The sequence below is a fragment of the Pongo abelii genome, chromosome 22 (assembly GCF_028885655.2).
Source record: "Pongo abelii isolate AG06213 chromosome 22, NHGRI_mPonAbe1-v2.0_pri, whole genome shotgun sequence".
NCBI lineage: Eukaryota > Metazoa > Chordata > Mammalia > Primates > Hominidae > Pongo > Pongo abelii.
In genome coordinates this window covers 52,601,070-52,743,303 of record NC_072007.2, presented here as the reverse complement: position 1 = coordinate 52,743,303, position 142,234 = coordinate 52,601,070, and the positions used below count along the sequence as shown (strand labels likewise).

The following is a 142,234-nucleotide window of genomic DNA, read 5'->3' as shown; positions in this document are numbered from 1 at the left end:
CCCATTTTCTGTTGCTAAGTTGAAACTGGTCATTTATAAGAAATGAACTTCATCTCTTACAGTTCTGGAGACTGGGATGTCCAAGGTTGAGGGGTTGTGTCTCTTGAGTGCCTTCTTGCTAGTGGGGACTCTCAGATGTGTCCCAAGGCAGCCCAGGGTATTCCATGTCGAGGGCACTGAGTGTGTTAATGTGCTAGCTCAGGTCTCTCTTCTTATAAAGCCACCAGGTCCCCTTCCACAATAACCCATGAATCCATCATCCATTCATGAATGGATTAATTCATTCATGAGAGCAGAGCTCTCATGATCCAATCACCTGTTAAAGGCCCCACCTCTCAATACGGCCACACTGGGGATTAAGTTTCAACATGAGTTTGGAGGGACATTCAAACCATGGAAGTCTTTTCCTCCAGCTGCTTTAAGAATTTTTTAAATCACTGGATTTTCAACAGACGAATAATGCTGTGCCTTGATGTGATTTTTTTGGTATTTATCTTCCTTGAAGTTCTTTGAGCCTCTAAGATTTGTAGGTTTATACTTTTCATCAACTTCAGAAAAATCTAATGAATATTTACTCAATACTCATTCTTGATCAAGTATTTCTTTAAAAGATTTTTTTCTCTCCTCTCCTACTGGTACATCAATTATATATATGTTAGATTGCTTGACATTGTCTCACCGGTCATTGGAATCTTGTTTATTTGTTTAGCCCTTTTTCACTTTATGCTCTAGTTTGCATAGTTTATCTCACACTGGCTTCACTTCAAGTAAACTGACCATTCCTCTGCAGCATCTAATAGTATCTAATCTAAAACCCATACAGTGTATTTTTCATTTCAGATGTTGTATTTTTTATTTCTAAAATTTGTACCTGGTTAATTTTTAGTTTCCATTTATCTACTGAGATTCCTTTTTGTTCCTTTATTATATTATGTTTTTCTTTCAATCTTTGAACATTTTATGCCATGTCTAAGTCTGTTTTTGTTCACTGATTTTTCTAATGATTATGGGCCATATTTCCTAGTTCTCTCCACACACCTAGTAACTTCTGATTTTCTGTTAGAGACATTAGGGATGTTATGTTGTGTATTTAGGTTTTACTGTCTTCATTAGTAAAGTGTTGAAAGCTTTGCTCTCTCAGGTAGTGTTATCGGTTGAATTATTTCCCCCAAATTCACATATGAAGCCTTAAATTCCATTACCTAAGAATGTGACTACATTTGGAGACAGTGTCTTAAAAGGTGTAATCAACTTAAAATGAGGCTCTTAGGGTGGGCCCTGGTTCAATCTGACTGGTGTCCTTATAAGAAGAGAGACGCCAGGGATGTGCGTGCACAGAGGAAAGACCACGTGAGACATGGGAAAAAACAGTCATCTGCAAGCAGAAAGAGGCCTCAGTAGAAACCAGATGTGCTAACACCCTGTCTTGGACTTCTGGGCACCAGAATTGTGAGAAAGTGCACTTCTGTTGGTTAAGTTACACAATGTGTAGTATTTTGTTACAGCAACCTGAGTGAACTAATACAAGCAGTTAATTTACTTGTAGGTTAACTTGATTCTTGCAAGACTTGTTTTAAAGTTTGTTTGAATGGATTTTGAGTAGTTTTCCTCTAGAAAAATCAGCTTCTTTTTACGGCATGGCCTTTATTGAATGCTTGAAGTGGTCAACACCTCTGGCTGCTCAGAGCTCAAATGCTTTCCAGCCCCAAGAACCCTACACTAGTTGTTCAGTTCAGCCTCTCCAGTGATTGTTCTGTCCCCAGGGGCTATTTAGCCTGGCCTTGTGGGCATGAACAGCATAGTATTTGATGAAAAGCTCAAAGGACACACTTTTATATTTCTGGAGCTCCCTTCTCTTACCTTGATAACCCACCTGCCTCAGAAGCTTCCAGTTCCAGCCTCTGTCTCCTCAGCCCGATGGGACTTCAGTGCTATTTGGGTTCCCCTCCCTGTGCTGTAGTCTGGAGAGCATCTCCAGGAAACCAAGGCAGCCGTGGGACTCCCCCTATTGTTTCCCTTCTCTCAGGGATCGCTGTCTGTCACTGCCTGCTGCTCAGCATCTGCAGACAGTTACTCATGTAGTTTTAGAGTTACTCACGGTGGGAGGCTAGCCTGGTACCAGTGACTCCATAGTCAAAAGCAGAAGTCCACATGGGTGATAGCTGAGGTGGTTCCCATTTGTTGACTTTCTATGTGAACTGGTGGAAAGTATCATCCCCAAAGTGTGCAAAATGGAAGTGAGCAGGGGTGGAGAAGGATAGACAGAAAGAAGGAGGGCGCCAGCCCTGAGTGCCTGGATGGCACTGAGATCAGGCGTTGAGAGTGGCAACAATCCAAGGTAGGTGTTGGCCACACTGGGCAGATGGCGTAGGCACAGAGACAGTGCGAAACAGCAGTGAGGAAGACAGTGGGTGAAGTGAGCACCGTGGAAATCAGGCTGGAGAAGCAGGAAGGAAGGATAGACAGGAGGGGGCTCACAGTGGGATAGGGGATTGGAGGGCTTTAGGATTCAGACAAAGGGAGAATGTTAGGAACTTAGGACATCCTGGGCAGAAAGGACATTTGCATACCCTCTTTCAGAGGTGGAGCTCAAGTTCTGAGTGTGGTCATGGGAGGGTGGCAGAAGTGGCAGAAGTGAAGTGGAGATGGAAGTTCCTAGAGATGAGGAAAAATAAAATCTGAGCGACTGGGAATTTGGATGAAACATCCACCGCCATGTTGAAGATGCCTGGGATGTGACCAAGTCTTAGCCTGACAAGGAACACAGTGAACTCAGTGCTGAAATTCTTAACGAAAGGGACAGGCTGCACAAAGGTCGGTAGATGACAGCAAGGCAGGGAATCCGGACATGGCGCCCTTCCCAGCCTGCATCTCCAAGGAGGATGGTTTTTGCATGAGGGTGAAGACTTGGGGCTCAAAGTCAATGTCCAGCCCCCAAGTCTGAGCCCATGTGATGGGGATGTGGCCACCAAGTACAGTTGTGGAAGTTGTGAACAGCTTCACTTTAAACTAGCGATGCCACTCTATTGCAGACGTCCCATCTCTTGTAATGGTTTCCCAACTCTGTGGGCACTCAGTGTCCCTGCGTGGGGGCCTGAGCAGGATTCCAGGGAAGCATCCCTAGGACAACACAGGCTTCCGCCAGGGCCAGGAGAGTGCGAGAGGCTGAGAAGTGGTCTCTTTTGCAGGGGTCAGGTGGTTGCAGCAGGAATCCTGAAGGGGCTGCAGTGAGCAGTGGGAAGTCAAGTTGATGGGGAGGAAGCAGAGGAGAGGTGGGTGGGAATATGAGAGAAAACAATGACTCAGGCACTTATGTCATGATGGTGACTAAAGTGACAGGGATGTAGAACAAGGAAACTGACCTTGCCAGAGTTTTCATGGATTGAGTCCCTGTAGTTGCCCAGTGGTGAACAGTCAGCAGCGAGCCTGGAGGCACTTGACCCTGGAGTCCCGTGCCCTGAGGAGCCCTGGAGGATGGAGCCTGGAGGATGGGGGCCTGGAGGATGAGGATCTGGAGGACGAGGGTCTGGAAGAACAGGGGCCTGGAGGATGAAGGCCTGGAGGACGAGGGCCTGGAGGACAGGGGCCTGAAAGATGGGGGCCTGGAGGATGGGGCCTGGAGGACGGGGGCCTGGAGGATGGGGGCCTGGAGGACGGGGGCCTGGAGGATGGAGTCTGGAGGATGATGGCCTGGAGGATGGAGGCCTGGAGGATGAAGCCTGGAGGATGGAGCCTGGAGGATGAGGGCCTAGAGGATGGGGGCCTGGAGGACAGGGGCCTAGAGGATGGAAGCCTCGAGAATGGGGGCCTGGAGGACGGAGCCCGGGGGACGAGGGCCTGGAGGATGGAGCCTGGAGGATGGGGGCCTGGAGTATGGGGCCTGCTCTCCAGACCCTGAGGACAGCCTTGTGGTGGACCAAGGATTTTGGGTTTCCTGCGTCTCTGGGCCCCTGACTGCTCAACCATCAAAAACAGACTGGCAACCCCCTGTCATTTCCCTGGAGTGGGGAACTTTGGGTCCCCTCTGTCCTTCCCACCACACCTTCCCCTCTTTCTTTCCGGGTGTCTACTCTCTGGCTTCTGTCTTCTCTGTCCGGTCCACAGACTCCTTCTCCAGGACATCCTACTCCAGGAAGGCCATGGGCTGGGTCCCAGGTGCCATCTTTTAGAAGATGTAGAGCATTCCCATGGAACAAAAATAACCAATTTCAGGGGTTGGCTGAAAATGAACTTATTAAAACCTGACTGTCACAGGCTGCTCCGCTGACCCTGTCAGCCTCATCTCCAGGGAGAGCAGCCCCTCCTGCTGAAGATGGGACAAAGGGCATCGTGCTGTGGTTGGGGAGGCTCTAACCACAGCCCTGGGAGCAGTCTCTTACCTCCTCTGAGATGCTTCCCTTCCTCAGGGAGGGATCTTTTCCATGCTATCTGCTGGCCTGTTCATTTTCCCCAGTAAACTTGGCCCTAATATTTTCTAAATTCCTGTGGTCCCTGCCCACTCTATCAATAGAAATGCATGGCTTATCCCTTCCTGGGTGTGACCCTGTGTATGCCCAGCCCCAGACCTGCACGTGGCCAGTTTTCCACGCTGGCAGCCTGGCACGACCCCACTCCCTGGCCACGGCAGGAGGAGGTCTCGCTGAGCAGGGAGAGAGTCACCCTGGCCCGGAAGCCTCGCCTGCACAGGGCACAGCTGCCACTTGCCTCCTCTTCGCCTCCACGGTGGAAGGGCTGGGGCCACAGAGCAGAGAAGAAAGGTTATCAAAGGGCTGGAGCCACAGGGCAGAGAAGAAAGGTTATCTGTGCTTGTTGGACAAACAGAGAGGAGATTATAAAACATACCCGGCAGTGGGCACCATGCATTCTGCAAGCCACCCTGGGGTGCAGCTGAGCTGGACATGGGACCGCGAGACGCCCAGCTCCTGGCAGCACTCCTCGTCTTGGGGCTATGTGCCCTGGCGGGGGGTGAGAAACCCTGTAAGTGAAGGAGAGGGTCTTTTTATGTGCTTTCTTTATTTCTCTTAAAGAAAAAAAAAAGCACAACCATAAATTAACTTGAGAGGGGAAATACTATAAAGGCATCTGGCAATGTGTGTTGTTCACATGGGATTTGCCGCTACTCAGGAGGGTGGCTCCAAGAAGGGCCTCCCTCCTAGGGAAAGGCTGAGTGACGGCAGGTGTCAGCGGGCCCCGTGTCGGGCCAGGAGGGCATTCCCACCAAGGGTCCTTGGAGTCCCAGAGCACTCACCTGTCAACTGGATCTTGGCCTTGGGTCCATCTGTTCATTCTCCTCTAGAAGGGTTTTGTTTTTGTTTTTTTTCCGAGACAGAATCTGGCTCTGCCACCCAGGCAGGAGTACAGTGGTGTGATCTTGGCTCACTGCAACCTCTGCCTCCTGGGCTCAAGTGATAATCCCACCTCAGCCTCCTGAGTAGCTGAAACCACAGGTGTGGACCATCATGCCCGGCCAATTTTTTTTGTATTGTTTGTAGAGATGGGGTTTCAACATGTTGCCCAGGATGGTCTTGAACTCCTGAGCTCAAGCAATCTGCCTTCCTTGGCTTCCTAAAGTGCTTCCTAAAGTGCTGGGATTATATGAGCCACCATGCCTGGCTTTTTGTTTTTCCTTTTAAACTAATATAACAATTTCAGCAAAGCCCTGTCAGTTTCTCAGGAGGAAACTGCATTGCTTAAATATGGGCAAGATAAGACTTTGTGTTTCTCTATGTGGCAGCAAGACAGTAGAGGCATCCCCTAAAACCTCTGAGAGAAGGAGCAGTGTGGTCTGGGGTACCAGGGCGGGGCCAACTGAGAATCTTTCCACAGCCCCCTGCCAGTGCTCCAGGCTGAGCCCCCATAACAGGACGAACTGCGGCTTCCCTGGAATCACCAGCGACCAGTGTTTTGACAATGGATGCTGTTTCGACTCCAGTGTCACTGGGGTCCCCTGGTGTTTCCACCCCCTCCCAAAGCAAGGTAATCTTCCAGGGAATCTTCCTGGGCCAGCAACTGGCAACCCAGGACCCAGCTTCACAGGCGGAGCCCAGAGCAGGGGCTGGAGGAGGCCCAGTTGCTAGTCTAGGGTTAGCCTGGGTGGGTTAGTCTCGAGCTAGCCCCAGTTGGTTAGTCTGGGGCTAGCCCCGGTTGGTTAGCCTGGGGCTAGCCCAGGTTGGTTAGTCTGGAGCTAGCCCAGGTTGGTTAGTCTGGGGCTAGTCCAGGTTGGTTAGTCTAGGGCTAGTGTAGGCTAGTTAGTCTAGGTCTAGCCCAGGTTGGTTAGTTTGGAGCTAGCGCAGGTTGATTAGTCTGGGGCTAGTAGCCCAGGTTGGTTAGTCTGGAGCTAGCCCAGGTTGGTTAGTCTAGGGCTAGAGTAGGCTGGTTAGTCTGGGGCTAGCCCAGGTTGGTTAGTCTGGAGCTAGCCCAGGTTGGTTAGTCTGGGGCTAGTAGCCCAGGTTGGTTAGTCTGGGGCTAGCCCAGGTTGGTTAGTCTAGGGCTAGTGTAGGCTAGTTAGTCTAGGGCTAGCCCAGGTTGGTTAGTTTGGAGCTAGCGCAGGTTGATTAGTCTGGGGCTAGTAGCCCAGGTTGGTTAGTCTGGGGCTAGCCCAGGTTGGTAGTGTGGAGCTAGCCCAGGTTGTTTAGCCTGGAGCTAGCCCAGGTTGGTTAGTCTGGGACTAGCCTGGACTGCTAGTCTAGAGGTAGCCTAGAGGACTCCTAGTCTAGAGGTAGTCTAGGACTAGCCCAAGTTGGTTAGTCTGGGGCTAGCCCAGGTTGGTTAGTCTGGGGCTAGCCCAGGTTGGTTAGTCTTGGACTAGCCTGGACTGCTAGTCTAGAGGTAGCCCAGGTTGGTTAGTCTGGTACTAGCCTGGACTGTTAGTCTAGAGGTAGCCCAGGTTGGTTAGGTTGTTTAGTCTGGAACTAGTCTGGACTGTTAGTCTAGAGGTAGCCCAGGTTGGTTAGTCTGGGTCTAGTCTGGACTGTTAGTCTAGAGGTAGCCCAGGTTGGTTAGTCTGGAGCCAGCCTGGACTGTTAGTCTAGAGGTAGCCCAGGTTGGTTAGTCTGGGGCCAGCCTGGACTGTTAGTCTAGAGGCAACCCCGGTCAGCCAACAGTGAGATGAAAATTTCCCACCTACCCTGTTTCTACACCGTTAGTTCTTTCAACAGACGTGTGTGTGTGGAGCCATCAGTTTTACTTTAGTTGAGAAAAAATATATACATATATAGTAGGTCTCCTCTAGTTTTTGAAGTGTGACTTCTGAAGAAGCTTCCATGGGGAAATGAAGGTATTTAATAGGACAGTAGTAACATAATGGCTGACAGACCTCAAATGTTAGGGAAGGAAGTGAAGCCTTCTACGGTTCTTTGGGAGTGAGTTTTATGTCAGTGCACGGGATCAGGACCCAAGTCGTAACACCGACAAGTGCTCAAAGGAAGGTTGTGTGTGTGTCGTGCACCTGTGTGTGTGGAACCGGGCACGTCCTCTGGAGAAGGGCGATTCTTCCCCAAGATTGTTGCTGGGAGGCTTGCTGGGTCCCGCAGGGAAACCAGGCAGATGGTGGATTGTTCACGAGCGCCCACTGAATGGCAGTGCCTTTGGGTATCAATACCATGTCCAAACGCTTTCCATCTTACCAAGGTGCCCACAAACCTTTTCTCATCTTGGCCTGGGGGACCACCCCATTTACTGAGAACACTGAGTCCCGAGAGGCAAAATGATTTCCCCAAGGCGGGGGACTCCAGAGCTTCTGACTGTGACCACCCCACATGGGCCCCACGTTCGCGGAGGACAGGCCAGCCAAGCGTCGCTGGGGCCGACACTTTCACAGTCCCCGGGGGAGGCGGTCCTAGGGGCCGACACTTGCACAGTCCAAGAGGGAGGCTGTCCCGGGGGATGCTGCCCCCGGCAGCACCTCATGATCCATGGAGGCTGCAAATCAGCGCTGCTCTCAGAGGAGGAAGGGGTGGAGCTTTCCAGGGCACAGCAGGCCTGACTGGGTCTCGGTGTTGTGCCTGTCCCATGGCAGAGTCGGATCAGTGTGTCATGGAGGTCTCAGACCGAAGAAACTGTGGCTACCCGGGCATCAGCCCCGAGGAATGCGCCTCTCGGAAGTGCTGCTTCTCCAACTTCATCTTTGAAGTGCCCTGGTGCTTCTTCCCGAAGTCTGTGGAAGGTAACGTTGCTGTGGGACTCGCTGTCTGGTTCCCGGACACCATGATTCCTCCTCTGTCCGTAGAGGTGGGGTGCAGGGAGGGGAGCTGCCTCGCAGCCTCAATGCCGTCGAGGCCAGGGCCCCTGCCTCCTATGGGATTCTGAAGGCAATTCCAGAATGTGCTTGGCAAAGACAGCGTCTTTTCAATAAGTTTATGGCCTCCAGCATTGCCACTGCGTCATCTGTGATGGTTCTAGAAACGGCAGCTCACCCCTGTCGCCTCCCCAGGTGTTGCAACATTCAGAGGCGTTGCCTATTTTATTGCAAACCGATCTGCATTTGGAGGTTACTGAGTGTCTTGCGCTGTGCTGGGTACCAGAGAGGGCCCAACTCAAGCAGACGTGGCCCCTTCTCCCGTGGCTTCCCGTTCTCCCCCACATGACCCTGAATGACAAACGTCGTCCACAACGTCCTGCTCCGGGCAGTCCTGGGAGGGTCCCGCCGGCAGGGGTGAACGGGTCCACTTCTCCCACCCGCTTAGTGACAGTGTGTTCCTGACTCAGAATATGGCAAGGTAAAAAAAGACCAAGCAGATCCAGGAAAATGGGGAAAGAGCTGCTGGTCCTTGAAGGATGCCTTTTCTTTTCCTTTTGTTAGGATATCAAAGCACTCCAAAGAGCAAAATATTTCATGTTCAGGATTTTCCGAGTGATTTTTTTATGTGACCTAAAGGTCCACCTAGAAAATGTTCACTTGTCTGGGGAGAATGTGCCCCACAAAGGAAACTCTAGCCTGGGGTGGGAGGGTTTGGTCCCTTTACACCCCCTCCCCAGGAAAGGGGCTCCTTCTTCAGTAGGAAGCTTCTGGGCAAAGTGACGTGCGCCCACCCTAGCTTCGCAGCCTAGGTGCCCCCATTTCTGGGGTTCCCTTACCAACCGTCTTGCATTTAAATTTCTAGACTGCCATTACTAAGAGAGGCTGGTTCCAGAGGATGCATCTGGCTCACCGGGTGTTCCGAAACCAAAGAAGAAACTTCGCCTTCTTATCAGCTTCATATTTCATGAAATCCTGGGTTTTCTTAATCATCTTTTCATCATTTTCAATGGTTTAACATATAATTTCTTTAAATAAAACCCTTAAAATCTGCTAAATTTCTTTTTGGTTTCATTAACACAGAGGTGGTGATGGTGGTGTGCATGTGTGCACACGTGTGTACCCATGTATGGGTGTGTGTATACGTGAATGTGCATATGTGTGAGTGTATATGCAGGTTTTTTTTTGTTTGTTTTGAGACAGAGTCTTGCTCTGTCACCCAGGCTAGAGTGCAACGGTGCAATCTTGGCTCACTGCAACCTCCTCCTCCCAGGTTCAAGCTATCCTCCTGCCTCAGCCTCCTGAGTAGCTGGGATTACAGGTGCCCACCATCACACTGGCTAATTTTTGTGTTTTTAGTAGAGATGGGGTTTCACCATATTGGCCAGGCTGGTCTCGAACTCCTGACATCAAGTGATCCACCCAAAGTGCTGGGATTACAGGCGTGAGCCACCACGCCTGGCAGTTTTAATGTCCCTTCCATTTTTCTAAGAGAAAAATTCATCAAATACATTCAGGTTTCTCTAAAAGCAATAAAAAAGTATTGCATGTAAGAACATTTCAGAATTCACAATCACTTTGTAACTTCCATTCTCAGTCCTTTTTATAAAAACTCAAATGACCAGCCCTGAAAACCTCTTGGAGTGATACGTGACTTCAGATTGCAATTGCAAAATCCTTTCTCTTTGACCAAATGCATCGCAGACCCCTTGATTTTGAGATGAGTGTGAGGCAGCCGGTCGTCTCCTATTTCTAAGGCAAGCAGGGAGGGGCCTTGACCAGGTAGGCCAAAAATTCTCTCCCAACTCTTTGCTTCTGTGTTTTCTGGCCTCTGCCTGAGGGTAGCTTTGGTAATCTGCTAACATTTGAGGATATTCAAGGGAGGAAGTTGACAGCATTTCATTAAGGCAATGCCGGCCGTGGGGAGATCATTGTGTGAAAGATTCTTATTTATTCATTATTATTATTATTATTGTACCAATTGACAGGGTACATGTGCAATTTTGTTACATGTGTAGTTTGCATAGTAGTCAAGTCAGAGCTTTTAGGGTGTCCACCACCTGAATCACGTACACTGTACCCATTAACTAACTTCTCATCATCCACCCCCTACCCCCGTCAGTCATCCACATGTCCATTGCCCGCCATTCCTCTCTATGTGCGCGTGGACACATTTTTAGCATCCACTTACGAGTGAGAACAGGTGATATTTGACTTTCTGTGTCTAGTTCGTTTCACTTAAGATAATGACCTCCAGTTCCATCCATGTTGCTGCAACAGACATGATTTAATTCTTTTTATGGCTGAATATTATTTCATTGTGTATACATACCACTTTTTAAATCCATTTACCTGTTGATGGACACTTAGGTTGATTCCATATCTTTGCTATTGTGAATAGTGCTGCGATAAATGTACAAGTACAGGTATCTTTTTGATAGAATGATTTCATTTCCTTTGGATAGATACTCGGTGGGGATTGCTACATTGAATAGTAGCTCTATGTTTAGTTGAAAGATTCTTTTGTGTCTCCTTTAAGAGGTCCTGGTGTCATTCAGCTCAGTGGTGGGAGTGCAGATTGGATGACATTAGACCAGCATTTCTGTTGCTTCCCCCAACATCCCTCTCCTACCCCAAGCCAATTGGCTTAGCAAATGTGTCACCCAATAGCCCACTCCTGTCACCCCAGAAAATCCAAGGCCTCTGCCCTCCAGGGTGGGGTGGGGCCAGTGCCACTAGCTTCCTATTGGAAGATGAGAGTATTAGGAAGTGCTTCTTCAAGGAATGGATGTGGCCTTACATCAACTCTCGGGATGCCTGCTTTGGGGAGCAGGCCACATGCTGCCTTGGGTCTCAGCTGTGTCTCAGTCTTACTTACAACATATCATCAGCTCAACGAACAGTGGCCCTTGTTAGCAACACGGGGTCTCAGAAACACTCAAGATAATCAGGTGGCGGAGATGGATGCTGGTGTTTGTGAATTTATTCTTCCCAGACTGCCATGTCCTCTCTCGTTTGTCCCCCGCCCAGTACACTTAGTTTATGGGTTCCAGGGTCAGCCAGCCCTGGCCACACTGGTGGCAAGGCCAAAGCAGGCCAGTGGATTCCTGGAAAGGGTGGTTGGCATGCTCTCCAGGGGCATGTGAATTATCTGTGCCTCCCAGGTGAAGAGTGTGGAGGTTCTGCTCCCGGAGTTGGCACTGGGGCCTTCTTGGGTACCGGATGAGGTGAAAGCTTCTGGTTTCATGCCTTTTCAGGCAGTTTCTGGTCTGCAGACTTTTGTTCTCAGGCAGTTGTCTGCAGGCCACTTGGCACGAGGCTCTGGGTGCAGCAACGTCTTTAATATGTGGGCACTTGTGTTTCCCATGGTGTCTTTCCGGGAACTTTCTTCTCATGCTGGCACTCCAATCCCATTTCCTCCTTCAGAAATTCTCTGATGCATGAAGGCCCCATTTTCTGAGCCAGTTCCTACGTTGCCCTTTGGATCCTTGAGCAGGGATTCTGAAGCAACTTCCGTTGTGTTTGCCACAGGCTTGGGCTTGGGGGTCCGTGGGCCATTCTGATCCGTTACTAATAGTACAGCTCCCGCCGGCTCCAGCACCATGAGTGAGTTAATTAACCATGTGACACCTCAAGATAGTTCAGAGTGGGTCACCCCCTTCCTCCTCCTTTGGGGGGGAAGCAACAGCTGGGGACATTTGAACCCACCCCTTGAGTAAAACAAGGCTTTCTTTTCCCTTCGCCCTCTTTTCCATTTTCTCCCCCAATCATTGCCTCCCTTCCCCTTCCTCTTGGGGTTTCCGGCTGCTTCTCGTCTCCTCTGCTTGCCCCTGGTTCCCTTCCCTTCCGTTCCCTCTCCCTGCAGAGGCTCCAATAATCCCCATCCAGTGCAGGCAGGGACCTCATGGATGGCAGAGCCGGTGAGGCTTAGCGGGAGGGCCCAGTGGCCATCGACCTAACCAGGACAGCCACTGTGGCGCTCGAGTCAACTGCCTGCCCTCCCGGCTCCCTGCGCTCCTCCAGGTCCCTGCCTGGCTGGTCCAGGTAACAGAGATGCCTTGAAAAGCAATTATAGGAGACGGGGTCGGTCAGCTCGCTGGGGGTGGGAACAGCAGGAGCTGTCACCATGTGTGCAGGTTGATGGCCCACGCGGGTCACCGTGGGGAGGTTTTTAAAAATCTCTCAGATTCTCAGGCTTTCTGTTTGTAAAATATGAGTAATGATTACTTCCCTAGCAGGGTTCTGGTGAGAATTAAAAATAATGTTTGTGGCTGGGCATGGTGGCTCAGGCCTGTAATCCCAGCACTTTGGGAAGCCCAGAGAGGAGGATTGCTTGAGCCCAGGAGTTCAAGACCAGCCTAGGCAACATGCTGAGACCCCATCTCTACAAAAAACACAAAAAATAGCTGGGCACACCTTTAGTCCCAGCTACTCAGGAGGCTGAGGTGGGAGGATTACTTGAACCCGGGGAAGTGAAGGCTGCAGTGAGCCGTGATCACATCACTGCACTCCAGCCTGGGTGACAGAGTGAGATTCTGTCTCAAATAATAATAATAATAATAATAATAATAGTAATAATAATGTTTGTGAGCTGCCTGGTGCACACAGCAGGCCCCCGCTACGCGGAGCTCCTGCCAGAGGCTGCCGGTGGCCTTGTGGTCTTGCCCTGTGGCCTCCTACAAAAAGGCCTCTTCCAAGGAGAATCGCTTGAATCTGGGAGGCGGAGGTTGCAGTGAGCTGAGATCGCGCCACTGTGCTCCAGCCTGGCGACAGAGCAAGATTCCGTCTCAAAAAAAAAAAAAAAGCCTCTTCCAAGTACCATGCAGGACAGCCAGCTCTGCCTCCAGAATGTGGTAATCCTGGATAACACACACTAATTCTTTATATATTCACTATACCTAGTGCTCGCCGCATACACAGTCATGCATCACGCGTGACAATGTTTTGGTCAACAGTGGGCCTCGTATATGACTGTGATCCCATAAGGTTATAATGAAGCTGAAAAATTTCCATCACCTGGTGACATCACGGCCGTTGTAACGTCACAGCATGACGCGTTACTAAGCTGTTTGTGGGAAGGCTGGAGTCAACACACCTACTGCACTGCCAGTTGTATGAAAGTACAGCACATAAAATCATGTATACCACCTAATACTCGCTGTGATTATAAATGGCAGTGTGACTGGCTTATGTACATACTATACTTTTTATTGTTATTTTAGAGTGTACTCCTTCTACTTATATAAAAACAGTTAACTGTGAACAGCCTCAGGTGGGCCCTTCAGGAGGTTCCAGAAGCAGGCATTGTTATCATAGGAGATGACAGCTTCCTGAGTATTACCGGCCCTGAAGACCTTCCAGTGGGACGAGATGTGGAGGTGGAAGACCGTGGCACTGAGAACCCTAACCCTGCGAGGGCCTCAGCTAATGTGTGTGTGTTTTAGCTTTTAACAAAAAGTCTAAAAAAGTTAAAAAATATTAAAATTATTAAAAAGTTTATAGAATAAGGATACAAAGAAAGAAAATATTTTTGCACAGCTGCACAATGCATTTGTGTTTTAAGCAAGTATTATTAAAAAGAGTCAGAATTTTGGCCAGGCGCAGTGGCTCACGCCAGTAATCCCAGCACTTTGGGAGGCCGAGGCAGGCAGATCATGAGGTCAGGAGTTCAAGACCAGCCTGACCAACATCGTAAAACCCCATCTCTACTAAAAGTACAAAAATTAACCAGGTGAGTTGGCAGGCGACTGTAATTCCAGCTACTCAGGAGGCTGAAGCAGGAGAATTACTTGAACCCGGGAGAAAGAGGTTGCAGTGAGCCAAGATCACACCATTGCACTCCAGCTCGTGCCACAAAGTGAAACTCCGTCTCAAAAAAAAAAAAAAAAAAAAAAAAAAGAAAAGAAAAAAAGGAATTTTTAAAAATTAAAAAAATATATAAAGTAAAAATGTTATAGTAAGTTGAGGTTAATTTTATTATTGAAGAAAGAATAGTATTTTTGATAAATGTCGTGTGTTTATGAAGTCTATGGTAGGACAGTCATGTCCTGGGCCTTCGAATTCACTCCCCACTCCCTCCCTGTCTTGTCCGGTCCTGCAAGCTCCATTCATGGTAAGTGCCTATATACCATCCCATTCTTTATCTTTCACACCATGTTTTGACTGTATGTTTTCTTTTTTCTTTTTTTTTTTGAAAAGGAGTCTTGCCCTGTTGCCCAGGCTAGAGTGCAATGGCACCATCTCGGCTCACTGCAACCTCCGCCTCCCGGGTTCAAGCGATTCTCCTGCCTCAACTTCCCAAGTAGCTGGGATTACAGGCACTCGCCACCACACCCAGTTAATTTTTGTACTTTTAGTTGAGACAGGGTTTCACTGTGTTGGTCAGACTGGTCTTGAACTCCTGACCTCAGGATCTGCCCACCTCGGCCTCCCAAAGTGCTGGGGATACAGGCATGAGTCACCATGCCCTGCCTTGGCTGTACCTTTTCTATGTTTAGATACACGAATACTTACCACTGTGTTACAGTTGCTTCCAGTGTTCAGTCCAGTCACTCGCTGCACAGGTTTGCAGCCTGGGAGCCAACCATGCAGCCTGGGTGTGCAGCAGGCGCTGCCCTCTAGCTGTGCGTTAAGCACATTCTACAGTGTTCACACAACGACAAAACCCCTCATGACGCGTTTCTCATAACATTTCCCTGTCGTTAAGTGCTGCACAGCTGTATGAGCACAGGCACTTTAGTGCTGATTTACAGTGGGTATCTATACAGTACGTTCTGGCATTCATGTAGGTAAGTTCTATGAAGACGCTGCCAGCACTGACTTAGTGAATCTGGAACTTTCGCTCCTGGGGAAGTACAGGGTCAGGTTTCTGCAAGCTTCTGGGAGCATTTCATCAACCAGCCATGTAGCCAGGCTCGAGTGTGTTTCCTGTAGACACCTTGTGGAGTGCACACGGTGGTTACATTAATGCTGAACTCCAGGCTGGCACCCTGTCTCCCAGCCCCAGTGAGGCTGCCTTGCCCTTGGTGTTTTCCCCGGAGCCATATCACCTCACGCTCAGAACACCGGACAGCTCCTCACTACGGCACGTGGGGGCATTTTAAATGGGAAATCACCAACAACAGGCATAAAAACGTGGCACTACATGGACCAAGAAAAGGACACTTGTTCACAGTATGGGTTGAAGCAAGAAGGCCTTGTGTGGCTGGGCGTGGTGGCTCACACCAGTAATCCCAGCACTTTGGGAGGCTGAGGTGGGCGGATCACAAGGCCAGAAGATCGAGACCATCCTGGCTAACACGGTGAAACCCTGTCTCTACTAAAAATACAAAAGTTAGCCAGGTGTGGTGGCAGGCACCTGTAATCCCAGCTACTCTGGAGGCTGAGGCAGGAGAATTGCTTGAACCTGGATGGTGGAGGTAGAGGTTGTGGTGAGCTGCGAGCGCGCATTTGCACTCCAGCCCGGGCGACAAGAGCGAGACTCCATCTCAAAAAAAAAAAAAAAAAGGCCTTGTGTGACTTCAGTTGGGAATATGCATGTCTGCGACTCAAATTTGTCACCACTTTGTACATTTCTGCAAATGACCTTGAAAGCACCCCAAATATTGATTTAGGGTTACAAATAAATTTTAGTGAGTAGGCGAATTTGCAAATAGAGAATATGTAATGAGAATAGACTGCATATTCATTACATGCATTTTATATTCATTACATGCATTTTATATTCATTATCTATAATTTGGAGTTGTGGTACATGCATAAATATCTCTAGCTATTGCTTCAGGGGGCCAGCCCTGGTGTGATGTCCCCCTCAACCCACCCTGCCTTAGAAGCCCAATCTGACCCCCACCATGGGACGCTGGGCAGTTAACCGGAGTCAGGGGGCTGCAATGAGGGTGCGTGAATCAGATCTCAAAAATACCTATCGCACTTTGGCTCTACTGCGATTTCTCTCTCAGGGTCACTGTGTGACCTTGGACAAGTTATGTAGACTTATTGACCCCAGTTTTACTCACATGCTAAGTACAGATATTCATAACATCTTCCCTTCTGGGTTTGTGGTGAGGTTTCATGAATTGAATTAGGATGTGCTTAGAGCTGTTCTTGCTATGATTGTTCATACATGCACATCCCGATATCCCAGGCCCATTCATCCGGGAAGACGCGCGTGGTCCTGCTTGTCTCACAGTGACTGTCCCAGTGGAGGGCACCCGGCTATCAGACCCTCAGCATTCCACCTGCTCACAGAGGAGGGCCAATGCCTACCAAGCCCCTCCATAAGCACATCGGGCTTCCTCTCCCAGGGGCTCTCCCATGGTTGCCTGCCTCTGCCTCGCCTCCCTGTGGCCCTGGACAATCTCGTGGTCCTGACACATAGCTGTCCCCACCCCAGGCTGGAACTCTGCTATTGCACCTCTCCCAGAGACCCCTGGGGGCCTGCCCTCGCCAGTGAAATAGACAGGGGTGGTGCCTTCCCTCTTGCTGCACTTCACTGGGTGGGCCACGGCAAGGATGCCTGAGCCTTGGGGCCCCCAGGCATGGAGCAAGCAGCCGTCTCTTCCTTGTGGAAGCAGCGTGCACACTGCAACCCACGAGGCCACCATTTCAGGGCCATGCATGCAGGAATATATACAGCGTGTGTCTTCTGGGTCTGCAGCCACTCTGGGTCTGCAGCACTGGCTGGGAGGGAGCAGCCCCACCTTCCTCCAGCTAGTGGAGGGACCAGGCCACAGGGAGGTGCAGCCTGGCCACTGTGCCCTCTCAGTAACTAGCAGCAGCCCAGGGGCCTCCAGACAGTCTGGGCAAGGACTGGTTCCCATGTGCAGGACCGCAGCTCCCTGACAGCCTCTGTCTCCTCTGATGCCCCATATGTCCCTCCAGCATCTGTCCCACCCCCTGGCCTATTCCCGAGTCAGCCCACCTCCGCAACAGAGCTTCCCCCACCTCAGCCCCCTCTCAGGTCTGTGTAAAGAGTGGTGGGAGGTTTTCAGCACTTTCCTGGGAACTTCCTCAGCTTCCAGGGAAACCAGGGGAGGGAGGAGTCGCCCCACTCCCGCTGAAGGGCTCTGATCTCAGCTCCTGCCAGGCCTCCAGCAGCGCGGACACGGATGAGCTGACACCATCGCAGGACGGCCACCAGCTTTCCACAGGGCCCAGTGGCTGCAGCCTCTGTGTTTGTTTTCCGTGATCCAAAGACTGCTCAGCACTTAATAATTGTTTGACTTAATGTGGCGCAACCAGAAATGTGGCTTAGAGGAAGGAAGGGCCCTCTATTCAACCTCTATTCAACCTTCTGAGCGCACAGGGCTCATTAATTTAAGGTGTTTTCTCGTGAAGAACCTTACAGGTTAATGATGCTCCACAGCGCCCTCTGCTGTCCATGCTGGGGACAGACTCTCAGCCTTCCTGCAGCCCCGACGGGCAAGTGGGTTCAGCTTCGGCATCTGACAACACGCAGCTTCCTGATGTCCAGAGAGAGATCTCAGTGCCTATCACACGTTGCAAATTGCCCCGTCATTTCATCAATTCACTGTCTTCACATTCGTAACGCTGATGATGGCAATGCTCATGCCTTGAGATTTTTTAAAAATTAGTTTCTCGGAGGTATAATTCACATACAATAAAACTCACCCATTTTAAATGAATCAGTTCATTGAGTTTTGACAAATGTATACAATTGTGTAAACACTACCACAATCAAGATGTAGAACATTCATTCCCTCCAAGAAAATCCCGTCGTGCCCTTTGCTGTCAATAGCCTCTCCCTAGCGCCAGAAAACCAAGAATCTCTGTTCTTTCGCTTTAGTTTCATTTCTTCTAGAATTTCGAGTAAGTTTAATCACACAGTGCACACAGTGCACAGTCTTTGGAGTCTGTTTTCTTTCACACAGCACACAGCTTTCTTTGAGATTCTTCCAGGTTGTTGCACAGAAGGGTGGTTCGTTCCTTTTCATTGCTGAGTAGTATTCCACAGCAGGATACACTGCAATTTGCTTACCTATTTACCAGGTGATGACATCTGGATTATTCCCAGCTTTTTACTATTATGGATAAAGTTACTATGAACAATTATGCACGTGTATGTGAAGGGATTTCGGTAAATGCTTGAGGAAATGCCTTTTTTCTTGGAAGTGTAGGTATCTGTGGATTTCTGGATAGTATGGTGTTATGTTTAACTTCATAAGAATCTGAAAAAATTGTTTTCCAAGGATTGAACCATTTTGCCTCCCTAGCCACAATGGAGATTTCCAAATGCTTACTACATCCTTGGTTTACTGGTCTTTTACATTTTAGCCATTGTGGTGTGTGGAATGTGATATCCCATTTTCATTTTAATTTACATTTCACTAGTAACTAAGGATGTTGAACATCTTTTCATGAGCTTATTTTTCACACATCTTCTCAGGTGAAGTATCTGTCTAAATCTTTAACACTTTTTAAGTCAGGTGTTTTTTTCTTCTTTGTAATGGGTTGTAAAATTCTTTATATATTCTGCATACAAGCCCTTTACTAGATATATTTTGTGCAAATATTTTCTCCTAGCCTGTGACTTACCTTTTCGTTCATTTCCTTAAGAATATTTTCCAAAGAGAAAATATTTTTAATTTTGATGAAATCTAGTTTTTCTAATTTTTCTTTTATGATTCAGACTTTATGTGTCCTACCTAGAAATCTTTGCCTAATTCAAGGCCACGGACATTGTCTATTATATTCTCTTCTAGGAGTTTTATAACTTTAGTGCTTATACTTTTGTCTATGACACATTTTCAGTTAAGATTTTTGTATAAATTTGTGCATTTTCCTTTGTTTTTAAGTGTCTGAAACAATTTTTGCAGCATTGGGACTGTTAGGTACTTGAAGCTTGGCTAGAATTTCCCTGTGAGATTATCTGGACATGGAGATTCTTACGGCTTTTTTTTCCGGGAATTCCGAAAGAACCAGCCCTTCAAGGTGGATCCCGGGGAGCCAACTGGGGCTAAATTCAAAATAGAGCCGAGTGGCCATTTGCTGACCAGACGTCACACACGTACTCTGCATTCCTGGAAACCCACACGTTTGCTTCGCTCTGGGACATTCATAGCTGTTCCTGTTCACTCCTGTATCAACGGCTACTGGAAAGCCTCACCTTGGCCCCTGGAGCTCACCAGGAGAATGTGACCCACATCGACCAATCAGAACTAAACAAGCGTCAACTAATCACAGCTAAGCAAGTTTGCATCCTCCATTTGCATAACAGATGAGAGTGGGAACCCAGACCGGGCTTTCTCTTTAAAAGACAACCCCTCTCTTTGTTGTCTCAGATTGCACCTTTGTTTTGTACCGAAGGGGGTGTCTCCCTGGTTTGCAAAATGTTTACTGGAATAAAGTCTCTTTCTTTTTAAAAAAATAAGCAAAATCCTTTTTAGTGATTTTGTTGACAGCTCCTTGATAACGTTTTCCATTTCTTCTATGGTTTATTTCAGCCCTATGTCTCTATTGGACCCATTTTGTTAAACTGTCATTTTCCTAGGAACTTACGCGTTTCATCTAGATATTAAAAATTAGTTGCATAAAGTTATTCAGGGTAGCCTCTTACTGTTTTTAAGGTCTCTTCTGTTTCAATAGTTATTTCCTTCATTGTCAATTCTTATTTTGGATATTTGTGGTTACTTTTTTCATTTTTTTGATTGGGTTAGCCGTTGGTTTGCATATTTTGTTTAATTTTTAAAAATAACTGGGATTGAATTTGTGACTTAATTCCACTCTTTTTCTCTTCTATACTTCATTGATTTCTTTCCCTTTGCTTTCTTTCAGCCTTTTTTCAACAAGCTATTCTTTTCCTAGTTTTCTGGTTTGGGAATTCAATTTATGGATTAATGGCGTGTGTTTAAATCTACACAATTTCCTCTAATTACCATTTTAAATATTGCCCATAGATTCAGAAATGTGGTGTTTTTATTATCATAATTTCTAAGATATTCTATAATTTTGGTTAGTAATTTATCTTTTAGCCACAAGTATTTAATAGAAGATATTTCCATTTCCATGTGCAATAATGTTGTTAATATTTTTTGGTTTTGTTGCACTTGATCATAGAGTGATTATAACATTTTTACTTCTCTTTTTTTGAGACAGAGTCTCTCTCTGTTACCCAGGCTGGAGTGCAGTGGCATGATCTTGGCTCACTGCAACCTCTGCCTTCCAGGTTCAAACGATTCTCATGCCTCAGTCTCCCAAGTAGCTGGGATTAAAGGCGTGCACCACCACACCTGGCTAATTTTTTGTGTGTGTATTTTTAGTAGAGACAGGGTTTTGCCATGTTGCCCCAGGCTAGTCTTGAACTCCTGGCCTCAAGTTATCATCCCTCCTTGGCCTCCCAAAGTGCTGGAATTACAGGCCTGAGCCATTGCACCCAGTCAAAACTTTTACTTTATGGAACTTATTGCTTTTTTGTGTACAAATGTATCATTAAATTTTGTGAATATTTCATGTGTGCTTGAGAAGAAGTTGTATTAATATTGGGAATTAAATTTTGACATATCCATATGTATACATACATACACAGTGTATATGTCTATTCATAAGATCTGCCTTATTAATTATATTCCTTAAGTTCTATTTTTTTACTTACTTTTTTCTTTGTTCACTTGACTTGTCTTATCCCCAGAATGATGTTCTCATGACCAGTTATGGGTTTTGTCTATTTCTGCTTGCATCTCACTGTTTCTGGCTTATAAAATAAATATACTTTTCCTATCCCTTTCTTGGTACAAAAATATTTATAACTGTTATTGCTCCATTGTGAACTGTGACCTGCCAAGCATCTGTCTTCATCATGTTTGATGCCTGCTGGCCTGAATTCTATTTTGTCTGATGTTGAGATTGCAGCCCCTGCTCAGCTCAAAGTTCTAGTAGTTACATCAGTTTTGGTCATCAAGTGCTTCAAAGCTCTATGATTTTAGCAATATATTGATTAATTTTTCATCAGAATAGCTGTTGGTTAACAGCAGAAAGGAAAAGAAATACCAGTCAAGAAATATAAGGGGCCAGGCGTGGTGGCTCACACCTGTAATCCTAGCACTTAGGGAGGCTAAGGTGGATGGATCACTTGAGGTCTGGAGTTTGAGACCAGCCTGGCCAACATGGTGAAGCCCTGTCTCTACTAAAAATACAAAAATTAGCCAGGCATGGTGGTGCGTGTCTGTAATCCCAGCTACTCGGGAGGCTGAGGCAGGAGGATCACTTGAACCTGGGAGGCAGAGGTTGCAGTGAGCTGAGATCGTGCCATTGGACTCCAGCCTAGGGGCAAGAATGAAACTCTGTCAAAAAAGGAGAAAGAAAGAAAGAGAGAGTGAGAGAGAGAAAGAAAGAAAGAAAGAGAGAGAGAGAGGGAGGGAGGAATGAAGGAAAGAAGAGAGAAGAGAAGAGAAGAAAGGTGCCAATGAGGAAGAGGATAAGAGAATAATAATAAAAATGACAATAGTGCCGATTCATCTTACGCTTTTCAATAGGTAAGTTATCTGACGGATTGGTTTAAAAGTCTTATAGAGCACATCAAAGTTTCTCTAGAATTAAAAATAAGGTTAAAAAGGAAAAAAAAATGACCGTAATCTGAATTATTGCATTTTTGATGAAATGCTTATCTAAAATAAAATAGTTTTATATCAGTTCATCTTATCTTATGCCAGACAAGGTTACTGTAAATAAGTTTTTGTAAAATTCCAAACAAGATGGGTAAGATGGGTTTCTTTTCCCTGTGAAATGTGTTCACAAGTCAAAAAGGGTTGGGGGCCGGGCACGGTGGCTCATGCCTGTAATCCCAGCACTTTGGGAGGCTGAGGTGGGCGAATCACTTGAGGTCACGAGTTCAAGACCAGCCTGGCCAACATGGCGAAACCCCGTCTCTACTAAAAACACAAAAATTAGCTGGGCGTGGTGGTGCACACCTGTAATTCCAGCTACTCAGGAGGCTGAGGCAGGAGAATCACTTGAACCCTGGAGGTGGAGGTTGCAGCGAGCCAAGATCATGCCACTGCACTCCAGTCTGGGCGACAGAGTGAGACTCTGTCTCAGAAAAAAAAGGAGGGGGGTGGGGGTTGGGAAATGTGACCTCAGTGCTTGCTTCTGCATTCCTTGTCACTCACAATAACTCCATGAGCTTTGTATTATCTCTGGATTTCTCTGAACTCAGCTGCTTTATGGCTGTGTTTTTTGCAAACTGTACCTTGGCACATTGAGTGTATTGAATTATGACCAAATAACCCTCATTATGGCAAATAAACAAGCTCAGGGTCCCTGCCTCTCTTCCTGCCTTTGCTTTACCTGGAATCTATAAAAGTCTGATGATCAGCAGGTATTCAGCCTCCTTTGCTGAAGGTTTTTAATCATTCAGCCACCAGAGCCATGCAATTTGCTGGAAAACTGACTTCTGGGCTCAGAGGTCAGCACTGCACTGCAAGCCTCCAAACCTGTGAGCTTCAGGCCAGGTCAAGATAGTTTATTGTCTTCATTTATTGCACACACCCTACTGCAATCAATGACTTCCATCCTCCTGCAGCTGGGGTGGCAGGGAGCTGAGCTGAGAGCGACTCCCACCCAAGCAGAGGAGGCTCAGGAGAAGAGCTGGAAGAGATGGTGAAGGCAAGGATCTGCTCCAGGAGTGAACAGTCACTCTGGGCATGAAACCCCGAGGGGGAGACAGCCCAGGGGGCTGGCCAGTGAGTTAGATCAAGTCAAACTGAACAGAATCATGAGGGACTGACTGAGTATGTCTACAGAGTTTGCATCTTGAGACAGTCACAACCACGATAAAGTAGTCATTTTGTGTTTACCTATTACAACAGCAATGACATCTGCTAACAGCAGGTGGACAGTGCTTCACCCTTCAGGTTGCACTGCCTACCATTGCTTGAGCCTCACACTTACCTTGCGAGGGTGGGCAAGAAAGGCATCATTATTATCCAGCAGGAAACTATGGCTGGATGTCCAATGACACCCACAAAACTTGAATTCCACTTTTGTGTCTCTAGACCCTATGGGGCATCACCTGTCAGTCTTCCTGCACCTCAACAGAGATGAAAGTGAAGGAGATCAGAATTGCTATCCCCGAGATATGCCGCTTTGGAATAAGAATTGTTTTGAGATGAAGGCAATGAAGAAGCATCAAATGCAGAAAGAGCACTTTGCCCTCCTTAATCTGCCTCAAAGCAGGACATAAATTTTCCTTTGCGAAGGTGTTTCTTCCTCTCTCCCCTACCAGGGGACTGAAAGTTGGCACTGAGATGGGTCTGCACAAATGAACTTTACTAAAATAACCCTTATCTTCCATTAATTTCCCTCAGATATTTACCTTCCCACAATTTCCCACCTCTAGGACTCCAAATTTCTTTCCCTTCACCTTATCACTTCTCCATAGTTTATTACCTATTGTTAAAGTGATATATAAGCCCCTAGGTGTAACCACTTCTTGAGATCTTCACTTCTTTTCTATGAAGGTCTCTATGCACATAAAAATTAAAATATCAACATCAAGTTTGTTTTCTTTTTCTCCTGTTAATCTTCCTTTTTAACAAGTTTAGTTTGCAGACAGCTGAAGAACCTAAGAGGGTAGAGGAAAGTGAAGAGCCCAGGTCATGGCCACTGCACCTTGGGTTCTTGAGCAGCTGCCATCTGTAAGTCAAGTACTCTTCTGCCCAAGGGCTGTCCAGGGCATCATCCACCATTTCTACTCTGAGTCTCAGGACTGTCTGGTTCTGCCCTGCTGCCCTGGAGAAAGGTATTTTCTTGTTGCATCTCTATTTACTATCCTCTTTCTCACCTCTGAAGTAACACATTTCCATTGACTCAGTCAGATCACCTCTGCCTGGCAGAGCCAATTCAGAGTCTTCTTTCCCTTTAAGACTTCCTCTGTTAGGAGGAGTGTTGTGCTAACGTTGAAGCCTAAAACCACATATTTTTTTCCTCCCTGTTGACTGTATGTGTATCTGTGAATTGATTTTTTAAATGACCATATTTACCTTCTCAACCCCTCTTAATATGTTGAGCTGCTAGAGGACACACCATATCGATATGAATGCTGCATGGATTTCATAATGCTGGGGGCTGAGTTGGAGTTTATGATGCCTCCATGACCACAGGTTTCTTATCAACACTGACCATATCATCTTCTTCTTTTGTAACCTCCCACAGCACCTGGGCTGAAGGCTGTGCACACAGTGGATATTAAATAAATATTGACTGATATTCTTTGTTCAATAATATTTCTGTTCATAGGAACTCAACAAATCTTAACTCTTTGGTAAAACTTAAGACATTGAAAAACCAGATATCATATGAGTGTCATGGAAGTATGAAGAATGTATTAACGAGAGTTGGTATTTAGCTTCTTGCCATTTGATATGCAAAACAGGGCTATTATAAGTCTTGAGAACATGGGCTGCCTCTATAATGAAGAGCCACGGGGAGGCATTGGCAATTAAGGTAGGCTCTTGCCTGAAGATGTTGCCATACTTTGTGATCTCACACTTTGCTTTCAGTTCCTGGATGGAGTAAATAGTGAATGAGGTGAATACATTACAGCAGGGAAAAAGCATCCTTTGAAACATGGAGCTGTGGTGAGTAGGAAGAGTCAAGTGAGAGGCATGCCTGCCTCAAACCTAAGAAATGTCCACAGGAAACCTTTAGCACAAACCACCCAGAGTCCTGTGGACACCAGCCCTGGAAAGGTAGCCGACTGTGAGGGGCTCCTCCTCCACACAGGGAAATCACCCTTTTCTCTGCACAAACAGGGAAGCCCCAGGGTGAGGCTCCAGAGGTCATGTGTGGTTTCCATCTGGGCCATCTCATAGTCACTTTGCAGTTCTGATAGTCCCACCATGTTTTTGTTTTGGTAGACAACATATTTCTTAAGGGTGGGCCCTGCTTTCAATTTCTTTTGAATTCCCTAAAAACTACTCTCTAGTCATCTAGGCTAACAATTGCAGAGAATGTGATGGGATTAGGCACCAGCTATGGTTGCATTTTATGAGATGTAAGGTACTTTCAATTCTGACCATTCTATTTCTACATTCCCATGAAAAATCAAAGAGACCATTTCTTCTCCTCTAGTGGTGAGCAGCCAACAATGACCCTTCTTCTCTTTGAACAAAGTAATGGTCATTTTCAAGAAGTCAGAAAAATAATCTTTAGTTTATGTTCTCTGACAGACTTTGAGGGGAGGGATGACCTGGGGCACCGCATGGGTGACACACCCATGGCACATTTGATCCAGAGATTACTTGTATTAAATATTGACTTTTTCTAGTGCTTCCCCACTGGGATGTTAATTCCCTCTCTAGTTCGAGCTCCCTGCTTGTCCAGGACACAGTCAGGCACTCATCCTCAGGTGGATCTCTTGACTCTGCTAATATAGAGAGAAAGTTGAGATCACACTGCAGGGGCCCAAAGACCTGGGAATTAAAATTTAAAAATGTGAAAGGACTTAAGACTTTTATTTGCCATCAAGCTGGATGCTGCTGGGATTTAAAAGTGGTTGTAAGAGTTAAAGAAAGAGGAAACAAACACAAAAAGTGGCTCAACAGTCAAAGACAGGTTGATTTTGGAGAATAAACCTGAGAGGGGCTTCTGGTAACTTTGGTCAGGAGCACTCTCTCTTACAGACTAAGAGTATTTATTGGTTTTAGGATGAGAGCTTATCACAAGCTTGGAATGTTTCTGTGTGGGGGAGAAGTTTATGGCGGGGTTGGAATGTCTCTGGCTGGAGGGGAGGTTATCTTGGGGCTGGCATGCCTCTGGTTTGGGGAGGAGTTTATTTCTTATGGTTGGAAAGTTTCTGGTCAGAGATGTGATTTGTGGTATATGGTCATGCTGACCTTAGCCATTAGGCTGAGGCCCTTTGGATTTAGGCAGTTTTTGATCAAGGTGAACTTTAAAAAGGTGGTGCTTGTCCAAGATGGCAATGCTCCTACTCTGTCAGTGGTCCCTTCCCCATCCCTCACCAGATAAACCCCTAGGGTATTGGCCAGGCAACCAGGATGAAGCAAGAGAATGGCCCCCAAACCAGGACCCATGTGCCAGTCCCAGCTTCAGGGCTGGCTTCTCCCAGTCTCTCTCACACCCAGCAGCTGGGTCTTGCTGCCCACACCACCTCCGTTATTTGGATTTCTTTAAATAAAAATTTTAAACAGCCATATGTCAAATGCCTTTCCTTGAATGGTATCTAATGTAGTGTCATCTATATATGTGCTACCCAGATCCATCAACTTGTCAGTTACTTATGCCTTGATGCCTCTTACTTTAAAAATGCCTCTTATTTTAAAAAGAAATAAAATCATGAAAGTACTCCCTTAATCCATCCTTTTTCCTCCCTCTCCAGAATTAACCACTCTTCCTAAGTCAGTGGGCATTATTCCCATGATACCCATAAACAATACATGGTATTATTTTGTTGTTTTTTAAAATAATCAGAAATGGTATCCTAGTATGCAGCCTTTTCAACTTATATCTTATTTTTAACTTTTGAAATGTATTTGCATTAATAAAAATAGATCTGCTTCATTCATTTTAACACGTGTATAATATTCCATGGGATTCAGTCCCCTGTTGATAGGAAACTAGGTATAATGTTTCCAGTTTCTTTCTATCAAAACAATATGGACTTCTTCAATTTACTGGCTGTCGTCAAAATGCTTGCCAAAGAGGGTGTGTCAATTACCCTTTTGCCAGATTTGCATAAGAGTTTCTATTTCTCCACAACTTGTCGACATTTGGTAATCAGTGCAATCTGATGTTAAGTAAAGTGATATTTTAACATTGGTTTATTTGTAATTCCCTGACTTTTTGTGAAGTTGAGCTTCTTTCTATATCCTTATTGACTACCTAGTTTTTCTTTTCAGTGGCAATCCTATTTGTGTATTTAAAAAATCATGTTATTTGTCTTTTTCTCACAGGTTTGAAGGAATTCTTTACCTATCCTTTATAGCAATCCTTTGTTAGTTATATGGGTTTCAGATATCTTTTCCTAGTTCATGACTCGACTTTTTTTTTACTCCTCTGTCATGTCTTGATGAATAGATATCCTTAACCGTAATTGAGTCAGATTTATCAACTGCACCTTCATGATTTGTGCTATTTTAGAACATCCTTTAAAAAATCTATTTAAAAAATTCTTTAAAACAAGGTTACAGGAAACAATATACAAAAATCAATGGTGTTCATATATTAGCAACAGGCAATTGAAAATCAAATGATCTTCCTTGAATAAAGACAGTTTTCCTTCTTCCTTTGTGATCTTTATGCCTTTTATTCCTTGCTTTATTACCATTGCTAGAAGCACCATTACAATGTTAAATTGAAGTGATGAGAGTGGGAATTCTTGCTTTGGCCTAGATTTTAGGAGGAGAATATTCAATATTTCACCATTTAGTATAATTTGTATTTTTTGTAGATTTCCTTTATTAGCTTAAGAATAATCTCTTTATTCCGAGTTTTCTGAGAATTTTTATCATGTATCAGTGTTAATTTTGTTAAATGCTTTTTACACATTCATTGAAATGATTACGTTTTTAAATTTTTTTCTGTTAAACTGCACTGATTATTTGATGTTAAACTCTACCTTATTTTTCTTAGAAAACAAATCTACATCTTGACATATTGTTGTTTTCATATCTTGCTGGATTGAATTTGCTAATATTTTTATAAGTATTTTTCAATCTGTGTTGATGTTGCTCTTTCATTATTCATAATATATTTGTCAAGTTTTCGTATTAGGCTTATAGATGGCCTCATAAAGTGAGTTGGAAAATATGCCTAGCTCATCTTTTTCCTAGGTTTGTATAGATTAGAGGTCTTCATTTGTGTTTGGTAGAATGCAACAGTGAAACCACTCAAGCCTGCAATTTTCTTTGTAGGAAGGTTTTTGATAGCAACTTCAAAATTTTTAATAGACATAAGACTATTTAGGTTTCCTATTTTTTGTCTGTGTCCATTTTGGTAAATTGTGTTTTACAGGGAATTTGTTCATTTCATATTTAAGTTACCAAATTTGTTGGTATTAAGTTACTCTAAATATTATCTAATTATCCTTTTAATGTCTGTACCATGATAGTAATAGCCTATCTTTCATTCCTGATGTTGGTAACTTGTATTTTCTTTATTTTTTCCCCTGACCAGTCTAGTTAGGCGTTTATCTTTTAAAAAGAAATATCTTCTCAAAGATTCAGCATTCTTAATTTTTTCTCTTGCTTTTTTTTTTTTTTTTGTCTTTTTTTTGAAAGAGTTTCACTGTCACCCAGGCTGGAGTGCAGTGGCATAATCTCGGCTCACTGCAGTCTCCGCCTCCCAGGTTCAAGTGATTCTCGTGCCTCAGCCTCTTGACTAGCTGGGATTGCAGGCGTGCATCCCAATGTCTAGCTAATTTTTTTGTATTTTTAGTAGAGACAGGGTTTCGTTTTGTTGGCCAGGCTGGTCTCGAACTCCTGGCCTTAAGTGATCCTCCCACCTCAGCTTCCCAAAGTTCTGGGATTACAGTCATGAGCCACCATGTCTGGCCCCTTTTTTTTTTTTTTTCTGATTTCACGCTGTCAGACTTTTTGATATTGTCCCACAGGTACTTGGGGCTTTGTTCACTTCTTCAACCTTTTTTTTCTTTCTATTCTTCAAACTGGATAATTTAAAGTGTGCTATCTTTTATGTTAATTGACTCTTTCCTCTTTCGTCTTCATTTTACTCTAAGACTTCAATACGTTTTACTTTCATGTACATAGTTACTATTCTTTCATTTACTTATTTAGTTTATATTCACTGTAGATTTATTATTCATACAGTTCTTTTTTTTTTCTTGAGACGGAGTCTTGCTCTGTTGCCCAGGCTGGAGTGCAGTGGTGTGATCTTGGCTTACTGCAACCTCCATCTCCTGGGTTCGAGTGATTCTCCTGCCTGAGCCTTCCAAGTAGCTCAGACTACAGGTGTGCTCCACCACACCCAGCTAATTTTTTTTTTTTTTTTTTTTGTATTTTTTAGTAGAGATGGGGTTTTGCCACGTTGGCCAGGCTGGTCTTGAACTCCTGACCTCAGGTAATCCACCCGCCTCAGCCTCCCAAATTGCTGGGATTATAGGCATGAGCCACCACACCTGACTCCCCTCAGTTCTATACTTTCTACTTGGTTATTTTTATACAGTTTTTAAATTTTCTTTTTCTGGGATTTTCTATTTTTACATACATTATAAGCAATATTTCTTTATTTCCTCAAGCATACTTATACTAATTGTTTTAAAATCTTTATCTGATCATTGCAATGTCTGGGTCATCTCAGGTTGATGGCTTTTTTTCTTTTTAGAATGCATGAGACATTCCTGTTTGTTGTGTGTTTAGTAATTTCCGATTGTGGCCAGGTCATTGTATTGTTACTTTGTGGGGAATGCAGATTCTGTTCTATTCCTCTGAAGATAGTTATGTTTGCCTGTTTATTTATTTTGTATGTTTGTTTTAACAGGCAATCAACTCCGTTGGATTCAAACGTCAAACTCTGCTTCTTGGGTGTCATTCAAACTTCAGTTTTTTCATCTTTAGCCAGAGTCTGTCCTGTATGTGGATGGTCCATGGGTCAGAGAGAGACTTGGGAAGCGTTTTCACACAGAATTTGGAGCTTCTCCTCTCTAGCTCTCTCCTTTCTGGGATTCCTCCTTCACTTTCCTGCAGCTGGATTTGCCCTTTTCTCAGTACAGTGATTCTCCAACCTAGAAGGACCGCAGGTTTCCCCTGGTGTTTTAGCCACAACTATACAACACCCACTGTGACCCATTCTCAGGCAAAGTCCCATACAGAAGTAAATTCACAGCATTCCCTCTCCTTCTTCCAAGGTCAGCTCCCCTCCAGGATCTCAGACAGCTGTGCTTGGTTTGTTTTTCTCACTCTCCAGTGCCATCAGGCCATTGCTTTGTGCTTTTTCCAGAGTTTTCATTGTTATATCAAGAAGGGCAGGGTCTAGTATGAGCTGGTTGACCATCTCTGCTTTTAGTTACTTAAAGTTTTACTTTTCACTTTGGCCTGTAATTCACTTTGAACACTGTGGGACTTGGACAGAGGGAGGAACAGGCACTCCCCCAGTTTTGGGCATGGAGACACAGACAAGCAATCCCAACACAAATGTGGCATATTGTCATGCTCTGACATATGTGGTCATGCACAGATGGGGAAGGTACATGGATGCATGTGTGTGCATCTGGCCCTGCAATGGATCAGGAAGCTGAGGAGCCACACAGCACGAACGGTACCGACCGCAGTACTAAGTGTCCTGGCTCAGGGACATTGAGCACCCAGGCAGAATTTGTCCAGCTCCCCAGGAAGCCAGCCAGGGCAGAGAGGAAAACTTGTTAGTGGGTTGTTAAATTGTGGTTCAAAATTTACCTTTTTCAATGTAGATAATTAAAAATAGCTTAGCGTCATTAGGTGGGGATCTAAATTTCTCTTTTTAAAATACAGATAACTGATGTCATGGTACCATTTATTCAATTGTCCTGTTTCCCCATTGATATCAAATATATTATCCACATTTTCTTATGTGTGTGGATCTATTTCTGACCTTTCTGTTCTGTTCCAGTTGTCTGATTTTATCCCCGCACTCATACTTCCCTGCTTTAAACGCAGTAGTTTTGTAATCAGTCTTAACGTCTGATAGGATAGATATCTTCTGATTCTTCTTTTCCTCTTCCTAGGAACTGTTCTTTAAACTTTTACTAGGTATTCTTGGTGCTATATCTTTTCATTTAAATCCTGAAGTCAGTTTGTGACATTTAATTACAATCTTCCTTTGAGACTTTGATAGAAAATAAGTTGAATATATAGTTTATTTTGAGAAAATTACCACCTTTAGAATCCACGGTCTTCTTATCCATGAATAGGCACGTCTCTGCTTCCTCAGTTCTTCTTTCAGGCCCTTCGGTAAAGTCCATAATTTGTCTGCACATCTAGTCTTCCCTTATACTCCAAAGTCTCTCCTAGGAAGGAGCTACACATTTTTTGCCTTTGTTCTCTCTCACCAGAGTCTGTCACAGTTATCTGCCCAGTAGGAGCCCTCAAGAAACAAATTTAGACCTCTGTCTTTGGGTTTTCTATCGAAATACAGAATCCAATTGTCAGAGGCATGTGAACCAGAGCAACTCCATCTTAAACAGGAGCTGGGTAAACGAGGCTGAAACCTACAGGGCTGCATTCCCGGACGATTAAGACATTCTAAGTCACAGGGTGAGATAGGAGCTCAGCACAAGATACAGGTCATAAAGACCTTGCTGATAAAACAGTTTGCAGTGAAGGAGCCGGCCAAAACCCACCAAAACCAAAATGGCCACGAGAGTGACCTGTGGTCATCCTCATTTTTACACTCCCACCAGTGCCATGACAGTTTACAAATGCCATGGCAACGTCAGGAGGTTCCCCTAGATGGTCTACAAAGGGGAGGCATGAATAATCCACCCCTTGTTTGGCACATCATCAAGAATAACCATAAAAATGGGCAATCAGCAGCCCTCAGTAAGGGCTGCTCTGTCTATAGAGTAGCCATTCTTTTATTCCTTTACTTTCTTAATAAACTTGCTTTCACTTTGCACTGTGAACTCACCCTGAATTCTTTCTTGCCCAAGATCCAAGAACCCTCTCTTGGGGTCTGGATCAGGACCCCTTTCCTGTAACACAATGAATAAATATAGTTAGAACTCTTGGTGTTGTGGGTGTTGGAGTGGAGGTTTAGCTGAGACACCAAGAAACAGTAGATGTCATGTTTCAAAGTGAGACGACAGACCCCGAAACATCAAAAACAATTTGGCTGAGAATTGTTAGATGATTCTTCAGTATTTTGCCTCTACCGATGCTACAAAAGGTTTAAGAGAAGGGAATTTTGTAGAAAATGCTAAGTGTGAGAATTTTTAAGGAGTTGCTGATATGCTATGAGTCTCTCTCACTGTCATCTTGCCCCAAGGGGTAAGGATGGGGTGTGCCTGTCTGTAGTCTCAGGTCTTAGGAATGAGGTCTTAGCGGGTCCACCAAGAGAGTGTGGTGCATGTCCTCCATGGTTGGAGGCTACAGGACACCGATTTCTGACTCTTGGGGACTCTAATATCTAGTGAGGAACAGGACGAACCGTTAGGATCTGCCTGCGTCCCAGAGTGTGTTGGGGTGAAGGAGGCACAAATGTGTCTGGTGAACCACAGGTAAGCCATGGAGCTCAAGAGAACTGTGTCCGTCATCCTAGACTTTGTACAAGAGAGACACTTGAGGTGGGAGCAGACATCATCTCAGAGAAACCAAAGACAACACCACGTTCCCGGGAATGGGAGGAGAAATTGATGAGCTAGTGGAAAGTGCATCCCCAGCGTCAAAGGATCTGCAGATGAGGAACCTCTGAAGACCCTCCGGAAGCAGCACATGAGATAAGCGTTTGTTTCAAGCACCTGATGGGCCCAGAGAGTGTGGAGCCAGCCTGGGAAACACCAGCCCAGTATAGGAAGAGCTTCTGTTCCCCATTCCCCTTACTACCCCCTGCCCTGCCCTTCCCTTGCCCCAACCACTGTTCCTACCCCTGGAGCAGCAGGCCAGGAGAGGGAGAAGGTTCAACTTATTAATTATGGCAAATTGCAAACATATATTAAAGTAGAGATAATAGTATGATGAACCCCCATCAATGAGTTTCAACAAGTATCAACTTATGGCCAATCTTGTTTTATCTATACTTACTACCTCTAATTATCCTTCCTGAATTATTTTGAAGGCAGTCCCACAGATTATATGTAATATTTCTGTCTATACCTTGAAGAGATACTGATACATGTAAATATTTACATCCATATGTGTGTCATATACGTAGAGCTACACACTCAAAGATCCACCCCATGCTAAAAATGACCACTAATTCCTTTATTACATCAAATGAAAACATCTAATTTTAAGTCGAGTTCAGAATTTTGATTGTCATATGCGACTGGACATGTCAACTCCCAAATGGCATCTGTGTCTAAATGGCAACTATGTTTTGTGACTTTAGAGACCATAGGATTAACTGACTTTTCTTTCCAAAAGAGGAGGAACCAATCTCCACAGAATGGGAGACAAAAACAAAGACACCTAGTACTGCGGTTGGCCCTGTGAGTGCTGTGTGGCTCCTCAGCTTCCCGACCCGTTGCAGGGCCAGATGCACACACATGCAACCATGTACCTTCCCCATCTGTGCACGACCACATATGTCAGGCCATGACGCTGTGCCACACTTGTGTTGGGATCACTGTGTCTCTGTTTCCAAAGCTGGGGGAGTGCCTGTTCCTCCCTCTGTCCTAGTCCCACAGTGTTCAAGTCTCTGAAAATGACTGCAGCCCAGCGGGGGGGCTTGTGGAATGCCCTTTTGGCAGGGGGTCCTGGTCCCAGTTTGCCAGGGACACTCCCTGGCCACACCTCTTGTCCTGGCATCATTATTCACAGCACCCCCACTCACCTGTCTGAAAATCCTGTGAGAGGCTTTGACAACCTCTCACAGGGCCGCCTCTCTGTCCCGCTCTGCCCTGGGCATGAGCTGTCGCGTGCCCCGCCCTCCACCGGGCAGAGCCCAGCCCAAGCCCCACCAGGAAGCGAGAGTCCTGGAGCCCTCGCCAGCCAGTGTTGTCTTAGCCTCCCCTGAGACAAGGAAATGGGAATGAAAGAGTCCACTGGGGATAATTCTGGTGACAGGGGAGTTTGGGAAGGGATCAAATACACGTCTGGGGATTGATGATAGCCGGGGACTCGTGGAGACCAGCAATCGGATGGATGCCAGGAAGGACAAAGGCCGAGGCCTGGCGATGTGTGGGGTCAAAGGCATCCAGGCGGCCGAGTGGACCAGTGGTCCTGGCTGGGGGGCACTGAGCACCCGGGCAGAGCTCGTCCAGGGCCCCAGGGGGCCAGGCCAGGGCAGGAAGGGAAAGGTCACCATGAGACAAGCCACTGGGATTGTTCAATGTGTCCTTCCTTTCCCTCTCCCCTCACACCAGAAAGCACAGGCTGAACAGACCCTGCTGCCAGGTGCCCCTTGTGTGTGAGGGTCCTGGGCCATCATAACCAGCACCGCAAGCTGGGTGGTTTAAACAACAGACGTTTATTCTTGTTTATTCTCTCTCAGCTCTGGAGGTCAGAGGTCCAAGGTCAAGGTGTCACAGGGCCTCCTCTCTCTCAGGGCTCCAGGGAAGGGTTCTGCCTGCCTCTTCCGGCTTCCGGGGGTGCTGAAGTCCCTGGCCTCCTTGGCTTGCAGGCACATCACTCAGTCTCTGCCCCGGTTGCCATCGCCATGTGGCCTCCCCGCCCCGTCTGTGCTCACATCTGCACCCCTGTGTGTGTCTCAGTGTTTCTTCTCTTCTTACAATGACACTAGTCATATTGGATTTAGGGCCCACCCTACTCCATCTAGACCAGGCCAGATGGCGAGCGGATCCATGTAGACTGAGGGTGTCCAGTCTTCTGGCTTCCCTGGGTCACACCAGAAGAAGAAGAATTGTCTTGGGCCACACATCAAATACACTAACACTAACGATAGTTGATGAGCCCCCCCAAAAAAATCGCAAAACAAAATCTCATAACATTTTAAGAAAGTTTACGGATTTGTATTGGGCCGTCTTCAAAGCTGTCCTGGGCTGCATGCGGCAGACAGACCTCACACTGAACAAGCTTGATCTAGACCTTATCTTAGTTTAATTACAACTGCAAAAACTTTATTTCCAAATAAGGTTACATTCTGAGGTTTCAGGAGGGATGTGAATTTTGAGGAGGACATCCTTCAACTCAGTGTACTTGGGAATCACTTGGTGGTAAAGGCTTGACTCACAGGTATGAGCCAAGTCCGAAGGCTGAGAGTGGCTGCGTCTTCCCAGCCTGGTGGTGGGAGGACCTGGCTCCCCATGGGATCTCCTGTGCTGTCTGGGGCTGTTGAACTTGGCTGCCTGCACCAATGCATTCAAGGACTGTCTGTGAGAACTGCATGCCATCAGCCCAGGTCTGGTACAAGAGGGGCTCCCAGCTGTCGGCCCAGGACTGGCTCAGTGCAGGACTGCAGACTGGAGTGTGTCACGCGGAAGGTGAGGTGACTCCGTGCCTCCGGTGCCTGGGTGAGGGCCTTGCACCCTCCTCTCAGGCTCTGCTTCCTGGTAGAGCAGGTCTGGCTGCTGGGGAAGGGCCCATCTGGGTCCAGCAGGTGTGGCTGTGGGTGAGGTGCTCCTGTCCACGGCGGTCAGCTGCATTATTTCTGGCTGTCAGTCCATGCATTTCTGGGAACCTTTCCTGTCCCTTGCATGTGGGGCTGATGCAACGGTCCCAAACCCACAGATGCTCTGGGTTTAGAGGGCTCTCTGGCTCCTTCTCAAGATGAGTGTCTGAAACATCACCAAGTGCTCCTTGAGCTGCACAAGGGAACCCTGGAGCCCATGCCCCCTCCCGAGCCCACTGGGCCGCTCTGCGTTCTGATCTTCCTGTTCCACATTTGGTGGTGGCATTTGCACTGCTCCTGGTCCCCCACCCCCATTTGTCCTCAATTGACTGTGTGTCAAGACAGAAGCATCCTTGAATGGGTCACTGCGTTTGCCTCCCCAAAGCACCTACATTCAGGTCATGATGACTCAGGAAGGGTCTTCGAGCCTCTGTCAGGGAGGCAGGAGGAAGTTCTGTGCAGAGGGAGGGGCGGCACCCATGGCAGCTGCAGACCGAGAGACAGCTGGGCAGCAGGGTGCTCCTGGGAGGTGTGCGGCCCGGGGCCACCCAGGGGTGCTGATTAGCACAACTTCCTACTTCCTTCCTCCATCGGACTGTCTGCTGCTTGAGTAACCGAGTGACAATACCAGAAAACTGAGCGGTGATGCAGACCCTATAACCTGCATGTGCCACATCAACTCTAAGTTTTTTGTGGGGTGGTGAGTTAGTAGTACAAAGTAGGCAGTGTTATGGCCTTACCTGACCCTCTGTACTTTGGGAGGCTGAGGCAGGCAAATCACTTGAGGTTAGGAGTTCGAGACCAGCCTGGCCAACATGGTGAAACCCCAGCTCTACTAAAAATATAAAAATTAGACGGGCATGGTGGCGTGCACCTGTAATCCTAGCACTTTGGGAGGCCAAGAGAGATGGGTCGCCTGAAGTCAGGAGTTTGAGACCAGCTTGGCCAACATGGTGAAACCCTGTCTCTACTAAAAATACAAAAATTAGCCAAGTGTGGTGGTGGGCACCTGTAATCCCAGCTACTCGGGAGGCTGAGGCAGGAGGATCACTTAAGTCTGGGAGGTGTAGGCTGTCGTCGAACCACTGTACTCCAGCCTGGGTGACAGGAGAGAAACCCTGTCTCAAAATAAAATAAAATAAAATAAAATAAAATAAAATAAAATAAAATGTGCCTCTCTGACCTTCATCCCCCCCATCTGGTGAACTTGTACTCATCCCTCAAGACCTAGTCAGATTTCACCCCACTCTGCCAGCTCTAATCATACTGCACCACAATTCATGCTTGAAGGCTTGTTCCTCCTCGCCAGCCTGTGAGCTCTGAGGGCAGGGGCTCTGCCTGATGTTCCGGGGCTCCCACATCTGCAGGCCGAGTGCCTGACCTGGGACCCATGTTCAGCTTGTGCTTGTTATATGCATGTGACAATGACCACGCATCCGGGAGGTGAAAGGTTGCAGCCCCAGCATGGAGGACAAGACTGTCTTCTTCTTGGATCCATCCAGGAGCCCCTGCCCTTCCCTCGGACACCAGTGCACAAAGCCCAGGGTGGGAGGGATTTGCAGGGCTCCTGGGACGGCCCACACCACACACCGCTGAACAGGCTACTGCAGGGATGCGGGATGCGGCTCCCAAGGAGGAGGGGGAGAGGCTCCTTTAGAGCCAGTCCTGCTCACCCCCAGGTCTTGGGCTGCCCAGGGGAGCCACCTGTCTGGGTGGGGCCCGACGCCCACTGCCGCATGGCCTACAGCTCTGACAACAGCTCTGCTGTTTCTCTGGAACTTGAACTCCCCCAGGGGAACAGGGTGGCTGGGGAAGGCTGTGGGAATGCAGGCTCTGGAAGGCAGGGTGGGCTCTCCCTTGTCATCCTCTGTTCCTGTACAGAGCCCAGGGATCCTGGGGAGGGGGCTCCTAGAACAGAGAGAGGGGACACACATGGGCCTCCCCATCTCCCTCTCCAGAGGCCCAGCCCAAATCCCCCTTCTCTGAGAAGCCTGTGCGTCTCCGTCAGGCGGGACCCACTCTGGCACCCTTGCCACAGCCGTTGCTCCTACCAGAGCTGGGACCAGGAATCCTCTCCTCTGCCGTTGTGGCTGATCCAGCACACTCAGCAGGCAGTCAGGGTGTGTCCCAGGTGCCTGGCTGGGCTGTGCGGCACCACTTCATGCTGTCCTGTGGGGTGAGCACCCTGCGACAGGTAGGGAAACTGAGGTACAGATGGGACGTGACTTGCCCAAGGTCAGGCAGTGCAGGACTTGGGACCCAGTCTTGGCTTCACCATCTTAACTCTGACATGATCCTGTCTCCCTTTGCGGGGGTGGGGGGGAACTCTTCTAGGACAAGAATGTGTCACCTTTGTTATTCCTTCCCCAGCCCTAAACCCTGGGTGTGGGCAGTAGGAGCTCAGTCAACATTCACTGAGTTAAACTGAAGCAAACTCCAGTAGGGTTCTCGGTGCTGGCCGCAGAGAAGAATCACAGGCGGCAGAACCACCTGTCGGGGCGGGGCCCAGGCATTGATATTCTCCCCACTCCAGGCAATTTTGAGTGTGGCAGGTGGAGACCACATCACCTGCAGAAGCCCCTTGCGGGGGTCCTTCCCCTCAGCCCTGCACCACGACCTGGCCTGGCCTCTGGGTATTATGAGCAATGGGAAGGCAGGGAGGTCTCACCAGAGATTTCCCCTACAATGACCTTTTTAATAACATGAAAATCCTGCTGTCCATTAATGAACCTGGGTCCACTGTCTCCTGGAAAAAGTGAGTGCCCTGAAAACAAGGCAGGCAATGCTCTTTCCTTCCTCCTTCGCTGGCCTCAGTGGGAGTGGCACATCAGAGGCGAGGGGCCCTCAAATCCATCCACAAAGGGCTTGCTGAGCACAAGGGCGGGGCCCGGGAGTCACAGGGCAGGACACATCCTGGTGCCCAGCACGTGCGCCATCGGGCTCCCATGGGTCACTTGGGGAAGGGCAGTCTGTGGACGCACCCTTGGAGGCTCAGGGCCGCCCTGCACTGGGAACCCCAGCTGGAGGCTAAATCCGAGCAGCCAGGCGCTCCCATTTCTCGGCGTGATAAACCAAGTCCACCCTTCAGACAGGCTCCTGGAAGGGCCAGTGGGGGTCATCAAAATGCCTCCCTGGAAAAGAAACACAGAGAACACAAAATGTAGGAGCCCGTTTTCCTGGAATGAGATTAGTCTCTTGCCCACCACCAGCCAGTCCACTGCAGGAGGTTGGGGGGTTGGGGGGTGCTGCGGATGCCAAGGGCAGAGGCTTAGGGTCCTGGGAGTGGGTTAAATATCAGCTATACCGGGGATACGGGAGTAACCTCTGATAGGCACCAGAAATGTTGAGTCTTAGTTTCTTCCTCTGGAAAATAGATATAATCATCATTGTCTCATCTGATATGTTGTTATAAAACAGTTCCTGAGATGTAGTCTTTAGTTTTTAAAAGAGTACGCTGGGCAAAGGTGGAGAGTCAGTTCCTGTTTGTGTTAAAAATGTGGCCGAGTGCAGTGGCTCACGCCTGTAATCCTGACACTTTGGGAGGCCAAGGAAGGCAGATCACTTGAGTCCAGGAGTCTGAGACCAGCCTGGCCAACATGGCGACACCTGGTCTCTAAAAAAATACAAAATATTAGCTGGACACATGCCTGTGGCCCAGCTACTTAGGAGGCTGAGGTGGGAGGATCACTTGAGCCCCGCGGGGGCGGGGGTCTCAGTGAGTTGAGATTGTACCACTGCACCCCAGCCTGGGTAACACAGCAAGACCCTGTCTCCAAAAACAAATAAACAAACAAACAAACAAACAAAAAAACGTGCTTAGGTCCAGAGAGAAAAATTCTGAAAGGATACCTAAAAAAGTGTTCACAATAGATCAATAGACGCCTCTGGATAGGAGAGGCTCTTTTGTATTATTTGATTTTAAAAATCAATTATGTGTACCATGTTTTTACTAACATATTTTCAATCAATTCATTTCATCCACTTACTAAAATGTAGTTAATAATTTTTAGGAGAGAAAACAATAAGGAAAGACAAGGAATCTCTGTGTTTCACGAGTTGTGAGAGAGCCATAGGGTCCTGACTCACTCAGAGCTGCCTGCCTCCGAGGCTGATCTGGGATGGAGTGGCCTGGGGCTCTCTTGTCATGGGACCAGGGGTGTTCTGAGGGCTCCCGGCTGGGAGGCTGAGACGGACACCACGCCCTGGTCCTGCAGCCCCACATGGCTCCTGCACCCTACACCAGGCCAGGATAGGAGGGCGATTGACACACGTCCGCTCCCCAGTAGAGGACCCGTAACCAGAACTGGAATCCGCCCTCACCGCTTGCTGCCAAAACAGTGGGGGCTGAACTGACCTCTCCCCTTTGGGAGGGAAGAACTGTCTAGGAGCTTGACAAGGCACGCAGGAGAGAACAGGAGCAGCCAGAGCCAGGAGGGAGAGCCTTCCCCAAGCAAACAATCCAGAGCAGCTGTGCAAACACCAGTGCATAAATGAGGCCTCCTGGACCATGAAGCGAGTCCCGAGCTGCAACCCGGAGCCCACGGTGGTCATGGCGGCCAGAGTGCTCTGCATGCTGGGGCTGGTCCTGGCCTTGGTGTCCTCCAGCTCTGCTGAGGAGTACGTGGGCCTGTGTGAGTACCGTTCTGACTGCCCCAGTGGCAGGGTGGGCGTGAAGCGAAGGGATCCAGGATAAGGGGGGATTCTGCATTCATTTAATAACGGCCACCTGTCGCATATACACTTTTTCTTGCGCTAGCCCTATAAAGTGGGTCTTTATTGTCCCCATTTCACAGACAAGGAAACCGAGGCTCAGAGAAAGTTAACAACTTATCTAAGGCAGCCCTGCCCAGTCTGTGTTGAAATCAGGGTTTGAGCCTCAGCCCATCCCCTAATGACCCCATAGCCATCTTTGCCGGAGATTTCTAAATTACAATATAGGTCTTTATGCATTGTTTCCACATTTACAAAGAAAAAGGAAATATGCAGGAGAAAAACCCTGACTTCAGAACACTTTCAATACCTGCAGGCACCAGGTTCATTTAGCCATTGCATAGCAACCCTGCCACGGGGTGTGGCTGCTCCTTTAACCCAAGTGTGAAGGAATGAGGGTATGACTTTTATCCGGGTGTCTTCTGAGCAGGGTCAAAGGCTGTGGTTCCTGAACTTGCAGCCCATTAGAATCACCTGGAGATCTTTAAAAATCCTAATGCCTGGGGCACACCAGTTACATCAGGGCATCTCCAGGCGAGAGCCAGGCCTCAGTTGTTTTGTTTTGAGATAGCCTCACTTTGTCACTCAGGCTGGAGTGCAGTGGCACAATCTCGGCTCACTGCAACCTCTGCCTCCTGGGTTCAAGCAATTCTTGTGCCTTGGCTTCAAGTAGCTGGGATTACAGGCATGCACCACCATGCCCAGCTAATTTTTTGGATTTTTAGTAGAGACGGAGTTTCGTTATGTTGGCCAAGCTGGTCTCAAACTCCTGGCCTCAAGTGATCCTCCTGCCTTGGCCTCCCAAAGTGCTGGAATTACAGGTGTAAGCCACCGAGCCCAGCCAACGTCAGTCATTTTTAAAGCTCTGCAGCTGATTCCAGTGTGAGCGAAGTTTGGACGCCACAAGGATAAGCAGTTACAGACTGGGAGCAATAGAAGGGAATTTAAGACACTGCACGTGATTTCCATTTCCTAAGGAAATACTCAGTTCGTTAATGAAACGCAGTGAACTTCTGCTGCACATACAGACATAGAGGCTTGCCCGAAACATGAAAGTATTGGGGACTGAAGGATGTCCCGGGAGGGTGGGACATGCTCAACAATTCAGGAAGGGGAGATGCAGAAAAAAGTGAAAAGCAGGCAGCATGCATTGCAATGATCTCTATGGGGTGTGTGTCTCCCGTCACAGTTTTCATTTAAAACAAAGGGGCAAGGTTTTGTTGGTCAAACAATGAAGGGGAACTTTGTTTCTGGGTTCAAGGGACCTCAGATTCCTCAGGGGTTTCCTGCCAGCTGGAAGGTACCCAGGTCCGTATGTGACTTCCCGAGAAGGTGATAAGAGTGTGCCAAGGAGAAAGATGCTTAGGCAAATGGCCAGAGTCCCCGAGTTGAGCATTTAACAGACTGCGTCTCTTTAAATATTCACAGGGAAAGTGCATCTTCGTAAGGCCGAGGGTTTCAGCAGTGGTTGAACTCGGGGTGGCGGGGGGAGCGGGTGGATGCAAACTTGCAAAGTGAGGCAAACACACTCACCGCAGCCCAGCAAGGGCTCTGGCAGCTGACGGGGCTTTGTCTGGGACAGCTGCAAACCAGTGTGCCGTGCCAGCCAAGGACAGGGTGGACTGCGGCTACCCCCAGGTCACCCCACAGGAGTGCAACAACCGAGGCTGCTGCTTTGACTCCAAGATCCCCGGAGTGCCTTGGTGCTTCAAGCCCCTGCAGGAAGCAGGTGAGGCCCCAGTGGCATTGTGGTCTGGGCCCAGCCCCATAAGGCAGGGGGTCTCAGGGCCTCCCTGTCCTTTCTGGGCTGGAGATGGAGGCACGAGGACCCCAGGAAGCCACACACACACACACACACACACACCTGCTCCGAGGCCTCAGAGCAGAGGCTTCACACTCAGGACAGCCATGGCCAGGAGCTGTCCTCTTCTGTCCCCTTTATGTAAAACATAAAAGCAATTGTTTCAAAAAGGTGTTCAAAATGATGGCATCACATAGAGGTAACTAATTTGTAACTATTCTTGAGAGAAGTGGAAACACATAGGTGTGGAAAGCCAGGCTGACTTTCGGGCTGTTTTTGCAAACCGGCCCCCCAAAGTCTTGTCATTTGTGGCATCCCCTTCACAGACGGCAGGTGGTGCCAGCCCTGGGCGTCAGACCTCGGTGCCACACCCCACCTACCCCACTCTGCCCCCCGCAAGGGTCATCTCCTCTCCCTCTCTCTGCCGTGGTGGAGAGCAGGTGCAGGTGCAGGGCAACCACCCTGGGGGTTCCCTCCCCAGGGGCGGAGAGCCTGTGTGCTGTACGGGTAACAGATGGCCCTGCACACGGGTTTGCCACCCTGGCTCCACCAGGCTTAGCTGCCCCACATCGTGGGTGGGGCGATCGGCCATAAGCCATCTGCCGTGTCCAAGTGCCAGCTCAGCCCCCACGAAGGCCGCACCTGCATGAGGTACCTTCCTGGAACCAGCATCCAGAGGGGCCTCTCTTGCCCTTTGTCCTAGGGTGAAATGCAGGAGGCTGAGTCCTGCTGGCCCCGGCTCCCTGATCAATGATGGGCCCCTGCCCTGCCCAGGGCCTCCCTTCACCCTCTCCAGCAAGTCCAGGGTGGGGGTCCAGAGAAGGCCAGGAGAGAGAGGGGTCTGTCGACTGTCCACTGCCGATCCTGTTCCTTCGGCTCCACTGGAACTACACTCTCCTCTGAGCGCCAGCCATGGCCCTGCCAAGGCCCATCTCACTTGTTATCTGCCGACCCCTGGGTCCCACTATCTCGCTTAGCAACACGAGGTGGGAATTGGCTATTCCCCCATGTGGTGGGGACTCAATACTCCCCGGTGACTCTGGGGAGGAGGCAGCACTAGGTGCTGGCCTTGGAGCCTGCCCTGACCTTGGGAAGCTGGGCAGCGTGGGTGGAGAGAGACTGCTCACACAGGCCTTTGCTCTGTTTGCAGAATGCACCTTCTGAGGCACCTCCAGCTGCCCCCGACCTGGGGATTCGAGGCTTGGAGCACCCTTGTCCGGCTGTGATTGCTGCCAGGTGCTGTTCATCTCAGCTTTTCTGTCCCTTTGCTCCCAGCAAGCGCTTCTGCTGAAAGTTCATGTCTGGAGCCTGACGTCTTAACGAATAAAGGTCCCATGCTCTGCCCGAGGACAGTTCTTCGTGCCTGAGACTTTCTGCGGTTGTGCTTTATTTCTGCTGTGTCATGGGAGATGGCGGGAGGGTGTCAGGGGAGGGTCTGCCCAGGCCTCAAGGGCGGGAGAAGACTCCCTTGAGGTTGCAGTGCATGCAAGGATATTTTGAATCTAGACTGGCACCCACGTCACAGGAAAGCCTAGGAACACTGTCAGTGCCGCTTCCTCGGGAAAGCAGAAAAAATACATTTCAGGTAGAAGTTTTCAAAAATCACAAGTGTCTTTCTTGGTGAAGACAGCAAGCCAATAAAATGATCTTCCAAAGTGGTCCTTTATTTCACAACCGCTCTCGCTACTGTTTGATGCTCGTACTATTCCTGGGTTTTGTTTCTTTGTACAGTAAATGTTATGAACAAACTGGCACTTTTTTGAATTTGTTTTTGCTAATTAAGTTTAAACATCTGTGACACATTGGGTGGCCTCCTTTTCTCTTTTTTTTAAAAAATGGATGCAGCTATAGGAAATGAATGAGCTGGTGGCAGTGGGGATTGCATCTCACGTCCTCACGAAGCCTTATCCACTTCTGGACCTGAGTGTGGTTCTCTCCCCAACGCACTGTCCTGGGACACGGCAGCTCTCCACTCCCACCAAGACGGTTTTAGATGCACAAAGGCCAATGAGCGCTGCCTGGCTGGGCCTCCTGTGAGCGCTGCCTGGCTGGGCCTCCTGTGAGCGCTGCCTGGCTGGGCCTCCTGTGAGCGCTGCCTGGCTGGGCCTCCTGTGAGCGCTGCCTGGCTGGGCTTCCTGTGCTGCTCCCACTGCGGGGTCTGTCTTAGGGCCGGATCCACAATTCCACTGCAGTGCGGTCACAGCGGTGGGGTTCTTGCTCTGAGCTATCTCTTCCCTTTTGAAAAGAGACAACTGCTCCATGTGGCACATATACACCATGGAATACTATGCAGCCATAAAAAATGATGAGTTCATGTCCTTTGTAGGGACATGGATGAAATTGGAAATCATCATTCTCAGTAAACTATCGCAAGAACAAAAAACCAAACACCGCATATTCTCACTCATAGGTGGGAATTGAACAATGAGAACACATGGACACAGGAAGGGGAACATCACACTTCGGGGACTGTTGTGGGGTGGGGGGAGGGGGGAGGGATAGCACTGGGAGATATACCTAATGCTAGATGACGAGGTAGTGGGTGCAGCGCACCAGCATGGCACATGTATACATATGTAACTTACCTGCACATTGCACACATGTACCATAAAACCTAAAGTATAATAATAATAATAATAATAATAATAATAATAAAAGAAAAAAAAAAGAAAAAAAACAAAACAAAACAGCAGCCTTTGTTTTTGAGCTTGCACTCGGGGCCTGGTCCCTAGAGCTCACAACATCCCTAGAAGGGAGGCAGTATTGCCCTTGTCTTACAGATATGGAAAGAGACTTTCTTGAAGTAGCTTGTCCAAAAGCCCCTACTGAGAGGGGACACTGTCAGGATGTCCTGGTCTCTGAATCTCAAGCCCTGGGTGTCCCATCCAATGCCCCGAAGCATCAGCTGCCAGCCCTGGGAGTGAAACTTCCAGGGCTATCCCAGGCCTCGGAGCACACGCCAAGTGTGGCCTCCCTGCTCCGGAGCTCTGCTACTGAGAGCTGCTCTGGCCTGGACATCCTCCTGGGCGGGGCTCTGCGTCCCTCTCCCTCACAGACCATGTCCAGCCTTTGAGGGCTGGAGGGATGGAAAGGTTGGCCCCAGGCCCTGGCCTCAGCCTCAGGCCACCCCGCTGCCGACTGGATGACCAGCTCCGTTTTCCTCATACCCCACCTGGTGCCCTCTGCCCGGGGACAGGGCTCTGCTGCCTCCTTGCCTCACTCATGGGCACCACCCACCTACATTTCCAAAGAATTTCTAGACTTGCCCCACCCCGCTGTTCCCGGCATTGCCTTCTGCAGTCACTGCAGACACCTCCTGCACTGTGGTCCCCCCCGCCCCGAATTCTTCCCACTGTGCCCCTGAGAGGGAGGGCTCCCCCAGAACCTGAGCCAAGTGGGACTCCTCCTTCACCCACCACAGAGCTGCTCCCTGTCTCCAGCCCGAGCCTGTGCCTTCCTCAGAAAGGATAATGCTTCATGCACATTCTAGAAGCTTCACCATTGACTCCTGCTGCCCATGTGGGCTGGATCGAGATTGCTTCCATCAAATGAAATAGCATCAGATGGAGACCTCTGCTGGCAACAACTGGCAGGACAGAGAATCTCCATAATCCAGCTGTGCAGGGCAGACCCCAGTGAGGAAAGGAAAAGGGCTGAGGAGGGCTGGGGTCCTGGAATGAGTTGGACTGGACCCCTGTCCTTCTCTGTCTCCGGTGTCCTGCCTCCGACCGTCTCTGCCTCTCCCTCGCTTCGGCTTAGGTTGCTGTGGGGACCTTGGAAGCTCCCTGCCTTCCTGGCGAGTCCCAGGCATGGTCGGGGGAGCTCTCAGAACCCCAGGTAGGGTTCATGCTATGAGAAAGAGCACAACGCCCCTGACAGCACCCACCGGGAGGCTGTGACATTCTCATAAGAGATCACAGACACCAATGGGGGAGCAAGACCCAAAGCAGCCCACCCACTCCCCAGCCCGACGGCAGAACGGAAACCTGGTCCAAACCACAAAGTGACCAAACAGCGCCCTCTACTGACTGCTGGAGTCACTGCGGCTCGCCACCAATCACAGCTGCTGCCACTTCTAGATACAAATTAAGATACCCAGCCCCAGAATGACCCTGGGCTTCCTGTTGGTGAGGAGGATCTGGGCCCCAGGACACATGATCTCAGCCAAGGGTTCCCAGTGGAGGCTGCTGCCACGGGGATGTTCGAGAATCTGTGGGCGTGTTTATGAATCATATGAAAGGGGTCGTTGAGTGGACACAGGCCAGACATGGCAGGACCCTGTGATGTCCCCAGGTGTCCTGAACAGACCACTGCCTCCACCCGATGGACGTGCTAGCGTCCTGTTGGACACTCATGGTGGCTGCAAACCTATTCATGACGATTGAAGCCCAGAGACTACTTCTGTGTTACATTTTAACACAGTTGTTTTGCTTGCTGTTTGTTGTTTCAAATGGCTTGAACATACCTGAATTCTCCAGGAGTGTACGTCATGTAAATCAAGAAAAGACTGCATTTGTTTGGTTTGCAGCGTTAACCGAGTCGTTCATTTCAAGCATGTCAGTGCCAGGGCTGCCTGTGTTCGTGGGTGGCCCATCCAGGGGGATTCGAGCCCTGGATTCCTTCATCCCGTCCTCTGGTGTGGACGTGGGGAGCACGGTGCACTGAATAGGAGTGTACTGAACATTACTCTCCTTTTATTTCTTATATTTTCATAAGGCCTCATGCATATTTAATTTCCAGCACTGGGCATCAGTTGACAACAGCTGTCCAGAGCCCAAGTGGCCTCAATGCCACCTGCTGGGCCTTCCTGCCTCCTGGTCTGGGCACATTTGAAACCGACATCTGTCAGCGGCTCACGTGAATTCAAATAATGAATTGTGACCCATAGGACCCAGGAACCATTTTTATGTCAAATACCTTCATCACTAACTTGGAAATGGTCCATGTTTCCAGAACCTTCCAGAATGAACACTTTGATTGCCAGAAGAAGCCAGAACATGGCTGGACTCCTTTGCTGCTGGCATGTGCTGCTGGTGGAAAGGGGAGAGAAACACTAGGCTTCTCCCCACACTGCAGCCCTTACACCCCATGACAGTTTTCCGTGCCATGCCCACGCCTTCCCCTCCTCTTGAGTTGGTGGTGAAGGGTGTGGCTGTGGCACTTCTCATTTTCCACAGTTCCTCTGGAGTCTGCTGGAAAGCTCTACATTGTTCCATAATACATTGGATATTCACTTGTATTCATCACTGTATTCTAAGGATTCCTAAATTTCCAATGGCGAGGATTTTGGCTTCAAGCTGAGACACCCATGTGGGCTTCCATAAGTAGCAGACGTACTGGGGAACCCCCTAAGGAGGAAGAACAGGCTGAGAAGTTGCAGGCCTTGATATGGGTCTGATGCCTCCGAACTGAGTGGGGGAAGGACTGGGGAGGAAGAGCCTCCAGCAGGCTGATGGGGAGTCCCCAAAGCAGAGTGCCCCTCGAGGGACCCTGTGACTGGTGGGAATGCCCTGGTTGGGAGCAGCCTCAGGGAAGTTGGCCTGGCATGGATGTCATGCTGGACGCGGGGCTGTCGGTGACCTGGGTCCCTGCAGCAGGTCGTCTCTGAGGGACAGCTGAGTGGTAGGCGCATCTCCAGTGGCCAAGAAGCCTCTAGGCTCACTAGGTTTTTGCTCTGAGGCCCTGCAGGGCCCTGGGCTGTGACACAGCTGTGGAGGCTGGAAATTCTCCCCTCAGTCCTCCTTCTTGGGGGCTTGAGAGGCACCATCATGTATTGGAAAGAGTTAGAGAGCCTTGGGGCTTCAAATTTCCTATCACCAAAATGGGACAATTGCAATGGCTGTATCAGAGGGTTGCCGATGGCTGCAGAAGTAAGGTGCAGGCTGAGAAAGCTTATTCCCGTGTGAGGTCAGAGCCGCATCCCCTTGGTGGGCCATAATTTTCTAGTGCATTTAGAGTTCATGCTCCCTTTCTTCCTTAGGTTTTATTTTGTTTTCAAAACTGAAGTGTGTTTTATGCTAAGCGAAAGAAGCCGATCACAAAAAGCCATGTGTTGTGTGATTCCATTTATATGAAATGTGCAGAATAGGGAAACCCACAGAGACAGACAGTGTTTCAGTGGTTGCTGGGTAGGGGGAGGGATGAGGAGTGGCCGCTCATGGGGAAGGGGTTTCCTTTTGGGGTGATGGAAATGTTCTGGAGTGGCATATGATACTGGCTGCACAATTCTGTGCAATATTAGATACTAAAAACAACCAAATCGTACACTTTACTAAAACAATACTAAAACCCACTGAGATGTACACTTTAAAAAAGTGAATTCTATGGCATGGGAATAATATCTCGATCAAGCACACATCTGTACATGTGCTGATACCTCTGTTGACTTGCCCATTTAGACAAGGCCTTTTTGCCCTGAGAACTGAGAGTTTATTTCCAAGGGCGAACCGAGCACCAAGGTGTGGCTGGCACGTCTGATCTTCAATGCCATGGGTCCTGCCAGGTGGCTGCCAGGCGGCCTCGTTCCCTTCCAGGTAGCTCCCAGTCTCAAGGGTTCTCTCCGCCATTCTAAGACCATACTCAGGCACAGGAATCATTTGCTGCTTCTCGCTGTGCAGCTGTCTTTGCCCCTGTTGGCCTGAACACTGCAGCCTTTCCCTCTTGGGTTTTGTGGGGTGCAGCCGACTCCCTCTGCTCCCCCATCCCACTGACCTGTCTCCCTGACCTTTGTCCTCCGCAGGGGCAGGTGGGGAGGCCTCCTGGAGGAAGCATCCAACACCACATCCATTCATTCACTGCTCTGAGCCTGCCATCCTAGCCCCAGCCCTCACTAACCAGAGGAATTGTCTCAGTCCTGCAGTGTGGCGAGATCCCATTTCCCTCTGACACCTGCCCTCAACTATGGCAACCTGGCTATTTACAGATGGGGACATTAGGAAAAATGAGGTCCCAGAGCGCCCAATGTCACAGAGCTTATAGGTTGCCCAGCTGTGGTCCCTGCTGTGGCCACCCGCCCCCTGGTTGTGACTTCGTTAGTATCTGCAGAGCAGAGCAGCAGGAAGCACAGACCAACAGCTGCTTGCACCGGGGAAAGGGCAGAGAAGGGAAATAAAACAGCGGGGCGGGCCTGAGGGGATCTGTTGGTTCTTCAAGAAGAGTGCCCTGCCACAGGTTTACCTGCGTCTGACTTCACCATCTCTCTGTAGAATGAGGTTGTTAACAAGTGGCACCTACTGCGATGCCAGCCACAGTGGTGCTGTGGGGAAGACCAGCCCCCTCGTGCAGGGGTGCAGCCAATTTGGCTGGCAACAGCGCTGTGGACTCCTTGTCCAAGAGGCTGCAGCCTTGGGAGAGTTCATGGCACCCCACGCACCTGACGTCCCCAAGAGTCACCTCTTTTGGGTATAACCTGGAGGCCCCAGGGCTGGAGGCAGAATGTCCGTGCTGAGTGGGACGACCTGGGCACCATGAGAGTGGGGGGTACTCCGTGGGATTGCAGGCCCCACCATTTTTACATTGGGGTTCCAGAAAGGCTTGGGGTTCCAGAAAGGCTTCTACAGCTTGAATGGTGGGTTGTAAGGATATAAGTAGAAGGATGTTTTCCAAATTTTCAGGTTTATGAAGGCATGGCCTTTTGCAGAAACAATCTCAGGGTCCATTGGAGGACTCTGGCTGCATAGACTCTGGAGTGTTCTGATAAAGATGTGCCAGGTGCTGCATGGATTCTGGCGCGCTCCCGGTGTGGGGTGCTGCTGGCTGCATGGATTCTAGAGCGCTCTGAGGAGGGGATGCCACACGCTGCATGGATTCTGGAGCACTCCGGGTGTGGGGTGCTGCTGGCTGCATGGATTCTGGAGCACTCTGGGTGTGGGGTGCTGCTCGCTGCACGGGTTCTAGAGCGCTCCGATTAAGGGATGCTTTGCGCTTCATGGATTCTGGAGCATTCTGAGGAGGGGGTGCCGCGTGCTTCATGGATTCTGGAGCGCTCTGGATGTGGGGTGCTGCGCTCTGCATGGATTCTGGAGTGCTCCGACGACGGGGTGCCGCGCGGCTGCATGGATGCTGAAGCGCTCCGACAAGGGGATGCCGCGCGGCCGGTAAGCAGGAGCGGGGAACAGTGCCCGTCTGGTCTGCGGCGCCTGCAGCGATTCCGAGCCAGGGAATGAGAGCTGCATGGAGTGTGGGCGGTGCCCAGCCCTTTCCCAGCAGTGAAGGGGATGGGTCAACAAATTGCTATTGGGCGCGGTGGCTCATGCCTGTAATCCCTGCACTTTGAGAGGCTGAGGTGGGCGGATCACGAGGTCAGGAGTTCGAGACCAGCCTGGCCAATATAATGAAACCCTGTCTCTACTAAAAATACAAAAGTTAGCTGAGAATGGTGGCACGCGCCTGTAGTCCCAGCTACTCAGGCGGCTGAGGCAGAAGAATCTCTTGAACCCGGGAGGCGGAGGTTGTGGTGAGCCGAGATAACGCCACTGCACTCCAGCCTGGGCAACAGAGCGAGACCCCATCTCAAAAACAAACAAAACAAAACAAAAACTGTTATCTGGTTGTCAACTCGAGTGACCTCATGGGGTGGGTGGCGGCGAGGTTATTGTGCTTGGCGGATGGTTTGGGGCATGGGATGGCATCTAGGGATGGAGAAACCAGGGCAGGAAGGAGGGGAGTGTGGGGGACCGTGAGTACAGAGGCGGCTGTTGTCTTCAGTGGATCACCATGCAAGTAGGAGGGCCGAGTCTGCATGCCAGGTCACCAGGCAGCGGCTTTTTGCACTGTCTCGTTCCCACCCACACATGCACGCCTTCCTCCTCGCCTACAAGTAGGGCCCAGTAGGGCCATGTCCCAGGTGATGGTCCCAGATGACATCTGGACTCAGGCCCCAGCGCTGACTTACAGGGGGCCTTGACAGCATAAGGACCTCAAGGCCGATCCCTGGGGATGTTGGCACATCATCTCAGCCCTCAGCCAAGTGTCTGGGAGGAGAAGTTTCCACTGGTCATGAGGGTCAGACCTGCCACACCACTTCCCGCACAACGTGGATTCTCCTCCTGTGTGGTCTCAAATCCTAAATGCCTCTCCCGGAGGAAGGGAGAGCCATGGAGTGGCCAGGAGCCCTGGCTGGATGGCCAGGGTCTCACTTCTGCGTGCACCACCGACCAGCTCTGTGGCTTTGGCAAGTTGTGTAATATCCCTGAGCCTCGGTGTTTTTAACCTGAAAAATGGGGCCAGTTGCGGTTCTCCAGCTCTGATGATGATGGTTTGATGAGATTGCACGTGGAAAGGTAGGGTACTTTGCCACCACGCGGTGCTCCATGGAGTCTGGAGCTACAGCCATCCTTACCATCACTCTTATTTATCTTCCTCACCGGAATCCGTCATGACACTGAAGAGAGAACTGCTCCATTGAGAGCAAGGGCGGGTAGGGGGAAAATACTAGATGCTCTACCAGACCCGACTCCCCCAGCAGGTCTGAGAGCTGGGGCTGTTGAAAGCAAAAGGAAAGAGAAGCAGAAATCTGAAAATAATGATGCTTTATTTGATTGACATCACATCATCATAAATGGCATCTAATTTCAGAAAACAAAGTTCAAGTCTGCAAAAAATGCATGTACAAATCTAAGGAGATAGGTCTACAGAAATAGACACGTGGCTCTGTGGTCTGTAAGGTGGAGTCAGGAACCTCACATCCTAGGGTCTGTCCAGGTTCAGTGTTCCAGTGGTGTGAGACAAACAAGGAAAAGATACCCCAAAGAGCCAATGTTATTTTTGAATATATATAAGTATATACATGTACATATGTAAATATGTTGCCTTCATCTGTAACAGTGCAAACCTCTCACAGCGTGCAAAGCAACAGTGTTTCCTACAGTCAAGTAACTAAATCAGTGAAAAGTTATCCACACAGCATTATAAAAACATTATATAATTACATAGCAGATATACAGATATATGCACGCGTTTGCACGCTGATTAGAGTTACTTGCATTGACTTTTGCTTTAGAAGAAATAACAAAGGAAAATCTTTAAATAGTTCGTCATCAAATAAAAGGTAACAATCTGTAACAGATTCAACTATGAACAGTATTGCACCAATATGTCTACAAAAGAAAAACATAAATATATAAAAACAAAGGCAAAGGGGTCAGCTACACATATTAACTTACCAAACACACATGTTCTATTGAAAAACTGAACCCCATTCACACCCTCCAGGTGGGAGGATAAGACTGTAAAAATGGGAAGCCCCCAGCATGTGGGTGTGGTGGTCTATTTTATTAGCAATTTGGACGATAGAATGTTTTGCTACTGTTTTTAGTTGGCCAATGACATAATAGTGAGATATTGATTATTAAGCTTGGGAAGCTGGTAGGTCATGGAAAAGAGACCCCAAGATGCACAATGACAGACATGTAAAAATGCAAAGGTGTAAAAATGAAATCACTGCCATGGTTACTACTATATTTTCAGACAAACCAAATTGTGGTACCATTCAGATTAGGTGGCGTTCAGGGATCTCCAGGAGTCCACGGATATGAGGTTGTCAACCCTAAAGCCACGTACTTCATAATTTCCTAACCTTCCCCTTCAAGGCCAGATGCATTTCAACCCGCAGGAGGGGGCACATTAGGGCCCCCTAAGAGGCACGATTGTTTGAGTAACTTCCCCAGAAACGGACATGTCTGCTGCTGCCTCAGCTGCAGCACTCTCATTGGACAAGCTGTTTTCTAGAGGCTCGTAGGCAGGTGCAGTGAGCAGCGAAGAGTCAAATTAATTCTGAGCGCCGGCACTCAGAGCTTCAGAAGCCTCCTTAAAGGGAGATTTGTCTGGGGGACTAGAGGACTGGCCCCCACACAGGCCACCAGGGAGGGTCCTGCCTCACTGCTCGGGGGCTCGCCAGCCAGGCCTCAGCATCTCTGCCCCACTCACCGGCCCTCATGGTAATGGATCACATGGGTCAGAGGTAACAGCAGGTGGCTTACACATTTCCAGAGATCTGATCTCGTAACCTCAGGGACCATAAAATAAAAAGTATTTCTTACTGTGTGCAGTATCAGGGCCACGTTTAAAGTCATGTGCAAAGTTTAGGCCAAAGGCACTCAAAGTGATCAGCCAGATTCTCTCGTATGTTTGTTCAGTGCAGACACACAGACAATGGTGGCGCTCTATTGAGACAAAACAGCTGAAAGTAATAATTTTGAGTTTTGCTACTTTTTGGGTATGTGGCTTGAGCTCATGCCTTTCCCGAGACCTCGGGGGCTAGAAGACTGTCCCCAAAACCATAACCCCAGTGAAACAAACACATAGGTGCCCGTGGCTGTGTCCTCAACCTGGACCTGAAAGGCAGGTGGCCATCGGGGTGGCTTTCTGGAAAGGGGGAGGGGCTTGGGCAAGCTTAGCCCACAGCTGCAGAGAAGCCCCTCAGGGCTGGCTCTGCCAGCGGGTCCAGCACGCCCTCAAAATGCAGAGCCCTCATCCAGCCAGCAGCCCCTGCCTGTGTTTGCGAAGAATCAAGGTGATTTTGTGCTTCTGTTCCTTTCTCTTCAGCTTTACAATGGCCATTCTACATGGAAAGGCCCCCAAATGGTGCCTCTATAAGCAGTAACCCCTTGCCAGGCTGGCATATGGTAGCCAGTGGCATGGACCGTTTTCTCCTTTTGATGCCAGGAGACTATTTCTGAGAACAGGGAAGCCTCAGGGTCCTAACCCCAGCCTCTGCTCACATGTGTGCCATTCACATAAACTCCAGGCAAAGCAGGGTTCCTGGGTGGGCCTCAGGCACACTGGGGCAGGCCACAGGTGTCTGTGTGAGGGGTGATTCCAGGTTGGCCTGTTCAGAGATAACATAAAAAACCGGGCTAAGGCTAAATCCTTCTGTTTCCTCAAATATGGAAAAAGGAAACGGGCAGGATGTAGGATAGCTATTAGGAACTTCAGGCCAGCACAGCAGAAGGATGTGCATGTGTGCCTGTCCCCACATTTCCTTCCTGCCCAGGACACGTGGTTTAGGACAGCCTGAATTGAGCTTGTAAGTGAAAATTAGACTGTGCCATGGGGGTGCAGGGTCTCTTATTTCTTCCCTGCTTCTGGTCTCCGGGAGGTTCCCCAAAAAGTTCAGCCCCACATGTGGACATCAGAAGCCCCTGTCTTTGCAGGGGGCGATTATCTTGGAGGAATCTCCCTGACGGGACAGCCCAAGCACAGTGGCTCGGAAAGGACCGTGACTTTAACGTTACTGGGACCCAGGGTGGCCGGGCAGTCCAGAGAGGCTGGGGTTACCGAGGGGGAAGCAAAGTGTACGTCGTGAGCTTGTGTGCATGCCTGGGGCAGCCTCCGATTGTGCCTGCCCGCCATAGGAGGAGTGCAGGGGTCACTGCGGATCGATTCCGTGACCTCACCTAGCCCGGCTCTCTGCTCTGTGTCCCAGGGGTGGGAGGGAAGCTGGATTTGAAAGCCCGGTTCTAAGCCGCTGCTGTCCTGGAAAGTCCTCACTCTGAGGCTCACTGCCTGGCCGGAGCTCAGGGAGCCATGGGCTAACGTTAGCAGCACATAACACTGAGCAATGGCTAGGCCCTGCTCACCTCAGCTTTGGGACCAAAACCTCGAGAGGGGCTGCCTTCCCCACTAGCAGCTGCCTCTACAGGGCTGAGCCTGGGAGATGGGTTTCCAGCAAAGCAGAGTAAGGAAGAAGCGACGTTGCCCTGTGCGAGCTACTGCCCCAGAGCCCGGGTTGAGGGAGCCCCTGCAAGGGTGGAGAGGACCAAAGGGAAGGTGTGGCCCAGTGCCCTCCTGCTAGCCCTGCCTCGAGCCTCCTCCAGGCACATTTCGAGGTCATGGCCAACATCACGAGGCAGGAGGACATGGGTGAGGATTCTGGGAGAACAGAAAACACAAAACTTTAAGACAATTCAACATAATACATGAACATCATCGAGAAAGGGCTCATCTAGAGCCACGTCTTGGACCAGAACATGAGTGACAAATCAGTGCTCTTCCCAGAGGGATAACAAACGCATTCTAGACACAGCCTAAGAATCCATCGACTTAGGAGAATGCAAAGCCAATCACTTGAAGCATCCGACGCTGAACACAGGTAAAAAGTTTTATATAAAATATTTTATTAGAGTCTTTATTCCTTAAAAGTATCTAACTTTATATTTATACACTCTGCGCCTCCCCCGCCTGCCCAGTTGGGTTGTTTTGTCTAGCGTTCATTGCATTCTAATTTGGCTGGCATTTGACTAAGGCCTTAATGGGTTTTGACTATACTTTTCCCATCTGCACCACAGACCTGGAATGAGAGGTTTTTCCTTTCTTCTTGCAGTAAAGGCTGATTGAGGATTCAGAAGCTGGTATTCTATGGAGATGAGGGAAATATCATAGAATAATACTATCAGACATATGCCTGGAGCCAAGTCTGCACACCTGCATGTATGTGTGTGTGCATGTGTGTGCATGTATGTGTGTGTCCATGTGCGTGTGTGTGCATGTGTGTGCATGTATGTGTGTGTCCATGTGTGTGTGTGCGCATGTAAGTGTGTGTGCGTGTGCTTGCATGTGTGTGTGCTTGCATGTATGTGTGTGCGTGTGTGCACATGTGCTTGTGTGTAGGTAGACACATGCACACCATACACACACACACACACCAGCCCCTCTAGAGCCTGAGCTAGTCCACAGGACTGTTGCAATAGGAGGAGCAGGCAAGGGCAGAGGACAACCCCTCTCCACGGAGAGGCAACTGTCATGAGCACTCTGATGCAAGGCCACTGAAGGGCGTTAGGCTTGGGTTGCCCTCTCATCTCAGCCATCTGTTTGGTGACAGAAGGAATCACTGAACAAACAGCCACTAAGCTAGTATTGCACTTTATGCCTTACAAAGCATCTCAGATACATTCATACGCCATGAACAGGAGGCAGTAAACAAAACAGGGACTTCAGGGTCCAACTGGGCTGGAATCCCAACTCTGCTCCTTCCTCGTTCTGGGGCCCTGGGGACGTCACGGAGCCTCTCCCCGCCTCCACGTTCCACGTCTGCACCACGAGCATGGCTAAGCCAAGTGGCCACGCGGTTCCCTCCCACCACACTGGAGGGCAAGCCCATGTTGGAGTCCCCTCCCCCTCGCCCCCAGGGCCTGGGACGGCACCAGGCAAGAGGGGTGGTTCAGTAAGGGTTTGAGGAGTGGGCAGGGGTCAGGGGATTCCGAGGACATCCAGCCTAGTGCCTGGAAACAGCCATGAGGAAAGGCGCTCGGTGCACCAGAGTCATGCCTTCTCTTCCCACTGCAACAACCAAGCCTGGTTTCTGCCCCATGGGTGTGGTCTGTCCCTGATGTCAGGCTGGGGGAATGACTTTTTGTGGGTTTCTAAGATGAGTTTTCACCTCAAAGCTCCATGTACCATTTCCTGGTCCTGAAGGCGCCTCCCCCAGGTGATGTAATCCATTTCTAGCACCGACTGCATAAAACTTTGCACAGTTACTCCCCTTCCTGGGCACAGCTTCCCACTTCACCCACACAGGGAGTTTCGGAGAATTCAATCTCCAGTGGATATTCAGCCAGAGGAGAAGAAAGAGAAGCACAAAATGCTTTGGATGAGGACAAAGGCGAAAGGCCCCAGCAGTTTCACTGAAACCTCCATTTTCACCTCTACTAACCACTGGGGCGGCTGCAAGTCTTTTATCCAAAGTTTAATCCTTCCTTCTAATGGAAGGAACTCAATCAGAGATGAAAGGAATATCTGGGTCAATGCATTCAGAAATTACTGAAACAAATTAGATTTGGGGAGTTGGTCTGGGTTTAACGTCCAACATGTGAAAGATAGCACATTGCCGTGTGCCTCTTAACCACAGCTAGTTAGAAAAGTAAACCAGTGAGTTGCTTGATGTTATCTTAGGTCATTGGAATAAGGCATTTTACCAAACTACCTTAACACAAAAGCAGCGGGGAAATATCTGGGAAGCTAAACAATGGCATTTGAGCCAATGCTGCCAAAGGTTATGAGGAAAATGCCCAACCAGGGACCCTTGCTGAACCTGGAAGAGGAAGGCCGGCTGCACGCAGGACAGATGCATCCTCTCCTCCCTTGGCGGTAGGCTTTCCTCCAGTCTACGGGGGAGGGCTGAGCAAAGCCATCCTGGGGCGTTGACTGCAGAATCCTCACCTACTCCAGTTCACCCTTCAAAAAATAAACCCACGTGATCTCACATATCCATTCCCTTCTTGCAGCCTAACAGCCCTCATGGTTCCCAAGCTCTTCCCCCTTAGAAGTACCCCCATCAAACTCCTACGAGAATCATTCCATCAGAGGGCTTAGGTGCTCTCCGAAACCAGATTTAAAATCTAGAGGCATCTCACTGTTTCCTCCTGAAATTGATGAGGCACAGCAAGCGGTCTCAGCAAACGAGACCAAGCTGCTTCTGGGGCAGAGCTGTGGGCCCCATGCAGTGCAGTTCCTGGCAGACACACCCCTGTTAGGGCCATGAAGCCAGAACACTAGTCCACAATGGGAAAGGCTCACCAGGAGGGAATGGGCGTTTTCAACACTGACCTCACTCGATGTAGTTCTGAATCATGAGCAAGGACTTTTGCCTTTTTCCAATTCTGCATTTCACCAGGCTATTCCTAGGTAGGTCTTCCCTATGTGTAATGTCTTACAAGATCTATTTTGAAATTAAATGAGGACTTTTTATAAAGGCTAAGTTTGACTCTGGTTAAAAACTTAATCTGGAAGGCAATACCATATTTGTATAGAACAAGCACACTTAAAATTACACTTTAATATCTATCTCAATTGTGTTTACTAAAAAAGATCTAGCAGTAAAAAAGGAATCTCTAAGAATTAGCAAACTAAATCCATGTGTAAATAAAATTCAGACCCTTTTTGTTCTTTTGAAGTGGGAAATAAGAGCTTCAGGGACATCACCAAGGAATCCCACCACCTTTGAACTGGCATGGCCTTGGGCATGATGTACTGTAACTATTTATAGATGAGGAAAAATGTAGCTCAGAAAGGTTCACTGATTTGCCCACAAAAACACAGCCTTTCCATCGGAAGCCCTGATTCTAGGAGAATGATATTCTAGAAGGAGTAAACAATGGCATTTTCCTAAAGATGGACTTCTTTGGCCAGAATCACCTTCTCTGCATGTAGTCAAACTGCCTCTGAGAGCTGACAAACTCACAGGCAGCCTTGTTATGAATTCAAAGGCCACTTGACCTCCAGATAGGCACCTGTTCCTGCCCTAGCGGGATGTGACTTATGTGATTCAGTCACAAGAAAGAAGCGGTTTCCAATATGCAAAGTTTACACAGGCCTAACACTGAGGCGGTGAGGTGGCTGTGAGGTCGCAAAACCCAGAGATGAAATCTCCCACCACTCGAAATGCGTTGTTTGATCAAGTTTCAAATGCCTCCACATGCTGAAGTCTACTGACTTCATCCTAAGCCCTTGGATTCTGATGCCATCTCATTGGCCTCCTCCCCTCTTGCACAGTTAGCCCATCTTGCACTGCTGGCCGCTCCTGCAGAGCCAACCCTCAAAGGTCGTGCCTGAATTTCCCTAAGCCCCGTTCTTCCAGGTTCAGTGGAGGCAGCTGAGGTGATACAGGAGGAAAGGGAAGCTGTTTGTTTGTTTGTTTAAATCAACCTAGGCAACATTAAGGTAGTCAGAAAGTTAGGAAGAAACAAACAATATATTTTGCTTAAAATAAGAAGCATGTGGAAAATGAAAGACTTTGAAAGAGTTGGCCAATGTCTTCTTACAATTTTTTGTATAGCTTTTAAAAATTTCTGCATGGCTCAGTGAAGATGGTGTCCACATCTTCCCTCCACCTGGAACCTGCATTCAATCCTTTGCAGGTGCTGTCTATGTATGAGACCAGCTAGGTGACTCGGTTAAACCCCTCGCCTCTCTAAACAAAGTAGGTGATTTACCCTGAATCATTCTTTAGCAAGTACTAAAAAAGGTACAATTTCTTAAAATGAATGCGATTGATCGACTTTTGGCTTGCAAAAATGACTTCTCATTGGAAAAGAGACACACCTTAGAAAGATGAAACTATGAAAAACAACAGTCATAAAATGCAATCGCTCCGTGCTCGGACTCTCTGCCATGACACATCTGACTGCACAGCCATCAGCTGAGAGGCTGCTTGCAGTTCCCCATCCTGGACCCACGGTGCCTGGTGCTAAGGAGCGACTGGACTGAGGAAGCCTCTCATCACCAGCTGTGTTGCAGTTTTAAATTCTGCCCCGGTTGTGGTATTTAAAATTCTGTATGTAAAAAAAAAAAAAAAAAAAAACCACCAACCTGCCTACATCTTCCTAGTTAAAGCTAGAAAGGGGAATGGAGAGAAGATCCAACCCAGCTGGGCGGAGCAGCTAAGCAAGAGACACCCACAAACCCAACGCGGTTCTAGGGGTTGGATCAGAAGAGTCTCTGCGTCATCGGTTGGGCACAGGCTTGCTTCCTCGATTCTAGACATGCCCTCGGCCACAGTGTCTATTCTTCCTGTTTCCTGGCATTCAGGTGTTTTACCTCTCTGCCCGGATTTTGTACCTGAGGACAAAATAGGCAATGAGGCGGAGGGAGATGAAGAAAATCCCGAGTACGATGAAGTCCAGGTACAGCTTGGCATTTTCCACGTCCAGCTCCCGCAGGATGGCCTCTGACTTCTGGAAGTGGCACGTCTCGTCGATGTCACAGTGCAGATCTTCCCGGTCTAAGCCGTAGATGGAGAGGATGACCCCTTCGAACCCATACCTAGGAGGAAAGGCCGGGCATGAGGGAGGACGCTCTCCTAGCCAACCACGCCGTTGGCTGAAGGTCAATGTTGTTCACCCTCCCGGCGATTCCCAGCTTGGCTGTCCTCCCTTCCCAAAGGGCCGCCTTCCCCAGAATACTTCCTCACCACCCACCACCTTCTTAAGACAAACACGTGCAACAGCTCTACTGTGTTTTTCTTCCAATTTTGTTTCCTCCAGGGCCCCCAGCAAGAAAACAAGTTGAATGAGCGGTACATATTCACTGGTGAAATACACTGAGAAGTCTTTTGTTCACTTCCGAGGTTACATGCTTTCTAACGGTTGGAGGGAATCGTGGGCCGGCCAACTTGCAAGGACTTGAGAGCATTTCTATGAAACATTCCCGCCCCCTCTCTCCCTCTCCTCCAGCCCTGCCCTGTCAGAACAAAAGCACTCATTTTGAGAAGAAAGACGTCAGTTTCTGAATTCGTGGTGTTGGAGCACACACATGTTGTTGAAACTCTGTACAAGTGCTTTATTTTCTTGAACAATATACCTGAGTCTGAACTGACATTCTAGAAAAGAAGAGCTTGTTCCCAACTTTGGGTCTTAACGTCACATGGAACTTCTGCAGCTCGGAAGATGGGCGCTGCCCCTGGTGGGGCCAGCGTGCCAACACCCCACTCCGCAGAGGGCACGAAACCTTGTAGCTAAGGACCCGAGGCACTGGGCATTCTTGTTCCAAGATATTAGGATGTTTAAAAATGACTTGTTTCTCACCAGATTTCCTTCTTTTTTTGTTTTTGTTTTTGTTTTTGTTTTTGTTTTTGTTTTTGAGATGGAGTCTCGCTCTGTCACCTAGGCTGGAGTGCAGTGGCGCGATCTTGGCTCACTGCAATCTCTGCCTCCCAGGTTCAAAGGATCCTCCTGCCCTCCTGCCTCAGCCTCCGGAGTAGCTAGAATTACAGTCGTGCACCACCAAGCCCACCTAATTGTTTTGTGTTTTTATTGGAGACGGGGTTTCGCCATGTTGGCCAGGCCGGTCTCGCACTCCTGACCTCAAGTGATCTGCCTGCCTCGGCCTCCCAAAGTGCTGGGATTACAGACATGAGCCACCATGCCCAACCCCCACCAGATTTCTAATAAAGGTTTTACAATCAGCACTTGTTAGGAGCACTGTTCACTTCGGGGAAGAAGAACGTTCCTAAAGGATGGAAGCGCTGCCACCGAAGGCAGCTCTCGGCAACACCCAGAACACTTGGGCCTGCCATGGCTCTCTGGGTGTGAAGCGCTGGTTTGTGTGGCCTCCTTGTTTAGTGTGTGTGTGTTGGTGAGGGTAGGAGGAGGTGGAACTAGCAGGAAGATGGAAGGCATGGATCCTCAGATGTGTGATCTGCACTTGGCCAGCAGCCCAGAGTGGCTTTTGTGAGCCCCTCACGCTGTTGGAGACGGTTCTTCCCCCATCACCCTCGGTCCCCACACCACGAGTGCCCCGCGCCCGCTACCTGACATAGGAGATGTAGGACATCCACTGTAGGTACGTGGGGATGGTGTCGAAGCTAACGAAGAACCCTGAGAACAGGAGCACTGGGATGGCCGTCACCGGACCCACGAAGGTGGCCACCTGGAGTTGGGGGCACACGGGACAGATGTAGCAGAACCTGCAGCCTGGCCTCCTGCAGAGGAGGCTCGTCCGCCCCAGCTTCCCCCGGGCAGGGCCAGGGCACCTTCTGGGCAGGGTAATGAGGGCGCTTAATGGGGCAGAAGATGCAGCGTTCCCGAGGTGTGGGGTCACCATCTCTGAGGACCCCCCGGCTGCCCTGCTGTGACGTGGCAGCCCCAGAGCCTCCTGCAGCCCAGGATGAGCTGGGACCCAGTGGATGTCCCCAGGCCAGGAGGTGGGGACACACCCTCCTCAACAGACTGCCGTCTGCTCCTCCACAGCTGTCCCCGGGTTGGGGGGATGCTGAGTGCCTGGCCCGTGGCAGGTGTGTGGCAGGCACCCCTTCGGTCGCGGCCCAGAGGAAGGACTGCAGCCTCCACAGGCGGGATGGACGCCTGCCTGTCAGCACCTCCGGAAGAGCAGCCCAGAGACGGAACCAACCGCCGCGACTCAGGGTTCACAGCAAGCACAGGTCCAGCCGGGGCACTGTGAGTGTGTCGGGGGTAGGAGGGTGCGTGGAGTGTGTGTGTGGAGTGTGTGTGGTGTGGGCGGTGTCTGCTGTGTGGTGTGTGTGGTGTCTGCAGTGTGTGGTGTGTGGTGTGGAGTGTGTGGTGTGTGGTGTGGTGTGTAGTGTGTGATGTTTCTAGTGTGTAGTTTATGTGTGCAGTGAGTGGTGTGTGTGCATAGCATGTAGTGTGTAGTGTGTGTTTGTGTGTAGGGTGTGGTATGTGGTATGTACTGTGTGGTGTATGTAGTATTTGTGTGTAGTGTGTAGTGTGGTGTGTCTGCAGTGGGTAGTGTGGTGTATGTGTAGTGTGTGGTGTGTAGTGTGTGTGGTGTGTAGTGTGTTGTGTGTGTAGTGTGTGGTGTGTAGTGTGTAGTGTGTAGTGTGGTATGTGTGTAGTGCGTGGTGTGTAGTATGTGTGGTGTGTAGTGTGTAGTGTGGTGTGTGTGTAGTGTGTGGTGGGTAGTGTGTAGTGTGGTGTGTAGTGTGTATTGTGTGGTGTGTAGTGTGTGTTGTGTACTGTGTAGTGTGGTATGTGTGTAGGGTATGTAGTGTGGTGTGTGTGTGGTGTGTAGTGTGTAGTGTGGTGTGTATGTAGTGTGTGGTGTGTAGTGTGGTGTGTGTGTAGTGTGTGGTGTGTAGCTTGTGTGGTGTGTAGTGTGTGTGGTGTATAGTGTGTAGTGTGTAGGGTGGTGTGTGTGTAGTTTGTAGTGTGTAGCGTGTGTGGTGTGTAGTGTGTGGTGTGTGTGTAGTGTGTAGTGTGGTGTGTGTGGTGTGTGTGTAGTGTGTGGTGTGTAGTGTGTGTGGTGTATAGTGTGTAGTGTGTAGTGTGGTGTGTGTGTAGTGTGTAGTGTGGTGTGTATGTAGTGTGTGGTGTGTAGTGTGTGGTGTGTGTGTAGTGTGTAGTGTGGTGTGTGTGTAGTGTGGTGTGTGTTTAGTGTGTGGTGTGTAGTGTGTGTGGTGTATAGTGTGTATAATGTGGTGTGTGTGTAGTGTGGTATGTGTGTAGTGTGTGGTAAGTAGTGTGTGTGGTGTGTAGTGTGTAGTGTGGTCTGTGTGTAGTGTGTAGTGTGTGTGTGCATGTGTGCGGTGTGCAACCGTGCAGACAGGGGCATCCCAGCCCTGGTCTGATTAGTGACCCCCGCGGAGCCTGAGCACCCTAGGCAGGGGTCCTGGGGGTGGCTGAGCAGGTGCACTGGGGCTGGCCTTGGGGGACGTGGGTTGCAGCAGCTGGCATGGGCCCGGCACCTTCCTGCAGTGTCATCTTTGGTCCCATGGCAGCCTTGTGAGACGGGTTCCATGGCAATCCTCATCTAGGGTGAGGGCACCTGGGCCCTGGGGGCCAGACAGCTGGCTCATGGTGGACTGGAGGTGACCCAGGAATACACTGCACCCAGCATGGGACCCCGGGGGCCTCGGGTGTTCCCAATCCACCCAGGAGCACTGCTTTTGTCCAGAAGGACAGGCTCAGGCCGAGCGTCCTAAAGCCACAGAGGTGGAGAACCTGCAGGTGCATGTGGGTGGCAGGTCGGGGGCAGGGTGGGCGATGGGAGGAGGAAGGGGGGGAGGAGGAGGCCGGGGGGACCCCACAGAGGCAGTGATGCATAGGTGTTGAGAGCTTGGCTCCCGAGTCAGCTGTGTGACCCCCTGACAAATCACTTTGCGTCTCTGGGCCTCAGTGCTCCCCTATGTAAAATGGGGCCAGCACAGCACCTAAGCGTGGCTGTGCTTGGGGCTACAGGAGTTCAGATCTGGGAAGCGCTGGGAAGAGCACCCAGCACGCAGTCAGCACATGTGAGGCTGCCCGCTGTGTGCACTGTGGAAGCCAGCTGATCCTGACCCCCGACAATGCGGGCCCTTCCCGTGGGAACGACCCCATCTAGGAGGGTCAGGGCAGAAGTAGGGGAAGGGGTGGCAGAGCCCCCTAGCTCAGGCCAAGGTGGCTCAGGGAAGCCCAGCCGTCACGCCCTCACTCAGCGCCTCCTGGGCTGGCACCTGCAGGGACGTGGAGGCGGCTCCGATCAGCAGGCCCAGGGACTGTGCTACCAGAGAGGTCATGGTGCCCAGCGCGGCAAACAGCACAAAGCGCACGGCGTCGGACGGCTGCGACGTCATCCAGTACACGATGCTGCAGTAGGCCACTGGGAACATGATCTGGAAACAAGGGCCTGTCAGCCAAGGGCTCAGCCGCTTCCCACCACCGCGGGCCAACAGCAAAGCTCCTGGGCAGCCAGCCCTTCCCCGCAGCTCCCGCCAGAGCTCCCAAAGTCGGGTCCTTCCCCATTCCCCACAGCTCCCGCCAGAGCTCCCGAAGTCAGGCCCTTCCCCGCAGCTCCCACCAGAGCTCCCGAAGTCGGGCCATGTCACTCTGCATCCCTGGCAGGCCCTCTTACTCGATATAAAGGGTGTACAGGAGAACTCTTGCCCCCGTTTCCAATTCCAGCCCCCGGCTAACACACCTGAAAGGGCACGTCCGCCATGGTCTTGGCTAGGTAGTAGGCCTTCAGGCTGTACCAGTAGTTCAGGTGTTCCCGAAGAAAGACTCCCATCTCCAGGGGAACTAGGAGATAGAAAAGCAAAAAAGAAGGGTCAGTGACCATGTGCAGGGAGCCCGTTTAACATCCCAACAGGCGATCTTGAGCTGAGCGGCTGGTAACCCAGCTCTGGCCTAGCGCACTGAGAGATTGAACAAACAGAGGATGTGTTTTGCTAGCCTGAAAAATGCCACCCGTGTGTATAACCTGAAAAGTCATTGAGTGGAGAATCAGGATGGGGAGCATGTCTGTGAATACAAAGCATCATCTTAGTGATGAATGCAAGGATTCATGCCTGGCCTTACTCTTCCTGAGTCTGCCTCTTCTGAAACTCTGCATCAACGTGGTGCCTTCCTGTGAGCAAGGCTGCAAGCTGCTCTTGGAAATCAGGGGAAGCTCGGGGAGGAGGTATCTAGGGAGGAGCTGTTTATGCTGAAGTTCTGGAGAAGCAGCCTCTGTGTTCGCTGTCAGCCCAAAGTGACCAAGGGCAGTCTCCTTGTGAACAAACTGGAATTGTGTGGAGATCCATCTAAGAGAGCTTATCTGCTCCCGAAGTGGGCCGTGCAGAGCTATCTTAACAATTGAACTAGGTAGTGCTTAAGTAGTAGAGTTGGGGGGCTCCTAATTAGTGAATCTTTGAGAAATCTCCCTCCCATCAGCCTTCCATCATGCTTAAAAGTCTTCCATTCGGGATTCATTCCTTTGGCTTAAGTATTGTGTGTTCTTATCTAACAGCAAATACAATACAACTTGCATCTGTCAACAAAGAAAAGATATTTTAAAAAAACAAAAACATTGTGTTTAGAAAACTCATCTGTTGGTCAAGGCATGACTTCAGACCCCCATGCTTGGGTAGGAATTGAAAATAAGGAAGAAGGGGTCTGCAGTCTGTCACTCACATGTCAGAACAGTGGGCATGAGGGCTGCGAACATGAGGAACAGCATGGAGAAGAAGAGGAAGCCGGAGTTGCTCAAGACCTTCTTGGCTTCGTTCCCGATCCCCAAGTACAGCAGGCCAATGAGGAGGCCGATCCCAATGTGCGAGGTGATGCGCAGGTGTGTCAGGACCTGGGGGCAGACCCGCGTCTTACCCAGTGCGTGCGCAAAGCCATCCTCAGCTCAGAGAACAACCCAGCTGCGGCCTTTGGAAGCATGGGACCCTGAACTCTGTGACAGCAGATGTTAGACTTTATCCTGTCTTCTCCTCCAGAGAAACAAGCCAAACCCTAAAGCAACTCACATACACACACACGCTCACACACACACATACACGCCTGCTCACACACATATATGCACACATGTCAGGCTTTTGTTGTGTTAAAACCGACATAATTACTATCCTTTGTAAAAGATTTTAAAATGGAGAACAAAGGAAGTCTACCCTCAGAAGAGAAGAAAGGTAAAAACAATGGTGAGGGAAAAGTGGCTATATCAGAGGCTCCAAGAACTCTGGTGTGGGCTGCGGTGAGCCCCTCTGTCTTTCAAATTAGGTCCCAGAAGCCATGCCAGGCATTCAGCCGCTCCTAAGTTGGTGGCCAGATTGTCCACTTCTCTGGTGGAATTATGGTTCCTGCGTATTCACCACCTCCTTCCCTATAAGGAATTGTCCAACCCCCCCACCCCAATCCTCCTGATTCACAGTGCTTTCCCGAAGGAGAAATGGACTCGCCTACAGCCCTGGTTTCAGGCTCGGCGATGTGACTTGTTTAGGCCAATGGCATGTGAGTACAAGTGATGATTTGCTACTTCCAACTGGAAGTTTTAAGGGCTGTCATTTGGTTTCTCTCTTGCACTTTTCCTTTGATATGGTGAAGAAAGGCATGTCCAGACAGGAGCTGTCCCAGGATAAGAAGACTTATGGGACAGAGCCATGATACAACCCACCGTTGCCACCCCTAACACAAGCAGGGCACAAATATCGATGGAGGGAGACATGTACATTAGGGGAGTGTTTGTTACTGCAGCATTACAGTGAACGCTGACTATTGCAAATGGAAGAAAAGTAATTTGAAAGTTTGGTGATATGGTTTGGGTCTGTGTCCCCACCCAAATCTCATGTCAAATTGTAATCCCCAATGTTGGAGATGGGGCTGATTGGATCATGGGGGTGGACTTCTCCTTTGGTTCTGTGCTCGTGACAATGGGTGAGTTATTGTGAGATCTGGATGTTTAAAATTGTGTAGCGCTCCATCCCGCTTTGCCTTCCACCATGATTGAAAGTTTCCTGAGGCCTCCCCAGCCATGCTTCCTACACAGCCTGCAGAACAACGAGCCAATTAAACCTCTTTTCTTTATAAATTCCCCAGGCTCAGGCATTTCTTTCTTTCTTTCTTTTTTCCTTTCCTTTCCTTCCCTTCCCTTCCTTTCTCCCTTTCCCTTTCCCTTCCTTTCTTTCCTTTCTTTCTTTTTCAGATGGGAGTCTCACTCTGTCACCCAGGCTGGAGTGCAGTGGTGCAATCTTGGCTCACTGCAACCTCCGCCCCGCTGGGTTCAAGCAGTTCTCCTGCCTCAGCCTCCTGAGTAGCTGGGATCACAGGCATGCACTACCAGGCCCGGCTAATTTTTGTATTTTTAGTAGAGATGGGGTTTCCCCACGTTGGCCAGGCTGGTCTGAACTCCTGGCCTCAAGTGATCTGCCTGCCTTGGCCTCCCAAAGTGCTGGGGTTACAGACATGAGTCACCATGCCTGGCCTCAGGAATTTCTTCATAGCAATGTGAGAATGAACGAACACATTCCGTCAGGACGAGTCTGAGAAAATGACCCACGGCTTCCCTAGCCACAGGAGAAGATACGGGGCAGCCTTACCGAGTCCCTCATGATGCTGAGGAAGGTCCTCTTGAAGAGGATGCAGAACTGCGTGAGGCAGCTGGCAGAGAAGCTGTGGCAGCCTTCCATGGACGAGGAGTCCTGAGGACACACGCAAGACGGGGGCGGGTGAAAGCCAGTCCGGAGCCTGGTCTCCTTCTTGCTCGGAAAGAGCTCTCATGCAGCAGTGCACAGTGCCACATGCAGCCTTCCCCAGGGGGCTTTGGGATTTGCATTACCTTTCTCAACCCCTTTAATCGTTTTGTCTGCTTTACCTCTTCAGAGGGCCGGTGCCAAAGAAAAGGGTTCACCTCGGCATCACCCCCGAGGTCTCTCTTGTGGTCGGAGTCACACATGCCCTCCCGAACTGCTCTCACCAGCCGACTGTTCTGATCACCGTACTCGCCGGATGCAACCTCCATGACTGCAGGAGACACAGACGGGGGTCAGCCCGGGCTCCAGGCAGCACGCACCAGTCACCCAAATGCGAAAGTAGTTATCCAAGTGGGAATGTTTTAAAGTGATTACATAGATGCTGCGTGGCTGTGCTAAAGGCATGACGTCAAAATCATTTATCAACCAGCGTGCGGCTCTCAAACCCCCCAGCAAGGCCCTTTATCACGTCAGGAGACGGGAAACGCAAACACGCACTGTGCTGTCAGTGGTCTGAGAAGTAATGAGCTCCTCCATCTACCGACTGCTCATCCAGCCGGTACTTACTGAATGCCTGCTCTGGGCCAGCCTCCAAGGTGGAGCTGGGGAGGGGAGCAGAACGAAGGACTCCTCCCTGAGGGACTCCTCCTTGAGGAGCTTGTGGTTTGGCAGAGTGTGATGAGAGCCGCTGCCGTTCTACAAGACGGCAGAGAAGGACATGCCCATCACCACATGAGTGGCTGGCACCCTGGGGACTTGGAGGTCCTGGGACCCTCGACCTGCACCTCTCAGATTCCAGTGAGAGTCTCCTGCACCGGCCCTCCCCACTGCTCCTGCCTCCCGCATCCCAGTCGTCACCTCCCCGCATCCCAGTCGTCACCTCCCCGCTCCACCTGCGGACTCGCTCCCCTTAGGTGTCCCTCCACCTCGACTTCCTCTGCAGCCTGCAACCCCTTCCACACTCCCGTGGCGACTGGCCTCCTTCCCTCTGCCTACCTCTGCTTTCTCCCAACCCCTCTGCCCTCTCCTGCCTCTGTGTCCTCCCTGTGCGATGCCTCACCTCCCACTCCAGTAACGTTCTTGCTAAGGCCCAAAGCTCCCCAACACCCTTGCCTTTTCCACACTTCCCTCTGGCAGAGCCAGCTACTGGCTTCCTCCCAGCTGGTACGGGGGCCACCACACCTCCTAGATCAAGCCACAAACCGGGACACATTGGCCCCACTGGAAAGTTATCCTCAAGGGCTCCAAACGAGCCCACAGCACTGCCAGGCAATGTTTCCAGGCCCCTCTGGTCACCCACACCCTCAACCGTGGGCCACACTCCCCTCACCTCCCGCTCTCTGGTCAGACGACATTGAGGAAATGGAATCCCCAGAAGGGAACGCCCTCATCTCTCCAGGACCTCTCTGCATCTCCACGCACCGTGTTTCCTCTCCTTGCTGCCCGCCCTTCCCTCCAGGTTCTCACCTCCATGCAGCCTTCAGACCTCACCTCCCCTGCCCCACTCAGCAGCATCCGTTAGTGACCCGTTACTGATCTGTTACTCTTCCTTGTGAGCGAGCGTGAAACCAGAACCACAGCCCTCCTGGGGCTCCCGTCCCCACTTAAACCACACTCCCTGCACCCCTTGCCGTCTCTCCTCTCCATCACAGCCTGCTCCTTGTGAGTGAGAGGCACTTCCGTGAACAGTGTCTCATGGAACACAATTTGGGAAATAGTGTGGCAGAAAATGTGGAGTCCTGGGAATTGCATGAATCAAATATCTTAAAGAAAAACGACAGATTAAGGCTGATGGCTGGAAGGTGAAGGAGGAGGGAAGGCCACCTGGACTGTCACCATGCACCCTTATTTGAAAAAGCATCTTTGCAGAGGTAATTAGGATCTTGAGATGAATCATCCTGGACCTATGGTGGGCCCCGAATCCAATGACTGCTGTCCTCAGATTAGGACACGGAGACAGGAGAGAGGCAGAGACAGGCTGGCCAGATTTTACCTAGAGGCTAGAGGAAATGAAACCTAATTTTTTTGTTCTTTAAAAGTTTTATAACTGGATGACACTTGAGCCATTTGTGGTAGTCAAGTAGTTTCTGAGTTGGGGGCGTTGGCTAAAAGTGAAACCCACAGAGGAGGAAAATCCCCTTCCTGTCCCCCGAGCTGCTCAGGACTCCGCTTACCAAAATCTGCTGGGTTGTGGTAGGTTGGGCAATTCAGACCCAGATCCCTCAAATATGGCACAAGATTGCAGACTTTTCCCCGGTACACACATTGTCCTTGACTCAGGACGTAAAGCTGGAAAAAAGGAAGGAGAAAAAGGGATCAAGCCCTGCCTTCCTCGGAAGGCAACCGGAGCCCTCAATCAATCAATCAATCAATCAATCAACCAATCAATCAGTCAGCCCAGCGATCAGCCACTTCCTCTCCTGAGAGCTTTACATCACCCCCAAGGGCCCTATTAACATCTGAAGGGAAAGTCATGATAAGCCAGGGAAGAATATCGCACGGCCAGGATGATTTGATTATATTGCTTGCTGTTTATTTTTCATGCTAACCCCCTGCTCAGAAGAAATTTTGGAGCTATACACATTTTATCCCTTTGTGACTATTTTTGCTTAGACTAATATCAAAACCTAATTTTTTTTGTTTGTTTGTCTTTTTTTTTTGTTTTTGTTTTTTTTTTTTTGATACAGGGTCTTGCTCTGTTGCCCAGGCTGGAGTGCAGTGGCACGATCTTGGCTCAGTGCAACCTCTACCTCCTGGGCTCAGGTGATCTTCCCACATCAGCCTCCCCAGTAGCTGGGACTATAGGAGTGTGCCACTACACCTGGATAATTTTTGTATTTTTTTTTCTTTTGTAGAGACAGGGTTTTACCATGTTGCTCAGGCTGTTCTTCAACTCCTGAGCTTAAGTGATCTACCCACCTCAGCCTCCCAAAGTGCTGGGATTATAGGGGAGAGACACCATGCCTGGCCAAAACCTAAGATTTATAAACCGAATGATACTGTGCAAATGCTGTAACCTGTTATTAATTCTGGAAAACAAGTGTCCCCCCCCATTTTAACAGGGGAGGTGATGAAGTTCTGGTGACACCCAGGATCCCACGATCGACCACCAGGACAGGGAGAGGACTCTGCTCAGCACCTTCCACTCCCCAGCCCCCTTTGCTGCATGTGGTTCCACAAGTCTCACAAAACCTGGCACTTAAACGCTCTCAAAAATGAAGACACCCCATGAGCTAACAGAAGGCTGTGGGTACCCAGGGTTTGGTGTCATGAAGACGCCCCATGAGCTAACAGAAGGCAGTGGGTACCCAGGGTTTGGTGTCATGAAGACGCCCCACGAGCTAACAGAAGGCGGTGGGTACCCAGGGTTTGGTGTCATTCAGGCTGACCTGAGTGCAGCAGTGATCTGGCAGGGAAGGCCTGGGGCCCACGTACCTGGTCGAACAGCTCGAAGAGTTTGGCGCTGGGCTGGTGGATGGTGCAAATGATGGAGCGACCCCCTTGAGCGAGCCCTTTCATCAGCGAGACCACCTGGAAGCAGGAGGCGCTGTCCAGGCCGCTGCAAGTCAAGGGGCACCGTGAGACACCTGCAGGCAGCAGGAACTAGCCACTGCCCCAGGTTCTGGGGGTCCAGGGAGTTCCTGTCCCAGAGGGCTTGGCATCAGGGGCTGCAGCTGCAGCTGCCCCATCCCAGGCCGGGCTCTGCTCTTGGTGTTTGTTTTGCTGCTCAGTGGCGGGGCACACAGCAGGGCTTTGCATGTTGCATTTTATTCCTGGTAAGAACGGAGGGACCCCAGCGAGCCTTGCTGCCACAGTCCAGGACTTGGGGGAGGGCCCACTCATCTGGGCAGGAGGGGACTTCACAACTGTTCAGGCAGGACAGAGGTGGGGGGGTACTTCACAACTGTCCAGGCGGGACAGAGGTGGGGGGGTCCTCACTCATCTGGGTGGGGGGGTACTTCACAACTGTCCAGGCGGGACAGAGGTGGGGAGGTCCCCACTCATCTGGGTTGGGGGGTACTTCACAACTGTCCAGGCGGGACAGAGGTCGGGAGGTCCCCACTCATCTGGGTGGGGGGGTACTTCACAACTGTCCAGGCGGGACAGAGGTGGGGGGTCCCCACTTATCTGGGTAGGGGGGTACTTCACAACTGTCCAGGCGGGACAGAGGTGGGGGGGTCCCCACTCATCTGGGTGGGGGGGTACTTCACAACTGTCCAGGCGGGACAGAGGTGGGGGTCCCCACTTATCTGGGTGGGGGGGGTACTTCACAACTGTCCAGGCGGGACAGAGGTGGGGGGGTCCCAACTTATCTGGGCGGGGGGGGACTTCATAACTGTCCAGGCGGGACAGAGGTGGGGGGGTCCCCACTCATCTGGGTGGGGGGGGTACTTCACAACTGTCCAGGCGGGACAGAGGTAGGGGGGTCCCCACTCATCTGGGTGGGGGGGGTACTTCACAACTGTCCAGGCGGGACAGAGGTTGGGGGGTCCCCACTCATCTGGATGGTGGGGGACTTCACAACTGTCCAGGCGGGACAGAGGTGGGGGGGTCCCCACTCATCTGGGCGGTGGGGTACTTCACAACTGTCCAGGCGGGACAGAGGTTGGGGGGGTCCCAACATATCTGGGCAGGGGGGGACTTCACAACTGTCCAGGCAGGACAGAGGTGGGGGGGTCCCCACTCATCTGGGTGGTGGGGGACTTCACAACTGTCCAGGCAGGCAGCTGTGCCTCAGGTGGTCTAGTGCTCCGCAGTCACCACCCCCACTCCCCACCTCCCATCTATGGGGCTGGCGATGGGGGCGTCACCCCATAGAAGGTGGTCTTGCTGCAGCCCAGGTGGGCTTTACTCCAGCAGGTGTTTCACTGTCCAGCAGGGTCCTGGGGGGACCTCTCTTCTCCTTTCCTAGCCCCTCAGATATACTCCTGCTCCCTTGCCCTCAACTCTGAAGTGACAGGCGGGGGACAGTGTGTGCTGGGCAGTCCCCCGGAGCCCACCCACCTCAGGGCATTCAGCCTGCAAGATGCTATGCAAGGGTTCATTGTGGTCTCTTTTCCTGAAGTATCTTATAGACACTGTGGGCTGGTACTGTGCAGGCCCAAGAGAAGGAAACAGATGAGCCCCACCATCCCACCCCTCAGAAGGCCGCTGTCACACTGCTGTCAAATCTAGCTGGACTTTGGAGAGGTGAGTGAGTGGCAGAAATGAGACAACGTAAAGTCTGGCTGAAGTCATTTCAGCAGCAGCCTGGTTCCTGGCCGCCCATCCTGCCTGGGACAACTGAACAGGACACATGCAGGAGTCAGGCGAGCTCAACCTGCGGCTGGGGGCACCAGAGCCAGGACTCCAGAGTAGTGATTCTGTAGGGAGCCCCAAACATAAACGACATCACCCAGGAAAGGGGTCAGAGCGCCCGTGGGTATAGAGAGCTGGTGAGCAACCGAGGCAGGATACTGTTCTCTGTGCTAAACTGCAGGGCGTTTCTAGAACACACCTGAAGACACGCCGTTTCCCAGGGCGTCCCATGAACTTGGCCTTCAGAGTGGCTGAGCCACGGGGAACTCGGTGTCATGGAAGAGATGTGCATCGTGAAAGGACATTTCCCCCAAAGCCATACCCCCAGGGTCAACACATGCCTTGCAGGCCTGAGCACAGAGTGAGTGAGAGAGGGGGCATAAGTCAGCTCTTCTGCCCAGTGGTCCCAGATGGGGACCCCCTCTGAGGCTACATCAGGATGTCACGGTCACCTGGAAGAACTGCTGAATAGAGGGGGTTCTTCCTGCCCCTGGACACCAGCCCAGATGCTCCTGACTTACCTGGTGGGCTCATCGAAGAACATGACTGGAGGGTTGTTCACCAGCTCCAGCGCGATGGCCAGGCGCTTGCGCTGACCACCTGACAGGCTCCCGGTCCGCGTGTTGGCACAAGACAGCAAGCCCAGCGCTGTCAGTATCTCCTTGACCTGGGGGCAACAGAACGAGAGACATTGGGAGCTGCCCGCCAAAGCTCACCACATCCCATGGCCCATGCAGTAAGACCTGCCGGCCGCCCTCAGCCTGCTGGACACACCATGCCTGGTCCACGTGGAGGCCACGCAAGTCGAGCCCACTCCAGGCTGCCCGGTGCCCAGTGGGGCAGGTGCCATTTCCACGTCAGCAGTCCTGATGAGGGACAGAGACTGCGCAGAGGCTCTGCACTGCCCAGAGGCTGTGCAACAGTGCTGGGGTCAGACACGAGGGCCTGCATCCTCATCAGTCATATGGCCTCTGGCAGGTGCCCGGGGCACGTTCCTCACTGCTAAGCCTAGCGCAGTGCCCCATACGGAGAAGGTGTGCAGTCAATACTTGATGAATGGACACATGAGAGGATGCACAATTTCTGGGTTTCTGCCCAGAACGAAGGGGAGGGTCGCTGTGATGGTTACTTGAAAGAGTGAATGCAGAGTGCACGGAGCAGCATGGAGTCTGTGGTGGCTGTTCCCAGCACTCTTGTCATCGCTGAGGTGGGCATTAAGGGCAGGAACACAGTCACACATGCCAGGGCTCTCAGGGAGGGGGACAGAGTCACTTTTGTTCTTGTAAATAGGTTTGACTTGAAAGCAAGGTCTCTGAGGTGTCAGGAAGGCAACGAAACAGATCTGCAGTGCCCCTCAAAGCAGTTATGACCCACGGTAGCCACACCACGGCACAGGCTCTGGGAAGCAGGCTGCACGCCAAGATACAAGCAGGGCACTGTGCACGGAGCCCTCCCTGTCTGCTCCAGATTATTGATCCTGTATCGACTCATGGAACACGAAGGTCAGCAGATTTCTGTGCCGGCTTGGTGCTGCTTTCAGCCCCAGCATCGTCTCAGAAGCAGGCCCTGGGTCAGCCACTGCCATCCCTGCCTCCCTACCCTGGGGACAGCCCACCTGGAGCTCCCTCCAGCATTCACCCAGCTATTGTCCCCACCCTGCCAGGGCAGCCCTGTGGTGGCCGGCCCCTGGGAGCCATAGCAAGAGGACCCTACTCCAGCGGCTCGTCTAGGGAGATGAAGTCATCTGAAGGGAGGAAGAACTCACGAGGAAGAAAATTTCCACTCTGAGCTTCTGAATTATTTATGCACGGTCAGTACAAAGTGCAGCTTTGGTGACAGAAAGAACCGGGGCATGGCTGCTGGACAGGCCAGGGCAGGTGGCAGTACAGGGTCAGCTGACCTGGGTTTCAGCCCTGTCCTGAACCTCCTTGCTGATGCCCTCACCCCAGCCCTGGTGCCTCTGCTGGATGCCTGGCTCTGAGGGCCGCCAACCCAGAAACAGCTTCTGGAAGGCAGTCTGGAAAAGGCTCGTGGGTGGGGGTGTGCAAGGTGGGCAGGGCCCTCTTCCCAGCCGGCATCGACTGCTGGTCTTCCCAGGACGAGGCCTCCAGATCTTCTGGAACCACTGGGCAACGCTCTCAGCCGACTGAGTGGCTTTGGTGCTTCCAGGCTCACTGTGGGGGCCCCACACATGCGGCACATCTTCTTCTCTCCCTCCACCCTCACGGAGGGGATGCTGGAAGCAGAGACTGCTGTGGGTGCCTTTCCCTCCGTACCCCTGCCCATGAGCTGGGCCCACCACACTTTCTCCAGTGTCCACTCAGGAGTGATGCCACCCAGATGGGTTCTGTTTTAAAGACTAGTCAGAAAGAACAAATAATGATCTCAGTTATTTATACATTTTCCCTAAAAAACAAACAAACAAAAAACCTGCAAGGCCGCTTGTAGCTCCAGCCCCCCTGGGGCTTCCCGGCGGGTGCTCCAGGAAGGGTCTTGGCAGCCCAGGCTGCCCCTGGAGACCTCACTCCTGAGGAAGTGGCCTTGCTGGAGGGCTCTGGAGGGCTGAGGCTGCTTTGCTGGGAATCAAAGAAGGCCGTGAACAACACAGCAAAATTCCACGATCTTCTAGAACATTCCATTCCATTGTGTTTCCATGAGACAGAGAGAGAACTTTGACCTAGGTGCACATCAGGGGTTGGAGGGAAGTGAGTGAAGGCATGAAGTTGCTGCCATGTTCTCCTGAAGCAATCCTGATGGTGGGCCCGATGGCGAGGCACGCACCTGTGCCACGGCTGAGGAACAGCTGGGTCTGCTGGTGAGGAGCATGTGCAGGACGCAGCGTGGCCTCCAGGTCCTGTGGGGAGGGCTCTCTGCATTGTTCAATCCAGCCGAAGAGGAATCTGAGGACGGCGCCAGGGGCTCACTCCTCAGGGATGATTCAGCCACATGAGCTGATATTTTTGCCCTTGTAAACCCAGTTGAAAATAGCTGGAGGCTCTCATCCAGGCTGTGTCTTAGGCAGGGCCCAGGCACCACGAGGACACACACCTATGGGTGCCATCTGCCTTCAGGCCCCATGTAGCTACTCCTGGGAGGCACCTCCATTCTCCACCGAGATGCCAGCTTGTTTTGGGTCTTCCAGCACCGGCAGGCCAGGGGCCTGGCTTGCTGTGGCCTCAGCATGGAGCCTGCTGAGCAGCACTCACTGTGCACCCAGCCCTCAGGGAGCGTGACTTTCACCAGCTACGCCGGAAAAGACTGGTGACTGTCACCTTATGCTGCAGGGAAGCAATCCCACAGCCCCTCCCATATGGATCACATGGGTTCCATCGAGCTCAGAGACCTTAAAGAATCCATCCAGTTCAGGTTGCACTGCCCCAAAACGCAGGTGGGGCCTGGCTTCCTGTCCCCATGTTACAGGTGAAGCTCGGCTCGGGGCACGGCCGGCAGTGGCCCAAGGCCATCTGGTGGGTTCCAGGAGGCCAGAGTGGAGGGCTTTCCTGTGTGCTCAGCTCCGCTTCACCCCAGGGCCTCTCCGTGTTAGCAAATCTCTCTGCTCTCTGCCTCCTGTGTCTGCTCCCCTGGCCTCTGGTGATCCCCGAGACCCTCTCCACCACCTGCTCTGTCCTTGGGCCTTTGGTTTGGGTCAGAGAGGCCAAATTCCCTCTCTCCAGTGCCTCCCCGTCCAGAGCTCTCGGCTGCTCCTCCACGCCGAGCATCAGTGACCACTTCCACCGTCTCTCCTTGGAGCCCCCACAGCCGCCCCTCAGCTTGCAGGCCAGCATCTGGAGGGGTCTTTGGGACCTCGATGGAGGGCTATCCGAGACAAAGAGATTGGATTGTGCTTCCAACACCCCATGAAAGCAGGGAGGCTGGGGGATGAGAAGGAGGGCCCTGAAAGGCGGATCCAGGGGCACTGCAGTCCTCCAGGCTTCGGGAGGAGCAGCTTCTTGAGTCTCCGGGTGGAAAAGCCTCTGCTTCATGGGGGCCCTGCACACTCTTGCGGGCCTCTCCTCTTCTCCTGTAGCTGACGGCAAGGAGGGCCCGGGACAGGAGGGTGGCAAAACTGACCTCAGACAGGGAGAGTGGAGGTCGCCCTGGCTCAAGCCCAGGGCCCTGTTCTGTTGATTTGGGTTCACCTCCCATGGGAGACTTTGCTGAGACTCAGCTCTGACACCTGCTTTTCTCCATGTTCTTCTGTGTGCCTGGAACTAAGGCTCTCGTTTGTCACGTTCACTGCCGTACGAAGTGCCCCACACCGGGTGGTTTCCACAACAGAAATTCCCGCCTCAATTCTGGAAGCCAAAGTCTGAGATTGAGGGCAGCAGGGCTGGTTCCTGAGGCCCCTCTCCTGGGCTGGCAGATGCCGCCTCCTCCCTGTGTCCTCATGGGGCCGTCCCTCAGTGTGTGTCTGGGTCCTCCTCTCCTCTTCTTACAGGGACACAGTTAGACTGGACTGAGGCCCACCCATATGACCCCATTTTAACTTCATTACCTCTGTAGAGACCCGATCTTCAAATACAGCCAATTCTGGGTTTCTGGGGCGTAGGCTTTAACATATCATCTTTTGGGGGGAATTCAGGCCATAACACTCATCTTCCATAACTTGGTATAAGTAACATTCTCGGGCTTGGGAGGTGGTGTGTGTGTGGGGGGTGTGTCTATGTTACATTGTTTAGAAAACACTATCCAGAGGGGGCTCTCGCCTTTCAGCCTAGACAATAAACTCACAAGGCTGGGTCTTCTGCCCCCATGAAGGGCCAGGAACACATGTGATTTCCACATTTTCTCTCTTTTGGGTTCCATTCATCCATTTTCTTTTCAATCTCAGAACAAAAGAATTCCACACAGAACATTTTCTGTAGCAACAAAGAATTGTTTTCCTTCTCTCAGACATTAGGCTCTTTCCACCTGCACCGGGCATTTCACCCCCCAGCCCCGGTGACACGGGCTGAATCCTGAGTTTCGAAGGGCACAGTTGCTGGGGGAGGAGGAGCATTAAGGTTGTCCAACTCTTTTTTTCCGTACCAAAGTGGTTTACATTTACTTAATATTAGCTATTACAGATGACCGGAGAGGCGGAAATGCCGGCAATGGAATTGCTATGACTGTTCCTCAGCATGTTTGACTCTATCCCATCAATCACTCCATTTTATACCAGAACAGAAAGGGTGACGTCGAGCCACTGGCACTAACCCGGCAAACCCCACTCTCAGCTGCCGCCAGACTGTGGTCCTTTAAGGGTGTTAGAAGAGAAAGATAATCTTATAGAAGGGGGGTTTCCCCAAATTCCATCTCACGCTGAAAATCCCACCAGCACTAGCTGCAGTGGAGAGGAGGACGGTGGGTTTCCCATGGAGGGTGGATGAGTCCAGGCTGGTGGCCTCTTTCCTCTGTGTGGTTTTCTGCTGCTCCCTCTGGCTCTGCCCACCTGCATCCGTCCCTGCTCCCTGGGTTTAAGAAGCCAAAAAAAAAAAAAAAATGGCTAAAGGGATTAGAAAGTCTTCATCATCCTGGAAATGTATTTATTTTCTTTTTTAAGAGGCTGGTTAATAACATGTAAGAACTAAATTTCTTTTTGCAAGTGTAGGTGGGTGGAGGGTGGTTATTTTTAAACGAATGACTAACCATCTTCATTGTTATTGTCTTATAAAAAATTTAATATTGATCATATTAAACACTAAAAGGGGCAGCACTCTTGGTCTAACCCTGAAGCTGGCATCTTCTGGCCCCATGAGTGCCAAGGCTGTTGTCCCTCATGTTACATGCTGACTCCTGAATCTGAGAATCAAAGCCGTGAGCGTGTGCACCACATCTGCCTTTCTTGGCCTCTGGCTGCCGCAGGCCACAGCACTCCCTGAAATGTCGCCTGTCCCACACATGGAAGGCAAGGCAAAAACAAATCAACAAACAAAAGCCAATGCCAAAATGCCCTGGCAGGCACACCTTCCACACGCACTTCATGCACTTTCTGGACCACTCGTGGGCCCCGAACAACCCACTTACCATCTCCCTTCTGCCTTCATCCTTCTCCTGAAGCTTCAGATGTGCCGACACCTGCAGGGAACAAGGACAACAGTGTGGAAGCAGAACAGACGGCCATTGGCAGTGTGAGCCTCATGTCTGCACTGCAGGCCACGGTGCAGCTAGCCACAGTGCTGCTAGCCACGGTGCTACTAGCCACAGTGCAGCTACCCACAGTGCAGCTAGCCACGGTGCAGCTAGCCACGGTGCCACTAGCCACGGTGCCACTAGCCACGGTGCAGCTACCCACAGTGCAGCTAGCCACAATGCTGCTAGCCACGGTGCAGCTAGCCATGGTGCAGCTACCCACAGTGCAGCTAGCCACAATGCCGCTAGCCACGGTGCAGCTAGCCACGGTGCCACTAGCCACGGTGCAGCTACCCACAGTGCAGCTAGGCATAATGCCACTAGCCATGGTGCAACTAGCCACCATGCAGCTAGCTGATCACCACGGAAAACCCAAGGAGTTCTTGGCTTCTGATGCCCCCTGCTTTAACAATGGTAGGATCGCAGGAGAGCAGTCCATGTGCTATGCTTCCTGCTATCTCAGTTGAATTCTCTGCTGTACCTAGGAGAGAAGTCAGATGTGGGCCATTTAGAGGTAAGAAAGCCCCAGGCATCAGGGGCTTGGCGACCAGCCTGGGCGGAACCAGCGGTGCGAGTTAGGAATTCCACAAACCGCCTGTTAAGCTGCTGAGGCTTGAACTTATCCACAGGGAGAGTCTTTACAGCACAGGAATTTACGAGGGCGACACACCAGGATGCCGCATTTTGTTGTTGTGTTTTTTGAGATCCCATTTGCTAACACAGCACTGGGCTCCTGGCCCCGCTTGGGAAAACCCAGAGTAGATCCCCATGCACAGGACGGGCCTTGCTTCCACTCTCCTGCCTCCTGTGGCCTTGGGCAAATATGCAACCTCCATTTCCTCACTGGCACAATGGTGAGGTTAAGCTCTGTCCACCTCATTAGCTAGAGAAGTTGCTGTGAGGATCAGAGGAGAGGGTGAGATGCAGGGCGGTGGCGGGGAGGGGGGCGGGGTGTGGGGCAAAGAGGTCTCAGGCCCCAGAGTTGGACAGGGTCAGGCCCACGCTCCTGCCATGTGACACTGCCTGCCATTTCTCAGTCTGCCTGGCTGCAAGGGTGAAAAGCATAAAAATGCACAACTGTGTCTGATGTGGGATTGGGACTCCGCAACGGGGGGCCAATATCTCCTCTGTGTGAGACAGGACCTTGAGTGGTAACACGTACCATAGCCTCAAAGTATTTCTCCGGGGCCTCATGAAATTCTCAGAATCAAAATCGAACTGAATTTGATTGTGAAAATAGATCATTTCACAGCAGGTTCGGTGGCGAGGTTGGGAGAGGACAGCAGGAGTCCCTAGTCGCATCTGTGGAGAATGCAGCCATTGAGCTGGGGTCCCAGTGAAGGGTCTCGAGCATGTGGCCATGGGGTTCACTCAAGAACTCACTGAGAAGCCAAACTTGGGCTACCCAAGATGCAGGAGCTGTTCAGGAATCAAGAGGGTGTGCATGGAGTTTGCACTTACGGCATACATGGAACAGTAAACATTAAGGTCAAGAAAAACTTCACGGCTGCTTTGCGGCATCTGTTTGCCAACTCCTCAGAGGTCCTCTGTGCCCCATCTGAACATCCATTTGGAGGCCAGATCAGCAGTCAGGGCTCCATGGGGCATATACTGCCCAGGGATGCTGGGCCCAGGGGAATGGCGTCCGCTTACCCGCAGAACACGCAGGACCAGGGAACACGAATGAGAACAGCCCCACAGGTTCCTCTGTTTCTGTTTCCCCACAAAGAAGTTTAGGGAGCAGACCATGTGTCTGCAAACGTAACCTGCTTCTCTTTGCTGAGCTAAGAACCCCTTGGCATTGCCCTTCACATGCTACTCTCAGACACCACGGGGAAGAAGCTTTGCCCAACCCAAGTCAGGGTCTCTCCAGGTAGAAAACCAAGGCGAACCCCCATCTACTGACCAAAGCACAGAGCAGACCAAGCTGAGGATGTCCCCTAGGGTGCCAGGAGAGACATGAAGCCTGGGGACTCTTCTTTTGCAGTGAACAGGGAGGAAGCAGAAATACAAACAGTCCCCCACATAAAGCCAGCCATGACTGGCAGCTGGAGCTGCACACTGATTTTCAGTCTCCTCTTAATGGGAGGATTCTCCTGGCTGCTTCTGCTCACAGTTAGGTCTGTGCAGTTTCAGTCACCATGAGTTGGGCCTTTAAAAAAAAATGGCCCCTGCCAGGCACGGTGGCTCACACCTGTAATACCAGCACTTTGGGAGGCTGAGGTGGGCAGATCACAAGGTCAGGAGTTCAAGACCAGCCTGGCCAACATAGTGAAACCCCATCTCTACTAAAAATACACAAATCAGCCGGGCATGATGGTGGGCGCCTGTAGTCCCAGCTACTTGGGAGGCTGAGACAGAAGAATTGCTTGAACCTGGGAGGCGGATGTGGCAGTGAGCCGAGATCGCGCCACTGCATTCCAGCCTGGGCGACAGAGCGAGACTCGGTCTCAAAAAAAAAAAAAAAACGCCCTGGAAACCCAGAGGCATGGCACTTGGCTGGGTCGCAGTCTGTCCAAGGAGCACAACCAGCTATTCCAGAAACCCAGGCAGAGGATACCCCCTGGACCCTTCTGGTGGCCCCAAGAGGGGAAGATATTTTTAAATTCCCCAAATACTGGACTTATCCACAGAGGACACAAGTGAAGACACTGTGGGGAGCCTTACTAGGAGTGAAAAGAAACAGTGACCAAGTTGACTTGATTAGGCACCAACTGTATGCCAGAATTCTACCCCACCTTCCCTCTATTTTCCCTTTTAATATTTACACCAACCCCGTACGGCCTTGCAGATGAGGACACTGAGGCTGTGAGGATAAAGCAGGTGCACGGCAAGGAAGCCGAGCTGGCAGTTAAAGGTGAGCCTTTGGAGGCAGACAGCTCTGGCCACGTGTGGTCATCAGCAGCTGTGTGACCCTGGGATCCTGGCTTAATTGGGGGAAGCTCCATTTCCCACCCACTTTCTTGGGATGACCTGTCTGGTGTGTGTAGAGCTATGTGCTCAGGGCCTGGGACCCAGGAGATGCTCGGCCATTGCTGGTTTCATTTTCCCACCTGGGAGGCAGGTGAGTCAGAGGAATAGACCCTTGCTTGGTATCCTGACCACGGCACCAGGTGAGTGGGTGCTTGGGCCAAAGACACGGAACGACTCAAGGATGGCTGACAGGAAGGAGAACCCCACGTACTGGCCTGCAGGAGAAATAAGGTGGTGGCTGCCCTGGAGAGGATCACCCAAGCCGGCTGGGTTAATAACCTTCTCAGAAACTTGACCCCAACCCTGCCAAACAAGGTCCATTAAACTCACAGTCTTGGGGGGTTTTGGGATGACGCTGCCTGTCCCAACAGCAAGTCTGGTGTTAGAACTCTGCTAGAGGGAGGTTGCTGACTCTGTGCAGACTGTGTGGCAGAGCCCTTGGGTCCCTCGAAGCTGGGCACTCGGCCAGTGCTGTGTCTAATGTGGGGGCTGGGGGCAGGTGGCAGGGGCAGGGCAGGGCAGGGCGGAGCTCACCATCATGGCCTCCTGCACAGTGAGATGGGGCAGCAGCATGTCGTCCTGCATGATGTAGCAGGACACCTTCCGGAAGCAGCGCAGGTCCCGGGGCAGGCCGTTGATGAGGACAGCCCCCTTCATGCCCGTCTCCCTGCAGAGCCAAGGACAGGAGAAGCCATCAGTCGGGCTCCTGCTCTCCTGGGGCAGGAGAGGGAAGCCAGAGAGGGGGGCTTTCCTCCCAGCATCTTCCCAGCTGAACCACTGGCCACAGGGACCCCTAGGGGCAGAAAGAGACCAGACCTCGCTAGCACTGCAGCAATCGGGAGGAAGAGATTCCACAGAGAAAGCGCCCAGTGGGAAGAGGAAGCCACACACAGGCCTCCCTGTGTGTTTATACTAAGTGTTTATACTAAGGGTAACGACAGCACTTTCTTGACCTGCCAAACAAAGATACGCAGGGATGGTCCTATATGCAGCCGCAAGGTCGGGATGTACAGCCCTGGATTTGTGGGGGTTTGTAACATTGTCTTCTGAACAATTCTGTGTGTAGCTCAGGCTGCACCCAACTGCCCAAAGGCCAGACCTCTGCAGACTTCAGGCCTGGGAAGGAGCACCAGCAGAGAGGGGCCTGGGGCCTGGACTGGCTCAGCCAAGTGGATGGCCCTTCTCCACCAGGGAGAATTCTCTCTGCTGAGCAGGCTGAGAGCCTCCCAGGTGCTCATGAGAGGCAGGCACGGCCTCACCAGGCACAGCCTCACCAGGCACACTCATTCACTGGCTGGTTCATCAGCTCACTGCAGACCTACCGTGCGCCTCTGTTGCCTGCCGTTCTGGGAGCACCAGTGCAGCCCGGGAGCTGGTGCATGCCACAGGCAGTCTGCACACTATGCTTCTAAGGATCCAGTCTTTCTAGCCCTAACTCCTAGATGTGATGGAGAATAAAACAGAGGCGAATCTACGGAGACTAATGAAAGCATGTCTAGCTTCCAACTTTACTCAGCTTGTTACTATGACTGTGGGCCTGCGGCCAGGTCCCTCATCTCCTCCAGGCACAGGCTGGGGTCAACTGGCTTCCCCTGGATCCCCAGGTCTAAAGGTCCCATCCTGAGTGGCCTCCGCAGCTCCGGGATGCCAAGCACCCATACAGGCTGCCAGGAGCTGTGGGTGTATTGATGATCTGAGGAACAGCCACCACTGCAAGAATACTCCACTCCCCTCTGGCCCTGCATCACTCTGAGAATTCAACTTTAACCTTTAGATGTGACTGTCACAGGCAGGAATTTGCCATAAGTGAGATTTTTTCAAATCCCGATTTCTGGCCTTAAGGTGTAATTCAGAAGCTCTAAAGAAAAGGGTGATATTTGCCATTTTTTAAGTAAATGAAATTATTACTATTATTACTATTTGCCAAAGTTAGTAAACAAAACCAATCATACCTGAAAATAACTGACTTTAACAGAGCATTTTCTAAACACTTCTAAAGATTCTAATCTAAGTTTTCTTATCATTCCCAAATGGATGACATGACACAATGGTCGCCAAACTTCTTTGGTTTTTTGTTGTTGTTGTTGTTGTTGTTGTTGTTGTTTATGTGTTTTTGAGATGGAGTCTCGCTCTTGTCACCCAGGCTGGAGTGCAGTGGCACGATCTCGGCTCACTGCAACCTCTGCCTCCTGGGTTCAAATGATTCTCCTGCCTTAGCCTCCTAAGTAGCTGGGATTATACCACCTGTCACCACACCCAGCTAATTTTTTCTGTATTTTTAGTAGACATGGGGTTTCATCATGTTGGCCAGGCTGGTCTAGAACTCCTGACCTCAGGTAATCTGCCACCTCGGCCTCCCAAAGTGCTGCGATTGCAGGTGCGAGCCACCACACTCGGCTCAAACATCTAAACAACTAAGAACATCACAAGCCCCAGCCAAACAGTCCTCATTCTCTTCCGAAAATGCCTTGTCTCTCTTCAACTTGCATTCACTCCTATTCTCTCCAAGTTCTCTGGCCACCCCTCTCCCTGACCTTGACCTTCCTACCTCTTCCTGTCCCTTTAGCCAGGCTGAGCTCATCCAGGGTGCTGCTGTGGCCGCTGTGCCCAGGGATCCCCTCTCTGAGTGTGGGTCTCCACCCATCACATGACCCTTGGCGAGTGCAGCCTCTCAATGTCACTTTCTCCCCTGGAACCAGTTTCCTTCACAGATTCCAGAGCTTCCTGATCCGAAACCCACCTTGTGCTCCGCTGAAGCCTGTATATACAGAGCATTAAGAAGCTACTGCTGTAGACCACAGCCTGCTCCAGGTGATGGGGCTGATGGAAGGAGCTCCACTGTTCCCACTGCTGGCCTGACACCCGGGTGAGAACTTTGCCCCCGGGGCAGGGCTGCTCACCTGTATCCAGCCAGGATGTTCATCAGCGTGGACTTCCCGGCCCCAGAAGGACCCATAATGGCCACCAGCTCACCACTATTGAACTTCCCAGAAATTCCTTTCAGAAGGGTCTTGTATCCTGCAAAAAGCAGATCATATTCATATTCATTTCATTTTATCTCTAATGCAGTAAATATGCAAATGTCCAAGTACACATGACCAAGGCCAAAGTTAACCTTTGACATGCATCGTAGAAAAGGCTGCATTCCAGGGAAGAACATCAACTTCGTGTCTTTTGAATTCTCTGGTCTACGTCTTCAATTGCATTTCAAGGGTTATAATAATGATAATAATTACCAGCATGTGTGTAATGCTTTAGAACTTACAAAGCACTTTCCCACTCATTGTCTAGTCTATGAGGAATCCACCATTCCCGTCTCAGAGTGAGGAAGTGATGTCCGGTGGGCCCAGGTGACCTGCCCAGGCCCTCGGCCAGTGTGGGCAGAACCCAGCTCTGAGCTGCAGCACTACCGGCTTGCTCCTGCCCCGATATGCTATGCATGTTTCTGTATTAATTAATAATTCACTTACTGCATCTACAAATTATTTATGCTTTATATATTTATGTAAGTATAAATTATGTATATATGATTTATTTATAAATAATCAACATATGATTAAATAATCAATATATTATTAATCCCTTAATTAATAATTAAGAAAGTTTGTCATTTTGCAGCCACACCAAACTGCTTTGGAATTTCTGCCAAGTCTCCATCTGAGAGCTTTATAAAAGGGGAAAAGCTACACATCCCAAGCAAAGCCACATTAATTTTTTTTTCAAATAGACTGTTTAAAAGTGCTGTAAATAATAAAACAGAAGCAACTGGATGCATAGATAATGTCTCCCAATCCAGGGGCACTTCTCAGTGTAGTATCAGATCAGAATCCTCTGTTAAATGATCAAGAATCATGTGAATGCAATTTTAGCTCCCACACGTTTCAGGGGACCCAATGAGACAGGGACCCGTGGGGTCCTTGGCCCAGTCCTGTGTTTTAGACTTTCTCCCAGTCCCCAGCTGGGCACCCAAGCCTGTATGTTTCCAAGAGTCTGGCCCAGGGGAGTTTGCTCCCTGCTGTCTTCCTGTCTTTCATAGATAGGACACCGGAAAATGCCAACCTGTCACCAGGTGCCGCCTTAATTTGGATGTGGAGTCCCTGAGGCCTTGTTTAGGGGAGTCAGAGAGCTGTGGAAGCCAGTCAGGAAGCTTGGGGCTGCCACTCATTACAGACAGGGCGGTTGTCGCCCCAGGGAGGGCCAGGAGAGTCATCCCAGCGGGGCAGTGGCACAGGAAGAAAGGGCTGGGGCTGGAGAGCAGCTCAGAGCTGCAGGTGAACCAGCTCGTACAACAGGACTGTGGATGACAGTGCTTACAAACACACAGCACTTGAGGCCTACACAGATTAGCGGGGCTGGAGGAGGACCGGGAACCCCAAGAATAGCCCTTTTGCTGAGCCACGGGTGCCCCTCAGTGAACAGGCAGACAGAAGAGCTGGGGACGACAGAGACCCTTCCTCCACAGGAGCAAGCTCCCTGCACCACAGAGTACTGCGGCACTTTGGGGACCCAGGCCCCCGGGGACCCACGCAATATCCCCAAGAAAGCACTAAATGCTGGGTACCTGCTAATTACTGTCTCTTGTCTATTCAGGGTGGAAGTGGGGCTGCTCCCCAGCAAACCTCCCTTAGGCTGTGTCCTCTCCAACTTATGAGCTGCCTGAAGACGCCCGGTCACTGAGCTCACCAGCAGCCATCATCTGACCATGGTCATGACACACCTGAGGGTTCATGCCTCAGGCTCTGAGAAGCCTCTCTCCCTCTGTCCAGGGCAGGCAGGGCCCACCTCTCCTTCTGGGCACAGCCTCTGAGCTCTCACCTTTGACAGTGTCTGGGGCTGACCCTCAGTGCTGGGGCTCACTGGGTGACCCGATGACCTCCCTGGCTGGAGGAAGCACATACAGGCTGCAATGACCCCCAGGACCCCAGGAACAGGACATGGCGTGGAGGCTGGGAGCATTCGGCCCTCTCATGGGGAGAGCAGGACAGGTGGTCTCAGGCTGGTCTTGCTATTGAGAACCACCAAACTGGAATTTGCACCAAACAGAGAGTGCACACAACTGGGGCTGCAGGCGTCCACTCCACCTGGCCCTCATGGGGTCTAGCAGTGGACACAAGACCCAATTCAGGGCTGTACTTCTCTACCATTAGAAACTTGTTTTTCTTTCTTTCTTTTTTTTAAAAAAGACATGCATTTGGAATTGAAGAATCCTAAAAGTGGCTCTGGAAACAAAGTCCAGTAAACACTAGTCTGCTCTGCTGTGGGATAGCCCGGGTGCAACAGCGACCTTGTGCAGGTCTAAAAGTGAGTCCTGGGCTGAGGGGCCCAGGAAACACCAGTCAGAGGCTTCCTGTGGTAGTCGGGTTTCCTGAGTATCCAGCATACACACACACACACACACATACACACACACACACACACACACCCCTCTATTTATGTAAGGAAATCACCCTCCCCGCAGAGCCCTGCGCTTGGTTCCCCTTACAGAAATATAAAGCGAAGATGCGACCATCCCACCCCGCCTGCCCTACTTTCACACCCCTGAGCTCTGCTCAGCTCACTTCTTGGCATAATGGACATGCACCTGCCTCCCTGTCCTTGTGGGCTCTCGTTCACAGGGCGTGCTGTCTTCCACTGTTTTTCTGGCTGGGATAGTGAGCGCCCAGGATAACAAGTGCAGAGACTGCCAGAGCCAGGCCCAGTGAAGGCCCATCAGCCCCGTGCAGGATGCCCAGGTTCAGTATTTGAAACAGCTAGATGCTAGCCCAGACCAGAGCTTAGACACAACCCAGACCAGACCAGAGCCGCAGACCAGAAGAGCCAGACCAGAACTTAGACAGAACCCAGACCAGACCCAGACAGAACTCAGACCACACCCAGACAGAACCCAGATCAGACCCAGACAGAACCCAGACCAGACCCAGACAGAACCCAGACCACACCCAGACAGAACCCAGATCAGACCCAGACAGAACCCAGACCAGACCCAGACAGAACCCAGACCACACCCAGACCAGGTCTAGAGAGAACCCAGATTAGACCTAGACAGAACCCAGACAGAACCCAGACCAGACCAGAGCCTCAGACCAGAAACTAAATGGAACTCAGATAAAAACTGCAGACCAGAACCCGTGAGAGCGCCAGGCAGGCAGGGCTGGCCTCTGTGAGCCTGGATGGGAGGAAGGCTCCACTCCCCATTTATCTTTAATCAGTGTCTGTTTCCCCCTTTCCCTGCACCAACCCTGAAGTATTTATCAATTGCGGGGTTGTCTCTGAGCACTGCATGCTAAGAAAAAATGATGCAACTTAATCCTTTTTTAGGGGACATAAATTCATAGTCAATTAATCAAGGCAAAAAAAGCCGTAAGTTCAACCAGACTCCTCTGGGAAATGGAAAGAAATGGGAGGTGAGGGCCATCGAGAACCAGAGGAGAGAATGGGGTCTGAGCAGGGCCCCAGGCGCCAGACACCTGCTCAGGAATTAATTCCCTAAGTGACACCAGAGGCTACGTATCTTCTTGGGGCCCTAATGTCAACATCTGTAAAAGAGAACCGGACAAGATGGTTTCTAGTGTAGTCTTAATTACCCTAGAAAGGAAGCAAATGCTCTATGAGCCTATGAAAATCCTTGCTCCTTAACAAAAAATCTGGGAGCTTCGCAAGGGGCACAACTAGCAGTGCCGGGGGCTGTGGTCATCACTAGAGGACAGAGATGGGAGGGGGACAGAAGAGTGCTCCAGATAGGGTGGCGACTGACTGTCCTTGGAGCCGCAGACCTACATGATCAGAGAGGAGCAAATCCCTTGGGATATTCCAAAGACAACCCACAGAGTCTATCTCTTCCCCTTTTACGGTTTGTTCCCTAAGATGATGCATACTTGGGAGAGACGAGAACAGAGCATGCTGGTCCTTCGGAGCTACTCACTATAAAAGGAGCAGTGGAAGCACCTTGATCCCAAACCCTCCTAATCAGACTCACCTTGGCTGAATTTCATATTGCAATTCTTTTCTTTTCTTCTCTTTTATTTATTTATTTTGAGACAGAGACTCGCTCTGTCACCCAGACTGGAGTGCAGTGGCGCAATATCGGCTCACTGCAAACTCTGCCTCCTGGGTTCAAGCGATTCTCCTGCCTCAGCCTCCTGAGTAGCTGGGATTACAGGTGTGTGCCACCATGCCAGGCTAATTTTTTGTATTTTTAGTAGAGACGGGGTTCCACTGTGTTAGCCAGGATGGTCTCAATCTCCTGACCTCGTGATCCGCCCGCCTCAGCCTCCCAAAGTGCTGGGATTACAGACGTGAGCCACCGCGCCCGGCCTCATATTGCAATTCACAAGCCCACTGTCAAAGCAAAACCAAGAGCAAGCCCACTTATCCAGGCGTAAAAGAGAAGAACCCTGTCCAGGAAGGGGCGGTCTGCAGATTGATCTCTCAAGCCACGAGGAGCAAACTATGGCAGTGCGCGAGGGGGCTGCCTCACTAAGGGGCAGGCCAGGGCTGGCAGGATGCCACTGACTGTAGAGGTGGAGAAAAATGTCTCCAGGCCATCCCAGCCTGCGGTCCTGAGCCAGCTCACAGTCCGGTGTAGTGGACCAGAGGTGCACATCTGGAAAGCCTGAGAAGTCAACAGTGGTCAGGCCGCCCTGCTGTGTGTTAGAGCTGACCCCTTTCCAGGGCTCATCCTCTCACAGCCCTGGAGGCCTGAAGTCCTCACTGGAAGTGTCCTCAGGGCCGTGCTCCCCCTGAAGGTGCTAGGGGAGGACCTCCCCTGCCTCTGCCAGCTGCTGGTGCTCCAGGTGTTCCTTGACTCGTGGCTGCCTCCCTTTGATCTCTCCTCCGTCTGCGCATGGGCCTCTCCCCTGTGTGTCTGTGACTCTGTGTCCAAATTCCCATCTTCTTATCCAGACAGCTGTCATATGGGATCAGGGGCCTGCCCTACTTCAGCATGACCTCATCTTAACTAATGCCATCTGCAGTGACTCTGTTTCAAGTAAGGCCACATTCTTAGGGAGCAGGGGTTAGAACTTCAACATATCTATTTGGGGGACACAACTCAACCCACAGCAGAGCACAATGCTAGGGAGAAAGCATCACCCAGGGCTGCTGCACTGGATGCAGCCTCCAGGAGGAAACTGACCTGTGGGTGCTGGAATGAGGGCCGTGAGGGCCTGAGCACTCTGGACTCTGTTATCAGGGGTGCAGCCCTGCCCGAGCACAGCTGCAGCTCCTATGAACCCCTGTGTGCACTCGGAAAGATGGTGTGAAGCTGTCCTGCATGGGGATGGGGGGCCAGCACAAGCGAGCACCAACAAGCTGGCTCTGGTCCTGAGGAGCTCAGCCAAAGGGCCCAAGAGGTAGGCCCCCAAAGTCCCTCACACAGTGACTCCAGAAGAAGGTGGCTCCGAGGAGCCTGCTCAGATCTGACTGTACTCAAGGAGAGGAGTGTGAGCCCAGGCTGGCCGGGGAGCATGGCACCCTCCCACCCATTGTCTGCCACCACGGGCAGAAACCATGAGAGCTAGTGGCCTCAAAGCCAGAGATAGAGTCCTGGTGTTGTCAAGGCTTCCCAAGACCCAACCCTCCCCATGCACGTGCCACCAGCCAAGACCCTGGAGAGCTCCCCAGAGCACACCAACCAGCACCCCAAACAGCGCTCCTCTATCTCATCTCTCCTGGTCCTCCCCCTTTCCCCATGTGGCCATCTCTCCCCCACCTCCTTCCCTCTCTCCTCTGTCTCCCTCTCTCTGCTCTCTGTCTCTCCCTCTCTCTCTCTTTCTCTCCACCTTCCTTCTCTCACCCTTCACCTTTCCTTAGCCAGCATCCTCTGAGAAGTAGGAACCTCAGCTTTCCATCTCTAAACATTCGGCCCTGGCCCAGTGCAGATACTCAAGTGTCGCTGAATGGATGGATGAATGGATGAATGGATGAACAGATGGATGAATGGATGGATGGATGGATGGATGGATAGACAGATGGATGGATGGATGGACGGACAGAGGGACAGACGGATGGATGGATGAACAGATGTTTAAAAACCATGCGGATGAAGCATTTAGTAATGTTTAAAATTAAGTGAATACTAAAGAGTTTCCTGAGTTATCCCCTCCTTCAGAATGAGCCACTTTTAGAACATTAGAGATTCAGAGACAGCCTGTGCAGACATCCTGAATTCTGGTGATCATGAGTATAAGGAGACAACATTGGAATGAAGCTGCTTCTCCTAAAGGCCAGCTGGCCAACCCCAAACCAGGCACCCCAGATGAGCAGGGCATCAGACAGACGCCATATGATGCACGTCATCTTCTGCTTCCGGCTCTGTCACTGCCCTGGAGGCCCTGAGAATGTCAGCTCCATGAGGACGTGAGCAAGACCAGCTTCCTGATTATCATGCCCCACGAACCTGGAACGGAGCCTACACGATGGTTACTGGAAGAAAATGTTCGTGGCACTCACAAGACAGGAAGGGCTCTTGGCACAAATGAACCTCGAGCAACATCCCATCTCAGGCAACGCCGTGGCTTTGTCGTCTCTTCCCACACCTCCCTTCTGACAGGACAGACCCCTTTGGGACCAGAACCATCAGGCAATGCCCAGAGGCCACTGCAGGCCCAGCCGCCTGGCCCCTCCCCACAGTCTAACGGCAGGATCAACCTACTTCAGGCATTTTTACGGGGTCGCTGGCTCCCTCTGTCTTGTGTTACAGAAGCACAAACCCCTCCCCAAGTGGGTGGGACAGAAATCATCAGGAAACTCGTAGACAATGGCCATGGAAATGTGCCTGTTGTGTTCACTTCTGAGTAATTATGTTTTGCTGTAAATGTCACTGAGGTGTAGAAAACACAGAGAAGTGCGCAGACCATAAACACACAGCTTCACACGCTTTTCCAGATCGAACACACCAGGGTCCCAGCCCCCAGATCAGAACTGGGACATGGCCCGCTCCTAGGAGCTCCCTCATACCCCCTTCCTGTCACTTCAGGGATAACTACTTTTAAATCTAAAGTAAACCCCCAAAGGTGTTTATTTTTAAACAAAGAAATACAACTTTTCCAAAACAAACAATAAAAAAGACAGTTTCCTCCCTTGGAAATGAAGGCTACATTCCTTTGCCCATGGAAAAATCAAGGCACCTTTCTGAGATGGAGATTACCCCCCAGTAATCCCATGAGTCCTGTTAGCTGCTGTGGCTACACCACTTGCCAGACAGACCCTGGGACAAGGTGGTTCGGGTCTAGAAGGAATTTCAGGAAGGCACTGAATGTTTACATTTCCTACATTAGCTAACAGTGCTTCGCAAAGAGAACTGATACCTGTCAACTATCAACACCTAGGAAGAGTCAGGGGACACAGCAGCATCGCTCGGGGCTGGGAGAGTTTTCCTCACTCTGTAGAAAGGTGCCCTTGAAGGAGGCACAGGCAGGGCCAGCCCAGTCCCAGGCAGAGGCCATGAGTCACAGAACGGGCCTCGCCAGGCCAGAGCTCACTGGGGTGAGCACGGCACCAGCCTTGCTCCTGTCACTCCGCTTAGGCCTCACAGCAAGCGAGTACTGCGTCCTTCTCCATCTTTTACAGGTGACATACAAGAGCTTGGAGAGGGTTAATGACCTGTCCAAGGCCACACAGTAGGTCAGCAGAGGATCCAAGATTCCAACCCCTTCTGCCAAACCCGGAGGCGGCTCTTGCACCCGGGGCCACGAGTGCCTTTGCCAGGCCCCGCAGAACGGTTCCCAGCCGTTCCCCTCCTCCTCCCTCCTCCTCCGAGCAGGCATATTCCCATTGAATCAATACAGTCAGCTCAATCCAGAATTGTGCATTTAGTCTGATATTGCATGAAATATTGAACAGAGGATCAGAAGGAATTTCAAGCCTTTCCCCTCATAAAGAAGAAACCCCGTAGGTCACCTAAGGCTAAGAATACCACCCAGGTGTGGGCAGGGTAGCTCACAGCGCTGATGCAGTGAGACGCTCTGAAAGCTACGACCATAAGAATTCCTATGCCCATTCAAAGAGATCTTCACTTGTGCAACTGACCTTTATCTTTCAATTTATTTTTCATTCCACAAAACATCCTCAGAAAAAAGAATTCTTGCCAGGGTGTGGGAAAGTCTCCTGTCCCTTAGGGAGGACTCAAGCCCTGTTTACATGAAGGACTCCTTGCAGCCTCTGCTAGGAAGTATGCTTCCCCAAGCCAAATGCATGCTCCCTAAAGCTTCATGTGAAAAAACCTCTCCTACTATCTGCCCAGCAACCAAGGGATCTGAGCCCCTTGGGAACCATTAGCCCCCCAGTCCTGGTTACCTGCAGAACATAATAAGCAAGTGACTAGCTCACTCAGGTTTCATTGAACGAGTTGCAGTTTGGAAAGGGGCCGGCTGCTTCTCGAGAGACCCTGGGGAAGATCGGTCATTGGGTTTTGTTTCCCAGCAGCACCAACAAAGGCATGTTGTCCACCTGCACTGGGCTGGGCTGGGACCAGGTGAAGTGGGCACCCGCAGAGAATCAGGGCCTTGTTTTGTGGTTGTCCAAATGTCAAATGTCACTCTGATAGCTCAGAGTTCTGACCTCTCCGTGAGTTAAGTACGCCATAAACATAACTGTGGATAAACAGCAGGGACAAGAGGCCATCCTGTGTTTACGGAGCTCCGCAGGCCGAGGTCGTAGCGTGTTTCGCCATCCTTGTCTTATTCACTCACCCGCCCGCTTCCCGAGGGGGCCGGGCCAGGCAGGACATTCCTCTTCCAAGCCAGAGTGAGGCAATGCGTCTCCTCACAAGCAGGCAGTCCCCGATATACAGAGGGACCCTGGCTCGGGGTTTCAGTGGAGCGGGGGGTGGGGAGCTGCCCAAGCTTCCCCCAGGCCCCTGTGGATTTTGTGCCCCTTCGACCAGGCCAGGGAGTCTGCGATGGAGTTTCCTATCCTGCCTGTCTGTTTTCTCAGGAGTCATCCTCTCTCGTGGGAGAAGACGCCATGCAGACAGTACTGTTCCCACCGGCCGCTCCCATCACCCCACATCCAGGAGGTCAGCTTTCTAACCACAAACATCAAAACACTGTCACCCTGGCCTGAGCACAGCAGGGTATCTGAAATCCTCTCACAAATGCCTCTGTTTAGTAAACATGCAGCCAGCAGGACTCCAGAGCTGCCTGGGTGGGGCGGGGGGTGGGGGGGTTGGGGAGAGGGGGAAGGGGGACAAGAGCACCCCCCCCACTCACCGTACTAGAAGAAGAAAGAGGGTAGAAAACGGGAGAGAGGGGCCGGGCACGGTGACTCACGCCTGTAATCCCAGCACTTTGGGAGGCCGACATGGGCGGATCACAAGGTCAGGAGATCGAGACCATCCTAGCTAACATGGTGAAACCCCGTCTCTACTAAAAATACAAAAAATTAGCTGGGTGTGGTGGTGGGCGCCTGTAGTCCCAGCTACTCAGGAGGCTGAGGCAGGAGAATCGCTTGAATGAGGGAGGCGGAGGAGGTTGCAGTGAGCTGAGATGGTGCCACTGCACTCCAGCCTAGCAGAGTGAGACTCCGTCTCAAAAAGAAGAAAAAGAAAATGGGAAAGAGGGAGGCGCACAACTGTGGGGCTGTGGGGAAAAGTGGGTGGCTCATGGGGGAACAGAGGTGGGGTTTGCTTTCTGGGTCCTTGTTCAGTTTCTGAGATGCCTCTATTTTCTTTCCTCCCTGCTAAGGGATATTTTCCTCTCCTTGGCTCCTTGGCAGGAGCTAGGTGGGGCTGAGTGCAAAGACTGAGAGGGGAAGTAAGAAGTCCATCCTGCTCCACTGTCACCTCTAATGCCACCAGTTGGTGTGCGTTTGGTGGAGGAGGTCACTGGGGAGTTGGGGCCCTCCCATGCGGCTCCTCTCCTCCTTAAATAACATGGTTGTAGATACTCTGGTGAGCTCTTTTGAAAATCTTTTCAACTTCAAAAGAACCCAAACAAAATCCTGCAGAGGGAACCCTGGGGAGGAAGACTCTGCCACACTCAGGCTCCCCGGCTCGTGTTTCACAGGTGATGAGGCCCTGGCAAGAGCAGCAGCGTCATGGGTCTCAGCACCTCAGGCCACCATTCAGCTCTGCAGTGGAAGCTGGGTCCTAGAAATGCTTGGCACCCAATGCCACCTGCAGGGTTGAAGTGAGCATCTACTCTGAATGCCTTTAGGGCCACGTGACTAGCTTCACCCGAGAAGCAACACAACGCATCCTCACCTTCCTCCACGGGATCGCCAGGAAAACCCCAACCATAGGCCCTTCCTGCCCCATGAGCTGCTGACAAGACTTTGCCACTGATAGAGACCACCCCCAGGTGATGGGGCACTCCCTGGACTTGGACTGACCACATGCAGGATGCTGCACTGGCCTGAAGAAACCAGCAGGGAAGGGGAAGACCAAGCCAATACCACTGTCCAACCCACAGCTGCTGAGCTTCAGGGCCGCTCAAGCCTGGGGGCCTTCGTTCTCCCGCTGTGCCCCTTTGCCATTGGCCTCTCTCTCCCCTGCTCTTTTCCTTTCTTCCATCCAAAGGGAGGAGGCAACGAGCTAATGAGAAAACACCCCAACTCTGCCTCTTCCTAAACCATGACCTGTGGCAAATGGCAACTCTGTGAGCTGCTTGCCTTCAGGTATACTTCCATCACCGTGTAACTGTGTGGATTACATGCACATGCAAATGCCCACTGGTTTGCAAACACGTGGCTCTAGCAATCCTGTCAGTTTTTATCAAATGAGTGACACTTAGGAAACAAGGTGATGGCCAGCTCCTCAGAAGCAATGCCACTCGATTGGCCTCCATAGCCTGAGGGCCCACGTGACGACTCCAGCCAGGGAGCCTCAGTCAATGCACCTCAGTCAATGCACCTTGAGCGGACGGTTGGATGGGGGCATGATGACAATGCTTGAGCCCTCTAGGCCAGACATCGGACTCTTTTTCCCTGAAGAGCTGAATCACAGACATTTTAGATTTTGCAGAACACACAGTCTGTCACAAACACTGAGCTCTCCAGTTTAGCAGAAGCTAAAGCTGCCACCTGTACCTGCACGGCTGTGGCTACTGCAACAAAACTTCACTTACAAACTCAGGCAGAGCACAGATCTGGTCTCCAGGCTGTGCTTTGCTGACTCTGCTCCAGAACTTTGGAGCTGAGCCCAGCACTAGCGACATCTGGGAACGCAATGTCGTCTCTCTCACACCAAGTCATGTCTCCCAGGCAGGGGCCTTTGCAAGGTGGAAGAAAATCCAGCTAAGGCTGGGGATGTACCCTGTGTTCTTGGGGGAAGACAGGATATGAGAACAGGACAACTGAGGCAGGTCTGAAAGAAAGGCAAGCTTGGATCACTACAAGGAACAAGGGAAAGGACTGACTATGCCCTCAAGGAGCTCCGAATCCTACAGTTTTCCAGAATTCTGGAGTGAACGACTCAAACTCCCCTCGCATGAGAAGGTTGATTTGTCAGCTGATAAAGAAAGTTCTGGAGCAGCTCCCTCCCGGGTGCTTCTAGACACCCACTGTGCCCTCCTAATTAGGGAACAAAGCTGCTGCTGGGGGCACCACCCAGAGCTGCAGCTTTCAGAGCCACCTGCAGGGGGCAGCCCTCATCCCGAGTCTTAGAGCAGCTGCCAGCAGGCGCCCTGCTCCCCTGAGAGGCAGAGGAAGGCTGACCTCGGCTGTTCTCTCGTAGAACGCTCTAGAGGAGGATTAATGGAGGGATGGATGGGGAGGCCGATAGAGTAGATGGAGATATGGGTGTTTCCAAAATTCAACCGCGTACACAGGGAACATGTTCGAGGCAACCCCCAGCTGCAAATCCCAGAGTGAGTTTCAGGAGTGCAGCATTGGGGACTCAGGGTGTGGTGAAATCTGGATGGAGAGAGGGATGCATTGAGGGATGGAGGAAGGGATGGAGGAAGATATGGAGGGAGGGATGGGGGGATATGGAAGGCGGGATGGAGGGAGGGATGGAGGGAGAGATGGAAAGAGGGATGGAGGGAGGGATGGAGGGAGGAATAGAGGGAGGGATGGAGGAGGGATAGAGGAAGATATGAAGGGAGGGATGGAGAGAGAAATAGATGGAGAGATAAAGGGAGGGATGTGCGGAGGGAAGAATTAATGGAGGAACAGATGGAGGGATGGTTGGAGAGTCTTATGGAGTAGATGGGGAAATGGGAGGAAGGATGGATGGAGTAAATGAAGGGATGAGTGGAGGGATGAGTAGAGGGGAGGATTAATGGAGGGATGGATGGAGAGGCTGATGGAGTGGATGGGGAAATGTGTGGAAGGATGGATGGAGTGGATGAAGAGGTGAGCGGAGGGATGAGTGGAGGGATGGATGGAGAGGCTGATGGAGTGGATGGGGAAATGGGTGGAAGGAGGGTGGAGTAGATAAAGGGAAGGGTGGAGGGATGAGTGGAGGGGAGGATTAATGGAGGGATGGATGGAGGGAAGGATCTTCATGAAGCCTCAGTCTGTTCCTGAAGAACGCCTTTTCTAGCATGGGCCTCGCGGTGCAGGGAGACCTCTCGGGACTGTGTATGCAGTTCAGTGGCCAGTGTAAGCACATCTTCAAGTATGACATTCTTCTTTGCCACACATTTCAACACATTCTGATTTCTGGAATATTTCATCCACTGTGGAAGGCAGTAAGCATTGTGGGAATGTGGCCAAAGTGAGGAGGCTGGCTGGAGTCTGGAGCTCTCAGTACGGTCCTTCCCCAGGGTCACCGCCACGCCCCACACAGCTGTCTCAGCAACATGCTTTAGGACAAGAACGCTTCAGGTGGAGGGGGGATGGCCCCCAGCACGTCCACTCTCCCTGCCAAATGAGCTCCAAGTACATTCTGCTAACACTGTTTGTAGTCACCAGTCCTGTATTTCTATTATAGCACCAGGCAATGGAAGAATAACTCAGGCCAGATGCTGCGGGTGCCACGGATATTCTACATAGACTCCAGCCTAGCTGGGTTCCCAAAAAGTTGCCTGCAAATTGATTGACTGGAATCTCCAGGGGAGTTTGAGAAATGCTTCTGATGGAATTGGCCTGGGGCATGACCCAGGAGATTCCAGTGGGTCCAGAAGTTTCCAAATCGGCTCTAGAGTTCTGCCTCTAATTAGCCGTGTGATCTTGGGCAAGTTCCTTGAGTTTTTAACATTTGTTTTCTTCTCTGGTAATGGGCATGAAATGAGTACTTAACCTTAAGGGTGTCTGTGAAGACCAAACAAGAGAATGTGCTTGAAATGCCTCATATTGAGCCCGGCATATAGAAAATGTTTAATAAACACTGGCTACTGGAGTTGCAGTTAGAGACAAAACATCACAACAAAACGCATGCTGGAAAATGCAAGCAATGTGAGAATGACGGCAAGAGGGGTCTCTCTTCATTTCAGGGAGTGACAGCTGCGCTGACATAGCCACATGATTAAGACTCCTCACTGGGTCCTGGAGCCTGGGGAGGGCATGAGCTCCCATCAAGTAGAGTGGACCTGAGGCTTAACATTGCAGACCCGGTTCCTTAAGCTCGTGGTCATTTCTGAAGAGCCAGAGCCTATTCCTGCAATGCTCCCAGATCCCTCCGAATGCAAAGAAGCCGCCAGTCTCTGGGAGGAGCAGAAAGGGCTTCCTGGTGGGAACCCTGTCCCCAGCACTCTGAGAGCTGACCTGTGCCTGTAAAAACTGTGAGAACTGCTTTCTCTTCATGGGTCGGTGTCCCAGAGAATGCAGACGGGATATTTGTTGTGACATTATTTCTCATCACCTAGGCATGCAGGTGACCTGGAGCCACAGCCATCTGTAGCCAGTACACCCAGCCAGGGTGTGGATACCCTGGGGCCTCTGGATACTCTGGCAGGAAGGTGTGAGTAGGGACCAGGTGCAGACACCATAGTCTGGCCAAGAGAATGGCGGTACAGACAGATCAGCCTCTCCTGACCATGTCCTGGAGCCCCATCAGAGAGGGCCCACCCTCTGTAGACTCTGGGCAAAAGTTGGAAGACCACTAACTGGTGGGAGGGCAGGCAGGTAAGTGTTCTGCCTGTTGCACTGCTAGCATCTTTCTTGTATGGGAAACCACTTATGAGGTTTAATCTGCCTAAATGATTGCAGCAGCCCTAAAAGGGAGGTATATCACGCCCAGGTTTCACAAGACAGGGAGAGGCTTGGGAAGGTCACGGGCCTCCCCCAGAGACCCTTGGAAAGAAAGTGTGCACACCTGGATCTAAGTCAAGGCACCTGACTCCCAGTAGCTCCCTCTAATGGCTGCTACTGCTCTAGGGGATCCCTGGCTCCAGCTGGTTCACCTTGGGGACACAAAGAGATGGGCTAGAAAACAAAGTGGACATTTGTCCAATAACAAAAGTTCCCAAAGACTACACTATCAATCATAGCCCCATTCTCTGCGGAACTCACCAGTTAAGAAGGAGAAGGCTCAGGGTGCTGTTCCCTGGGAGCCCAAGAGGCCACGGCAGGAGAACTGGAGAGATTTTCGTTGAAAGTCGGGCCACATCCCCTCTAAACAGGTGAGGGGCTTGAGCATGGATTAAAGGGAAAGTCAACACAAATAAAACCAGGAGAAACGATGAGTGTGGGCTCTGAGAGCTGCTTTGTGATTTCTGTGAAAACATCCCAGCCCTAAGTGGGGAAGAGAAGAGCTCACAGCTGAAATTCTAACTGGCGTTTCAGCCTCCTTGTGCGCTCCTCCTGCCTATTACAACTGAAGGGGCCCTCAGTGAGTGCGTCTGCCCTGTACACACAGTGTGCGCACACACGCCATGACACACACCCATGCCATGCACACACCATGTGCACACAGGCACACGCACATGCACACACACCCACACACGGACACGTGTGCACTCACACCATGTGCTCAGACACACATCACATACACGTCCACCCATACACACACACGTGCATCATGTGCACACACACCATGTACGCACAATCATATGCGTGCACAGACACACCATGTACGCACAATCATATGCGTGCACAGACACACCATGTACACACTATCATATGTGGGCACAGACACACCATGTACACACTATCATATGTGGGCACAGACACACCATGTACACACTATCATATGTGGGCACAGACACACCATGTACACACTATCATATGTGGGCACAGACACACCATGTATATACATCCTGTGTGCACGCACACGGCCCCTGCACACCATGCCCCACAGGCTGACTAGTTCATCGGATCGCTAGCAACGGGGTCCTGCCCCTGCGCAGGTACTGAAATATAACTGGAAATCATTTACATCTGGCTGTCAGGCATGAAGCATTTTCCATCCCTGCGGTATTTTTATACTTCTAAAAGCAGAACTGGTCTTTTTCCAGGCTTCTAAACCTGACTGGAACAATTAAGAATAAAATCTTTCCCATTATTTAAATTATGCCAATAGCACCAATAAGGTTGCGAAATGATCTCCAAGTCTCACATCAACCTCAATCTGAAAACTACACAGCAGGACCCAGTTTCCCCACCCAAAGCCGTGATTTTTCTTTGGATGCCAACATTGATGGGATGAGCCCAGCTGCGCTACACTCCTTCCCCTCCCCCTCACTCCCCATTCATCTCAGCCCAGAGCTGAAAGGGGCTTCTGCTCAGAACGGGCTGTCTTGTTCTCCCAGACCCCTCTTCCTCCCTCCCCAAGAGAAAGCTCAAGGCAGAAAGGACAGAAATCCATATTCTATGACATCCAGCGACATTTCCTTTTTACTCTACTTGTTTTTTCCCCCTAATGCCTAAGGGCCTTCTCATCGATCGCCTCCATTTTTGTGATCATGTGGCAAAGCCACGCGTTGATCAGTCCTCTTGCTTTTTGCACCTTCTGAAACAGGAAGGGGGCTTTTGTGCCAACAAGAAGAACAGGAAGAAGGTCTGGGAAGTTGGGCTTAATAACATCAAAATGGATCTCAAAACACACATGAGGGATTCTAAGTCACAGGGAGCAAGAACTGCTCATAAAATGAAGACAGTATCATTTGCCCACTAGTGTGCAAAGAACAGGCCACCCCTCCCCACCACCCCTCAGTGAGTGTGGGGCAGGAAGCCCACTCTGGCGCCAGGAGAACAGCTGATTTAATTTGTCAGACTACGAAAATCTGCCGCTGGATTTCGAGCAGATGCTGTGCTCTGAAGTCCGCTGGATGACAGGCAAAGCTGCAAGCATCTATGTGGTTTCTCTGAGCATGACTTTAATGGCCTTAACATGGTCACCTGACCACAGCCAAGGATTGTTTTCTTGTGTCATCCTGGTTCTGGGGTCTCCCTCACATTCAGCATTCCCCATCCATCCTTCTGTCCGTTTCTCCATCCCTCCACTGCCCCCAGTCCCTTTCCTTCACCAGCCTCCTCATCTCGTGGGTTTCATCCCTGCCCCTAACTCTAAGCAGCAGCAGCTGTCTCCTTCCTGCCTGCTTAGATCAGATATTTTGAACTGCGCTACGCACAGCTCAGCATCCCACAAGTGATGGGGAGCAGTCACATCAATAAATATCGTGCAAAGGGAGTAGTTACATCAATAAATATCACCAAAATGATGTTCAGTCTCCCTTAGGCACCCCAAGGAGGCACTCAGACCCCAAGGAGGCACACATGACCTCCTCACTGCCCTATAATCCCAACAGTAACAGCTGGCAGGTCCATTGATCTCACCCCCAGTCCTACAGAGGGTCCCCTGACGCTCCTTCAAAGCCGAGTTACCCTGCAGACAAGGGGCACAGTGGCACGGTGACGTCAGGGTTATCTCAGTGGAGTCCCTCACATGCAGTTTCCCTTTAGGGTTCCCTAGGAAACAGAATGTCATGGGGGTCATACCAGGCCTTCCAAGACCCTTGCTCTCTAGGAGGGGCTGCTTGCCTGGGGTTCCAATGGCATCATGACTGTCTCTGCCAGATGGGTCTGGCCAAATGAAGGCATTTCTCCATATCAAGACCCAAAGCGGCTCTTGACAGAGGCTTCAGGAGCGAAGCAGAACCCACATGATGGAATGCACATTCTTCTGTACCTTGCTGAATTGTACCAAGCGGGGTCCCAGCTTTCCCCCAAACCACATGATGGCTGGGATGATCCTCCCCCCACACCGGTGCCGGATCATCCCTGGTCTGGTTCTCTGATCTGCTCTGGGCATCTGCCTTAGCTGGAGCTGCTGCTGACCTCGTCTTTATGTTTCTGCCCTTTACCCCAGCTCTGCCAACTTCTGGCATCTCTGGCTGAAAGGATCCTCCCTGGATGCAGGGCCAGGCAGGTGCAATCCCTGGGAACAGCCTTTGTCCCACCAGCTGCTCCAAGGCTAGCATCTGGATCTTAGACACCTCACCCACTGCATCCTGAAGCTCTGACCATGTCCATCCCTGTGTGCTAATGTGGCATCCAGGCGTGCCAGGACTGGGAAGGCGAGTCTCTCCTGCCAGATGCTCTGCAGAACACATAGGAGGCAGCTGCTGCCACGAAACTTCTTCCCACTGCTATCCTCAAGCAGCAGCTTCCCCAGGCACCAGAACCTCACTCACCCCAGCACCACCTGGGCGGGGATGACATCAGGGAGGAGGGCTTCCCTCTGATGACTTTCCTAAACCTGCTGCCAACGGGGGTTAAAATCCAAGTGGGGAACCTCAAAATGCCAAACCCAAAAGGTGGTTGCTCGGGAAGTAGGAGGGAAGGCCAGACAATGGGAGGGTGACCCCCAATCCGCAGTCACTGGGCCAGGAAGGTGCCCCTTGTCCTTCCAAGCACCTTTTCTGTGATTAAAGGTTTATTTGGGACACATCTCCAAGCTGAATGACATCAGAGTCACCCCCGCTAAAGAAAAATCATAGTCCAACACCAACCAGAAGCCAGAGACCATCCAAAGCAGCCACGGCTGAGTCTCAAACAGGACAACGAAAGAAGTGTCCCTAACCTGCCCCAGCTGCCCGGCGGTCCTGGCTTTGTGTTTCTCTGTGCTCTCAGGCATCCCAGCCCCACACACTGGCTCGCACTTGGCCCATCCACACACAGACATTAAGGAGCTGGGTTCTGCTTAATGACAGCCATTATCGCTGCTCTAATATATCAAATTACTATCCTCCCAAACCCAAATTCAAACTCTGAAAGAAAAAGGAAAAACAAGAAGAAATCCAGCACAGGCACAATGGTAGGTACAGGGAGATTTGGAAAGCTTCCAGAAGCAGGAGTTGGCTGACAACCACGAGGTCTTATCGCTCTCCCTGAACATTTACATTGCTGAGATTTCTGGAAAGAATGACAGGCAATAGCTCCTTCTTGCCCGGGCAATGGCACAGATGCTCTCATGAAACCCTTGCCCCCGTGCACGGTCACATCCAAGAAGCATTTCGGGGAGAGCTTCAGAAACAGCAGTTCCGTTTCCACAGCTGGGGTTTCCAGCAACCCAATGGCAGGGTCAGGGTGGCTGCCAAGCAGAGGGATGCCTCTGAACCCAGCTTCCTGAGCTTCCCTGGTCCTTTCAGATTCGACGGACACGGAGACGATGCCACGTGCGAGCCTTGGGCCTCGGCTCTGCGCTTGTCTTGTAAAGTAAAGCAAGGACTTTGGGTCTGCACATGACTTAGGAGGCCCTCCCCTGTCCAAGGCCAGTGCTGGCGTGGCCTGCCTGGGAACAGTAGGGGCTCCAGTGGGATTCTGAGAGCCTCCCAGCTCTCTCTGGGTGGGCCCACACTGTCTCCCTCCAGGACCGACTGTGCCCAGGCCTGGGGTTCAAGGCCTTCTTTCCACAATTGGGCCCTTCCAGACCCGCTTCCCATTCCCCCCTCCTCGCCTCCACTTCCCCCACACCAGGCTGGTCTGGTCAGGGTCTCCCAAACATGCGTTGGCCGCTGCCATTCATCCCATTGAGAAGGACCACCCTATCCTCATCCCAACCTTGTCCTGCCTGCTCATCGAGCCAGTTTTGTGGCCCCAAGAAGCAAGTAAACTTCATACGGTGGCTGGCCACAGCTCAAATCCTACATCGAGTCCTTATTCATCTTCAGACTTAAGAAAACTTAGTGTATCTCGCTGAGCCTCTGTTATCTCATTTGTAAATTGGGGTAACAACACATACCTCCTTCCACCTGGCGCTGCTGGGGAGACAAAATGAGATCAGGACTGTGAAGCATTTGCCACCTGGTTGGGCCTCCATGAACACAGGTCCTCCCTTTCCTGCCCAAACCTGAAGCAAACCTCCTTCCTCCAAGCACTAGGGCCATTCACATCTATTTGTTCAATTTGCAGACTCATCATTTTACCATCAGGAGAGTCAAAACAGTAGAGCCTGGAGGCAAACTAGTCAGGTCCGAATCCCACTTCCCTCCTGGGTAGGTCACCGACCGTGGGCCTCTGTTATCCAGAGGAGATAGTGACAGCCCTAGCTCCTCACAGGGCTACGGTCAGGCAAGTTCATGTCTGCTGAGCGCTGAGCTGTCCCTGTGTTCATTTCTTTTGTTGCCTTTGTGTTGTGATCCCTGCCATTCCTGCCAGCAATACCACTTAGCGCTGCTGTTGCTTCCCTTCATGTGTCTGGTGGGTCTCTCCTAAGCTGATCTCTGCGGGGTCTGGGGACCACCTTACTATACCCTGCACACACCCCTTGTTGGGCTCCTGACCCAGCCTCCATGCCAGCAGCACAGCGTGCCAGGGAGGAAAGGGGTAAGTGCAAGAGAGACAAAGCACGTTTGTGTTATGTTCCGATCAGTGAAAATGAGACTCAGGAATGGCCCACATGGAGGGTACTGAGGGAGAGACGCTGACCTCATGCAGGCAAGTCCTGTCCACTGGCGCTCACTGTATGTGTGACCCAAAGAACTAAAATCTCAACGACCACGAGCGGCCACCAGAGGAGGCCTGCAGGGAGGCTCATGGGTGGCCCCTGACTTATTCCCTGGGAGGCCCCAGCCCTGTTTTCAGGGCTCTCCTCCAACAGGCTAGCTGGACTGTGCTCCTCCATGTTTGGGCACCACTGCATGAGGCTGCCTATCTCTGGGAGCCTGGAGTCCCCCTCCATGCAGGATGCCTACAGCACCCACGGGAAACCAAAGACCACTGAGGCACCGGGCAGGGAATGGGAAGTGAACTGGGTTTGGATCTGGCTTCCGCCCCCTCTGTAATGCCTTCAAAATAAGACTGGAAGCACCAAAGTCCCCAAAGAGCTGGGTCCACTCTGCTTGTCCCCTGGGAACATTGCTTCAATGGGGTGTGCCACCCCAGGAGAAGGTCAACACGCCCAGCTGGAAACCCTCAGTTCCTCCTCCAGTCTTCATCTCTCCTCCTGTCCCCAAGAGTCCTCAGTGGTTTAGACTTAGAATCCTTTAAACGCCCTCTCCCCCTGCACCCCATATGTGTTCACACGTGACCCAAGACACACAACACACGGGCACCTTCCTCACCCAGTGAGGACTCTTCATCCCCCTCTCGCTTTTTTTTGAGATGGAGTCTCACTCTGTCACCCAGGCTGGAGTGCAGTGGCGCCATCTCAGCTGACTGCAACCTCCACCTCCCGGGTTCAAGTGATTCTCCTGCCTCAGTCTCCCAAGTAGCTAGGACTACAGGCATGCACCACCACACCAGCTAATTTTTGTATTTTTAGTAGAGATGGGGTTTCATCATGCTGGCCAGGCTGGTCTCAAACTCCTGACCTGGTGATCTGCCTGCCTCAGCCTCCCAAAGTGCCGGGATTACAGGTGTGAGCCACCGCACCTGGCCCTCCCTCTCACTTCTTTACAGCTCCATACCGTCTTTTTACTTTTTTTATTTCAAACTGCCTTACATTTACAAAATGATGATGCTGATGATGACAATAGCTTATATAGATCTATTATGCCTCAGGGCACAATTCTAAGCTTTCGCATAGGTTAACTCACTTAATTCTCAACACATAACTCATTTAATTCTCACCAGAACCCTGCAAGGTCCACATTTCAATACACCCAGATGAGAAAATTGAGGCACCAGAGACCTAAAATAACCTCCCCCAAGAACCACAGCTAGTAAGCAGAAGCGAAACTGACCAGAAACAGAACCTAAACTGAGTGGTCTGGCTCCAGAGTCCACACACAATATGACACTTTCTGTGCAGATCACTTGCTTGTGAGATGTGAGGAAGAAAAGTAAATGAATAAATCAATGAAAAATAAACGTGCCCACGAGCCAGCCAGGCGGTAATCTCAGCAACACACCCCAGGCCCGGCGCCCCCCCTCATTCTAGTCTCCTGCCTTCACCAGATGTCCCCACTCTCTTGAATGGTATTATAGCCTTGTTTTTCTCTATCTTGCACCATGTTCGTATTTATCCTTTAATAATTTTGGTGACTTTTGAATGTTTTGAAGTTTTTAGAAAAGGCATCACATTTCATGTGTTCTAGGAATTGCTTTTTCTCCCTCCACATTATCTTGTCCATGAGATCTGTTCTTGTTGATACCTGTAACTGTGCTTCATTTCTTTTCTGGGCTCTGTAATATTCCACTGTGGGACCCATCACAGTTTGTTTGTTCGCTTTTTTTTTTTTTTTTTTTTGAGACAGGTCTTGCTCTGTCACCCAGGCCAGAGTGCAGTGGTACAATCATGGCTCACTGCAAACTCAATCTTCCGGGCTCAAAAAGTCCTCCCTCAGCCTCCCAAGTAACTGGGACTACAGGTGTGCACCACCATGTCCAGGTGTTTTTTTTTAATTTTTTAAATTTTTTTATTTTGTAGAGGCAGGGTTTCGCCATGTTGCCCAGGCTGCTCTCGAACTCCTGGGCTCAAATAATTCACCCGCCTCGGCCTCCTAAAGTTCTGAGATTACAGGCGTGAGCCACCACACCTGCCTGGTTTATTCACTCTTCTTTCAATGAGCATTTGGATCATATCCAGTCTTGTTGTTTTTATGAACAGTGCTGCTGAGAGTGCTGTATTCAGGTCGAAGTGAAAACGCTGGGCCACAGAGGGTGAGCATCTTCAATTCAGCTTCATGAAGCCAAAACGACGTCTGTGGCAGCTGCCCCTGCACCCTCCATGGATGGTGTCTCACAGTCTTCCTTGCTCCAGGGTTTTTAGTTTAGATAGAACTGCACTTCACTTCACTTCTCTCCACCACCGCTGTCTGGACAGGGCCCCAGGAGTCCCGCAACAGACACATCTCCACTCTCATGCCAATCCTCTAATGCGGCCCCTCAGCAACTGCTATCTTTCCAGATTTTACAGAGGAACTGGCTGGGGGATAAATCAGATGACGACAGAGATCCTGACAATCTCACTGCAGCTTGAACAGGTTTAACAAATAAGCAGAAAGAAACCTAATCTTTATCCTCCTCTCTATGCTTCCTACCACTTTTCTTTTTCAAAATGTTGCTCACTCATGACCATCTTTGCTTCCTTTTCTTTTGTACAATATTAGTGACCTCAGGCTGCCACAAGAAAATACCACAAAATGTGCCGTCTCACCGTTCTGGGGTCAGAAGTTCAAAATCGAGGTGTCCGCAGGGCCACACTCCCTCCGGAGGCTCCAGGGGAGGGTCCTTCCTTGCGTCTCCCAGCTCTTGCTGGCCCCAGGTGTCCGTGGGCTGTGGCTGTGTTACTCCAACAGCTGTCTCCATCTTCACGGGGCTGTCTCCTCCACATGTCTCTGTCTCTTCTTCCCTGCATCTCTGTGACTTTTTCTCTTCTTCTTCTCTTGTTAGAACATGTCCTTGGATTTTGAATCCATCCTAATCCAGGGTGGCCCCATCAGGACATCCTTAACTTAATCACATCTATCTGCAAATTGACCTTTTTCTGAATAAGTTCACATTTACAGGTTCTGAGAGCTAGGACATGTATGTACCATTTTGGATGGTCACCACCAACCCACTACATTGTAGTCACCAGTCTAATCCAAGATCTCCACCCAAATGCTTCCCAGAAAGTCCATTTCCAAGACTGCCCATCACCATACTTTCCCATTACCTAAATTCTAAACAGCACACCCGCTCAGTTCTCCACCAACTGCCTTTGTGCCCCTGGGTTCTGTCCCCTCCTTGTGGCCTTTTCCAAAGGCTGTGATTTCTCCAGAGATTCTCATCCTCCTCCAATTCCTATAACCCTTCTCTGGACATTATTCACTGTCTTAGATAACCCCTGCCTGATAGTGAGGGCTCCTTGTGTCCCTATCAATTATAAACTCATTGAGGGACATGCTATCTTTACTTTTTCCTCCCCAAGACTGAGCAAAAATACTTTGCTTATAACAGATAATAAAAGTTTGTTGAATGAAGAAAAGATGCTTTTTCCCCATAATGAAAATAGAAAAAAAGAATTTCCAGTATTTTTATCCTGAAAATTACTCAGAGAAAGACACAAACTCACCGAGAAACAGAAAGAGGACCAGCTAGAAATTGTTTCTTGGAAGTTCATAATAGTTCATATATCTTACCTTAGACAGTCACGTCTAACATGAAGTAAAACAAAGTTTCTTTAGAATAGTTTTAAAATCACGGTCATATTCTAAGTCTTGTGGCTTCATTTTAATTGTAGAATTTTTTTTTTCTTTTAAAAACTTATCCCAGTCTGGTTGCCTGGGACTTTTTAATTGATGATGGAATCAAACCTTCTTGCTCAGAACAAATAAATACAGGCATATAAGATTCAAATTGAGATGTGGCAGTACCAGAATTTCATCTCAAAAACTGATTTATTTTAAACTAAAAATCTCAGCCTGTGCCTTGGGTTTCTAATCTATGAAATGTGGAGCATGGACTATATGAATCTTTAAGGTCTTTTCCTGACTTAAAAAAAGTGCTCTCATTAAAATATAATCATACATGTATGTCTTTATGTATAGAAGCATAAATACATACATATTCATATATATACACATATGCCATTGTATCTTGAAATTACATTTGTTACTTTCTGAAAGGAAAAACGATGAAGAATCTTAAATTCTCATGAAATGATATTCCATCCCTTTACGTCAGTGAGGAAAAACTGCAACTGAGAATCTCTTTCTTTTAGCCATCAGAGCAAAGCAGCACTGTTTATTATTTTTGCACATGGACTGAGATTATTTTACGAAAATATTTATTAACAGGCAAATTATTAGAACAGCTTTATTGTCTTGCCAGTATCTTAAAGAGATGACAAATATCTCCATAATCTTTCCCTTTCAAAGCTATCCTATATCCAATGACATCTATCATTCCTCTTGAGAAATGGCTTTATATCTACAGCCTCTGTAGAAACTGGTGCATTTATTCTTCTAAGTGTTTGGATGGTGAATTCAGTCACTGCCCTGTTCTGCAAATCCAAAAGCTGGCATCTGTAGCTTAAATGAGTTCCCCAGATGTCAGTGTGGATGGGTGGAGAAGGGACCTCCCTCCCCGTACTCATCAGCTGGCTCTTGCCACCTGCCCGGAGTTGCCACTCCCTCCCTCGCTGTGTCCCCCGCCTGCCCCCACCTCTCTAGGATGCTCCCGGGGCTGCTATTCTTGATCGAATTCCAGGCCATTCCGAGGGAGAAGGGAAGCCGGCCGTGTGGTCTTGTGCTGCTGAGTCAGCACCTTCTGCTGCCTGGTGCCCCGTCCCCTCCTCATCGGAGTCTGCTAGCTGGTGCCCCGTCCCCTCCTCATCGGAGTCTGCTAGCTGGTGCCCCGTCCCCTCCTCATCCCCTCCTCATCCCCTCCTCATCCCCTCCTCATCCCCTCCTCATCGGAGTCTGCTAGCTGGTGCCCCGTCCCCTCCTCATCCCCTCCTCATCCCCTCCTCATCCCCTCCTCATCCCCTCCTCATCGGAGTCTGCTGCCTGGTGCCCCGTCCCCTCCTCATCGGAGTTGCGCCAAGATGCTTAGATGTGCAGATGATTTTCAGAAAGCATGGATCTCAGGAATAGATAAGGAAATACGGCCCCAGTTCTCTTGGTCTTATCTCAGCCGTGAGCTGTGCTCTTTTCTCTGTCTCTGATGCAACTCCTGTTTGCAGATCCAGCCTTCTGGGCCATTCCCTGCCTCCCTCACACCACATGGGAACCCAGCTCAGTCCTGTGTCTCGTGTGTCCTCTGTCCTTCTTCTTCCTGTCCCCGTGGTTGGCCAGGGAGGCCATCTGGTCTGCGCTGGATTGCAGGATGTGTGGCCGCACCCACCCTTTAAGAACGCTTCACTGGGGTTAAGATGTTGTTTGGGGTTAAGCTGGGCTTAAGATGCTGCTTTTTAAGTTTCATAATCCTTGTATCTGGACTGAATGCCTAAAACCAATTGGAGAAGAATGCAATTTTCTGGTTCCTTAATAATTTTTATAACTACAAAAACCACAACCCAATAGGTTCCTTATAAGTTAGACCTATATGCGAGCCGGTGGAGAGGCTCAACCTTCTAAGTAAATCCTGTTTTCTTTGGTTCTTCCATCTGTGGCTTTTCAGAAGTCCTCGGATTCAGAAGTTCACATCACCTTTTCCACTCCCTGGTACAAAGCGTGGGGTGTCTAGATTCACTGGAGGAGCCCCTCGAGGCAGCCCAGGGAACACAAGGTCTGGCAAACACCACTCTTCACTCCAGACACTCAGCTCCCACTGCAGACCTGAGCTTGTGGAGCGCGTGGGGGCAGAGCTGGGACAGGACTGGGGAAGGAGATCCTCTTCCTGGGGGTCATTCTCAGCGGGTGGTGGATTCCCACATGGAGTTCTCACTTGTGGTTTCAACTCACCCCCTCCATGGATGACTCCAGCCAAGTCAACAGCCCTCTCTGAAGCTCGGGTTCCATCAGCAAGCTGGGGATTTCATCTTTCTACGATCATTCCCTTTGTGAGTGTGCCTCTCCCATAGGGAAGGTCACTCTCAGCTCTAAGTGGGTGTTCCCAAGCTTTTTGTGGCTAGGAAATGGATGTCATGTAAACAGCCCTGTCCTTGAGTGTCAGCAGCAAGAAGGTTTCACACCTCCCAGCTCATTCTCAGACCACCACCGCCACGTCCCTGTTCCAGGTAGAATTTTTAAAATTCACGAACTGTGATCCTTGCAACTCAAAATCTGCCATCATTTTAGATGAGGAAAAGCTCAATTTCTTCACCAAAAAAAAGAGTGAGAATTGCAAAGTAAGACAAGACTGTAAATTAGACTTTAGGAAATGCAGTGCAGAAGAGAAGAAGATTTTGAAGTCTTTTAGCTTCATCAATTTATTGGCAAGGCAATGGCTGTGTTAACTGTGTTTCTAATCTGGTCCTGAGAGCTGGCACAGAGGACGGTGGAAATGGCCGACCTTCTTCTGTTAGGATCGAGTGTTACCAAATACTGAGAGAAGGGCTCAGGCAGGCTCTTGTCAGAACCTTGCACTGGGAGGGGACAAGGGAAGTTCAGGGTCTGGATGCCCTTCTGAATCCCTGTGAGCCCCCACGTCCACTCCTAGGATGCCCTCTCCACCCCCAGCTAACCTCACGTTCCAGCCTCTGCAAATAATTTTGTCACTTACAGCGATGTTTTAGCAAGAAGAGAGCAATTTAAAACATTTTTTAAAGCCAAAGATAGGCCAGGCACGGTGGCTCATGCCTGTAATCCCAGCACTTTGGGAGGCCGACATGGGTGGATTGTGAGGTCAGGAGACTGAGACCATCCTGGGTAACATGGTGAAACCCCGTCTCTACTAAAAATACAAAAAATTAGCTGGGCGTGGTGGTGGGCGCCTGTAGTCCCAGCTACTCAGGAGGCTGAAGCAGGAGAATGACATGAACCCAGGAGGCGGAACTTGCAGTGAGCCGAGATCACGCCACTGCACTCCAGCCTGGGTGACAGAGCGAGACTCCATCTCAAAAAAAAAAAAAAAAAAAAAGCCAAAGATAAAGAAGGCTTACAAAAGAGGAAAGAAAATTACTAGGTTAGATAGAACTGCACTTCTCTTTGCTTCTCTCCACCACCGCTGTCTGGACAGGGCCCCAGGAATCCTGCAACAGACACCTCTCCACTCACGCCAGTCCTCTATTGCAGCCCCTCAGCAACTACTGTCTTTCCAGATTTTACAGAGGAACTGGCTGGGGGATAAATCAGATGATGATGGAGATCATGACAACCTTACTGCAGCTTGAACAGGTTTTACAAGTAAGCAGAAAGGAACCTAATCTTTATCCCACCCAGGTGATATTGCAAACCAGCACACACACACACGCACACACACACACACACGCACGGTATTAAAATACGGTTCTGTGAAACAGATTAAGATAAAAATAAAATCCGCACTCTCTTAAATAATAATATAAATTGCTGAATCCAGGCACTTCTGCCCTGTTCCCTGGCGTGCAGCGGTCCGCCACCCCCGAGGAGGTACCCTGGAGGACATGAGCTTTTACTCCCATCCCTGCGGAGGGAGGGGCCGACGGGCTCCCCAGATTCATAGTGTGACGCGTGAGACACCACCTGGCCTGCTGTCTGCATCTCGGGCCACCCAGGTTCGCAAGGAAAGCTGACTTTGAAGGCCTGGGAGTGGTGAGATGCTGAGGCCGCCTGACCACGCGAGAGCAGGCCCCTCACTCCTGCCTGCGGTGCAAGTGTGGGTGACGCCACCTCCTGCTCCAGTTTTCCCAGGGCTCAGGGTGGCTCCCATGTGGCCATCAACTCCTCTTTACTCTAATTAAGCCGTTCTCAAAGTGGAATCCCTGGACCAGCAACAGCAGCATTGCCCCGTACTTATCAGACAGGGAACCCTGCCTGCCCCAAACCTGCTCACTCAGACCCCCGGGGGTGCAGCCCAGCCACCTGCATTTTCACAAGCCCTCAGGGCCACAGTGGAGCTCGCTTGATTGCCTCATTGCACTTCAGCCTCTGAAGGCACAAAAACCAAAAAACACGACAAACAACGATATGGTTCACTGCCCCGGTTCATGGTCAGCTCTAAAGGACTGGGATATGGAAAGTGTGAAATAACACAAGAGCTGGAGCAGAATGAATGTGCCCTAATGGTCAGCGTTCTCCAGCAGCCAAGTCACCCAGCCACCTCTCATCATGCCCCTTCTGCCCTCCTCAGCATCACCGCTTGGTTCCAGATACCACACATCTATAATACAGCTCCCTCCTCCTCTCTCATTGTGCAGTTTGAGTTTTTGTTTTGTTTTGTTTTTAGGGACAGGGTCTCTGCTGTCACCCAGGCTGCAGTATGCAGCAGTGCTATCATAGCTTACTGCAGCCTTGAACTCCTAGCCTCAAGCAATCCTCCCTGCTCAGCCTCCCCGGTAGCTGGGACTACATGTGCACACTACTATGCTCTGCTAATCTTATTTTCTGTAGAGACAGCATCTTGCTATGTTGCTGAGGCTGGCCTTGGACTCCTGGGCACAAGCAGTCCTCCTGCCTTGGCCTCCCAAAGCACTGGGGTTATAGGCCTGAGCCACTGTGCCAGGCCCATTGTATAGTCTTTTTAAAAAGCCAATATTTCCTAAAGGAAACTCAGAAAATCAAAATACAGTAGTAACAACTGCATGTGCTTTGTAACTTTGCTTAAAATAAAATGTACTGGAGTCTACCTCATGGCTGGCCCCATATGCTTTAGAAAGGGTTTTCACTGTTTTGTGCTTTCAATGGCAGGCATATTTGTAAAACAAGTAACCAAAAACACCATGGGGAGTTCTTTTTTTTTTTTTTTTTTTGAGACAGGGTCTTGCTCTGTTGTCCAGGCTGGAGTGCAGTGGTGTGATAATGATTCACTGCAGCCTCAACCTCCTGGCCTCAAGTGATCCTCCCACCTCAGCCTCCCAAGTAACTGGGGCCACAGGCATGCACCATGCCTGGCTTTTTTGTTTTTTTTTTTAAATAGAGATAGCGTCTCTGATGCCCAGGCTGGTCTTGACCTCCTGCCCTCAAGCAATCCTCCCGCCTCAGCCCCACAAAGTGCTGGAACTACAGGTGTGAGCTACTGCACCCAGCAGGGCATTTTTAATACAAGAGAATCTCTTAGGAAACAGTATAAAATTACAAACACCTCTGAGATTTTGTGTTTTTGTTTTTTTTTTTTTTTTTTGAGACAGGGTCTCACTCTGTCACTCAGGCTGGAGTGCAGTGGTGCAATCTCAGCTCACTGCAACCTCTGCCTCTCGAGTTCAAGTGATTCTCATGCCTTGGCCTCCTGAGTAGCTGGGACTACAGGCATGCACCATCATGCCCAGCTAATTTTTGTATTTTTAGTAGACATGGGGTTTCACCATGTTGGCCAGGATGGTCTCAAACTCCTGACCTCAAGTAATTCACCCGCCTCAGCCTCCCAAAGTGCTGGGATTACTGCCCTATGGATTTTTAAACTCCTCACAGAAACACTCTGATGCATTTCCCCATTTCCGTTTATGACGAGCTCACGGATGTCGTGGGGAAAAAAGCATCTCCACTGTGCACTTGGTTTTTACGATAAATGGATGCTGAAAGCTGGTGGCCCAGCCAGGGTCATCTCCATTAGAATCCTGACAGGCAGTCACATCTGAACATGGCCAGTGCCCTCACTACGTGTCTGTGAAAGTCAGAAGGATAAGATTCCCAGAGACCAACATGCTATTCACCAGGACTGCTGACTGTCAGCCCAGAGTGTCCATTCCAGATCCCAAGCCTCCCGGATTCCTTCAGAGGGTCTGCCTATGCCCTGAATTCCCTCCTAACTCCCCATCTGTGCCCTTGGTCCCCTGGGTGGTGCGGGAATGCACATCTGGTGGGTGTGAGCAAGTGTGGCCTGTGCTGGTCACGCCGTTTACTCTCCCAGAAGATGGACAGTGGGGCTTAATCTGGTCCAGGCCATGAGACCTGGCTGGCAGCCTCCACCATTAGACAACCTCTCAAGCTCATCAGACTTTTCAACGATGCGGCTTCATTCTCATTAAAATTAACTTTTTGGCTGGGCATGGTGGCTCACACCTGTAATCCCAGCACTTTGGGAGGCCAAGGTGGGCGGATCACCTGAGGTCAGGAGTTTGAGACCGGCCTGGCCAACATGGCGAAACCCCGTCTCTAGTAAAAACACAAAAATTAGCCAGGTGTGGTGGGTGCCTGTAATCCCAGCTACATGGGAGGTTGAGGCAGAAGAATCACTTGAATCTGTGAGGCGGAGGTTGCAGTGAGCTGAGATAGCGCCACTGTACTCCAGACTGGGTGACAAAGCGAGACTCCGTCTCAAAGAAAACACAAACAAACAACTTTTAAAGCCATAAGTGTGAAGGCAGTAAACATTTTAATGTTTCAAGTTCACTGAAAAGGACCATGGCCCTAGGCAGTCACTGGCTGTTTCATATGATCTCGAAGAGCAAACAGGAGGAGCCAGGGGTCAGCTGGGCTAGGCTTGGTCCTGGGGTCCATCTGTTGGCAGCAGGAACTTGAACTCATCGCCCACCTGCCTCGAGGCCATGGTTTCCTCGCTGATAACATGGAAGCAGTACCTTGTGTGGCCGTTGGAGACCCAGCGTGGCAGGCACCGTGGCCTGTCATAACACTGTGTGACCCGGAGGCTGCAGCCCCCCTCATCCTGCCACCCACCCTCCTCTCCTGCCTGTCCCAAGATGAGCACACACAGCGTTCTCCAGTGCCCTGCAGAAGGCACCATGGGCTCCCACAACCACAGCCCAGGGGATGAAATGACATCATGCTCCCTTTCTGGGGCTCTAATTTGTGTGGTGAGATACTGGAAGCCTGGCAATCACCAGACACCCAAAAATGACCAAAGGGGAACCTTCTGGAGCTTAGGCCCCTTGCTCAGCTCGCTGATCCTGCAGAGGCCACATGACAAAGGCTCATCACCCAAGTGGTGTGAGCATCGACGACACAGAGTAGATGAGCAGTAGCCATCGTATTAGCCAGGGGCCAGGCCCCAGAAGGTCTTCTGCCCCTACTGGAAGCTGGCTCTAGGAGCACGGTCACCAAAGACACACAAAGGCAAGATGTAGCCCAGCCAGGGGACCAGTGTGGGGCTCTGGAAGCAGCTACTTGGGTCACCTCTTGGCTCTGCTACTTACAGCCCTGTGACCCCAGACAAGGCCCCTACACCTCCCCTCGCCCCTCCACTCTCGAAGGGCAGCAATGAGGCTCATGGGAGCACGTAGGTGTGAGGCTCTGAGCACACCACCCGCTGCCTAGAAAACACTAGATCAACAGTGGCCACCAACTATATCCTTGCTCTTTGCCTTTCATTTCTAAAGCCTAAGGTATCAAGCCACACTTCACATTTAGAATGAGAACTAAAAGGCTTTGATCCATCTTAGTGATTCTAAGCTATTATGATTTTATTACATCACATACAAGAAGGGTAGCCATGGTTTATTAAGTGTCACATGATGGTCACGTGCTTCATAGGTATCAAGCTATTTGATCTAATAAGATGGATATTTTTATTATTAATATTTCCTTTTCACAGGAGGGGTAAGTCCACCCAGTTGCCTTGCTAGTAGGCAGTGGAGCCAATTCTGAACCCAGACTGTCTTACTGTGGAGCCCACATTCCTGAGCTGTATCCTATACTGCCTCCTCCTTTACTGAGGGCATTTTGCTAAAAAGTACTATACCTGGAATCATTTTATTGAAAGAAATAGCGGGAGAAAGAAAATTTTAACTAAGCGCCACATATAGTTCAATTCATCTTAATCTCCTTGTTACATATTAATTTAGAATTACCACAAAGGAGAGTAAGTGCATTTTCTATAAAGCTACAACATTAATGGATTTACATTAAATATTTGCAAATCCAAGAACAATGTTCACAACCTGCCAATGGGTGTGAGACCGTGGCTCCCACCAACCCCAGAGCTGCTGCCACCTCTCCCTGCCACGAGCTGCCAACCAGAGCAGTGGGCACAACATCCTCAGTTTTCAGTCATGACCATCTAGCCACAAGACTAAAACATGCAAGAGCTGATAACATCTCACATCCTCCTAAGATAACTTGCATCAACCTTGCCCGTGAGCCAAATTCTGAAGTGTAATGTTGCTTGCCAAGCTTTGTTTCAATGGTGGAAATTTCCATCCAGTAACTCACAAATGTAGATACTGAAATATAAATAGTTCAAAGATGCAAAGTTTGTCATCCTGTGATCTGAAAGTACTTGAGAGATCTCTCAGAAATAATAAGACGGTTACCTGTCTTGTACACGCAAGTACACAAGTCTCAAGATAGAGGGATTTAACGTGTCTGAAATTAGTCATAATATGAGCCATGAGTAAGAAACCAGGAGAAGTCTCAGAAAAGGAACCATACAAAAATTCTCTCGGAGGACAACTCCAGGGAGCATGTAGCCTGTCTTAGGGGAAAGCAGAGAGCTCAGGGTGTTGAGATTCGAAATCCCCATTTTGCGTAAGAGACGGCACTCTCTGTGCTGCCCGGGCAAAGGCCCTTACTGCTCCCGGCCACAGCATCTTCCTCCCTCAAAGAGAATGGGTAGAAAACCTGACCGCAGGGTTGCTGTGAAGACAGAGTAAGTTACTGCTCACAGACTAATAAATACCAAGCTAATACTATTATTATTAGAAAGAGGAGTATTTGGCTTCATGAAACCAAGAACACGAAAATCAATTTTTAGCAAAATTTGACCTGTAACATTAAAATACCTTGAACACTATTGTGTACCAGCCCTGGCTGTAGTGATGACCTCTGCTATTCCTCACTCCTATCCTCTGAGTTTGGCACTCAGATCAGCCCTGTTCTGCAGATGCAAAAACTGAGGCCCAGGGTCACATGGTTAAGAAGAGGTGGAGCTGGCATTCAAGATTAGGCTGCTTGACCCAGAATCCAGGCTCTTACCATTACCCAACCACCCCTCTGTCCATCCACGGTGCTGTGAGGCCAAAGAAACAACCCTCAGAAACCACCTGCGTGAAGCTTAGTCAGAGGTGGCTCGTGGGTTTGACACAGCAAGGGAAGATCAAAACAGCCCAGCATCTCAAGGCTCTTGGTTTTCCTCTCTACTTCTTGTTTTCCTCTCTACTTCTCCTCTCTACCAAGCTGTCTTTGAGGGTAAAAGTACAGGCTCTTCTACTGTGATTTAGCTTTTTGTGATTCCATTCATTCATTTGCATGCCAACTCTGAGCCAGGCACTGGCTGAGCAGCTGAGACGCAGGGGTAATTTCGGAAGCTCAGAAGAGAAGCACAAAATCCCATGCTGAGTGCCATAATCCCATGATCGTAGGGGCAGAGGAGTACAAAGGTAACCAAGAAAGACTCTCCTGGCCACAGGGTTAAGGGTGAATGAAGGAAGACTTCCCCTAGCCTGGGGAGATGAGGTGGGTTCTTGGTAGAGAGAGTGGCCCAAAGAAAGCACAAATGCTAGAATGACAGACAGTTCAGCCTGGCTAGCCCATGGAGAGTGGCTGCGGAGACACAAGGCTGGGAGAGAAAAAGGGCTCCAAGAGAGCCCTGCTGGCCAGGCTGAGCTCTTCGATATTTATATTCTAGAGACTTAGCCAACTCAGATATTGAGGTATAGTTCTCAAGAAGCACAGAACGCCCCTGGGAAGAGAGAAGGTGACAAAATGATGCTGCCCATTTTCCTCTCTAAACCAGATGAAATTCAGAGAAAGGCTGCCGGGTTTCGGCCGGGGCACATGGCACATTTATGACAACTGAAGAGGAGGAGGCCTAGAAGCACAAGGCTGGATGGCCTCTTGCTCACACCATTCAGGACACGGCCATTTTCTGGACAAACTCATTTGCAGGTCTTCAGAAACAGGAAACCAGCAGCTTCTGCTGTAATTCTTAACGTGAGCGCTGATAAATATGAAACTTAGTGAAAGGGCTCCTCCCTTTTTCACCAGACTTTTGTGTACAGTACATTCTCATGTTAGTGACACTCATCTTTACTGTTTTTAGTAATGTAACACCATAGTTATCATAGATGTACCCTTCCTTCTTGTTGCAAAGGTTTTCATCCACCACCATCTCTGGTTTCCTGTGTCCCCCATTGGCTTAGTGGGTTTAGGCTTGGAAACTGTAATTTCTATATGGGCTTACAGAAATGCCAGCTCCACAGTCACAAAATCAAATAAGCAAGCAGGCAATGAAAACCCAAGACTGCAAGGAAAAGCAAGCCCTTGGGTCTCTTTGCATTTGGTCAGGAGCCCAAAAGCTTGAGCAAAGCGTCTGAAAGACAATGTTTAACATTTCACAAAACACCTAAATTATGCCCAAAGGAACTAGTCCCGCCGGGTGTCTAGAGAAGGCCCTGGTCTCCAGAGACAGCAAAGCGTGGCACCTCCGACTCCACCGAGGTGGCCCCAGGCCTTGCAGATACTCAAACAGAGTACAGCTGGTGGAAATGATGTTTGTTATCACACTTTTGGGTTCACACACAAAAAACCGTAATAGATGCCCTGGAAAACACTCCGTAAAGTTCAGCTGTCATCTGTCCTTGCCTCTAACCTGCCCAGGGTAGAAGTGACTCTGCAGGCAGCCGGGAAGCGTGACCTTGCAGCATGATCTCCAGATTCCAGCCGGCTTAGTGGAGCCAACGCTGCAGATTCCCAAGGGCAATTCCAAGGTTCCAAACCCCACCCTGGCCATTTTTCAGTGCTGACCCCAGAGAAGCCTCAGACATGCTTGGATCAACCCCAGGAGGCCCTGGCTCCCTTACAGCTTCACCCCACACTGTCAGCTAAAAACAAAACCAGCATGTTTTATAAGGAATCAAAAATCAACCGTCTCCTAGGAAAATTGTGCCACCTGAAGTAAAGACCTGTAAATCAAAAATAAAATTCACAGGCACCCTGCAACCATGGGGATGGACTCCCTCCTTGGCCAGGGCACTCTAAAATTTCCCCTGAAAGACTGGTTCAGGCCATGACGGGAAGTGGCGGTCCGTCCGACATGCCTTATGGTAGCCTGTAACATTAACATCAACACAGACCTTAAGACTGACATGAAGCATTTACAGTCTGTTCTCTCTCAAGCCTGCTGCCTGGAGGCCTCAACCGCATGATACAACCTAGGTCCCCACAGCCCCGTATCGTAACCCAGACATCCCTTTCTATCGATAATAACTTAACCAATTAGAAAAAAATTTAAATTTACCTATAACCTGGAAGTCCCCCTTTGGGCTGTCCCACCTTTCTAGACGGAACCAATGTACATCTTAAATATTGATCACTGTCTCACGTCTCCCTAAAAGTATGAAACCAAGCTGTTCCCGACCCCTTTGGGCACGTGTTCTCCGGGTCTCCTGAGGCTGTGTCACAGGCCATGGTCACTCAGAATAAATCTCTTTAAATGTTTTAGTTTGACTCTTTTCGTGGACAGACCTCTCTGATTTAAACTGGAGTCTGGAAGATTCCCGCAGTCCCCCGACGCTGCTGAAGCCACAGGGGCGCAGACTCCACACACCCGCGGGCCGTTCCCCTGCGGACGCCACACCAGCATTTGCGCGCCATTTCCATTCCCGGGGTCTCCCAGTCACCGCTCAAGCCTGAATGGAGCGCAGGCCGCCCCGGGTGGCAACACCTCCACCCTCAGGTCCACACTGGCGACCCTTCCTACTGCCAGCGCTCTCAGGCTTCCTGGACCGGTGTTCCTGGACCTGGGGAGGAGAACACCAGCACGCGCGGGGCGCCGGGATTTGCATGGCCCGGGTGATCCCCTATGCATAGGGCCGCCCCTGTCCCAGGGAGGCTGCGACCCCCGCTCGGGGCTGCAGCTGCCTCCTCCCGCTTGGCAACAGCGCTGGGCGCCCGCAGCCAATCGCGCCGCTCCCCGCGCCGCCGCTCCGCCGCGGAGGTTACTAGCGAGCGTTGACCGGTAGTAACCCCGGCGCGGGCGGTGGCGGCGGATGGGCGGGCGCTGCACACGCGCGGCAGCGCGCACCCGCCCCGCCCGCACCTGCGCGCGCGAGAGGCCCCGGCAGCGCTGTTTTCTCCCGGGCGTTCAGCTCGGGCAAGGGCGCGAACGTCTCCGTGCGTCCACAGGCCTGCAGAGTCAGCACCTGCACCAGACAGAGAAAGGACGGGCTTTTTTACTCAGTATGGAGAGCCTGCGTTAGAGCTGACACTCAGTGGGCAGAGCCCGGCCTTCCAGGAGCCTGCACATCACCACGGGCCAGGATGAATCCCGCCCTGGGAGGGAACGCCTGGGTGGAGGCCAGGTGGCCTGATAACCCCAGGGCCAGGGTGGGCAGAGGTGTCCAGTGCAGCCCCCAGCCAGGTGCGGGGAGCTCCAGACAAAGGACAGAGGCCAAAGATGCCCCCATACCTATATCCATGAAAGAATTCCCGGAACCCGTGCCCCAGGAGGAGGAGAGGCCTTTTGTAGCTCCTCATTGTCAGCAGGGTTTGGGGTTTATGTCTTGGGTAAGGAAAACTCAACGCAGCTCATTTTATTACCTGGGTCTGAGCGATTGCAAAGAGATGAGTTCTCAGTGGCGCTTATAGAGGCAGGGAGTTGGGACTCCAGGTGTTAAGTCCAGTCCTGGACCTGCCCCCTACCTGCCAGCGGTCCTGGGCAGGCCCTCGTTCCCCCTCCACCCTCCTTCCCTTCTGGAGAAGATGCCCATACTGATGTGTGTCCCAGGCTGCTCCCCAAAGGCTTAATGAGGCAAAGCGCCAAATAAAGCAAACACGATTTGCTCAGTAAACACCAGTTATTTTTAATTAAAACAACAACAACAACAAAGAAAACACTTCTCCCAAAACAGTGGGAGGAGAGAAATAACAACTGAGAAATCCCATAAAAACTCCTGCCAAAAGGTTCACTTTCAAGATAGGCAGTTGAGATATCAGAGGGGGACTTTTTTGGTTGGAAGGCACCAAGTTGCCTTATAACAGTAAAAGAAACAGAAAGAACGTGACTCAGATTCTGCCCTTCCAGTGGGTTCCACCCTTATCAGTTTACAGACAGCAAGAACCTTCCAGCAGGGGCGCCTGCCCACTGCCCTGCACCCTGCGGATGCCGCTCTGCTGCCTACCTCCCAAAGCAGGACTCTGACCTCATTTCCTGCAAGGGCCATGTACTTCTTATTTCTTCCTCTCGAGGTAGCTCTGGATTGTAATGTATTTGGTTATTGTTCTGTACTTGGCTGGGCTTTTCCCCTTGATTTGTGAGCTCATTTCAAGACCAAGATTAACTTGGTCTGCGGAGTTTCAAAAAACAGAACCTGGATCCACAAATGAACATTGCTTAAATACAGATTTCAGCTCAACAGACAGAAGCATTTTCTAAGAATGAGAGTTGTGCAAACATAGCCCGGCTGCCTGGGAGGTGTCAGTTCCTGGTTGCTGGAAGTGCTCAGACAGAAGCTGGCTGTCCCTTGTCAGGAATGGTGCAAGAAGGCTCCCTCCACAGGGCAGGAGGGCGGGCTACGGCAGCACGACTCCTTTTGGCTCCAAGATTTGGACTCTAAATATAGGTCTCAGCTGGACGTAATCACAGCCCTGAAGTCACCCTGGTGTGTCTTACTTTTGACACCAAATGCCATTTACCCCACAGAGCATGGAGGTGACAAACAGCACACAGCTGACAAAGTGGGAAGTGAAACTCTTGGCTGCAGATCAGACTGGATCCCTGCAGGCCCACCTGCCACCACTCATGACTGAAAACCCATCTTTTTGCCTTTTCTCACAATGTGAGCAAAAACAGTCGGCACTGTTTGAGAGTAAGCTTTCCTATGCAGGTGTTGGAACTTCATCAACTGAGTTTGATGGAGAATGCACCTCCATGACAAATCCCTAGTTTTACAGTTTAGTCCTTCAAGATATATTTAATCTGACCCACATGGTTTTCTTTGTTCATAGCTAATCTGTTGATTCTAGAACTGAACTCAGAAAGAGCAGGTGTATGGTTACTAAACATTTTTTTTCCTGCCAATTTATAAACAAAAGAAATGGTGTCATGTTCAGCAAAATGCCACCTTTGGTTATTTCTTGGACTGGTGGATTAGGTTCTGGTTTATAGGGAGGGCCTCCATTGGAGAACGTGAACTTTTCAAAATACAAGCCTATTCAAGGCGGTAGAGGAAGGCAGGGGGGCACCCACCATGCAGGTGAAAACGATTGCAGTAAGAACATCCTCCAACAGTTAAACAGTGACACCAACCCCCACGGAGCAGAGCACAGTCCTACAGAGTTGCACTGAAGGGGCCAGATGGTTCAAGAACAGGAGCACTCTCTGGGAAAATGACAAAGTATTAACAAGTCCAAATAAAGAACCTGCCAATCTGAGGCTGGCAAAGAGAAAAGGAGACCCCAAGGCCAATGATGGCAGAACCATCTGAGCCTTGTCCAGGGAGGCTGCCACTGCTAACAACGCCACACTTAGGAGTCACACACCCAGATCGCAGGCCCTAGCTGGTGAGCGTTTTGTTTCCCTTGCAACGTGTTCACAGGGAGAGAACGTGCTGGCTGGAGGGGAGCATCTAGACCCCTTGGATATGAAACCTGTCCAAGAAAGTAGCAAACCCCTTTGGTCTTGCACATAGCGGCTAAACATTCAACTCACATGAATCTGCTGCGAGAGTTGGTCCATTCTCAACATTTTTTCAAAGCCTCTTTGGGGCCCTGTAAGGCAGAGGGATCAGAACTGTGCCAGAAGACCTCATCACCAAAGGAGTGCTACCCCTCAGGACCTGAGTGGTAGCCCACCCACCTGGGGCCACTGAGAACCTAGGAACTGGCCCCAGCAGGGAAGAGAAGGGTTCTCCAGTCCTCTGAATTCTCCAAGGCAGACTCTTTGTTAATGCCCCAGCCTCAAGCAAGCCATCCCTGCAAGTGGCCTGGGGCCATGACACTGCACCGGGAATCAGCTATCACCTCCATTAAAGGCAAAGGACTAAAAGAAATGTTCTGTGGGCCCACAAGAAAGCCCACCTTAGCATAACAGCCTCAAAGAAGCACAAAAGTAACTCACTCATGCTAGGGAACTATCCATGCCCCTTCAGCCTGAGCATCTGCCCCTCTCAAAACCTCTAGCGACAGGATCTCCACACTCTGCCTTTAACCGGGCTGCCTCCCCTCCCTGTTCTAGCAGGTTGGATCAAGTCACCAGCACTTGGTTGGAATCCAGTCTTCCCTTAATGGAATTCCTGAAAGGATTTATTAATGGTGCCTTCCATGCACTTTAGCTGGCCTGTCATTACAGGCCCTGTGAAATGGCTATAGAAATTAAGAGAAAGCAACCCTGAATTTGAGAAAGGTGTCCAAACGCATTTTTATAGCGTAGAAGCAAACCAATACAGATAATCTGACTTGGCGCTGCCCGGAATATTTAGCCCCTTCCTGGTTTTTGGCAAGGATGAGGCTGGAGGGTTGGGTTTCAAAGCAAGAGGCGATGTTGTATTCCATCAGAGTGTCACCATGTGGAGGCCACGGCCTGACTGCAGATAGGAAAGAAAATGCTCTAAAGCCCCAGATATGACTACGTTTGTTCTCAACCTGAACTTCACCTCAAGGTAATCTTGGGAGGTGAATTTGATTTCTGAGAATCGCTTCACCTGTTGGAGAGAAAGCACGCCGTGCACATCAGCCTCCCCTTCCTGGTGAGGAGAGGGAAGCTGGAGCCTCTCCAGAGGGACAGGAAATCCCTATAAATGTCCAATGGCTGCTGACATCCAAGCAGGCCAATTAAAAGGGAAATACATCAGTTTACAGCCAACGCAACCCCAAACCATTTCATAACATGGGGCTAGGCACAGCTGTGCCTTGGTGGTCCAGTCTTGTGCCCACGTCAGAGCTAAGCACTTGCTATGCTCCTTTTTGGCCTGAAATCCCACAGACCTGGTTCTGAGTTCCTTCCTCCCCACTCCTATGAACTTGGTCACATCTCTGAGCCTCATGTCACAGTTTTCCACAGGAAGAATGCGCAGATCCTTCCTGAATCGGCCCCATGAGCCAAATGGATTGAAGAACGGCTATCATTCAGTCAACTACACGTGGAAACCACCGGGATCTCCTGGGGGATGGGCAGTGTACGAGTACCCAAGCATTCCATTTGTTCACTGTGGCCAATCACACCCTAATAAAATGAGACCCTTGTGTGAATGGGCTCTGAAAGCAGCTTACAATAAAATCTGCTCATCCGCATCATCTTTACCTAAGAAGAATTTTATTCTGTGAATTTACTCTTACACATTCCTAAATGTTCTCAACATAGTGTCTACTCTGTAGGAAGCAAAGGCTGCTTTCAAAAGAGTCACACCTAAGGGTGAGGAGGAACAACTAAACCAGATCACTCTGATCTGTCCCCAACACAGTTTGTGTGACAGCACCAAAGCTGATATTGTTCCGAGCCATTTATCCCATCAACACAAGCTACGTGAGTGAATTCCTAGAGGGAGAGTAATTACTGTATCCGAAGCCGGGGAAATTATCCTTGGGGTGTACTCCTCTCTCCTGAGAATAGTTCCTCTCACAATTATGTTCTCTGCTAGGAATCTATTATATGATCTAGTTTTCCCTCCAAAGACATCATTAGTCATATGGTGAAAATGTAACTACAATTGAAAATACAAGATGTTTTGTTAAAATGCCATATTCAACACTTAGTAATCGTCAAGCTCAAAAATTTTAAAGAATCAGTGCCTGGCATCTCTTCTTAAAAATACCACTACTGTTTCCCGCATCGCCTTTCTTGTAAGGATTGTGAAGTTCTCCTTCTTTAAAATAATTACGTAGGACTTCATAAAGTTATTCTGGTCACAATGCCCAGCTTTGGTAGGGCGTTGTATGTTGAGTTTGTATCGCAGCACCATGTTTTGGGGGAAATCACATGAGAAAAAGTCTTTCCTGGAAACAACTGGAGTGGTCCAGTGTCTTTGTAGTGGGAAGGAACTTGGAGTCAGAACGGCTGGGTCCCAGCCCCGTCTCTGCCTTTGAGCGAATCAGCTCTGTGTCTGAACTCCTGTTTCCTTTGCCCTACTGTGAAGCATGGGACCAGGCACTTTCTTTCTTTCTATTTTGAGACAGAGTCTCACACTGTCACCTGAGCTGGAGTACAATGGCACGATCCCGGCTCACTGCAACCTCCACCTCCTGGGTTCAAGCAATTCTCCTGCCCCAGCCTCCCAAGTAGCTGGGATTACAGGTGCTTGCCACCATGCTCGGCTATTTTTTTTGTATTTCTACTAGAGACAGGGTTTCACTATGTTGCCCAGGCTGGTCTCGAACTCCTGACCTTGTGATCCACTCGCCTCAGCCTCCCAAAGTGCTGGGATTACAGGCGTGAGCCCCTGCGCCTGGCCGGAACCAGACACTTTCAAAACTGCTTCACTTCTTACCTTCGGAGACACCTCCCCAGCAATGCCAGGACATCCAGCCTCAGCGTGATCATTACAATTAGCTCAATGCATCAAACTGAATTTTTAAAAGTTGAAAACAATGGACTTGGTCCAGACAGCAAAATGAATACACTGAGAGCAGTCAGAGAAGTAGCCCCTGACCCAACGTCACACTTGGAGTCGCACAGAGATGATGCCAAATGCAAACTCCACCACCATGAGAAGAGAGAAATTCAGAGCGAGGCTGGGCTCTGACTTCTTGGCCTAACCTAATCATGGCTGGGGACTGAGACCACCGCCAGCAATTGGAGAGACAAAAGCAGGAGCAGGAGGAACCCATGCATGGGAGGGGCAAAAGAGGCCGACTTGGAGGACCAGCAGGCACAGAGGCGGACCAGGAGGGTGGCGACCTGTGTGGGTGAGGTCCAGTGGGATGCAGCTCCTCCTGCAGCCGCAACACAAGATCCACATTTAATGAGCACTGTTATTGATTGTCCTGGCTTTTAGTTGGGGAAATATGGTACCCAAGTTTGGAGCCAACTGGACGCAGCACCCAAGAACAGGCTGGTATTGGGAGAACAGTGGGCACAGAGAGGGCTTCTGCAGCTAGCGCCCTTTGGCAGGAAAAACTCTTCAGCAGTGGCAACCGAACCACCAACAGCAGGAAACCCTGCGGGCACCAGAGCCTCCAGGAAGAGCTCTGCTTCCCTGCTGGCTGCATGGACACTGGCACCCCATAAGGCCCTGCGTTAGGCAAGGCATGGCCACCTTGTCGGAGTGCACAGAGCTAGAAATTGCTGCCCTCATCCCAGCCCTGCCCCTCTTGAGCCCAGGAGCATGGGCAAGTCCTTAACCTCCTTTGCCTCAGTTTCCTTTCTATTCTGTGTGCTGGAGTGATAAACCATCTAGACTCTGAATTGCAGGCACCAGGGACAAAGTAAAGGATGGGGCACACAGGGGAGGAGGAGCAGGGAGAGGGAAGGCAGACGCAGGTGCTGCTGTGGCTGGGGAGGGCAGTGGGGAGGAAGCCAGACAGCAAAACTACCCTTGGCCCCTGCAGAAACCAGCAGGTGGAACACACCAGACACATCCTGTCTGTCAACCCCTCTGGCTCCACCCATTTCTGACTCATGGGCAGGTCCCTCGGGGGCCCATTTTGGGCTCTTCCCCTGCCTGAGCACACAAGGTTACTGTAGGGCAAGTCTCTATCTGGTGGCCACCCGACCCGGGCTGCGCTTCTAAGAATGGACAGTTGGGGCTCCTCCCTCACTAAGAGCCATTACCAGCTGGCTAACTGTGATGATTCATGTGATCAGTTTAAACACTTAGAGAATATAGGAGTGACAAGTCACACACTGGGTGATGTGGTTTGGCTCTGTGTCCCCACCCAAATCTCATCTTGAATTGTAATCCCCGCGTGTCAAGGGAGGGACTGGGTGAGAGGTGATTGGATCATGGGGGCGGCTCCCCCGTGCTGTTCTCATGATAGTGAGGGAGTTCTCATGAGATCTAATGTTCTAAATGTGTGTGGGTTCTTTTGCGCGCTCTCTCTCTCTCTCTCCCCCCACCCCATGCCACCATGTAAGACATGCCTTGCTTCCCCTTCACCTTCTGCCATGATTGTAAGTTTCCTGAGCCCTCCCCAACCATGCCCAACTGTGAGTCAATTAAACCTCTTTTCTTTAAAAATGACCCAGTCTCAGGTAGTTCTTTATAGCAGTGTGAAAACAGACAAACACACTGGGTAGGGGAGCAATACTCTTCACTTGCAAACACTGGCTACACCTGTGTACCAGGCTTATGCCAAGACATTTCAAACCCAGATGCCACCAGGTTTCAGATGTCTTCATTTCTGCATTACAACCCATCTTCATTTTACAAGACACCCTTCCCAGCATTTTCTACCATCATGACAACATTTCCAAGGCCACACAAAACAGACAGAGAGGAATCGCTCTGTGTTGCTCACTGCTTTGCCGTAATTTGTCTATATAGACAAATGAGGCCAAAACATGACACGGTGTCTGGGTTTCTTGATACATTTTTCTATAAAATATTTCTTTAAGTTGAGAAGGAGAATTCTAGAACCCTATGTTGAAATTCCAACATGATCAAAGGAGTGGGCCCACATCTGAGCCTGCCACAGTGCTGCTTTCTTAACAGAACAGTCTGGGATGCTCTGAAAATGCAAGTATCGCATCACAGTGCTATACTGTTGTCTGTTGAGAAGGTACTGAACCTGTTTCTGCTTGTGCAGACACAGACATACAGTTACCCAGCCACCAACTGGGCTTGCAGATCTCAGGCACCAGTCGGTCAAAGCTCTAAAATTGTGATTACAATGAAGATGGGACTGCCCACACTAAGGGTCTCAAAGACTTAGCTTCAAGAGGGTAGAAAAACCAAAAGAAGATAATAGGGAAAAGAAGAAAGACAACTGAAAATTTAAAACATGAGTCTTGATTGGTCTTCTTCAAAATGAAAGAAGGGCTGAATCCAGTTTTAAGTTCAAAGTCCTAAAATATTAGCATATTCCAGGGGTACCTGAGTCATTTGTATTGTTCCAAAGTCTTCCCAGATTTTCAAGTTGCTTTCCATGATTCAGTAGAAACTAGGGACCATGGTTTCTTGATGAAGTCTGACATGTCCTCTGCCTATCAGCTCCCCCAACCCACCTGTCTGATCCACTTAGGAGCAGACAATGAGTGCTTGGAGCAGAAGGAGATGAAGGATAAATTCCACAGAAAGAAACAGATCAGGCTGGAAAAAAACACACCAACCCAGGGCGGCATTAACTCCACAAACTGTGAAACTCTAGAGCTAGGGAAGGTTGCTGAGAAAACTCAAACTACCACTCATCAATTCCCTGTAACATGCAACAAGCTGGTGGCAAACTCCTGCATTGTGTGGTGTTCCAGACACCTCCTGAGCTCTGTCCTCTCTGTTTTTTCTATTTTTATGTATACAGCTCATTTCAACAGTTTAGTTTTCTTTCTAGCCTACCACAATCACCCACAAAAGAATCCTTTCAAGATGGGTCTCTGGAGAGGTCAGTCTAGGTCACTGGCCACTTTTTAACGCTTCACGCTTGGGAGGGGGCACCTGTCTCCCATTTTGCTCTGGGCGGTTGAAAAACAGTTCCATCTTGAAAGATGGACATGAATAGCATCCACAAAAGAGGGCTCTCTGAGCACATGCCAGAAACAGGCACACTTTGACACCCGTCAATCTTTGTGAAATTCTCCATAATGACATTGCAGAATTTCAGAGCAACCATGAACTTTGAGATCACCAAATCCAACCTGTTCATTTTATAGGACAGGAAAATTCAGGCAGAAAGCAATAGAATAAATTGACCACAGCAGTGACGGCATTGGGAAGAGAAGCTCAGCCTCTCAACTTCCAGACCCCGATTTTGCCCAAACAACCTGTTGCCTCCTTCAGAGGCTCCTCCCAGCTTGATACACAAAGCAGCCGCCCTCCCTACCTTTCTTCCTCCACCAGGGTCCTTCAGGAACCGAGTAGGAAAGGTCCCTGAATTCAATGTTCACAGCTGCCCTCCGAGGCAAGGAGGAGAAGCGCTGGGCTTCTGTGAGGTTATTATCTACTTTTTTCAGATGCCCATTCAGCAGGTCCGTCTCTGTGGCCTCCATGTTGCTGGACACCACCTCATCCACCGAGACACACACCGATTTGGGCTCCATCATCTCTGCAGAGTAACTGCTGGCATTCTAGAAAAACCAGAGGAAGCAACAAGACCTGTTATAAGCTGCATCAAGAAAAAGAACATGAAGAGATTCACCATGAGGCTCAGGGTCATTGGTTATTAATAGCAACACTTCTTCCACTGCAGGAGCGCCTTTGGCCCCAGAAGAAACGTGCCTACCTAGTGGAATTTGTCATCTCTGTCACATTTTCTTCTATTAAAAAATGCTTAAGGTAAAGTGTTACGCTGATCTACAAGTCTTACTTTGGAATCATAAAATCTAATCATAAAACTATAATCCATGAATCATCACTTGCCTCAAAGAAGAAAACACTGGCCACCATAGGCATTGATCTATTTACAGTCCCCTCATTTTAAAAACCTCAATAAAGACACACCAGGTGCCTAAGAAATAAAAAAACGAGAAACTTATATTTACACTGAACTGTTTTGTGCCTTTCTCGCGTAATCTCATAACAATGTCTCAGGAGCAATGACATCACCTGAGTTGCTGAGTTTTGTGGGGATTGGCCTTTGTATTTTGCATTTAAAATTTCCAAATCACTTACAATTCTACTCTGTTGCTACCTCTTCATTATAGTACTGAAAAGTTGGAATGGTTAACATTTTTTAATATGTTAGACAAACAAGGAAACGGAGACATAGACAATTTAAGGACCGTGTTCCAGGTCTCACAATCAAGTGAGTAGCAGAAGTTATCCCAGAATTTGAGTCATTAAAAAAAAAAAAAAAGATAGGTGTTCACTTCACTGCCTCGTGAGAGTACCTAATCTTTTGTAGCTACCATTGGCTTTTAAAGCTTCCATTGGGAGTCAAACGAACTGTAACCGATTGCCAAGAACCCAGAAGTATCTATGCAAAGAAAGAAATATCCTTTTTTAATGGCCTGGCAACCATGAGCAAATCAATAAGCTTCAGGTACTTTCAAAACACAGAAGAACCCTGGGGGAGCAAATTGCTGTGGTTTTTCTTGCTGTCTTCCAAATCAAGAGAGAACATCTCACAGTGCCAAAAGCACACACACACCCCTCCCGGGCATCTTCTACCTCTGAAGTCCTTCATGAAAACAAAACTTAGCTCCTGGGCTATAATATTGTGTGGCTAAAACTAAAGGTGCCGAGTGAAACTCTGACAAAGCTGAGCTTGGTCTGCTGGTCCCGGGCATGCAGGGTGTCTAGGATGCCAGCGTAAGTGGGTTCCCACATTCCCGAGCAGAGCTGGGAGGGTGTGTGTGTGTCTGACAAAGGATCCGCACTCCTTAGGGGTCTGGTGTGATGATAAGATGCAGACTCCAAGGGAGGGACCCTGAAGCCTCCCCCCAGCTGGTCCCAGTGCCCCTGTGGCAGGGCCTCTTGGAGGAGCTGCTGTGCCATGCCCCTCAGCCTGCCCTCTGGGGTCCCATGCTGCTGCCCCAGGTGTTTAGAGCTCACTTTGATTCCAAAAGAGCCCCAAAAGCACCAAATCTGGGCTTTGGAGGGGGGATATCAACAAAGCTGTGCAACAAGACAATGCGCTCTAGGCCTGGTTCCCTGTGTCCGTTTCCATCCCCATCTTGCCACACAAGTAAAGACACAGAACGTGCTGGGTTCTACCCAATCCTGCTGGGAGACGTGGGCTCTGCCACGCGACCCCCAATGGCTGTGTGTGCAGTTGAGGGTAAGGCCTAGGGGGCTCGAGCAACTTCTCTCCCATTGTGGGTCCTCTCCACCTCCACCCCAGGAGGCCAGCTGCCACGCAACATTTGCACCCTCTCCTCAGACACCCATTACAGGTGTGGGGCCCCTGCTGAAGCCCAGGGACAGGTGCTTCTTTCTTGTGGAAGCCCACACTAATACAGGGTGAATGGCCACCACACCACCCATCTACATTATCATGAGACCCTGACTTTCTCTGCTAGACTCACTATCTGCTCACTCACTCATTGTCTCACTCACTCATTCACTGGACAAACTGAGCACCAGATAAAGCCCTGGGGTTAGCAATTAGCCAGACAGACATGGCCCCTGACCTGACAAGCTCAAGTTCAAGATCTGGCCCCAGGCAAGAAAACAGGCAACTCATTACAATAGGTTAAGGCAAGAGCCAGGAGGAAAGCATAAGTGCCTCCAGATTGTTGAGAAGCTCAGCTGTGCTTCTTGATGCTTTGGTTATTTTCCTCTGGGCAGTCGCCTTGAGGACTCTTGGTGAGTGCATTTTCCCCATGTGTGCCTATGATCTGCTTCTTTCATTTTGAGGAAGACCAACTAATTACAATAGGTCGAGCCAAGAGCCAGGCGGAGAGCATACTATGGGTAACTCAGAAGGGATATCTAACGCAATACAGACCCTGAGATGGGGAGACGCAGGACGAAGTCTTTCTGCAGAAATAGAATCTTAGCTGAGTTTAGCAAGGTGAGATAGAGGGGTGCTGGTTCCTGGTGGCTTCTGCTAGGGAACAGCATAGACAAAGTCCCACCAGCACGAGACAGTGAAGTGTTCAGAGACCTGTAAGAAATACGGGGGCTGGAGTGTGGATTTGGGCTAGTAGGGTAGGGGCAGGAGAGTAGGGGGCTTTAGAATAAGATGAGACTAGAGGGGCAAACAAGGTCCCCATGGGGAAGGGCTTGCCAACTTGGTTAAGGGTTTTGCATTTTATCTAAAGATCTTTGGGGAGCCCCAAGGGAATAACAGGACCAGAACTGCAAAAGAGTCTCCTGCTGTGAACCAGGTGGGGTGATGGTGGCCTGGATCCGCTGGTGGTAGTGGGGCTGAAGGCAAGGGGACAGGCCAGGAGGATAAAACTGGGTGACTAAACTGATTTGGGAGTAAGAAAGAGAGAAGCCAGAATCAAGTACTTGCGATGTAAAGTATTAAATAATAATGGCTCGTGCATGCTGGGTAAGTGATTACAAACAATAGTGTTTATCGATCCAGCAATTACCATGTGCCTATTAAACTCTAGCCTATATAGTTTATGCCTCTTATTACCTCCACAACTCTAACAGGGACGGGGCACTGGGAGGTGGGATGACCATCTCCAGTTCGGAGGAGGTATCGGAAGCACAGAGACATTGTCTGACTTGCTTAAGACCCCATGATTAGGGCGTGGCCAGGCTGGGGCCCTGCTCTGAGAGGCTTCCAGGTCTGAGACCACAAGCCTCTGTAACGGCCCTTGACTATTGCTTAGCCTTCCACGGGTGAGTTGTGGGTGTTTCGGCGTCTTTCAGCCCTTGTCCATTATAGGAAAATCCACACCAAGGAAATCATACAGCCCCACCCCCAAATAAACCAACAGCAAAGCAATGCACACAGTTGACCACCTTTCCTCCACAGCGTCTAACAGCCTCTCCCAATTAATAAGATCATGAAAATTGTGTGATGCGAGGCAGTGGCCTGTCAGTCTGAAATAGACCAGCTCTCTGGAAACACATCCTCCGATGAGAGCTGCCGGCAATGTAGGTTACAGCGAGTTTCTCCTTAGCCTCCTGAGCTCATTAAAATTAAAACACATGCATCTTCTCTCTTCATTTTTTCCTTCCACTCTTCCGTTTCCCTATCCTACTGAAGCATTGTCTTTGACCTTCCCCCACCCGCGCACCGGGCCACATACGATTTGTGCTGCACAATACATTGTAAGTCATAGTAAGTTCATTCATAGATGTGGAATGCCAAAGAGACCCTGTTTGGATTCTTCCTGGCTGCTGTTCATGGGAATATTTTCCTGGGCGCTGAGCAGAGTGGCCTGTGATTACAGTTTGAATCCTGGGCAGATAGACATGCCTATTTAGCTGGGGAGGGTCTCTAGCAGTCAGTAAGCCACCCATAGGCCATGGTGAGCCGCATTCACTCCATTTCCACCAGCAACACAGAGATAGAAACTTTTTCTCCTAGTATTAGGAGGAAGTCAGGAAACAGGAAGAGGAGCCAGTCAGCAGCACGGTTAGCATGCAGCTCTCTGTCTTCTCTCTTTGGTTCACTGCTGCCAGCCTTGGTACCCACCTAAGCATCCTAAGCACATAAGAGGAAAATGCACTGACCAAGAGCCCTCAAGGCGACTGCCCAGAAGAAAATACCCAAGGCATCATACCCTGAACTGAGCCAGAGACCAGATCGCACTTGAGGGGTCACTCGGAATCCCAGAACACCTCCAAATACCACCCTCCCACTGGACACATTTGCCACCCCTTGCATACCCACCGAACTCAGGGGCTCCAGCATGTTCCCCTGAGTGCCTGGCTCACCCCCAAGTACCTCCTTTGACTCACAGCTCAGAGGGTCCACACCAGGATGGACCCCAGGGCACGGAGGTGAAGGAAAAGCAAGGCTTAAGATCCTGGGTATCTCTGAAGGGCTCTTTGTTTATGACTTGGCCAGAATATATTTTATTTTTAATTTATTTTTATTTTAACCCTACAGCCCCCAGAATTCCCAGGTGGTCTCTCATTCAAGGACTAGCCGGGGCCTAACTCTGCTTAGCTTCTACCATCAGATTAGTGCTTTCAGGGTGGGACAGCTGTGCATGAATAGAAATGTTTAAACTTTTTTTAAAGTACCAAGTTTTCAGAGAGGAAAATAATTTTCAAAATAAAATAATGTTCACCAAAACAATGAGCCCAGCCATTACTGTCTCCATGTGATAACAAGACAGTTGAGCTCTGGGGGCAGTATCAAATGATAATATAACATTTTTTTAAGATCTTGGTATTAAAAATCTGTACCTTAAAACATCGGATTCATTATTTTTCCACATGTCCATTATAGGAAAACCCACACCAAGCCACCTTTGCAGCTCTAAAAGGAATTCAAGAGTTAACTAGCATCTAATGCAAGATCTATAACTTTCTCTACCTGCAACTAACATCAATAACCTCCTTAATTTTCTATGGTCAGCCTCATTTAGGAATCCTAATAGGTGAACGAGTGCAAAAGGCAGAATTCCCAAGTGTTGCTCAAAGATTCAACCAGAGAAAAGCAAGTGTCACCGGGAGGGAAACGGCTTTTCCGTTTTGTTCACTGCCTCTTCTATGTCGAAGCCACGCAGGGAAGGCAGGGCAGCCCAGAGAGGGGAGTCAGCCTGCGGGTCTCCCGCTCGGGCTCTCCGCTCCTCCACCCACCGCCTGGCCATGTCTGCGGCCCCATTCTATCGTTTACACAAAATCATTATATAATGAGCTGGCGAGGCTCCGTATCTTCTACAGTAACCTGTTTGGAATCATAGGATGCAGTTGTCACAGCGGAGCATGCGCAGAAACCTGGCTACTTTTTTTTTTTTTTTTCTCTTGAGCTCAAGGCAAGAGGTAACTGTCGGTCAAATCCTGCTGAGCCCTGCTGACTTCAAATACAGGATGCTAAAAATGAAATACAGGGGAGGGGCGGGGTGAGCCCCGGAGCGTGCCATGCACTGTGGGCTTACAGCCTCGGGGAAGTAATATCAGGGTAGTAACTACACAGATACACGGCGTGGAATACGGAAGACTTTGCATTTGTACTTTAGCTACCTATACGATGTTGGTGTGCTGGGCGTAGACATGAAGGGCCCTAGGATAAGGTGAGGTGGGTGGCTGGGGGCCTGATGATTGGTTTGTTGTTTGTTCCTAATGCCAGAAAACCAGAAAGGGAGATTCCTGACCACCCCTGGGAACAGCACTTACAGTAACTGTGTCCAGCAGTGAACTCGCCGATACCCCGCCATCCCTCTCCGGAGCTCGGGGAAGTGAGATGCGCATCCCTGTCCCCACCGCGTCTCTCTCTCCGGCGCGCGCAGAAAGGCGGCCGGCAGGAATCCGGGCTTGCCCCTCGCGGGTCTCCCCGGGCCTTCGCCGCCCCCTCCCCGAGTGGGTCCGGGAGAGGCTGTCCCCGGGAGTGCAGTCGCAGGTTCCGGCTCTCTGGGGGCAGCTTCCTCTTTTGTTCCCCCAGACCTTGCCTGGCGTTCCTGGGGATGGCGCGAGAAGTCCCCGGTCCCCAAGCCCACAGCCGTGCGCGCGGGGCTCCCCCTCTTCAAGTCCTCTCTTCCCTCCGGCCCAAGCTGCGGCCCCTCCCCAGTCCCCAGTGCGCTCCGGGTCCCCAGCGCCCCACGCCCGCCGCCCAGAAGCCATCAGGTCAAGGCCATCGGTCCAACTTGTAGGGCTGCTCGCTGCCCCCGCCCCACTCCCGGCCCCTCCACCTAGTCCGTGCTCTCTGCCGGTGCAAGGGGCATCCCGAGGCTCCAGGTGGCCCGGGCGGAGGGGCGGGGGCAGCGATCGGAGCCGGGCGCCTCTCTAGGGTGCCCTGGGTCAGCGCCCAGAGGACGCGCTCCAGGGAGGGATGTCAGGTCGAGCTTGCGAGTCTTTGTGTGTTTCCTGCTCTCCTTGAAAATAAAACCTGTTCCCGGCGGGCGAAGGATGCGCTCACTCACCATGGCGGTGCCGACCGAGAAAGCGGCCATCAGACAGGCCATGCCCCGGGGGCGGCGGCGGCGGCGGGGACGAGGCTTGAGCTGCGGGGCCGAGGCTGCGCTGGTTCCTGGCTCGGCCGCTGCGCTGGGTGCGGGCTGCGCTCAGGCTCCGGCTGGGATCCGGCTCCAGCTCTGGTTCCAGAGCGCCCGGCCCCGCCCCGCGCGCGCGATTGGCCGGCACCAAGGGGGCGGGCGGGCCGGCAGGTGCGCGTGCTCTTGTTTTGCTCCTGCTGGGGGCTGTGGACCAGGCCCCCTGAAGCGCAGGTTCCGGGAGCGGCCCGAGCAGAGGCCTCGCAGGCGCCATGGGAACCCCCTGCCACCCCAGAAACCCCGGGTCCCGAACTCGCGGGGGCTGGGCCAGCATGGCTGAGGCTGCGGGGACACCCGACAGACGCCGGGGTTCCCAGGCTCCGAAATCCACTGCCTGCAAGCCTCAAGCGGCTGTGTGATGGGGCCGAAGAGGGAGTGTCCAGGGAGGGACGGTGAGGGCCAGGGGGCTTCTTTCTTGCTGCTGCTTCTTCCCTTCCCCCCCCCCCCCCCACCCCGACGGTGTTGGGCAGCTCTCTGCCAGGTAGGAGCTTGAGGACTAAAGAAGAGATAACCACTCCAACACCCCCAACAGCACCGGTGTGGGGTGACCCCTGGCAGTGAGGCAGCGTGTGCACTCACACATGTGACATTGCTGTGCGTCAGCCATGGTGCTAAGTGCTGGGTCTCAAAGGGGTGCTGAGTGAAGATGTCCAGGCCTCTGCCCTCTGCTCATCCCCGAACAAAAAAGAAAAGCCTCATTTTCTGCAGACAGAGGTGTTTCCAGAGCCGGATTTAGAACCTGGCCATAGCCGTGTTCATGGAACTGTATAAGGAATAACAACAGGGCACCCTCCCATGTGGCCCCAGGCTGGAATATCAGATGGTCCAGCATCTCTAAAGCCCTTATTATATATGTGGGGCCATTTCCTGGTACCCATGGTGACAAGGAATTCTTTACTCCCAGTCTCAGGCCCTAATGCTTTTGTTCAGTTGTTTGTGTGTTGGGAGGAAAAACAGGAATGCATTTCTTTTCATTTCCAGCACACCTGGGTCCCCGCTCCCAACCACACCTCAGATGAGGCAGGTCTCTGTCTTTCTCCTCACCTAGAAACGAGGCACAGCTTTTTATGCCAGGCAGGTGGACTTCACACCCACAGGTCAGATGACTGTAACCAAATTCTGCTGCTCAAATCGAAGGAGAGAAAGGAGACACGGTTATGAGTTTAAGTGGGAGGCCTTGCCTTTGTCTGAATGGTGTTGTCTCAAGAGTCATCCAGCTGGGCGCAGTGGCTCACGCCTGTAATTCCAGCACTTTGGGAGGTCAGGAGATCGAGACCATCCTGGCTAACACAGTGAAACCCCGTCTCTACTAAAAATACAAAAAATTAGCCGGGCATGGTGGCAGATGCCTGTAGTCCCAGCTACTTGGGAGGCTGAGGCAGGAGAATGGCGTGAACCCAGAAGGTGGAGCTTGAAGTGAGCCGAGATCTCACCACTGCACTCCAGCCTGGGCGACAGAGCAAGACTCCGTCTCAAAAAAAAAAAAAAAAGAGTAGATCCATTACCTTGATTTTACACTTGGCTGAGATGAAGAAATCTGACTGCTGTGTTTACCGGGTGCTTCCTCACTTCCAGGAATGTGCCCAGAATTTCCTTCTAGACATTCCCCCCCTTCTACCTCCCCCCAGTTCTCTGCCCCAAGATTTATGTGGGATTGATCGACCTTCAGCTCGAGAATAGGCAATTGGCTTCAGCCAGTGGATGGCCCCCATCCAGCCTGGCCGTCGTGGCTGGTCCGGAACTGGAAGTGTGAGGCAGTGCTTACTGGGCTGCTGGGAATGGCCAGGGGGATGGTGTGTGGAGCATGAGGATGCAGTCGGAGAGGGACGATTCTATGCTGGGCCCTTGTTGGCTTTGACTGCTGGATTTTCTGTTGCAGGATAAGTGAAAGGGTCCTCACTTATCCATCTGTACAGTGGGGTCAAAATCCCCACCACGTGGGAAATAAGGCATGGCAAGCACTTTCTACCATGCCCGGCACCGAGCAAGCATCCCACTCTAGTCCCTGCTGTGTTCCCCTCCAGTGCCCGATTGGGGAAGAAGCCAACAGTAGCATAGCACAGATCTGTGCCGTTCCTATCAAGGCTCTTGGTTGTAAAGGACAGAAACTCCAACTGGCTTAAGCTAAGTACAGAAAGGTTCGGAGTGCACTGGTTTCAGGACTGCTGGGACCAAAGACCTGTACACTACTCTGTCCTCAGCCCCTGGTCTCTTGCAGTCTCCATGTCTCTGGCCTCCCCAGGTGGTCTCCCCTCTGGCAGGCTGTCTCTGCATGGCCCCCCAGCAGCTGCAGCCTTGCTCCTGTCACCTGGCAGCTACCACTGCATCAGGGGGTTGCCAAACCCTGATGGGCCTGGCCTGGTTCACATGGGATGAAATGAGAAGATTAACCCCAATGGAACCCTGCAGAAAGACTGGGCATGGGTACCCAGCCAAGGCCTTTCAAGGCATTCTAAGTAGAACCCTGAGGATCAACCAGGCAAGGGGAGCTCTCAACAGGACCAGCTTAGTCCCAACCCCAACAGAAATTTCTGCTAAGGCATTGCTGACAGGCGAGTCCTACTGGGCCTGATAATTTCCAGTGGGGACCCCCTTCCTGTCTGTATTGTCCATTTTCACACTGCTGATAAAGACATACCTGAGACTGGGCAATTTACAAAGGAAAGAGATTTAACAGACTCACAGTTCCATGTGGCTGGGGAAGCCTCATGATCATGGCGGAAGGTGAAAGTCATGTCTCACATGGCGGCAGACAAGAGAGAGAGCTTGTGCAGGGAAACTCCCCTTTATAAAGCCATCAGATCTCATGAGACTTATTCACTATCATGAGAATAGCACAGGAAAGACCTGCCCCTATGATTCAGTGATCTCTGACCAGGTCCTTCCTACAAGATGTGGGAATTACGGGAGCTACAATTCAAGATGAGATTTGGGTGGGGACACAGCCAAACTATATCACTACCTCAACTGGCAACCCACTCCATTATCAAGTGTTATCACCATTAGCAAACTGAACCTGTGTCTGATCAGACTCCCTGTCACCCTGACTGCTCTGCGCACCACAGCAACATGGAGTCACTCCCCAGAGTAGGCCTTGGCCAGCCAGTGATGGCACCAACATTCTTTCCAGACCCTTGTTCTCTGGACCAGATGCCCCCAGTCTCTCCAGTGTGGCTTCCTAGAAGATGCCCTTTTGTCCCACTTTCCCCTTCTCAGGATGGGTGCCTGTTCCTCGTGTCCCTCATGAAATTCAGGGCCACCAAAGAACACCTATTCAGTGTGATCAGGACAGAACAGGCCAGGGTGATGTGCTCCTTCCCTCTAGAGGGTCTGCATCTATTAGCACAGCCTATGTTGGCCTTGACTTGCAGCCAACAGCATCACCAAGTTGACTTCGAGTGGAGTCAATGGAAGTCTAGGTCTGTGGGAAGAGAACTCTTATTCCATCTGGCCTCCCCTATGGTGTCCCATTTTAGGAGTGTCTGATTTATTTCTGTGGACTTCCAGCTGCTGAGGCTGAACATGAAGGGGAGAAAGGGGCACCCTGAGGACTTGGCCTCTGGCATGAGGATCCTGCACTTGGTGCTTGTGAGGGTGGGTGCAGGGGAGTCACATGTCCAGGTGGGCCTGTGGTGAGGTGACCCCTTGTCCCTGGTGAGTTTCTGCAACCAGCTGGGCCATTGGGATGAGACTGGCTTGGTGACTTGAATTGCCTCATCTTCTGCAGGACCCCAACAACAGGTCTCTGAATCCCTCGTTCCCCTGCAGATCCCTCTGCTTCTCCACCTGGGCCGAGGCTGGTCTGCACACAGCCTGCCAATGTGCACACAGACCTGACCTGCCTGCTGTGTCTTCGGCTGCCTTGTGCTTCACTGTGTGGCCGGGGACATCTCGCTCACTTGACACCTCCCCATTTCATGGAGGAAAACAAAAAAACAAAGAAAGCTGTCCCTCTGCCCCTTTGCCCAGCTCCTCCCTGCACCATGGCCACTGCTGCCTGATGGCAATATGCAGTATGACAATTTATGGGATTTTTTTTCCCCAGATTCTGGAAACTGGGTAGGAGAATAGGGAGGAGGCTGCAGAGAGATGTTTGTCTGCTTGCCTGCTTTTCACAACCCAAATCTCTGACTCTGAAGATAAAAGTTCCCAGCCAGTTAAGAATAGAAGATGCTGCCCCCAGTGTAAGTAGGAAAGAGGGCTTGTGGCTGTCCTGTCTGACAGTGGTGAGCGATGTGAGGGAGGGAGAGACAGGGATGAACACCGTGCCCTTGGCATCCCAGGCCAGGACAACACAGCAGGTGCTCATGCTTGAGACACATCCCTGTGGTGAGCTTGCCTTGGGCTGGGCCTGGAGATCTCCCTTCTGGTCAGCCTGGCCCCGGCCCTGTTGGCTTCTCTGACCAAGGGAGGGAGAGAGTGTATGTGTGTCTTAGTCCATTCTGGCTGCTGTAACAAATATCGTAGACTGGGAAATCTGTAAACTACAGAAATGTATTGCTCATAGCACTGGAAGCTGGGAAGTCCTAGGTCAAAGCTCCAGCATCTCTGGTGTCAGGTGAGGGCCTGTTCCTCATAGATGGCGCCTCTGTGTCCTCACATGATGGAAGAGGAAGAGATGGACCCTCCAACCTGTTTTATGAGAGCTCCACCCTATTCATGAGGCAAAGTCTTCATGAACTAATCACCTTCCAAAGGCCACACCTCTTAGTACTATCAGAGTATTAATCACACTGAGCATTAAGTCCCAACAAATAAATTTAGGGGGAACCCCAACATTCAGACCATAGCATCCCACCCCTGGCCCTCCAAAATTCAGTCTTCTCACATGCCAAATATGTTCATTCCATCTCAATAGTGCCCAAAGTCTTAAATTGTTCCTGGCACCAAATAAAAAGTCTAAAGCCCAGAGTCCCAGCTACACATCATTTAAGTCAGATGTGAGTGGGACTCAAGGTAAATGTCCTCTTGGGGCAAATTCCTTCAGTGGTGAACTTCTGAAGTCATACAAGTTATGTGATTCCAAAATGCAAGGATGGGGCAGGCACAGGACAGACATTTCCATCCAAAAAGAGAAAAACAGGAAAGAAGAAAGGGATAACAGGTCTCAAGTAAGTCCAAAACCCAACAGGGCAAAAAGCATTATATCTTCTTTGACTCCATGGTCCCACCTTCTGAACACTCTAAGGAGGGACTTAGGCCCCCAGGGCTCTCGGTGGCACCTCCTACATGGGTTTGCTGGGCACAGCCCACACTGCAGCTCTCATGGGCTGGAGTCTCCCGCCTGTGACTCTCTCAGGCTGGAGGTGCACGTCAGTGGCTCTGCTAGTCTGAGGTCTTCAGGTGGCCCTGCCCCCACACCTCCACTGGGCATTGTCCTTTTGGGGACTCTCTGCAGTGGCTCTGTCCCTGTGGCAGTTCTCTGCCTGGACCCCAAGGCTCTCCAAAGCGTCCTCTGAAATCCAGATGGAGCTAGCCATGCCTCCATAGCTCCTACCCTCTACACACCCATGGAGATGGCCCTGCACAGACCCCCAAGGTTTATTGATTGTGCCCTCTGAGGGAGACACACTGCAGCAGGTGCCGAGGTCCTGCAGGCACTCCAGGCACCTCTGTGGGCATAGTTCTCTCCCCCAGACCTCAGCACCCTGGGCCTGTGATGGGAGGGCAGCACTAATAACCTCTGAAATGCCTTCAGGGTTATGCCATCACAGTCTTCATGCACAGCACCTGGTTTCTGCCTGTCCATGCTAATCTCTGCCTGAAACCCTAGTTTGGCTACACCCTCAATCTCCCAAACATGCTTTTTTATTCTTTACAGTATGGTCAGGCTGAGAATATTCTGCAAGTTCTGCCTCCCTTTTGACTATAAATTCTGTGTTTAGGCCAGGTGCAGTGGCTCACGCCTGTAATCCCAGCACTTTGGGAGGCCAAGGCAGGCGGATCACAAGGTCAGGAGATCGAGACCATCCTGGCTAACATGGTGAAACTCCGTCTCTACTAAAAATACAAAAAATTAGCCGGACATGGTAGCAGGCACCTGTAGTCCCAGCTACTCGGGAGGCTGAGGCAGGAGAATGGTGTGAACCTGGGAGGCGGAGCTTGCAGTGAGCCGAGATTGTGCCACTGCACTCCAGCC

The 142,234-nt window shown here is 50.5% G+C and overlaps 2 protein-coding genes across 8 annotated transcripts; one reads left to right on the top strand and one right to left on the bottom strand.

Moving 5' to 3' along the window:
* The first annotated feature begins 4,861 nt into the window (after positions 1–4,861).
* Positions 4,862–9,294, top strand: TFF2 (trefoil factor 2). The gene is made up of 4 exons (XM_003779446.3): positions 4,862–4,977; positions 5,827–5,976; positions 8,018–8,164; positions 9,102–9,294. Exons 1-4 carry the CDS (start codon positions 4,899–4,901, stop codon positions 9,113–9,115), a joined length of 390 nt encoding a protein of 129 aa, XP_003779494.1. The 5' UTR covers positions 4,862–4,898; the 3' UTR covers positions 9,116–9,294.
* Positions 9,295–51,492: 42,198 nt separating this feature from the next.
* On the bottom strand, positions 51,493–136,139 carry ABCG1 (ATP binding cassette subfamily G member 1). Of its 7 annotated transcripts, XM_054542569.2 has the most exons (16): positions 135,224–135,540; positions 129,354–129,597; positions 84,624–84,741; positions 82,258–82,390; positions 78,646–78,696; positions 73,161–73,306; positions 70,777–70,900; positions 69,516–69,630; positions 67,428–67,612; positions 67,189–67,290; positions 65,282–65,450; positions 64,308–64,408; positions 63,844–64,002; positions 61,186–61,304; positions 59,496–59,699; positions 51,493–57,113 (listed from the first exon to the last, which is right to left on the bottom strand). In XM_054542569.2, the coding sequence occupies exons 1-16, from the start codon at positions 135,296–135,298 to the stop codon at positions 57,095–57,097; spliced, it is 2,064 nt and encodes a 687-aa protein (XP_054398544.2). In that variant the 5' UTR covers positions 135,299–135,540; the 3' UTR covers positions 51,493–57,094. The 7 variants fall into 7 exon arrangements, with proteins under 7 accessions (XP_054398544.2, XP_054398545.2, XP_009232269.4 ...); XM_054542570.2 differs by lacking the exons at positions 51,493–57,113; positions 135,224–135,540 and adding an exon at positions 135,967–136,139 and having other exon boundaries at positions 58,611–59,699; XM_009233994.4 differs by lacking the exons at positions 51,493–57,113; positions 135,224–135,540 and adding an exon at positions 135,967–136,116 and having other exon boundaries at positions 58,611–59,699; positions 67,464–67,612.
* Positions 136,140–142,234: the final 6,095 nt, after the last annotated feature.

Bases quoted from the DNA above. Each gene is read 5' to 3' on its own strand.
- ABCG1 (XM_024239537.3), bottom strand. From the start codon at position 135,298: ATGCGCATCTCACTTCCCCGAGCTCCGGAGAGGGATGGCGGGGTATCG. The intron at 69,631-70,776 runs GTACGTGGGCCC...CCTTTTTTCCAG, and splicing joins TCTTCGAGCTGTTCGACCAG to CTTTACGTCCTGAGTCAAGG. The intron at 64,003-64,307 runs GTGTGTTAGCCG...CCTTGTTTCCAG, and splicing joins TGGCGGACGTGCCCTTTCAG to ATCATGTTCCCAGTGGCCTA.
- TFF2 (XM_003779446.3), top strand. From the start codon at position 4,899: ATGGGACCGCGAGACGCCCAGCTCCTGGCAGCACTCCTCGTCTTGGGG. The intron at 4,978-5,826 runs GTAAGTGAAGGA...ATCTTTCCACAG, and splicing joins GGCGGGGGGTGAGAAACCCT to CCCCCTGCCAGTGCTCCAGG. The intron at 5,977-8,017 runs GTAATCTTCCAG...GTCCCATGGCAG, and splicing joins CCACCCCCTCCCAAAGCAAG to AGTCGGATCAGTGTGTCATG.